General features: G+C 41.3%; 5 protein-coding genes and 1 long non-coding RNA gene across 19 annotated transcripts; 3 read left to right on the top strand and 3 right to left on the bottom strand.

The window, feature by feature from the left end:
* Nucleotides 1-590: 590 nt before the first annotated feature.
* Nucleotides 591-12,565, top strand: NDUFB6 (NADH:ubiquinone oxidoreductase subunit B6). 2 transcript variants are annotated; one of them, XM_036065045.2, is made up of 4 exons: nucleotides 597-910; nucleotides 2,974-3,066; nucleotides 8,695-8,739; nucleotides 12,388-12,565. In XM_036065045.2, the coding sequence occupies exons 1-4, from the start codon at nucleotides 731-733 to the stop codon at nucleotides 12,454-12,456; spliced, it is 387 nt and encodes a 128-aa protein (XP_035920938.1). In that variant the 5' UTR covers nucleotides 597-730; the 3' UTR covers nucleotides 12,457-12,565. The 2 variants fall into 2 exon arrangements, with proteins under 2 accessions (XP_035920939.1, XP_035920938.1); XM_036065046.2 differs by lacking the exon at nucleotides 2,974-3,066 and having other exon boundaries at nucleotides 591-910.
* A 454-nt stretch (nucleotides 12,566-13,019) lies between these two features.
* Nucleotides 13,020-13,768, bottom strand: TZMP1 (transition zone microprotein 1). 2 transcript variants are annotated; one of them, XR_013443722.1, is made up of 2 exons: nucleotides 13,328-13,437; nucleotides 13,020-13,234 (listed from the first exon to the last, which is right to left on the bottom strand). XR_013443722.1 is itself a non-coding variant. In XM_036065047.2 (2 exons), the coding sequence occupies exons 1-2, from the start codon at nucleotides 13,619-13,621 to the stop codon at nucleotides 13,112-13,114; spliced, it is 168 nt and encodes a 55-aa protein (XP_035920940.1). In that variant the 5' UTR covers nucleotides 13,622-13,768; the 3' UTR covers nucleotides 13,020-13,111. The 2 variants fall into 2 exon arrangements, 1 of the variants encoding a protein (XP_035920940.1); XM_036065047.2 differs by lacking the exon at nucleotides 13,328-13,437 and adding an exon at nucleotides 13,577-13,768.
* Nucleotides 13,483-24,223, top strand: TOPORS (TOP1 binding arginine/serine rich protein, E3 ubiquitin ligase). Of its 2 annotated transcripts, XM_036065035.2 has the most exons (4): nucleotides 13,487-13,622; nucleotides 13,895-13,960; nucleotides 15,135-15,329; nucleotides 20,656-24,223. In XM_036065035.2, the coding sequence occupies exons 1-4, from the start codon at nucleotides 13,620-13,622 to the stop codon at nucleotides 23,587-23,589; spliced, it is 3,198 nt and encodes a 1,065-aa protein (XP_035920928.2). In that variant the 5' UTR covers nucleotides 13,487-13,619; the 3' UTR covers nucleotides 23,590-24,223. The 2 variants fall into 2 exon arrangements, with proteins under 2 accessions (XP_077917487.1, XP_035920928.2); XM_078061361.1 differs by lacking the exon at nucleotides 13,895-13,960 and having other exon boundaries at nucleotides 13,483-13,622.
* A 3,417-nt stretch (nucleotides 24,224-27,640) lies between these two features.
* RIGI (RNA sensor RIG-I) lies at nucleotides 27,641-86,639 on the top strand. Of its 11 annotated transcripts, XR_013443719.1 has the most exons (24): nucleotides 33,137-34,048; nucleotides 38,876-39,010; nucleotides 43,584-43,765; nucleotides 44,745-44,892; nucleotides 45,928-46,050; nucleotides 47,517-47,615; nucleotides 48,016-48,169; nucleotides 48,713-48,971; nucleotides 50,686-50,848; nucleotides 52,339-52,458; nucleotides 55,497-55,654; nucleotides 56,662-56,797; nucleotides 58,028-58,176; nucleotides 60,358-60,448; nucleotides 62,734-62,904; nucleotides 64,131-64,282; nucleotides 67,300-67,443; nucleotides 69,102-69,526; nucleotides 70,712-70,837; nucleotides 71,437-71,793; nucleotides 76,241-76,429; nucleotides 78,234-78,712; nucleotides 85,084-85,177; nucleotides 86,408-86,639. XR_013443719.1 is itself a non-coding variant. In XM_078061362.1 (19 exons), the coding sequence occupies exons 1-19, from the start codon at nucleotides 27,772-27,774 to the stop codon at nucleotides 69,396-69,398; spliced, it is 2,946 nt and encodes a 981-aa protein (XP_077917488.1). In that variant the 5' UTR covers nucleotides 27,641-27,771; the 3' UTR covers nucleotides 69,399-69,672. The 11 variants fall into 11 exon arrangements, 3 of the variants coding, with proteins under 3 accessions (XP_077917488.1, XP_035920929.2, XP_077917489.1); XR_013443716.1 differs by having other exon boundaries at nucleotides 71,437-71,567; nucleotides 76,241-78,712; XR_013443721.1 differs by lacking the exon at nucleotides 78,234-78,712.
* On the bottom strand, nucleotides 37,624-47,964 carry LOC118518307 (uncharacterized). Its single transcript, XR_004908568.2, has 2 exons — nucleotides 47,639-47,964; nucleotides 37,624-39,067 (listed from the first exon to the last, which is right to left on the bottom strand). It is a non-coding gene; the product is annotated as an uncharacterized LOC118518307 (long non-coding RNA).
* ACO1 (aconitase 1) lies at nucleotides 73,912-105,593 on the bottom strand. Its single transcript, XM_036065038.2, has 20 exons — nucleotides 105,481-105,593; nucleotides 104,261-104,429; nucleotides 103,102-103,239; nucleotides 97,919-97,988; nucleotides 97,608-97,791; nucleotides 96,959-97,098; nucleotides 95,039-95,210; nucleotides 94,329-94,429; nucleotides 93,282-93,398; nucleotides 91,998-92,157; nucleotides 90,549-90,684; nucleotides 89,829-89,913; nucleotides 88,907-89,063; nucleotides 87,607-87,731; nucleotides 85,519-85,623; nucleotides 84,652-84,794; nucleotides 82,075-82,222; nucleotides 77,655-77,777; nucleotides 75,624-75,809; nucleotides 73,912-74,741 (listed from the first exon to the last, which is right to left on the bottom strand). Exons 1-20 carry the CDS (start codon nucleotides 105,575-105,577, stop codon nucleotides 74,628-74,630), a joined length of 2,670 nt encoding a protein of 889 aa, XP_035920931.1. The 5' UTR covers nucleotides 105,578-105,593; the 3' UTR covers nucleotides 73,912-74,627.
* Between the last annotated feature and the right edge of the window lie 8,141 nt (nucleotides 105,594-113,734).

Genomic DNA, 113,734 nt, shown 5'->3' with positions numbered 1-113,734 from the left:
TATAGAGCACTTCATTGCGTTATTGTACCATAATTTATTCAACCGGTCCACTATTGAGGAATTTGGGGCTAATTTCCAGTATTTTATTGTACAGCAGTGAATATTCATGCACATTCTTTTCATATTTTTAGCACTACATCTTTTGGATATAATCCTCGACGTGGGATTGCTGGGTCAAAGCATGAATGTGTCCAATTCTGTTAGCTATTAAGCTACTCTTTTAGCCTCCGCAGTACAGATGAAGGAACTGACTGAGACTGCCCAAGGTCACTTTATTAGTCACTGACACAGCCGGGATTTAAACTTAGAAGTAACGTTCTCCACGCTCCCTAGGTCATGGGAAGAGGAGTACCCAGGCGGGAGAGGGAGGTGAAGAATTTGCATTTGGACATCACATTCACTGGATCACATATTCTCATCCTTCCAGGTCCCAGCACACCACTCTAGCCCTCTGCCCTCTGCGGTTTTCTTCTTTCCGTCACTCTCCCCCCTTCTCCCCCAACTAAAACGCGCCCCCACCCACTCCCGGCTAAGCTGGGCGGATGAAGACTGCGCAAGCCCAGCCGCTACGCGGCGTTTGCAGCCGGTGCGGAGGCAGGACCTGAATGACGTCGTAACGGCGCGCCGCTCCCGGGCGTCCTCGCAAGGTCGCTTCGGAAGCGGGGCCGCGCGTAAGTGACAAGACCCTGATCGGGGACGCGCCGTGTCCGGCCTTGGTACCAGCGGCAACATGTCGGGGTACACGCCAGACGAGAAACTGCGGCTGCAGCAGCTCCAACAGCTGAGAAGGCGATGGCTAAAAGACCAGGAGCTGAGCTCCCGGGAGCCGGTGCTGCCCCCGCAGCGGGTGTGGCCTATGGAGAGATTCTGGAATAAGTTTTTGCAGGACCAGACCCCCTGGAAGAACGTGGTGAGTGACGGGCCTCCCTCGCCCTGATGCACGCACCCCGTCGCACCCCCGGCCTGGATGCTGGATGCCTGCTAATTGTAGTCACACCAAGGACTGACATCACTGGGCCCGCAAGTCCCGGTAGTTCCCTGAGGGAGAACCGGGTTCAGCCGAGACTTAGATTTAGAAGGGACGCTATCTTGTCCCAAGAGAGCTCTGGAGTTCAGGAACAAGTATGGCTTTGGGAGAGTCTACCCTTTTGCTGTCAAGTGTGATGAGAAGGAGGCGAATCTTTGCTTAGGTTTTACAGAATGATAGAAGGATTCATTTGAGTGAAAAATCTGTGATTTTAGTATTTAAGGACACCTGTCTGCTTTTTAAGGTTTAGGTTATAGAGAATAACACTACACCCAACTACCAGAAGACACGGGGAGTCTCTAATTGGTTGTACAGCCGCATGTGATCACCATGAAAAAGATAGGGTCTTACTGCTTTCCTTAATGAGTTATATTCAAGAGCCACCTTTCTGAACTACCACTATGTTCTTTTAACACAGTTTAGTTTAAAAGTGCATTTCTAGACTTTACACTACAGAAAATCACTCATTTATTGAATATTATTAAGATCACCCTTTATTTTCAGGGTCTCTGGACATTTTCTTGAGGTCATTAAATTACATCAATTTAAGTGATGAACACTATATCTCAGAATTGTTTTCAATAAGCTGTGACATTGGCTAATAATAATGGTAATACTATTAAGCAACACTTGAGTACTTATTTTCTGCCCGGCATTTTGCTGAGGGTTTGACGTGTGTTACTTTATTTAATTCTTTACTTCTGTAAGGTAGAAACTACTCCTAATCCTTATTTTAAATGTGTGGAAAATGAGACCTACAAAAATTGAGTGATTTATCCGTGGTCACAGAGCTAGGAATTGAAGGAGTTCACACTGAGATCCAAGTGTATCTCCTTTCTGACTGTGCTACCAAGTCGTGCAAATTTTTCTGGGAAGGTGGTATTAGATACTTATTTAGAGTGGTAAAATTAAACTCTAATTCAACCCTCGTCTTACCTTTTGTATCCCTGACATTACTTGTTGATTTTGGCAGCTTCTGGTTGAAAGTTGACATCCCACCCATCAGCCAATGATGTAAGGAAGTAAATAAGTATTTTAGTCTGTTTTTCGTTACTTTGCGTTAATTTTTCTTCCGTAATCATATATACTATAACACCTAGAATCTAGTTATCCTAGATAGATGTGTTTCAGTCAAATTGGCTGCTACGGAAAAGTTCCATTTTCAGTTCTATTTTGCCTTTCTCTTTTAAAATAGTGTGCTGAAAGCATCTCAAAGTAAGCTTGGAACACCCCTATCCCAGTATGTAAAACATTCTTTTTCGAGCTTTGGTGTGCTCAAGGTTGTCTGCCTTATACCTAGATGTTGATTGTGGGTATTGAAATTGATAAATTAGGGGGTTGACTGTTCCTGAAAAATTCTGTAGGTTTGATTACGCTAATTAAATTGATTAAAATTATTTTTTCATTATTTATGCCATGTTTATCTTTAGTAAACTTATAATAAGGATATTTTTAGAAGTCTTTAAAATATTTGTATATATCTATGAATACCTTACTGTAGCTTTGCAAAATGTTACTTGTCTTAAACCTTGTTTGCTCTGAACTCTGTAGGTATCCCCTAGCAGGTCCTATGTTTATTTTTTTTTAAGATTTTATTTATTTATTTGACAGAGAGAGACACAGCGAGAGAGGAAACACAAGCGGGGAGTAGAGAGGGAGAAGCAGGCCTCCCGCTGAGCAGGGAGCCCGATGCGGGGCTCGATCCCCCAGGACCCTGGGACCATGACCTGAGCCAAAGGGAGACGCTTAATGACTGAGCCACCCAGGCGCCACTGGTCCTATGTTTAATAAAAATATTTGAATGGGTGAGATTAGTTACAGACTGTAAGGAAGTATGTAGCAGGTAGACATTTTAAAATAATCACGACATTATTATATCATTGATGCTTTTTTTCTGCCACAAACATAAAAAAAGGTATATCTGTTTATGTTTCTTTTCCCCCCAGATTTATAAGGCATACCGACACAGTATCTTTGCTTTTACTCATGTACTTATACCTGCCTGGATTATTCATTATTATATCAAATATCACGTGAATGTAAGTATGTTTTAAGTATGTATTTTTCAGAATTTATTTTTAATGTCGTACAAAATTATTTCCTAATTTTGTGGGCATGCCTTACCCTGCTTTATTTGGTGGAAATAATCTGCCACTTATAACTGATTTTGAACTACTTTGAATAAAGTAGTTAAGTAAAAGGTTTAATGAAACTTAAGTAAAGTGTGGTTTTTCAAAAAAATTAATCTTTATATTAGTTGATTACAACTTGAAATACATTTTCTCCTAAAAACAATGTTTAAATGATCAGAATGAAGTTGACCTAATAATACTAGTGTAAACTTGGGGTTCTAAATAGGAAGGGAGCAAAGAATTTCTGCTCCTTTCTTTGAGCAGAGATACAAGATAAATTCAAATTAGACAAAGGTTGTCTTTATCATCATCCCATTTCCCTTTCCTTCATTCTGTCTGATTTTTCACCATTTTCTTTCTTTAGAATCCAGGATGTCCAAAAGCTTGAACTTTGTCATGGAAAGATCTTGCGTGTGGTGATTGAACTGAGGCAGTTGCCATATTTTAAAGCCAAGGGATAGTCTGGTGTTGGATCGAAGGCAATATGAGGAAGGAGTGCATTTGAGGGAATGGTATAGAAGGGAGAGCAGTAGTGGCTGCCCAGCATGGAGTGTCGTAACCCAAACAGATTGAAGAGGGCATTCTGGTACCCAGGGAGGATATTAGGTCTCAGGGAGAGGGGGAAGTTGGGGTGGAGGGGAGTTGGTGAGTATACCTGTTTGGAGAGCAGCAGTGGTAGTAACCTGGGGTAGAATATTGGAACCTGAGCAAGGGAAGGAGGACATCTGCAAGAAGGGTGGTTTGGGGCAATGATGGAGGTGGCAATCTATAGTAAGATATCGGGACCTGAATGAGGTGAAGTTATTTATACTGGCGTGTGATGGTAGTGACAGGAGATTGGTTACATATAGGAAGATTGATCAAGTAAGTACATGTATCGATGATAGCAGAACCCAGAATTCTCATTGTCAGAAAAGGGAGTTGCACACATGGAAAGAGAAAAACTTGTGGTACTGGAATGGAATTGGAATTATTGGTATGAACTCATGGTTTTTAATATGTATTGATACAGAATTCTATATAGCTGTAAATGTGGATAGTCTAGGTCTGTCCACCGACAGACCTGGGAGCAGTGCCACTGCATGGTAATTATCATATCTAGCAGCCTAGTCTTACCCAATTCTCCACTGAAAGGATCCAAAGCTCTCTGGAGAAATGGCCAATTCTAGGGCCGGAGCTGGGAAAGTACATGATGAGCTTATTGTGCCAGAAAGTAAAGAAGTGTTCAAAGAATGTTGTAGATCTACCAAAAGGACACAGTCAGCTTGAGAGGACTCCCCTTGGGACAATTTGAGCATCAAAATAACTAATGATAGTTATAGATTATAGCCAACTGAATAAAATGCAAATGCACAAGTCCATATGGATAGAAACAATTAATAAATGGTTAGAAGAGACAGCGCTTTTTTGTACAGTGGATTGCTAAATAATAAACAGACAAGGACTGATACAATTAGAAAAGCCACCACTTGAGAATCATCAGAGTAACATTTTTTTTAGTCAAGGAATATCAAAAGTTGCTAAAATTAATCTCAAAATACCGAACTTCAGCATACTTATTTGATACAAAGGGAAAAGCAGTAATTGTAGTGGAGAAACCTGGTAGACACCATCAAGAAATCTAAATTAACATAAAATACATACTTAATACATACTTAAATACTTAATACATACTTAAATACATACCAATAATGGGACAAACTGAAATTGTGTACTACTTGATAGGTGCAGTAAGAAAACAGCATCAATTTTGTGTTATTCCCTTCCAAAAACGCATAACCTGAATCTAATCATAAGGAAGCATAAGACAAACCAAACAAGGGACTTTTCTGCATAGTAAATGGCTTGTTACCTTCAAAAGTGTCAAGATCATGAAAGTTAAGGAATGACTGAAAATTTGTTCTAGATTGAAGAGAACTTAAAGAGGCATGTCAGCTAAATGCAATTCTTGATTAATGGTATTATCTGTTTAGTTAAAAGAACAAAGATGGCATTGGCATTCAGAATTTTAGAGCCTACACAATGAGGAACAAGTCATGTAAGAGGGGATTTTCTGAGAATTCCAGACAATTACTGAGACACTTGGTAACATTTAAATGGGTTCTTTAGACTAGCTAGAAGGTAGTAATGTATCAGTAATGAAACAGATCAATTTCCTGATCTTGATGGCTGTATTGTGATTATTTTAAGAATATTGTTCTTATTTGTAGGAAATACTAAAGTAATAAACCAGTCTGCAGTTTCCTAAAGTGATTCAGTAAAAAAATTATTTTTATAATTCTTGCAACTTTTTGTAGGTTTAAAATTATTTCAAGATAAAACAAAAGTTAGGGACTCCCTAAACAAATTGTAGATAATCCAATTGAGGTTTGCTTTCTGTTAGCTTGTTGAAAGGAGTGTGAAATAAATAATTGGTGTTTTCAGAAAATTCCCTTTAACATAACTTGTTCTCTCTTTATTGCATGGTCTTTTTAAAATTCTGGCTGCTGACACCATTTTTGTTCTTCACTAAGCAGATTATGTTTGTTCATCAATAAATTATGGAGTGCCTAGTATGTCATCTTCCTTTATTGCTCTGGAAAGAATACACAAGATAAAATTCCTGGAGTTTGTAGTAAAGTTGGAAGATGGGTATGATTTGGGTAAGAGTATGGAGGAGAAAAGTTATTCCAGCTAGGAGGAAAGGTAAGGAGTCAGTAATGTGCATATCATACCTACCCAAGACTGAGGAGGTGACTAGAATTGCAGGTCTTTTGGCCCAGTGGGCTGGGACCATTTAATGGAAGGTCTTGAAAACTAGGCAGAGGAGGTTGAACCTTATCTGGTAGGCAATGGAAAGCTTTCCATTTTTCAGCAGGTGAGTGAGTTGATAAAGTGCTGTATTTAGGAAAACATAAACATTCATATGATGGGGTAATTGGAGGGAGGAAAGTACTGACATCAGGTAGGTAGATCAGCTAGAGGCTGTTGCAGTTTAGTAGATGTTAGCTGATGAGAATCTGGTTAGGGTGAAGATAGCAGGAATGGAAAAGAAAAGTGAAGACAGAAGACATTATTTAAGGAAGACATAGCTCAAGTTGGGGATGAAACCAAAATTCAGAGGTATTTATGACTCTAAAATTTCTAGCCTTGGAAGTTGTAAGTAGGGTTTTGGAAAGGTCAATTTGTGTAGGAGCATGTGCTGTCAACATGTTTTGGGGATGTCCAAGTGGACATGGCTTGTCTTATGTGTTAGAAATATGAAATTAGTGGAGGCTAGTAGGAATTAGAATTGAAGTGTAGTGTTTTCACTTCATAAACAAAATCTTTCCGCAACCATTAAAAGGGGCTAACAATTTATATGTCTAAGGGTCAGAGTATAGTTTGTTTCTCTTGTTGATAGACTTTAAAACAAAATTTTATATTTATGTTCACCTGCAAGTCCACAGGCCATTTCATATCATCATATGTCTGTTATTTTTTTACTGTCTTAACATGCAAGACTCTAGAGGAGAAAAATATATTACTACTGTCAGTGCAAGTTTTTTTTAACATCCAAGAGTGGTTTTTACATGCAGAAAGAACTGTTCACAGTTACCTGGAATATAAATTTAAATTCATTTTGTTAGTTTCAATTTTAAAAACCTCCTTTTTTCCTAATTCTTTATATTCAGTTTTCAAAATTCTGTTAAACTACTTACACATCTAGTAAAATATAAACAGTCTCCTTTGTTCTTATTATCTTTGGATTAATTCAAGTTGAACTCTCCTAAAACAATTCCACTTACAAACAATCATATTCTCTCATGTTTTAAGCTGCATTTATACATTTTATATTTATATGTTTAATTTTATTTTTAAGTATTTATAGAGCAAATTAATGACCCTAAGAAGCAAAATCTTTTTAAATTTATAATCACAAGCCTAAATCAATTATGCATTGTAACTAGAATCCTAAAACTAATCTTTTAGAACCTCTAATAGCCAGATTGATTACCTTAAACATTACAAATGCTCTAAATAACAGAATATATGGATTATCCTAGTGTTTTAAGAACTTACTAAATTTGACATACATTTATTCTCTAGGTTTAATCTCTGTTATATCTGCATTTAACTAAATTTTTCTAGGATTGAAAAGACACTTACCTTCTAAGAGAAGCAGATTTAGTAAGGTGCAGTTACTGGTTTGACAATTCAAGACTTTAATATAGTTGTTTATCTGAGGAAGTCATACTTCCAGGTGATTTTTCCTAAGCCACAGATGGTTGTAATTAAAGGTTTGTGTCAATAGAGTTTCCAAAGCCTCTCCCTTACCTTATTTTTTCTCTGGTTTTGGGTAGGTCTGCATCCTCATTAATGTTGTAGCCAGTTTGCTTCAGCTAACACCTTTACTGACCAATTGAATTTTACAGTCTTTCTAAGGACATTTCAGTGTCTTCTTGCCGCTGGTCCCAGTACTGAGAGACATTTTAATGTATTTACATTGTATTCTGGCTTTATCTCCTGCTTTTGGCTCCAGTTCGAGTCTTACAGTATGCCAATCTCTTTTAATAAAATTTTGTTCATGTGGTATCTTGTGCAGATGTATATGCTTAATAAATACATTTATTTAACAAATATTTTTAGCACCTCTTGTGTGCAAGGCACTGTTCTAAACACAGGGATATAGCAGTAAGCAAAGCAGATTGAGTCTCTGCCCTCATGAAGTGTTTATTTTAGTCTTGGAGACTGGCAATAAATAAAGAAGCATATAATGTTACAGGAAGTGATAATCTATGGAAGGAAAACTAAACAGGGTAAAAGACTAGGTCTCTCTGGGGAAGTGCTGTTTGAAGAGAAACATAAATGAAATGATGATATGGATCAAGCAGATATCTAGAAGAGCATTTCAGGTAGAGGAATTATTACATATAAGGGCCCTGAGGCACAAGTTGGCCCAACTGAGTAGACTAATAGTAAAGGAAGCACTGTGGCTACAATAGAGAGAAAGAGAGAAGATCAGAGAGGTGGCCAAGGGCCAGATTGTGTAGGGTCTTAGAGATCATAGCAAGGACTTTGGCCTTTGCTCTAAGAGTTATGAAACTTTGAGCAGAGGAGTGGTCCATCTTAGAATCACTCACCTCTGCTGTGTAGAATAGACTAAGAAGGCATGTGTGGACGCCAGGACACTAACAGGTTAAAAAAAAAAAAAGAGGCTTGAACAAGGGTAGTAGTACTAGGTGGTGAGAAACGGTTGGATTCATGATATAATCTCAAGATAGAACCAACAGGATCTGCTGAGGAATCCAGGTTTTTGGCCTTTGTAACTAGGAGAATGAAAGTGCCATTTGCTACATACAGTAAGGAACCATTTGGGGCTGGGGGATGTTATAAGTTGGACCTGGTTAAATTTGAGATGACTAGTAGAGATAGCCAAGTGAAGATCTTGAGTTAAATATTTCAGTCTGGAATTTGGTGAAAGTTTGGGGCTTAGTTAAAAATTTGGGATATGATCTATTTTATTTTAGAAGAAACTCTAAAACCATAATTAACAGAGCATTACTTTTATTGCAGGCAAAACCATATGCCATTGTTGAAAGGAAGCCCAGAATATTCCCAGTAAGTCTTAATATATCTGATTTTTCTTTTATTAGTTTTCTCCCTCCTTTACCTCCCTAAGTGATCATTAAAGTGCTCCTTTCTCCTCACTGTCATTTTAAGTACCTGTTTTGTATATTCTTATAAAAAAAAATAGGAAATATTGTGAGGCAGCAGCTACAGTTGAAAATGGGAGGTGGGCATATTTCTTTTGAAGCTGGCTGTAAAACTTGTATAACCTTTGTAGTCCTGAAGTGAATTGAAGATACCAACAGTTTTTCACTGGTACCCTGTTTCATGTAGGGTTAAGGACTTAGGGCACTAGCCTGAGCAGACACTTGAGCATAGTAACAGCAGCTGAATTCCTCTGTTATTAATTCCAAACTGCCATTTCTTATGGCAGTTTGACCTTAACCTCTCCACCTGTGAATTTAAAATCCTGTTAATGTGTACTTTAAGTTTTGTGGTGTGACTATGTAAGCTATTATCCTAATTTAAAATTGAGTCTTTAAAGCATTAAAAGATTACTTAGTCATCAGTTGGTATTTTTACTGGTTTTGTAAGGTTCTTGTTTAAACCATAACAAAATGCAGATTATGTTCTTGTCCTATTTCTAGTCATAGATAATGAACTACCATCAATCTCTAAGTTCTGTAATTTTAAAAAACAGAACTCAGTGTTGGTTCTTGCTTCAATCAAATGACATAGTCACAATAATCCATAATCGTCTGCAACAGAAGGGAATTTAAGGGTGAACCACCAAAATTAACTAATCCTTCAGTTGAAACTCAGCTTTAGGAAATAGGAGATTTCTTCTATATTTTGTTGTGTATAACTAATGTGTGTCAGGGCCTACGTAGTCTCAGAATAGGAAACTATGTTACTGGTTTCACCAGTTGGGTAATTTATTTAATCTTCCATTGACATATTTATCACTTTATTTTGCTGTTGCTGTTCAAAGGAAAGGAAGGGTGAGGCTCTCTTTAGAAGACCACAGTGATTCCATAGCATTTCACCTAGTTCTGTATTTTATTTTACTTTTTTGCCACTGTGGTTCTGTTTCTGTGCCATTGACGCTTTAAGAAGCTTCCCCTGTGAGGACCTGAAGAATGCTCATTTGTACATATATTAGAATAGGATAGGCAGTAACAAACCCTCAGGCCACAGTGGCTTAACAAAACAAAGGTCTGTTTCTTATTGACATCATAGACTGATACGCATCAGGCGTTCTCCACAATCTTATAGTTACACCATCTAGAATATGAGGCTTCCAAAGATGATGTTAAGGGAAAGAGAGGGATGGACATCTCAGGAGGATTTTAAGGTCTGAGCTTGGAACTAGCTTACATCACTTCTCTTCAGATCCTGTTGGCCAGAACTCATTGTCGTTGTCCCACATGTCTATGTGCTTCTTTTATATTTCCCAGCCTACCATGCCTGGAGTCTGTGCCACAGTCCATCCTTCTAATTACCAAATAGCTCTTTGCTTCCTTCTCCCCACACATATAACACAGTTCCTTCCCTAGGGAGAAATCCCAGAGTCCCATCTTTCACTGCAACCAGCCCCAAATGTAGGACATCCAGATATTGTACAGTAGTGTGGCTGCTGTACAATGATGTGACTTCTCTTGGGATCTGAGGATCAGTGAATTAAGAAGGCCAGTGAACTTCATGCCTTGTCTCCCCCACACCACCCCCAAACACACCCATTGCTCAGTGGTGGAATTCAGTTATTAGTTCTTGGCAATTCTTAAATCCTAGTGGTCAGATACAAAGATTTCTAACCCCCGTGTGCAGTAAGTGACCTGCATGGGCACTGATTTTGTTTTCTGGAATACCTTTGTTCATTGTTCTTCCTGGCCCCTGGCTTTGTCCAGAGTTTTTGGGGTTTTTTTTGTTTTGTTTTCTTTTCCATTTTCAACCTAGACCACTTCTAAAATGGGTACGGGAAGCATGCCCTTCTTAGGGTTGTATAGCCTTTAAAATTTGCCTCCTTCTCATAGGTTGAGTGCCAGAGGTTGTTTTTTATTTTTTTAATTTTTATTTTTTTAAAAAGATTTTATTTATTTTTTGACAGAGAGAGACACAGCGAGAGAGGGAAAACAAGCAGGGGGAGTCAGAGAGGGAGAAGCAGGCTTCCCGCTGACTGGGGAGCCCAATGCGGGGCTCTATCCCAGGACCCTGGCATGACCTGAGCCGGAGGCAGACGCTTAACGACAGCCCCCCGGGCGCCCGAGTGCCAGAGGTTGTTTTAAGCTCAGACATTCACAGGCTTTTGTTGCGTATGTTTGGTTTCTTTGACCATCTAGTTTCCACAACAGTTGGTAGTTAGGAAAGAAAAATACTTGATGGGAGTCTGTTTGCTTCTAGTCAGTCCCATATGCATCTATGCTTTGTGTAGTTACCAAGTTCTCTCATTTCTTTGTACTCATGCAACTGCCTCTAACTCTGTCTCAGTTATGTGAAAGACATTAGAAAAACTGGTTCAAGATCAGTCTGATCTTTGCCATGGGACAGAGTCCCTCTGAGTTTTATTGGGCTTCTGTATCTCAGGATCTCTTTGTTGTTAACTCTTAGTATTTAAAGAACCAGAAGCAATGTGATTTGCCAATACTGCAAGGTCCTGCATTTTTTTCTTCTTTCCATTTTTATTTCTCCTCTTAAATCAGCCTCTTCCTACCTGAGCTTATGTTTCTTAAAAGTACATTCCCAAGGCAGCTAGTAGTAGTCAAACAGATACTACAATTTTTTTTTCAGCTACTTCTAGAACCTCACTGTTTCCAAGTTACTGCTGCCCCATCTTTTAGCCTCCAATGTCAGTTACCTTGTCTCCACTGTTAAGCCAGTGCCATTGGTTCGATTTTCATTACAGCAGCATTAGTACCACTTTATAGAGTATTAATTGCTATGTTAGGGTAATGCCAACTGAGTAACGATTTACCCCCCAAATGTATAATGGCTTAAACATAATAAAAGTTTATTTCTTCATCAGATAATAGTCCTGAACACTACCGGGGTCAGGGAATGGCAAGTGTGGGGATGGGGATAATTCTACTCTACCGTCATTCATGGACTGTTAGGCTCACAAAATCTGCTCTCTTAAACACAAAGATGAAACTAAAGCTAAGTAATTTGCCTAAAATAATACAGCTTCTTAGTGAAGGTTCTAGGATTCTCACCTCTTGGTTCTGGCTCCAAAGCCCATGCCCTTTCTACCACACATACTGTATCTAGGTTTGAAAAGATAACCTAAATCAGCCACCCAAAGTTTGCATTCTGTCTCTCACATCTGAGCCAAGTGGTAAACGTGATTGCCTAACACATTCAGTTGCTGGTTGGACTGAAGATGTTTCCCTGTAACTTCTTTTAGGGCTTTTCCTATTTCTTGGGGCCATGCAAAATAAACATTATCTTTTTATCACTTTATGAAAACCACTTTCATGCCCCTTCTGGACATTTTGTTTGAGTGAAACTTCCCCTTATACTTCCTTCACTTATACCTTTAGATTCTGAATATTGCTCATCTTTAGACAGCTTCTACTTTGTCTAAGTCCCTTTCAAAATGTGAATGCCAGAACTGAACTAGATTTTCCATGTGAGATCTGATCAAGTGGAACTATCATCATTGCAGACAAAGATTTTTCTACTAATGCATCTTTGTTTTTTTAGGGTGATACAATTCTGGAGACTGGAGAAGTAATTCCACCAATGAAAGAATTTCCTGATCAACATCATTGAAGATTACTTTAAAATTTCAAAGGCGTATGAGGCCAAGTTTGTTGCTGTATTACTGTATTTACTGAATATATTTTCTGGAAAAGTAACTTTAATAAAGTTTACTCTGAGATATGTGTTGTCTATTTCTTCACAAATATTGTACAATTTGCAACTCTGAATTATTTAATAAGTAAAAATTGGATAAGCTGAAGAAATATGAGTGATCACCTTTTTCTGGCCATTCTTAACTTGAAAAACAGGACAGAAAAGTAGTCACGTGGTAGTTTTTTTTCTTACACAGTACTTAATCTAATCTTATGTGAAGGTATGCAACAGAATGAAATGTTGCAATAAGCAAATATAAGAACAGCAATTCCACCCACTTTTAGAGAAGACTGTCTGAGGCATTTTAAGAGGTTATTTAGAAACTCTAGGTTGAAAAGCATGTCATTCCACCTATGATCCAGTACTCACATGTTGTCAGATCTAGGTTGATTTGTTTTATATAAGAATGTAGAAGACAAACCTCTGTGAAAATTAGCAGATTAGTGGTTATTACAAAGCACTGCAAAAATAACTTTGGAAACTTTGCATAATGGATTTTACTTTAAATCTAGACACGTGCCAGATAAGCATCAGGTAAAGGACTGTGTGCACAGAATTAAATCCAGAGGAATTACAAATTTTCATCCATCCCCGAGATTTTGTCTGGGTATTCCTTGCTTAGCTGTCGTCGTGCGGCCACTGTTGATGCATAGATGACATATCCCCAGGAGAGCAACACGATCGAGAGGAGCAACTAAAAAAAAGCAAGAGGGGAAATTAAAAAAAAAAAAAATTACTGTAAGTGATACTTCCCTCCCTCCCCTCGCCCCAAGAGGTTGCCGCGTACGTTGCTAAGGTGGGAATTTCAGTGAAAAACTCGAATAAATGGGGTGCCGGAGGCGAGTACACCCAGCCGCCCTTACGTAAGAAGCGGAAGAGCGTGTCTTCCAGGAAGAGGCGGAGTCGAGGTGAGAGAGTGATAAGCCTTAATACAGGAATGGATTTTGGAGTTTCTGGCCGCTGAAGAAATAGGGGGCCTTCCGCCTGCGGGCCTACGGAGTCGACACCGTGGAGCCTCGCCAGACCAGGGACCTACCACTGAATAAATCCAGTCCAGGGTGCGGCGACTCACTGGCTTCATGGTAAGTTGGCGGCGGCGGCCCGCGGTAACGGAGGGAAACTGCAGGCCCTAGAGTAACCCCCGGGGCGGCGGCTGCCGAGCGGCGGCGGCCATCTTTCAGCCGGGCACAAGCGCCCGCCCCTCGCCTCCGGGAGCGTTTCCCATCAGCCGGGCCGGCCTCTTCCGCCCGGAGCTGGGGGCGGGCTCACGTGATACGGCGGCCTAGCTCGCGGTGGAGGGAGGGGATGGGATAAAGGAGAAAACATGTTAAAAATGACCTTTTTTGCTACTTAGATGGGCGTGCCTTGCGAACCGGTCTTCTTTCAGTTGCAGTGCGGTATTCACGCAAGATGTACCGTCGTGAGCATTTAAAATTTTATTTGAAAAAATCATTTTAAATATTACACGGGCTTCTAACGCTGGAGGGATTAACGTTTCCTCCCCCATTTGTTTCCACATAATACAGAGAGACGTTTGTATAGTCATCATTGACTTAAACAAGAGTACCACCCACTTTTATATAACAGCGACGAATCGTTGTGGGAGTGCCTGTTAATTGAGCCCCCCAAGAAACAAGTCTGAGAACGCAATGGCTTGTGGATGTAAATGGTATTTCTAAGAAGAAATAACGTAGCACGAATTACTTGGCATAATGTACCTGCCAATCAACAAGTGTGTTTTGAGCGTTTATGTTGTGCTTAGAACGGTGGCACGTATCGGATAATAAGCCAAAGACGGCATTTTGTACGTGGGCGGTTTATACCTAGTTTAGCTCTAGAATGTTTGGGACGCTCACATCTGAGGCCTGTGGGTAGGGTGGGGCAGTGGGCCGCTTTAGGCTCAGACGTTGTCTCTATACATCTCAGATATCACCTAAAGAGGTTTTTAATCCAGATTCCGGGGAATGGGGAAGGGGAAAAGTATTCCTTTGAGAGAAAAATGTCGTCTGTCTTGGGAAGATTTTAAGGTCCTGTTCTCTTAGGTAATCCCTGTTTATCCCTAGACTGGAGTAGATTTCTTTATGAAGACTGGGTAGGACCCTGGTTGGGCTCTGGCTTTGGATTGCATTCGAATCCCCGTGTTATGACCTAGCTGTGCAACCGGAGGCGGTCACTTCAAGTAATTGAGTTCCTTTATACACTAAAGATAATTTTAGTAACTTCTCCCAGAGTTTGGTGAGATTTAAATGAGACCAAGCTAGTTATCGTGTTTTCCGGGTAATTTAGGAGGGAATATTAAGTATTACGCCTGTAACCCCCAGAAACTACTGGTAACAAGAATGATAGTGATGGCAGTGATTTGTGCCCGGGAGGGTCTCTCGTAGTTCTTATTCCAGGAATGGAGGGGCCGGTGGGGGAAGGGCGCGGGCTTGGCCGAGCACTTTAGGCCCCGCCCTCAGTGCCGGCGCCCTTCTACCGCGCATGCGTTACGCACGCGGCTGTTGTGTTTTGACGCGCGGGGGGCTGCGGAGTGGGTGTCGCTTTCTGCTGCCGTCCCCCAAGCTGCCATTGGTGATGAGCGCTTTACGTCACAGGGGTCGCAGCAGCCGCCGGGGTCTCCGCTGTCTCGCGAGGAGGGTGAAGCGCCCCCGCCTGCTCCCGCTCCTGAAGGCCGGCGAAGAAGTCGCCGGGTACGCCTTCGCGGATCCTGCCGTCATCGACCTAGCTTTCTGGGCCGCCGGGAGCTTGGCACGAGCGCCCCAGCAGGGACTGCGCCGGTATCTTCCGAGGTGAGTGAGATCCCGAACAATGGGGCGCCGGGGTCGGAAGGGCTGGGCGGGCTGGCGCTCCCGGCCTGGAATGAGGCCCAGGGACCTGGGAGCTGCGGTCTTGGCCTGAGGGGCCGTCCGGGCCTCGGCGCGGCGGGGCTCCCAGCGGGCGGGCCGGCGGCTCCGGTGGCGCACCTGTGGATTTGTGCGGGTGGGCGGGGGAGCGTTGCGTTTCCTAGAAGCTCTCCCGAGGGGCACGAGCGTAGCGGTGTACTGGAAAGAGCTTGGTCTCTGGGAGGAAAAAAAAACCCCATAAAACAAAACGTTCGTGTCTCATTCGTGGTATCGCCTCTCTCAGAGGTGTGCCAGAGTTAGGTTAGGTGCCCTAATCTCACTGTCTGCCTGTCCAATGGGAGTAACATTGTTTTAGTTGGTTGTGATTATGTAATGCACGTGGGGTTTATCTGCGATCTTGGCTGGTGGCCGTTCTTAACCCAAGGAAGCCACTATCACCGTGACTCTTAGAGTTGTCTATGCTGTGTTACTCATTGTGGGCTGGGCTCGCTTGCCTGTGGTTTCTCCATCCATCCAGTTCAGCTTTCCTCGTGGACTGCTGATTCCTAGACTGGAAGGGGGCAGTACTGAGATGGAGCAAACAGTGTTTTAAGGGCAAAAGTGAACAGAATTTTTGGTAGGTAATTTTCAAGAATATTTAAGTTAAATTAAGAGTTACCTGACATTTAAGTTAATGGTGAGGGTTGGGTTCTTTTTGTTTTGTTTTGTTTTTAGTCAATGAAATTCAAAGCTGTAGTCAGCCAAAAACAATCAAGGCTTAGCTGGAATGAGTGGGTTTAGCGGGGAATGGTTCCCAAGCAGTTCTTTTTATGATTGGAGTTGGAGTTAATATTTATAGGATCTGGTCAATGGATCCTGTAAGATCTGTATGATTTTTTGGAACTGGTGATTAAATTGCAGTAATATAATGTTCTCAAAGGTCATGAGAGATAGGACCCAGATTATTTTTAATACTTGGGGTTTATTCTAGTTCATCTACTTGTGAACCCTTTTTAGCCACTTTGCCTGGATATATTAAATACAGTAATAATGTTAAGAAAAAAATTGTTACAGGCTGTCATCTTTCTGGATCTTTATAATCAGTTATAGGTGATGGAAAGGACTAAAATTAACTTTATTTTCACATATCGTGGGGAAACAGTATTAAATTCTTACTGCATGCTAATTGCTGTGCTAAAAATTTACATAGAATATATGCCTTCACACAACCAGCTTTTCAGGTGGGAACTGGTACTTAACCCATTTTAGAATTGAGAAAATTTAAGGTTTTGAGAAATTAAATGATTTCCTTCAGATCACACCATTAATACGTGGTTTTTGATTTTCAACCCTGGCTCTGCATTAGAATTAATGTCACTTCCCTGTATGTAATCAGCACCATCTTTAAATGTCCAGTCTATAATTTAGAGTCCAGCCTTTTGATTCTTTACTCCCTCTCATCCTTTTCCCTAGGTAAGTATGGTTGTTAATTATCTGAAATCCCCCAAAATGTGACAGGAAGGATTCTTATCTCTGTTAAAGCCAGTAGATTTGAAAATTTTGGGAAGGTTTGGCTTGATCATTGTATCCTAAAGATGGTAAACTTTATTTATAATTTGGGAGGTGGTTAAGGAAATAGGATCAGAAGAATTGATTTCATCTTTATGCCTATGGGGAAATTAACTTAAAGTCCCAATTCTTAGAGTGTTAAGATAGAGAAACCTTTATTGCAGGCTTCTAGAACCTGAGCACTAAATCTACCATCAGGTCCACCTTTACTATCTAAACCCAGAATTTATAAACCTGCAAATCTTAATCTGCCTCCTAGCCATTCCTATTTTATGTCTTAATTTGTATTTTTAAAACAGCTTTGTTGAAATATAATTTATATTCTATCTGTAAAGTTGACCAGTTTAAAGTATATAATCCAATGGGTTTTAGTATATTTAAAGAGTTGTGCAACTATAATTGAACATTTTCATCATTCCAGAAATAAACTTTGTAATCCCTCTCCCTCCCCCAGCAACCACCAATCTGTTTCCAACCTTAGATTTGCCTATTCTGGATATTGTCATCATACAACATGTGGTCTTTTGTGACTTTTTTTTTCCATTTAGCCTAATGAAAAGTTTCATCCTTATTGTAGCATGTATCGGTGTTTCATCCTTTTTTATTGCCCAATAATATTCCATTGTATGGATATACCACATTTTATTTATCTTTTCATCACTTGATAGGATTGTTTACACGTTTGAGTTCTTACGACAAATGCCGCTATGAATATTCACACGCAAGTTTTTATGTGGGACAAATTTTCATTTCTTTTGGATAGGTGTTGAATTCTTGAGTCATATGGTAATCCTACTTCGTTTGTATCTCAGCAAATATTTGAGCAAATTTTTTTTTTTTTTTTAAAGATTTTATTTATTTATTTGAGAGAGAGAGAATGAGAGACAGAGAGCATGAGAGGGAGGAGGGTCAGAGGGAGAAGCAGACTCCCTGCTGAGCAGGGAGCCCGATGCGGGACTCGATCCCAGGACTCCAGGATCATGACCTGAGCTGAAGGCAGTCGCTTAACCAACTGAGCCACCCAGGCGCCCCCAAATTTTTTAAAAAAGTAATCTCTGTACCCAATGGGGGGCTTGAACTCATGACCCTGAGATCAAGAGTCAGTCACGAGCTCTACTGACTGAGCCAGCCTGATGCCTCATTAGCAAATGTTTTAATTTTAGCATTAGTGATGCTTTTGAAGGAGTAAATCTCTTATTTGATGATGTACATTCATTGCCATTGTTTGATGTTTCTGATGAATACCATTCTTTATATCTAAAGATATTACTGTGAGAAATACAACTCTATTCTTTTTATCTATTATGGATGATATTACTGATCATCCTTTAGCTTTATGCTATGCTGTCAAAGTGGTTAACGGGCTTATAAAAATAGGGAAGGGAAGACTAAGATTCCTTTTTTTTTTTTTTTTTAAGATTTTATTTATTTGGGAGAGAGAGCAAGAGTAGTGCATGAGCAGGGGCAGAGGGAGAGGGAGAAGCAGACTCCTCGCTGAGCAGGGAGCCTGATGCGAGGCTCGATGCGGGGCTTGATCCCAAGACCATGGGATTATGACCTGAGCTGAAGGCAGATGCTTAACTGATTGAGCCACTCAGGCGCCCATAAGAATCCATTTTTTAAAAAAAAATTCTACTTAGTTGAGATTTTGTTTTATTTGAACTTCAAGTTTACTACGTACTAATTTCCTTTAATAAAATGCATTCAGGCTTATAATTTTTATGTGAACCGTAAATGTTCAGTAAGCACTAAAATTCTATGTTTCCGAGACACAACTTAAGATACAATGTATTAACTTTAAATTCACCAGTCTTTTGAAAAAGTCTAGAAATTCCTTTATTATATAGAGGGGCAAACTGAAATCTAGATCTAATTGGATGTCTCCAGTTTATAGAGTTAGTTTTAGGGGAAACCTGTTCTTCAATCCAGGTTCTCCGATAACCTATCCAGTTTCCTCTCCACTCTTCCTTCCCCTAATGTACAGACTCTGTGATCCTAAAAATTTTCATTTTTAGGCTTTTTTTTTTCTTCCCTCGGAGAATAAAAGTGTTAGAAGTAAGGGGAGATGCTGAGAAATTTATGTAATATTAAGGTTTAAATATATTAACAATTAGTATTGTATATAGTTCAGTATCTTAACAAAAGCAGTTTATAATTATATGCTGTTTAAGAACAGTGGTGATTTCTTATTTCTAGTCTAGAAAATGGAAGACTAGAAATACTTGGATGCCTGAAGAAGCATTCGTTCAGCATTAATTGATTTCCAGTTAAGTTATGTCTCTGAGAAAGTTAAGATGCCCTAGATGAGCTCTTAAGTTTAATATGAAAACCATGATGAAATAGTTATATTTCACAGTCATGAATTTTTGTTACGGATTTTGTTTTTGTTAAGAGTTAGGTATGGCCACTGTTTAGAAAGTTATAATTCTGTTATTTGACTAACCTGATAGCAGTTGACCACTGATGGAACTTCCTGTGATAGAAGAGGTGGAGACAGATGAATAATAGGCCCAGGAAACATAAAGGAAGAAGCAAATACTTAATATATACTCAATGATTAGTATAGAATGCAGCTGAAGAGTGATTTTATAAGATAACAAGGCCAAAAATGTGATGCACGCCAAATTTCAGCTCTGGCAAATTATTTTGAAAGTTATGGGTCAACATAAACTGATAAAGTTAAAGAAAACAAAACTAATCGTTAACATTTTAGCAATCCTTGTGGGAAAAAATAAGGGAACGGCCCTGGAAGCATGATTTCAAGAAACTTTGTGGCTGACTTTGGATTTAAATAAAAAAGCTAAGCAAGGCTTTTTAGGGATGCTGTTAAGGAATCAGTGAGGAATTGAATATGGTAGTGTAACAATAGTATAGTAATAATAACAACAACTAACATGTATACAGTAGTTGCTAGGAGTCAGGAACTATCTTTGAATGCTTTTACAATTACTATTTAATTTAGTCTTCACTAAAAGATAATTTTTGTGTGTGTGAAAGAATCTTCCACTAAAAACTAACTAAACTAAAACAGAATTGGTTTAAATGGGTGAACTTTTTGGTATGCAAATTATCTCACTACAGTTATTTTTAAAGGTGCATATACAATGCTTTCCACAAATAAAATAAGTCAGTAGTCTATATTGTTCAGGGCATATGTATGAAAGATCTAAAACCATACATAGAAATAACACCTGCTGAGGACTATGGTGTTTTGGGTTTTTGTTTTCTAGAGAAGGATAGGAGGACATTTAAAAAAAATTGGAATAGCCCTGAGAAAATGTTAAGTTGTTAAATCTGAGTGTTGGATACATGGGTACTTGGTAGATTTTCTTTTCTCAGTTACTTTCAGTTAAATATTTCTCCATTAAATTCTCTTTTAAAAGAATAGAATGCTACAGAATATTTGAGAGCTTACTATGTACCAGGCACCTTTTCTAAGGGCTTTTTATATCTTCATAAACCCTGTGATGCAGGTTCTATTATTGCGGATGTGCATAGTCACACTGCTGGTATAGAACGAGGATTCAAACCCAGGAAATATCTAACTTTAGAGTTTGTGTTTTAAGTACTATATTGCTGTGCTACACTGCCCCTTCATATTATGAGGATAATGAGCTACTCAACTATTTGCACCAAAGTATGTTTCACAGTCATTATTTGCACTTTTTTTTCAGATTGATTATTTTTTTATCCAGTTACTGATGTATTTTTTTCCCTTTTACAGATAATGGCATCAGCTGCTAAGGAATTTAAAATGGACAACTTTTCACCTAAAGCTGGTACTAGCAAATTGCAACAGACCGTACCAGCTGATGCATCTCCTGATTCTAAGTGTCCTATATGCTTGGATAGATTTGATAATGTGTCTTACTTAGATCGCTGTTTACATAAGTTCTGTTTTCGCTGTGTACAGGAGTGGTCAAAAAACAAAGCTGAGTGTCCACTATGTAAACAGCCCTTTGATTCTATTTTCCATTCTGTGAGGGCAGAAGATGACTTCAAGGAGTATGTCCTAAGGCCTTCATATAATGGTTCTTTTGCAACCCCTGATGTTCCACGATTTCGCTATCGTACAACTATGACAAGGGATCGAAGTGCTTCTGTTTATTCACCTAATAATACCATGAATAGAAGAACAACAACTCCACCAGATAGTGGAGTACTATTTGAAGGGTTAGGCATTTCAACAAGACCTAGAAATGGTGAAATTCCTCAACTTATGAGACAGATTGCAATTAGGAGGCCAACTACTGCAGATGAAAGATCTTTGCGGAAAATTCAAGAACAGGACATTATTAATTTTAGACGAACTCTGTACCGTGCTGGTGCCCGTGTTAGAAATATTGAAGATGGTGGTCGCTGCAGGGATATTTCAGCTGAATTTTTCCGTAGAAATCCAGCTTGCCTTCACAGATTAGTCCCCTGGTTAAAACGTGAACTTACAGTTCTTTTTGGAGCTCATGGATCTTTAGTGAATATCGTCCAGCACATCATCATGAGTAATGTTACTCGCTATGACTTGGAGAGTCGGGAATTTGTGTCTGACTTAAGACCGTTTCTACTTAATCGGACTGAGCATTTTATACATGAATTTATCAGTTTTGCTCGATCTCCTTTTAACATGGCAGCTTTTGACCAGCATGCTAATTATGATTGCCCTGCTCCTTCATATGAAGAAGGTAGCCATTCTGATTCTTCAGTCATAACAATATCTCCTGATGAAGCTGAGACCCAAGAGTTGGATATCAATGTAACCACTGTTAGTCAGGCACCATGGGATGATGAAACTCCAGGGCCATCTTACTCAAGCTCAGAGCAGGTACACGCTGCCATGTCTTCCCTTTTAAATACTTCTGATAGTTCAGATGAAGAACTTGTAACAGGAAGAGCCACGTCTCAGATACAAGGAGTACAAACTAATGAAGACCTAAATAATGACAGTGATTCTTCTTCAGATAATTGTGTCATTGTTGGGTTTGTTAAACCACTAGCTGAGAGGACCCCAGAACTTGTTGAACTGTCCTCTGATTCTGAGGAGTTAGGCTCTTATGAGAAAATGGAGACTGTGAAGACACAAGAACAGTCTTACAGTTCTGGTGATAGTGATGTTAGTAGATGTTCATCTCCACGCTCTGTCCTTGGAAAGGATGAGCAAATGAATAAAGGTCACTGTGGTTCTGGTAAAAGAATCAAGTCAAAAAAGGAAGAGAAACACTCTACGTCCTTGTCGTCTCCCAGAGACCTGAGCTCATCTATCAGAGGAGACAGAGTATATTCCCCATATAACCGTAGACACAGGAGGAGGGGAAGATCAAGAAGTTCAGATTCATGTTCCCAGAGTAGAAGTGGGCATGATCAGAAGAATCGTAGAAAGCATCATGGGAAGAAAAGGATGAAAAGCAAAAGGTCCAGAAGCAGGGAGAGTAGCAGACCTAGAGGTAGAAGAGACAAAAAGAGATCAAGAACTAGAGATAGCAGTTGGTCAAGAAGAAGCCAAACTCTCTCTCTCAGTAGTGAAAGCACCAGCAGATCAAGATCTCGTAGCAGTGATCATGGTAAAAGAAGATCACGGAGCAGAAATAGAGATCGTTATTATTTAAGAAATAATTATGGAAGCAGATATAAGTGGGAGTATACTTACTATAGTAGAAACAAGGACAGGGATGGCTATGAATCATCTTATAGGAGGAGGACTCTGTCCAGAGCTCATTATTCCAGACAATCTTCAAGTCCAGAATTTAGAATTCAGTCCTTTTCTGAAAGAACAAATGCTAGGAAAAAAAATAATCACAGTGAAAGAAAGTATTACTACTATGAAAGGCACAGATCAAGGAGCCTATCCAGTAATAGATCAAAGACTGCATCTACAGGGCCTGACTGGGTAAGAAATGAAAAGCCCGGAGGGAAACGAAAATACAAGACACGGCATTTGGAGGGTACTAATGAAGTGGCTCAAGCTTCTCGTGAATTTGCTTCTAAAGTAAAGGAAAGTCATTACCAAAAATCCTCATCAAAATTGGATGGCAGCCACAAAAATGAGAGTGACAGCTTCTCAGACAGCCGATCATCAGACAGAGAGACAAAACACAAGAGGAAAAAAAGGAGGACCCGGAGCCTAAGTGTAGAGATAGTTTATGAAGGGAAAGCTACTGATACAACTAGACATCATAAAAAGAAAAAGAAGAAGCACAAGAAGAAACATAAGAAACATCATGGGGACAATCTTTCACGTTCGCCAGTTGTAATTACCATTGATAGTGATAGTGATAAGGATTCAGAAGTAAAGGAGGATACAGAATGTGACAATAGTGGTCCTCAGGACTCTCTACAAAATGAGTTTTTGCCTCCTCCCTTGGAACCATTTGAAGCTAAAGAGGTAGTTACAATAGAAGATGAGTTTGGCATCCTAGACAAGGAGTGTAGTATTACCACACTTAATAACAACTTGAATAATGCCAACAAAACTATGGATAATATTCCACCCCAGGCAGCTTCAGTTGAACAAACTCTTGATGTAAGAGAAGAGAGTACTTTTGCCTCTGATTCGGAGAATCAGCCCAGTAATGTCTCTTTTCAAACTGAGCCATCAAGGCAATTGCCATCTCCACGGACATCATTAATGTCAGTGTCTCTTGGTAGAGACCATGATATGTCTTAAAACTGCCAAAGCATCTCATTGAGAATTCTGATGGTATTAAAAAAAAAAAAAAAAAAAACAGTGTCATCTACTGCAGTCTATTTAAAGATGACTTTTGGTGAAAGCTCTTTTCCCTCTCAAAAATATTTTAAGTGATTTTTTTTGTGTGTGTTAAAAATTTGTAAAAATCATTATTTGTTCAAAAAGTATGTATGTCCTACCCTCAGAGATACGCACTTTTAAGTGAGGAAAATGATACTGCTAGCAGTTTATTTAAAACTTGGGATCCTTTTTAAATAAAAAATATATAAATTTTAGAAGTTATTTCATAAAGCCATATGGTATTGACATATTTTTAAAGTAGTCAATGAGTATTTTTGAATTTTTTTTTTTTTTTGAGAGTTATTCTGGAAATGTGTTATAAGCTAGGAGAATCCCTTTGGACAGTCTTTATTTTTCTTCTTAAAAATTTGTATGATTCAAAACCATTTCTTCAGGTTAAATTGAGGCATTTTAATCTGCACAGTTTATCTTGACATCTGCCAAAAGAAAAATTTAAATATTTCCTTTATATACTTGTTTATCTGGACTGCCAGTGAAACAAATGTGTATTCAACAAAATAAAAAATAAAATAGTAACACTTTAAAACAAGAATCCAGAAATTTTCCTATGCAGTATTGCCTTTAAAAAAAAAAAAAAAAACTATTTTAGAGGAGCTAAAATCTTGAAAATAGTTCAGGATATATAAATTTAAGGTGATCTGTGTTTAACTGCACAGCTTTAATTATTTTAGTTCTTTAATCTGATTATGAGGAATATATGTCTTCAACAGAATGCAGCTATGTAGCGTTTAGCTTACTAAAAACAAAAAACCCTTGCCAAACTTCTTTTACATTGGTAGTTCTTAGTAGTGGTTGTTTTTTACATTTGGTAGTTCTAAAACATAATGGTTATGTTTATGTTTTATCCTGTTTTAGAGATGACAAAGTGCTTTCCATCTAGCCTAAAGTAAGATTGCCAGGGGAGAACAGAACTTGGATTAAGTCTAATTCAGCCTTCAGTTTGCCTTGCTACCATATTCATTCGTTGTTCAACAGAAGTTGGAATGCCTGCAGTGTGACAGGTTCTATACTATGTTTTTAGGATTTCAGTGATAGAACAAAGCAGATCTTCTCCTTGCCTTCACGGGACAAAGTATAATTTCCTATAAGAACATACAGTGGGGGCCTAATCTCATGTGGAAGTGATGGCTGAATTGAAATTCAGAAAACAAGTAGATGTTAGCTAGGAGTAGAGGTGTTCTTAGCAAAGGAAAAGATGTCCAAAGATCCAAAAGCAGAAGAGTAGCCTAGCATATTCCAAGAACTAAAAGAAGGCAAAGTTAACCAAAGGGCAAGGAGTGTGGGACCAAGCTTCGTAGGTCATGTTTGTATTTGTCCTCATGACAGTAGGAAATTCTTTTAAAATGACAAATGACAATCTAAATTGATGTCAGCATTTTTAGTAAGCTCAGACACTGAGAAATTACGGGAAGGTTATGGTTAGTTGATCAAGGAATGTACTTTGAAATTATGACATGATTTTGTTTTTTCTTAAGTTTTAAAAAATGCACTTTGATTTTCTGATTTTACATGATATTTTTAGTTAAACATTTAGTGAAAACCTATCTTAATGTTTTCAGTTGAACCCATGAAACTCATCTTAATACAGGCACCATCACATCATCCTCTTAGGTGTTCAGGCCAAAAATTTCCCAGTCTTTGATTCTCCTCCTTCAGCCCTCTCATTCAATCCCCAGATCCTGGTCACTGAATATTTCTAACGTGTCTGTACCATCCAATCCAGGCAGCCATGAGCTCTCACCTGTGCTCTTATAATGGGTCTGCCTGCATCCACTGTTGCTCTACACCTACCCGTTTGCCTCCAACCATTCTTGATGTGGCATTCAAAAGATATTTTAAAAAATTGTTTCTGTTTTTTCATTCCCCTATTTAAAATCCTTCAGTAACTTTCTGTTATTCTTAGGATACTTAATAAAAGCAAACAGAAATCCAGCATAATATTGTTTACATACCTCTGCCTAATCAGGTTCTGGTTCATCTTCAGCTTTTCTCTCACCTCACTTGTGCTCTGGCCATCCTAACCTGCTTCAGGTCTGTGGAGGTGCTGCTCCTTGCTAATGCAGAGCCTTCATATGTGGATTTTTCTTCTGCTGGAAACTGAATTCCATCCTAGCTAAAGGAGGCTTCTGGTAAAGTGTGCCCCTCTTCCACTATTTCCCCTCAATTACTTGCTCCCTTATTAATCCTGGACTCTTTCTGTAGTAATTGATTACTAAATGTTCTCTCACCAGTCTGCAGTTCTTTGGCAACTGTATGTATGTGTACTGGTAAATCCCTTCTGTTTTCTTTCACATAACAAGTGCTTGAAGCACATATTGGATGGATGACCAGGTGGTAGGGATTTTAAAAATTGGCCAAGACCTGCTTTCTGCTTTCAGAGGGCTCCACTCTCTGTCAGCTTTTAGCCTGACACTGTTCTGTTCATCTGAATTCAGTGTCCACGAGACATTTTATCTTACCTCAGGTTTTCAGTGTTTTTGTGACTTTTGCAACTTTTTTGTTAAAGGAAATGCAGCCAAGCATTTGCACTTGCTCCTTCATGAATCCTCAGATTGACGACGGGAAAACTTTTTCTTACTTTCACTTCCCATTCTCAGGAAGCTCTGTGGGAGCCAATCCAAGGGCCTCCCCAACCCATTTAATGTGTAATAATGATGGGCTGTGTGTATAAAGGGGCAACAACTTATTCAAGGTAAGCTGATGGCCCATTCTTACTGGGAGTTCTTCCATCATGGGGAATAATTGCAATCCTCTGCCAGTGGGTATGGATGCAGTGAGCCAGTCAGCACATCCCTAGACTCAAAATTTTTCAGAAGGTTCTTTAGGATACCAGAAACCATGTGTAACCTGGTTTGGGTTGTCACCAGCCCTGGTGTTCCCACCAATGGGGGCAGGGGATGGGAAATAGAGGAGAAGCATTCCTCTTCACAAACCAGATTTCATCAGAATTCTGAGCATGGGTCCATTTCTAATATTAAGCTCATAAAGCTATGTGCAATTGAAATGTTAACATTAAATTACTATAATGTGCTATCACTGGGACCAGAACTTAGTACCCCCTTACTTGCAAGGGATAAGTTCCAAGATCCCCCCCCCCCCAGTGAATGCCTGCAACTAGATAGTACCCAACGCTGTCGTATTTTCTATACATACATAACTATGGTATAAAGTTTAATTTATAAATTAGGCACAATAAGAGATTAACAATAATAAGGATTGGACAGTTATAACAATATGCCGTAATAAAAGTTATGTGAATGTGGTCTCAAAATAACTTGTACTCTTCTTGTGATGTGAGATGGTAATATGCCTACATAATGAGGTGAATGACCTAGGCGTTGTGTTGTAGGATTTGGCTGCTATTGATTGACCTCAAGAGACTTCAAAAGGCTTCCGAATCATAGTTGACTGCAGATAACTGAAACATGAGAAGCAAAACTGCAGATGGGGGCAGGGGGCACTACTATATAGACCTGTCCAGGGATTGATGCCTTTAGAAAAACCTACATGGGAAGCTAAATCATGATCACTGTGTATGTTGCCTACTCTCAAATGGTTCAGAAAAAAATACTACATGCGTAGATGGAGACAGTGATAAAGTGAATTGTGGCAAAATGTTGAAAGTTGAGGGTAAAAATACAGGAAGTCTATTTTTGTAGTTTCTCTGTAAGTTTGAAATAATTTCAAAACAAGCTAATAAAATTGCCTCTATGGGCCTGCAGGTTACCTGTATGTGTCCATCAGAGTTTTCAGTCATGTTTACTCAGCAAAAGGAAAAGTCACAAAGGCAAACGTGCAGTAATTATTAAAGCCACTTTGTGAGAAGGAGCCAGAGTCACTAGAGAGGTGTTCTCATCCCATTTATAAGGCCTGGCCTGTTGAGATCTTAGTCCGAGATACACAGTTACAACTGCTCTTGGTTCCATGCTCAGAAGCAAGCTTGTGAGGGGTATAAAATCAAAGGAGAGTTTTTTTCTTAAATTTAGGATGGAGGGAAGACAAGCTCTCTGGGAAGGAGACCTTGGAACAGGAAAAGTTAAAGGCAAAGGAGAGTGGTAATGGATGCAGCAGAGTTCCTGAATGGCAAAGCACAGAACACAGGTAAGTGAAATGGTAATGGATAGAAGCAGAGGCAAATCTTACTCTAAAGTGGCAGAAGAAGGTAAATGCCCAAAGAAATGTGAGTAGATACATTTGAGATGAGGTGGTTCACACAGTAAAGCCTGTCTTTTCTCCATGAAGTAGGAAGCAGTGCCAACTTCTGAGAAAGGTGGCTCGTAAGTAAGATTGGGCTTGAGGAGAGGAATGAGAAAATGGCCGCTGAGGGGCATGGAGAGAGGGTTAGCTAAGAATTACTGATGAGTGCTGAGGCCTGAGGCCTCCCCTTAAGACATGGCATATTGTATGGGACACCAAGATTTGTGATTTTGTCCTGGTGGCATTCAGCACTGTGGGAGTAGAAGCAGAAACTAATGGTGGACATTTAGTATGTGTTCAGTATTTCTACAGTGAATGAATACACGGATGGCTTACGGTTGGAGTTCTGCTGAATGTGACTAATAAAACAACAGGGGCAAGGGAAATTGAGATACTGGTGAGTATGGTTGAATTGATGCATTTTGGTATCTGGGCTGTGTAGGGAAGGAAGTGAAGCTATGAGGTGACCATTATACTTCAAGAACAGGGAGATACCAAAGCATTCGTTTTCCAATGAGGTTCAAGTAGATATAGTGGAGGTAGGTGTAAGAAGACTGAAGAAATACTTGAAAGAGTGCCTAATTCTAGGCATGATTGGAAGTAAGTAGAATGGGTAGAGGTGAAGGTGATTGGAATTGTTAGTGATCAGTGAGGCTGGAAGTGTACAGGGAAGATGCTGTGGGTGATGGCAGCAGATAAAGGATGGAGAAGAAAAGGGGGCTTGTGTCATGGGTATGACAACTGTGCTTGTGTTCCACTAGAGCGGCTGGCACGTGTACAGAGGAGGTAATAAAAACTTGGTAAAGAATTGATTATTTTCTCATTCTGAGTTTTTAGTCAATGCCTGGATCCCTTAGGTATTAGAAAACCACACAATAGGACCATTTCAAAAAGTACAGAAAGATCGGTTGTTACAATGTCATGAAAATTAGGAAATTCTTACTTTACCTGCAAGGATATTGGGGGATGGTAAATCCACTGGATCTATGCCTGAGAAAAGCAAGAGGTAAGGGAAATGGAAGTCCAGTTAGGCCAAGGTCTGAGTCGATAAATTTATCCCCATAGAAGCTGCAGCTGTGATGTTTGCCACAACATTAGATGATGGACTTTTATATAGACACGAGGGGGCAGAATTAGGTATCTAGTATTTGCCTGGAGTAAGCTGCTTCTCTAAACATCTGCAGTTTAGATAGGTAAACAGTTCTCCCCTAGGGAAAAGGATATCTCTTTGCCTTTCTGTCTGTAAAATTCTTTTATTCATCAAACACCAAGTACATGTGGCCCAAGTCCGTGCTGAATGCTAGGGGTATAACAATGAATTGGGTAGGAACCAACAGGAATTTTAAAGAAGGTGGGAATGGAACGATTAGATTTGTTCTTAACCAGCAGTAATGTAGAAGAAAGTTTGGAGTGGGAAAGCCTCAGTGACACTGCTTAAGAAGCTCTGCAGTAGCTCAAGCCAGAAATCAGAAGGGCCTGTAGGGATCCAGTGAAGAGGCTGGATTTAGTAAATTTCTGTGGTAGAGTAGACACAATTTGGGTACCATGTAGATGAGGATGGGCTGTGAGGAAGAGGGAAAAGTCTGGTATGATGAGATTTTTCTTACCCCATGTGAGAATTAGATGCCTGGTGATAATATTCAAGGTAGGAAATAGAGGAATAGGGATAGTTTGGGGAGGACAGTGAGTTCAGTTTGAGAGAGAGCTGCCTACAGCTGCACTGTCCAGTACAGTAGCTACCAAGCACACGTGGATATTACTTGAAATGTGGCTAGTAAAACCGAGAAACTGAATTTTAAATTTTGTTTAAGGACGATTATGGCTGCCATATTGGCCAATACAGGTAGAGAGCATTTCTATCATCACAGAAAATTCTGTTGGACAGCATGGAGGACATCCAGGCAGATGAATTCCAGTGGGTAGCTGGAACTAGGAGTATGAATCTTGGAGGAGAGATTGGGACTAGGGAGGTGATCTAGAAGTCACTGGGAAACTAGGGAGTACTAGTGAGGTTGTAGAAGTGGATGAGCTCTCCCAGAGAGTAGAACAAGAAGAGGAGCAGGCGTAAGAGAAGATTGTAGAGAATACAAGATTAAGGGGGCTGGCAAAAGAAGGAAAGCTTTCGAAGGACACCAAGTGTTCCCTCTAGTCCCATATACTTTTTTGCCTCTTCGGTTTTATGTTCCCATCTACTAAATATCAAATGGGGTGTCCTGCATGCAGTAGGACATAAACAGAATTTCTAAGAGGTTAATCTTCATTTTAAATTCTTGGAGCATGTCACTGTTACCTTCATGTGGTCATTGAATCAGGTAATTCTGCTCTGGGTGGAGCAGATTAGGCCACCTACAAGAATATCTAATACCATTTTTAGAATACAGGATTAAGAAGTATAATCTTTTGACCCTACCCTATCAATTACCCTCTTCCTCTATACTTTCCTTCATACTCAGCTATATGATTTTGCAGATTATGTTTAAATCACTCCCTTGCAGTAACCCTACAACTCTCTTGCCCTTATGTCTCTCCTTGTTCACTTAGTTCAGGGGTCAGCAACCTTTTCCTGCAAAGGCCATATAGTAAATACTTTAGGCTTTATGGGTCATATGTAGTCTCTGTTGTATAGTCGTTTTTTTGTTTGGTTTTTTTTGCAACACTTTAAAAATGTTAAAACAATTTTTACCTTTGGCCTGTTTAAAAATAAGTCACATGCCAGATTCTGCAGCAATAGTTGGCCTAGCAAGACCTCAGTTTGGATCGACCCAACTCTTCAGTTGTGCCTACATGCATCCTGCTGAGTGTTTTTGAAGGAAATTAGTAACTGCAGATTGGTGTCACCATGGAAACACAATCCCCAGCCTCAACTTCATACAATATGTTAGTGGAGTATTTTCTTTAGTGTTCTTGCTCATTGGTATAATGGGTATATTTCATACCTTTTTCCTCCTCAAACCTCCCACTTGTCTCTACCACATGCTTTCCTTATTGGCGGGGCAGTTCTGGCCAGTGCCAGGTTTGGGCAAACATAAACCCTATTTACCAAAAAGTTACCTCTGTAGCAAAAGGTGTAAATATTGGGAAAAGTGAAGAATTGTAATTTTTGCATTCAACCTACCATAGCGTCCATCTTCACTCCATCAGTGGATGAAGCTCTCTTCCTCTAGGCCTTTAGTTCTCACACTTTTGCATGCATCAGTATCACTTGGAAGGCTTATTAAAACCGATTGCTGAGGCCTACACCCACAGTTTCTGATTCAGGACATCTACGATGCCAAGAATTTGCTTTTCTAACAAGTTTCCAGGTGGTTCTGATGCTACTGGCCTACAAACCAGAGTTTGAGAACCACTGTTCTAGGACATCCCTTCCACATGTGCTCAGGATTTCACTTACCCCCCACTTTAGTAGGAATGTTGATTTTTAAATTATCCTCCCTTTTCCTTTATCTCATGTTTTTTAGTTGCTTTGGTACTTAGAACGAGGTCTGTGGACCAGGAACATCAGTATCACCAATGTCAGCGTGTAAGAATTGCAGTCTCAGACCTACTAGGTCAGAATCTGTATTTTAATAAGACCTGTGTGGGCATTCATGTTTGGGAAGCACTGCCTGTGGGTCATTATCAGCAAGCAAGCAAGCATGTTCTTGATTTCCTCCTCCAAGCCTGCCCATCTTCCAGTGTCCCATGTTAGTGGATGGCACCACCATTCATGCAGCTGCTCAGGCTAAACAGGGATTCCCCTTGACTTCTTTCTCACATGTTCTACATCAATTCATCACCAAATTGTGTGTGATTTTAGGGTTATATATCCTGCAACTTTACCACTTCCACAGCTTTGATCTTGATCCAAGATGCCCTCATCTCTCACTTGGACTAGTGCTGCTACCAGCTTCTTACCTGGTTACTCGGCTTCTACCCTGTCCCCCAGCAGCTTGTTTTCTTCCAGTCAACCACAGTGATCCTTTAAAAACAGATCTTACATTCCCTTTCAAAATCCTGCCATGGTTCCCCATCATATTTAAAATCAAAACCAAAGCTGAAGTCCTTTTTGTGGTCGGTCAGGGTGTATGTGAACTGCCTTGGCCACCTCTCTCTCTCTTTCCCCCAGCCCATTTCACTCTAGCAAGACCGCTCACCTCCTTTTTCTTTTGCAGGCCTGGTTCACTCCTGGTTTTTTTTTTTTTGTGCTTTTTCTTTTTTTCTCTTTTGCATTTTGCTTGCTTGTTTAGTACAATGCTCTTCACCCAAATGACATTCTCTCTCACTTCCTTTAGGTCTTCCCTGATTTAGCTCATCTTATATAAGCAACCCTCATTACTTTTTATTCCCTTATCTTGCTTTATTTCTCCTTCCTGAACTTACTGTTATTTACTTTCTTGCCTGTCTTCCACACTAGGATATAATAAGCTGTAAACCTGTCTTCTGCATTTTAGTCATGGTGCTGCCGTTCTCCTCGTTGCTCAAACCAGATGCCTGCAATGTAGCCTTGATATTTTTTTTTTCTTTCTTCCTTTCCACTGCCATTCACTCAGTCCTCTATATCTGAAACATTTCATTTCTTATTCTCCACCGCCACTGTCTTATCTGTGCTCTCATCATCTCTTACTTGAGTCACCGCTCATCGATCTACTTGTTCTGCATAGGAGCCAGAGAGAAAGTCTTTAAATTAAAAAAAAAAAAAAAGTCATCAAATTATGTTACTCCTTGCTTAAAATCCTGCAATGTGTTTCTTTATTCCTTGCCTTACAAGGCCCTCTTTACCAATTCAGCAGGACTGTCTGCCATTTTTCCCTTGTTCAAGAAGGGATATCCCTTGTTCACTTTTTCTCTTTGACTCATTTGTGCTTTCTGTCCCCCTGCATGGAATCCCTCTCTTCTTACTTTTTTGGTTTTTGTTTTTTTAAAAGATTTTATTTATTTGACAGAGAGAGACACAGCGAGAGAGGGAACACAAGCAGGGGGAGTGGGAGAGGGAGAAGCAGGCTTCCCGCTGCGCAAGGAGCCTGATGCGGCTCGATCCCAGGACCCTGAGATCATAACGACTGAGCCACCCAGGCACCCCTCTTCTTTTTTGAATAGCTCATTCCTTCTCATTCCTAAGGACTCAGCTAAAATGTGACCGACCCAGAGAGAGATGCCCTTACCACCGTATTGAAATAGTTTTTTCCACCCTCCATTATTTTGTCGCATGACTCCATTTGCTTTCTTTGTGTCATTTCACGTTTGCTTGAAAGACACTTTTCAGAAAATGAAATGTAAGTCGGACTGGGAAGAGATATTTAGAATACATATATTTGACAGTGGGCTCATATCCAGAATAAATAACTTGTAAATCCATAATACAAAGAAAACTCAATCAGGCAAAAGATGGGAACAAATACCTCACTAAAGAAGATAGATGAATGAATGGCCAATAAATACATGCAAATGTGCTCACATCATTAACCGTTTGAGGAGTTAAAACCACAATGAAACACTGTTTCACACTGACCAAAATGGCAAATTGACCAATGTGTATCTACTGGAGCTCTTACTCTACCCCACTGGTACATCCAAAACAGTACATCTATTTTGGAAAACGGGGCAGGTTTCTGTGACGTTAAACATGCACTTACCATAGGACCTGCACGACCTGGAGGAAGCAGTTACACCCATACACATTTTTCAAAACTCATGGAATTATACACTTAAAATCTGTGCATTTTATTGAGTCCAAACTTTCCTGATATAAAAGCAAAATGAAAAAAACGGCCCCTCTGGGTGAGCGAGCGCCCACAGGTTGGCAAACCAGGCAGCCAGAGGACGCGAAAGCTCAGGGAAAAATGCGGTCGGGGAGGCGGGGACCTGCGGCAGTCCAGCTGCTGTGGCATGCCCCAGCAGGCTGCTAGTTGCAGTTTCGATTTCCTGTCTGCTCTTGAGGTTCCCGGGCGGCTCCACCCCTCAGCACTGGGTCTGGGTTCTCTTGTGAGAAGATCTGTGTCAGCCCGCCGCCACCAGGCTTTCAAGAGAGTGGGACGCGGGCGAAGCAGGGACCTCACCGGGAGCCAAGCTGCTAGCATGTCGGCCGAGGATCGGCGGAATCTGCACGCCTTCCGGGATTATGTCACGAAGACTCTGGACCCTACCTACATCCTGAGCTACATGGCCCCCTGGTTTAAGGACGGTGAGTGGTCCCCAGTGACGCCTGCCCCTTGGAGCAAGGAAACAACTCAGGACTTGCTTTTCCCTTCCTTTTAATCAGCGCCAAGTAGCCCGCTAGGAACGCGGGTGTTGAGGCAAGATCCCCACGGCATTTCAAGACTGGAGATTGCCAGGAGAATTTGAGGAGCCTTTGGAGGTCCAGATGGACAAATAGTCCCAGAGAAGTGAAATGACTTGTGTAGGATTGCACATCTATTTAAATTCAAAGCTGGGGAAACAAACCATTGTCCATTTCATTTATTTTCTCTAATGGTTATGTCTACGGTGTCCAGCTTTGTACTGACAGATTCAGGAGTAAGATATAGGCCCCCCCCCCCCCCGCCTTTTTTTTGGCTCTTTAAAAACACTTTGCAGCTAAGATTTTGGGGGCAGGATACTGGTGAGGACAGATGTACATAAATGATTACAAAATGCTGTCAGAGCTACAAGGTAATTGACAGTTAACTCTTGCCAGGTCTTATTTGCACTTAGGAATAACAAGCTTGAGAGGGCAAGACTCTCTGGACTGAATGGCTACAGGCTTCATTTCCGGTGTTTCTGTCTAGCTTGTGAGACACCTGATGATGGATGAATGCCACTTTGTAAATTTGAATCCAGGTGCACACTATGCTGGAGATGCACAGAGGCTTTGAGGAAAGAGGAAAAGGGAGGTGGTGCCTCGAAGGAGTTGAAATGAGAGAGGGCATCTGGCAACTCCTTTTCAGGCTCCAAGTGCCTAAATATCTTTCCTGATGTGAGGCAGTTTTGGGAAATTGTATGAAAGCAGACAGGTAATTTGAGTGCTCATTGCTCTGCAAAAACCACAGGTTGTGGAGTGAGGAGTGAAAATACCACCAACAAAAGTGGGCTTCTGCTTTCTATTTGTGCTCAGAGAGAGGTAACAAAGTAACATCCTAATGACCACAGAGTAGCTTGGGCCCCAGAAGAGTGTAAGCCCCTTCAGGACATCTCTTTTAGAAATCTTGTCATGAATGAAACACTAACAAACTGGTGTGAATCCCATTCTTTCTTGCACTCATGTGTCGATTCAAGCAACTCATATGTGTTAGGCATTGTGTTAGCATTGGACAGAATTGACACATATTATTACACATATTATCTAATAAGAAGTGTCCTACTAGGAACTGAGAAATTCATGGTGAGTGTGATAGAAATGGCCCATAATAGAGGTCAGAGTGCATATGTGAAGGCAGGTTACTAAATAAACCATAGATGACAAAACGGAAGTGCTCTGCCAGAAAACTATAGTGTGCTGTGGGAGCGCAAAGGCGGCATACTTTTTAATATATATATATTAAGTTTTAATTTGTAGTTATAATGCAATCACATTAAAAATACCAAAAGGTAAATAGAGACAGCAAGCTGAAGAACACTATATGTAATACTGTCTTATTTTTTAATGTTAAAGACACCATAGAGGTTTTATTTCCAGCTCCTTCTCAGAGGAAGCTGTTGTCATTTAGTTGGCTTACATCTTTCCTGTTCATTTCTTTATACTTTATCATGTGCACATGTATCTATAAACTTTTTCTTCCCATCTTTTTCTGTTTTCTGTTAGATTGATAAAGTTTCTCCATCGCCCATTTTTTTCTTGGATGCTTTGGAATCTCTGGATTCTATTAGTTAACCTTAATTGTGACAAGTATATTCTATCAGTCAGGATTCAGTCAGGGAGCTGAGACATGAGTGCTATGGCTGGATATAAACATTTTGACTCATTTTTTTGCCCTTATAAGTGGGAGCTTATCCACACTCTCCTTATGCCCATACATTCCCCCATGCACACACAAGTACACCAATATGTTTAAATTACACCAGCAATAACCAGTGTGTCTTTTACCATAATCCTGCTTTCCACATGTTGGATATTGTGCACTAGTTGAATCTTGGGAAAGGAGAATCGAAGCCATGTTTTTTCTGGAGACCTTGCATGGTGACTAGGGTACTGCAGGGCTTTGCTTATTCACATATTATCCAGGATGTTTGAAGGTAGACCAGGTTGTGGGCTACAAATTTTTGGTAGTATCCCTTTGGAGTCAAAAGCTAACTCTTATCCTGGAGGAGCCCTGGGTAGTATTCTGGGAGGGAGCAGAATTCTGAGTATTTATTCATTCTTTCAGTAACATGCTCTGGACACATGCATGAGCCAGGCACTTTGTTGATGATTAGAATGCAAAGATGAAGACAAAAATGAATACAACATGTCCATGATCACAGTCAATGGGAAAAGGTAGACTCTCAAACAGTTACTTTATACTGTGCAGTGTCAGTGGTCTAGTCAGAGGCATGTAAAGAGACCAAGAAAGCACAGAAAAGAGATCAAGAAATTCCACCTTGGGAAGCTGAGGATGGCATCACAGAGTGGCCAGCATGGCAAAGGTAATACTGACAGCCAAAGATAGAATTTTCTCTGCATTGGACTCCCAGTGCTTTTGAGGAAAGTAGCACTACTTAGAAGCAGTTATCGGGGCCAGGTAGCAGCAGGATGGGCCCGACCATGTGCAGAGTAAAGCTAAACTGCCCCTGATACAGCAAGATGGTTTAACTGGGAAGGGCTCAGCTGTGAGTGGGATATATCTGGGCCTTCGTGTGGAGTGTCAGTAATGGCTGGGAGCATGTCTGAGGAAAGAACAAACAGCAGGGAGGCCTGGGAGTAAGAACCCAGCTCTAAGGATGGGCTTTAGGAACAGGATTAACTCTCTTAAAGGAATAGAGTTAAATTGTGTGCCCAGAAAAGTTGGGATAGGTGATAAGATAGGTTGCTATTATGGGTTGAATTATGTCCTCCCCAAAAAATATGTTGAAGTCCTAAGCCCCAGGACCTCAGAATGTGACCTTATTTGGAAATAGGATCTTTATAGAGGTAATTAGTTAAGATGAGATCATACTGGAGTAGGGCGGGATCCTAATCAATGTGATTGGTGTCTTTATAAGAAGATAGCCATGGGAAGACACAGAGAGACAAAGGGAATGTCATGTGAAGACAGGCAGAGGTTGTAGTGATGCGGCCACAAGAAAGAGGCAAAGATTTGATGTGGCCACAAATCAAGGCCACCAGCCACTAGGAGCTATAAGGGTTGTATTGTCCCTTAGAGCCTTCAAAGGAAGTGTAGCCCTGCCAACATCTTGATTTCAGACTTCTGGTCTCTAGAACTGTGAGAGAATAAGTTTCTATTGTTTTAAGGCCAACCAGTTAGTGCTAATTTGTTACTGCAGCCACAGAAAACTAATATAGATAGCTAAAATAAAAGAAAAAAAAAGTGTTGGCAAGGATGTGTGGAAATTGAAATCCTCATTAATTGCTGGTGGGAATGTAAAATGGTGCAGCTCCTTTGGACAGCAGTTTGATAATTCCTTACAGTGTTAAATGGAGTTACCATATGACCCAGCAATCTCAGTTAGGCATAAATTCAAGATAAGTGAATACATACGTCCACATAAACACTTGTACATGATTGTTCATAGCATTACTATTCATAATAGCTCAAATGTGGAAACAACCTAAATGCTCATTAACTAATGACTAGGTAGACAATATGTAGTGTATCCATACAATGGAATATTACTCAGCAATAAAAAAGGAATGAATGATATAAGCTACAACATGGATGAACCTTGAAAACATTATGCTAAGTGAAAGAACCCAGTTACAAAGACCACATATTGTATGATTTCATTCAGATGAAACGTCCAAAGTGGGCAAATCTGTAGAGACCCAAGTGGATTAATGGTTGCCTGGGTTTAAGGGGAAGGGAGATGGGAGTGACTGCTAGGGGCTACAAGATTTCTTTTTACAGTAATGACAGTGTACTAAAATTAGATAGTGGTGATAGATCCACAATTCTAGAAACCACTGGGTTTTACACATTAAAATGGTTAATTTTATTGTTCCCAAGACAGAGACCTTGGCAGAGAAGGAAGCTATCCCTTCCTTTCTTCATTCATTCAGTATACCTTTGTGGAGTGTCTATATTGTGCTAGAACATCCTCTTCTAATCTCTGAGGATACAGCGGTTAACCAGACAACTGGCTTATTGCTTGGAATTTACATTCCACTGACAATAAGGGGGAAAAAAGGAACACTATCAAATGTCAGGTCATGTGTAGGCAACCATTTGATCATCACCGCCCCAGACATGGAGGTAGTGTACAAAGTCGTGTGACCACCAACAGTTTGGTGGATAGTATTCTGCACCCTGGCCTCATGTTCTGTTTAGCTCCTCTTGCTTTTTCTTTTCTCCCGTATTTCATACTGTCTAAGCAAAAACCTGGAAAGAGGACCACGAAAGCATCATTTTTATTTCTAACTCTGTTTTCTGAGTCTGGTGTAATTAAGGATGCCATGGAGTAGTCCTATTCTCACACTTTTGTAGTCCTGCAATTAATTCAGACTTTTGAACAAGGGAGTATCCAAATGTTGGAGAAGCCTCTGTTCCTCCACCTAATCCAGTGTTACAGTGGTTTCTCCTTTGTTATGGGGATACTTTTTCACACATCATTAAGAGACTCCCTTTTTAAAGGATTGCCGTGGAATATGTTCCCAGACTCCCACACCAAACTAGGAGAAGTTTCTAGAGAGGATGGGAGGTGGGAGGGAAGGTCAGTTGGTGAAGAATGGGCATCATCTGCCTGAACAGAGAATTTGCTGCCTTCTCGCAGTTCCTTCCATTGCTGGGATTTGTTACAATCGCCATCCCCATTTGAGAAAGTCTGACAACCCTTTTCAGGTTTTTCTTCCAGTGATTAGTGGTTGTGCAGTTTGATGAGCCACTCTTGCTTCTGTTTGTAGATGAGGTACAGCATATTCAGGCTGAGAAAAACAATAAGGGCACGATGGAGGCTGCCTCACTTTTTCTTAAGTTCCTATTGGAGCTCCAGGAAGAAGGCTGGTTCCGTGGCTTTTTGGATGCCCTTGTTCATGCAGGTTAGTTCATTCTTCTTACTCATGAATCAGAGGATATTATTTGACTGTTTCAGAATGCTGTAAAAGTGAAATGCTATTAATTTTGAGCTATCCTCATGTGTCTCATGTCTCTTAAAGATTATTTTCAGTCACATAATATAATTGCCTACCTGAAATAGCCAAAGGAATCTGCAGAGAGATTATTGGGAGAGTTTAACAAGTTCATTGGATATAAGATTAGTATACAAAAGTTAGTTGCATTTCTGCACCATACCCAAAAATAAACTCAGAATGGATTAAAAAACTTAAATATAAGACCAGAAGCCATAAAATTCCTAGAAGAAAACATAGGCAGTAATATCTTTGACATCAGTCATAGAAACATTTTTCTAGATTTATCTCCTTTGGCAAGGGAAATAAAAGCAAAATTAAACTATTGGAACTACACCAAATAAAAAGCTTTTGCCCAGCAAAGGAAACCATCAACAAAACAAAACAACCTGCTGAATGGGAGAAAATATTTGCAAATGACATCTCCAATAAGGGGTTAATATCCAAAATACATAAAGAACTTCTGCAATTCAACACCAAAAAATCAAGCGATCTGATTAAAAAATTGGCAGAAGACATGAACAGACATTTCTCCTAAGAAGACACACAGATGGCCAACAGACACATAGAAAGATACTCAACATCACTAATCATCAGGGAAATGCAAATCAGAACCACAGTGAGATACTGAGATATCACAATGATATATCACCTCACACCTGTCAGAATGGCCAACACAACTAATAAGTGTTGGTGAGGATGTGGAGAAAAAAGAACCCTCGTGCACTGTTGGTGGGAATGCAAACTGCTACAGCCACTGTGGAAAACAGTATGGAGGTTTCCCAAATATTAAAAGTAGAATTACCATATGATCCACTATTGGGTATTTACCCAAAGAGAACGAAAATACTAATTCAACGGGATGCAGGCGCCTCTATGTTTATTGCAATATTATTTACAAAAGCCAAGATATGGAAGCAACCAAAATGTCCATCCATAGATGAATGAATAAAGATGTGGTATATATACAATGGGATATTACTCAGCCATAAAAAAAAAGAACGAAATCTTGCCATTTGCAACAACATGGATGGATCTAGAGGGTATAGTGCTAAGTGAAATAAGTCAGTCAGAGAAAGATAAAGACCATATGATTTCACTTATATGGGGAATTTAAGAAACAAAGTGAACAAAATAAAAAAGAGACAAATTAAAAATAGACTCCTAGATATAGGGACAAATTGGTGGTTGCCAGAAGGGAAGTAGGTAGGGAGGTGGGTGAAACAGATAAAGGAGATAAAGAGTACATTTATCATATTAAGCACTGAGTAATGTATAGAATTGTTGAAGCATTATGTTGCACACCTGAAACTAATAAAACACTGTATATTAATTATACTGTAATAAAAATAAAGCACAAAAATTAGCTGCATTTCTAGCCACTGGAAGCAAATAGAAAATGTAGTCCAAAATGAATATCACTTAGAATAGTTACAAAAGTTGTGATATATTTAGGAAAAATGTAGCAAAAGATGTGTAAAGTCCAAATGGAGAAAATGATAAAATGTTATTGAAAGATATTAAAGAAGTCCTATCTAAGTGGAGATATATACCCATGCACATGGAGAGAAAGACTTGATACCATAAAAATATCTGCTCTTTCAACACTGATTTTTGTATTCAATACAATTTTAATAAAAATCCTACATGCTTTTTCATGTGCTTGACAAATTTCTAAATGATTTTAAAATGTAAATGGAAGAATTATGATCCAAGAATAGTCAGGACATTTCTGAAGAAGAAGACTTAAGTAGGCTGGGGTTTCCCCTTCTAAATAGCAAGATTTATGCTAGGCATTGAGACAGCGTAACGTTGGTCCTGGCATCGACCAACTGACCAATGAAATAGAATAGAGAGTCTTCAATTAAACTCATATATTTATGAAAACCTGATATATTTGAGATCACTGGGAAAGGAGGATCATTAGGAACAGAGGGGCTTTTAATAAGTTGCAGTGGGCCATTATAAACAGGATAATGTTAAAAACCAAACAAACCCTAAATTACATATCCATGTAAAATAAATTTGTATTCCTTAGCTCATTCCATTCACACATACACACAAAATGAATTCATAAGAATTAAAGACTTAATTCTAAAAGGCAAAATTTTAACAATTTTAGAAAAGAATATAGAATAATATTTTATGACCTTGGGGTATGGCAGGATTTATGAAACAAACATTAAAGCATTATCCATAAAAGACAAATTGATATATTTGATGACATTAAAATTAAAAACATCTGTTTATCAAACACAAAAGAAAGTGAAAAAACAGGCACAAACTGGGAGAGGATCTTTGCAAAATATATAATCACCAAAAAGATTAATATCTAGAATATATTAAAAAGGCTTTAAAATCATTTTGGAAAAGAAAACATCTACAGGGCAAAAGTGTGAACTGACATTATAAAGAATAGGGAGTAAGAAAGGTTGATAAACATATGAAAAGATTCTCAGCCCAAATAGCAATTAGGGAATTGTGAATTAGGAACTCAATGAGATAGCATTTTATTAACTACTAGATAGCAAAACTTAGGAAGTCCAACAATGCTAAGGCTTGAAGAGGATATTTAATCATGGGAAATCTTAAGTGTCACTATACAGAGTGTAAATTAATGCAATTATTTTGAAAAACAATTTGGCATCATCTAATATAGTTCAACTCTCTTGTATCCACCTGTCCAACAGTTTCACTCTTTTTTTATTATGTTATGTTAGTCACCATACATTACATCATTAGTTTTTGATGTAGTGTTCCATGATTCATTGTTTGCGTATACCACCCGGTGCTCCATGCAATATGTGCCCTCCTTAATACCCATCACCAGGCTAACCTCTCCCCCCACCCCCTCCCCTCTAGAACCCTCAGTTTGTTTCTCAGAGTCCATAGTCTCTCATGGTTCGTCTCCCCCTCCGATTTCCCCCCCTTCATTCTTCCCCTCCTGCTAGCTGCTGCTGCTTCTTTTTTTTTTTTTTTAACATATAATGTATTATTTGTTTCAGAGGTACAGGTCTGTGATTCAACAGTCTTGCACAATTCACAGAGCTCACCATAGCACATACCCTCCCCAATGTCTGTCACCCAGCCACCCCATCCCTCCCACCCCCCACCACTCCAGCAACCCTCAGTTTCCAAGTTTCACTCTTAAGTATGTACCCTAGAAAAACTCTTGCACATATATTGCAGCATACACATACAAGAGTGTTCATAGAATAATTGTAATAACAAAAGCAAGCAACCAACCAAACAAAACTGGAAGCAACCCAGTGTCCTTCAAAAAGAAAATGGATGATAAAATTCTACAATAGTCACATGATGGGTCCACTGTACTGCAGTGAAAATGTATGAACACGGCTACAGACAACACAGCTGAAGCTTTGAGATGTAATATTAAACTTTTTAAAAAGCAGAGAAAAGTACATTTAGTAGGATGTAATTATGAAGTTCCAAACAAGCCAAACTAAACATGTATTGTTTTTTTAAAGCCTTTATTTTTTTAAAAAAATTTTTAGATGCTTTGTTTATTTGAAAGAGAGAGAGTGCACATACACACATGAGCAGGGGGAAGGGGCAGAGGCAGAGGGAGAAGCAGACTCCCTGCTGAGCAGGGAGCCCCATGTGGGCCTCAATCCCAGGACCCTGGGATCATGACCTGAGCAGAAAGCAGATGCTTAACTGACTGAGTCATCCACGCACCCCTAAGCATACATTGTTGAAGGAATCAAGCGTATGCCATGCAACTATTCAAAAAAATGAAGGGAGTGATACATCAAATACAGGATGGTAGTCTCTTTGCAGGGAGGTGAAAAGGTGGGGAAAAAGAAGGTACACTCCCACAAAAGTACTGGGAAATTCTAGTTAAGTTGGGTAGTGGGTTCCCATGTGTTCATTTTGTTGTTAGGCTCTTTATAGCCAAATGAAAAGAATGTGGGCTGTATAGTCAGACAAATCTGGTGATTTTATTTGAGAAACTTAGATTGAAGCATTCTTGAATTATTACAGTTGGAAATATTTTTTTTTCTCCTCATATTTCCCATTATACTTAATATTCTTTTCTGGGAGTAATGTAGAAGGTTAAGTTCCTAAGGGGCAGGAATTAAGACTTATATTTCCTTTTGCCCACTTTGCTACTTTGCACTGGGAAGATAATAATTTCATGATGATTTGACTCACTGGAAGACAAGTCAGAGGTTGTAGGTGAGGTCCATGGGGCACTTGGAACTAAGACCAAATGTAAGACTTCACATTATCCTAAGCACTTTTTCCTAAGAGATGAAAAACTTTGTTAGAGGACCTAAAATGTTGGGTGCCTATAATAAATATTGAGTTTTCTTTTTGAAAGATCATTAATTATTGAGGTGATTTACAGATATCTTTTGAGTTCTCTTACTATACATTCAAACATGATTCCTATGATAACAATCTTAAAATATCTTTTAGTTGGTTTCATAAAAGCCCCCATTTTCTTCTTTCTTTCCAGGTTATTCTGGACTTCATGAAGCCATTGAAACTTGGGATTTCCAAAAAATTGAAAGTCTAGAGGAGTATAGAATACTTTTAAAGCGTTTACAACCAGAATTTAAAACCACAGTTAATCCAAAAGAAATCCTTCCTAAAATATCTGAATGTTTAATTAGTCAGGAATGTGAAGAAATTATACAGGTAATTTAATTAATTTATTTAGCAAAATTAATTATAATTAATTTAATATAAAATACTAAATTGGGGGGAGGTAATTTGAACATGGGAAATGTCTTCTGTTTTCTTCACTGATTTAGACCTGAGAAAGATCATTGAAATCCACAAAAGTCCTCAAATCTAAGGCATAATTACCTAGAATAGTATTTTTAGTTGTGAATTGAATAATTTTTAGTGTCACGAGTTTTTTTCAGGTTTGCCCTATTTTCAGTTAAAATTATTATTACTTTTGTGAATAATGTTTTATGCAAATTTTAAGTTGAACACTTTAGCAAATAAAAAGAACAAAAGCTATAGACTCTCATGGTTGAGCATTCAGGCTCTGCACACAAATCTTGTTAGAATCCTAGTTCAGCCATTTACTAGTAGTATGATCTTAGGCAAGTTAGTTTCTCTAAACCTATTTCTTCACGTAAAATGGAAATAATAATAGTACCTTATTAACATGATATTTTTAGAGGGATTAAATGAGATAATATATGTAAAGTGCTTACATATGCCTGGCACATAATAATAAGTGCTCAATAAATTTTAGTTATGATGAATAATAAAAATCACATAGGTCCCATTATCCTGAAAAAATATTTGTTAATATTTTGTTATATTCTTCCAAATATCTCTCCATGCCAATATACCCATATTTTGAATGGTTGTCAAATGGATTGTTTCCTAATATTGCTGAGGATGATACATATAAGGTCTCAGAGGATGTGAAAACACCTGGCTTGACATAGCAATGCCATGTGTAAAGACAAAGACAAAGGAAAGGGTGTCTTAAAAGACACTGTGTTGGTTGGGGCAAAAATGGCCATGAATAAGACCTATTGAACCATAGTATACAATTATTTTAAGTCAGGTAGTGCTTGAATTGATATTTCTTCAATAAAAACTCATAAAAGGAAAACTTTTAAAATGATTGATCAACTGCAGTTGTCTTGCTTAGGTTTGTTCCAACAAGGGGCTGATGGCAGGTGCGGAGAAAATGGTTGAATGCCTTCTCAGATCAGACAAGGAAAACTGGCCCAAAACTTTGGAACTTGCTTTGGAGATAGACGAGAACAAGTTCAGTCAACTGTGGATTGTGGACAAAGGTAGGATATTCCAGGGAAGAGCTCTGAAAGGTTGGGAGGGTCTGAAAACATGTTCTACCTTTCTCATAGTTCTACTTAGGGCCCCTTTCATTCCTACCTGTCTTTCACTCACTGTCAGAGGCATTTTGCCCTTCAGAGACCCATGGCTACATCTCTAGTGAGAGAGCAGCATGAAATTGAGTTCTGGGAAGCAAGTGGCTACTTGCCTACAGAAGTAATTCGGTTGTGTGTAACCCCTAAAATGGACCAGGGCAAACTGCTCTCATCCAGAATTAACCCATCTGGTCCAAAGGATTTGGGGAAGGCAGAATCTGAGCTCACTCTCTGGGTTTAGATTATCAGAGAAATAGCTTTAAAATTCTAGAGTGAAAGGTTCAAACTCCAGGACTTGCCCCCTTTTCAGAGTAGAATCATAATAGACATAGCCTACTTCTCTTGCCTGAGCCATCAGGAACTAAGCCAGAACAGGATTGAAAAAGGAGTATCTGTGCCATCATGTGATTTCCTGAAGCTAACCTCTGCTCAGAGCATTGTTTTAAAGTCTGAGTTTGGTAAATCAACTGCCTGGTCTTCGCTTGTCCTAGGCTTCTTTAAATCACAAGTTGTTCTAGAAAATGTCTATATAAATACCCATCTGATTTCTTGGGTTAAGTCAGGAATGGAAGCCATAAATGTCTGGTAAGTGGTGCTTCTCTTCTTTACTGTCTGTGAGAATCACCTGGGGATTTTGTTAAAAATGCAGATTCTGACTTAGTAGGGACACAGCCTGCATTTCTAACAAGCTCTGGAAGTTGCTGGCCCATGTTCCACACTTTGAATAATAAAGTCCTAAATGACATTGAAGTTCAGACTCCAAATTGAGACATCACACTCAAAAAGATTCTTTTCATTGTTTTAGAAGGTGAAAGGGAGTGGTTGTGAGAAATTTTAATGGAGCTGAAAATTTTAGGATTATGACCTCTTTGTAGGACTTGTGCTATCAAGACAATCATCAGATTAAATCAAGATTCTAAGATGCTTTTTGGTCTCATACAGATGCAAAAAATGCTGAATCGAAAGTTCTTGAGGATGATGAAATAGAAACTTCTGACATACAGATTTTCTACAAGGAAGAACCAGAATGCCAGAATCTTAGTCAGAACTTATCTCCACCTTCAGGTACCCAGCATTGTTCTTTTCCATAATGGTATTCTTTGGGTATTTTGTGTGGGGACATGGCCTGCAGTGCCCAAAGCCATAGTGTTATGAAAGGGTTTTAAAGGAAAAGTAAGAAAAGATCATTTATCTTTTTTAAAGAAAAGATAATTTATATTAAAATAGATACTTTTTCTATAATGAAAACATATTATTCTCTCTCTTCCAAAGCTATTGTCAGCCTCTTTTATTTTCTTTTGTCACTAAGAACATATGTGCATGTCTACATTGAAAATGCACATAGGGTCCTCCCAGAAACTTAGTGTCTATGAAATCTAAAATCAGCTCTGCTCTCTAAAGAAACACTAATATTTATGAGTCACTTGCTCACTTTCCTTTTACTATCCCAGGGCTGCAGTGTAAGTTGATGAAGTTTGTGCACTGCACAAATGTACCCAGCTGAGCTTGAGTGAGGACTGAGATCCTGCCTGTGCTATTTGCCAAACAGTGCACAGAGGGGCTGTATCCTTCCAGAGGGTCTCCTTTTTCTAATTTCACACAAAGGCACTGTATAACTTAGTTATAAGGCCCACCTTGTCTTTCTAGAAGCATGTTTTCATGAGGGGACCAGAAAGTTGCATAATGAGCCACAGTAAAAAGTTTTTTACAAAAGAACATCAGGGAAGACATTCTGATTAATACTGGGTAGTGTGAGAAGAAAGGTGTGATTTGGGGATAACACCACAAGAAGATTTACAGATTACTTCTGCAACCAAATGATACAAATTTTCTTGTCATTTCAGAGTAAAATCACTGAATGTAAATTGCTTTAAATTTTTCTGACATGTAAGGGACTTTAGTGAACTCACTTAACCTTTTAAGTTCCTTTTCTTTAAAATAGGTTGGAGTCAATAGATGACTTCTAAGGTCTTTTCTAGCAGTAACATTCTATATGCTTATCTGTTGTGGAAAAAAAGCCTCTGGTTATTTTTTGAAACTTCTGGTCCTATTGAGAGAAGATACCATGGGAGAGCCTGCAGAATTATAAAGCATGGTTGCTCTTCAATAAGAGATTGCTCTGGGAATTCGTTGTTTATAGTTTGTTGCTTTTCAGAGATCTAGGAGGGATTTGTTGTTTTGTTCCATATAGCATTTCCTTTTAACCAGTGGCCATCTGTCTTGCCCTGAATTAGGCCATTCTTGCTTTAGTTTCTCCTTACTAGACTTCCAAGGTTATTTAAGAAAGAAATCTTTGTGGCTTTTTCAAAGGATTCTTGCCATTGGGACTTTGTCACTGAGGGAGAATTTTGTACTTCACATCAGCGCTGAGGCTGGAATGGTTAACAAGAGTCAAGGATTCTAAATTTTCTTAAATGAGGCCCTTTTTTGCTAAAGTCAGAATTCCTGTCTATTTGATGACAGATAGCTCTTTCCTTGATTCCTCAGAACTGTAACTACTTGGTAATTTTGTTCCTTTTGTATTACATAAGCCCCTCCTACTTGCACCCCACTGAAGCCAAGAAATTACCAACTAGAGCTCGCTTTGCCTGCTAAGGAAGGAAAAAACACAATAATATGTGCTCCTACTGGTAAGTTGATTGCCACTACTTACATGGTTTGTTTCTGTGTTTGCTTCCTTTTTTTTCTTGTATTGAATACTGGGACAAAATGGACAAGTTTCCATTTTTTCCTTGTTCCATATATCTTTTGAGAAAACTTTCCCATTAATATAGTCTCCAGGTATTTTAAGGAACCTGAGGAAGGAAAGAAAAATGCCCTGTTTTAGCTTGCTTTATGCCTTGACTATTTTATTTGCATGTTACCTAGGAAGTAACTTGATATTTTTCTGTCCTGGTATAAATTCTGTCGACATTCCTAGTTTATTAGTTGGTGCAGTGGTTTTAGGGGAGCCAAAAATAATTACCTTTCTATAGAAATATTTTAGTATAATATCAATTACATGTTTTCTTTTTCTTTGTATGTTAAAAGGTTGTGGAAAAACCTTTATTTCCCTTCTTATATGTGAACATCATCTTAAAAAATTTCCACAAGGACAAAAGGGGAAGGTTGTCTTTTTTGCTATTCAACTCCCAGTGTATGAACAGCAGAAATCCGTGTTCTCCAAATATTTTGAAAAACTTGGGTAGGTATAACAGTTGGTCCCATTTCTTTTTCTCTAGCTTCATGTAACTGGTGTGTGTTCAGCTTAGTTTAATTTTGGAAAGCTAGGATTCAAAAATTTATAATAGATTTAGCTTTTATATAATCTAGATGTAATTAATTTTTCATGGATGCAAGTCTGTTTTGTTAGGTATGCTTGAAATCCTAAACTCCTTTGGTTAGCTCTTGCAGAGTAAGTAAATGACTTGAGATCAGTTTTACATTTAAATGACACATTTAACTTTTTAATGATTTTATAACTTCTTTAATATTACTCTTCCCTTTAAGTACTATTTTCTTTCTTAAGACTTGAAGGAATTAACATACTCTACTAGCAGTTACAGCTGGCTTGCAGCTATTGACCATTTACTATGTGTATGGCTCTGTGCTAAGCACTTGTCTCCCATATATTCCTTTTGGAGTTAGGGAGAACTTAATCAGTTAATGCTCTGACCTAGTGTTTCATGTCTTTATGGTTCCTCATTCACATCATGGTTGGTAATAGGGAATTTCTGTCATTTCCCAGGTACAAAGTTGCAGGTGTTTCTGGAGCAACATCTGAGAATATCTTAGTGGAACAGATTGTTGAGAACAATGACATCATCATTATAACTCCACAGATTCTTGTGAATAACCTTAGAAATGGGACTATTCCATCACTCTCTGTCTTTACTTTGATGATATTTGATGAATGTCACAACACTGGTAAACACCATCCTTACAATATGATCATGTTTAATTATCTAGATCAGAAACTTGGAGATTCTTCAGACCCACTGCCTCAGGTATTTCCAGAGTTGGGTGGATTCCTCAGAAGAGCTATAACCTTCTTAAATCCTATTTACTTACTCTACTGACCACATTGAGGATGGTCTTCTCAGGTCCTAAGTCCATATTGTATAGTTCATTGATTAATTTTTATTTGTTCATTCACTTATTCACTTAACAAATATGCATTAGGTGCCCCCCTGTGTTATCCACTGTGCTAGGCACTGGGGATACAAATATAAAAAGACATAAATCTCAAACAGTTGAAGTTTCATGGGGAGCCAGACATGTAAGAATTGTGTCATAATATATGGTGATGGCACACTATGGAAATGGGTACGGTGTAGTCAGAACAGAAGTGAAAACTCGGAAGTGTGCTGTGAAAGTAAGACAAAACCCAACAGAAGTTAAGTAAAAACTAACAAGAATGTACAAGGTAGATAACTGGATGGTTTTCAGGAAGCGCTACTGTGTGTCCAGAGGCACAGAGGTATGAGAGAGCGTGGTGTGCCCAAGAGTCCTGAAGGTCTTCCATATCATTTGAGTGTAAAATGTGAAGTGGTAAATAGCAATAGGTGAGGCAGAGTGGGATAGAGGGAATGATCGATAGAACAAGATGCTAGGAGAGACCAGAGGGTATGGGATAAGTAGGCAGGAATGTGCGTTAGTAGAGGAGAGCAGATGGGACACCATTTTTGGTGTCATCAGAGGTGAGGGTGTGAGAAGAGTCGAGAGAGAGAGTAGTTCTTAGATGGGGACAGGAAAGGTAGGGAATCCCTGGCATTTAATCTCTCTTTTCTCTTATGTGTAGGAGAGGTAGACAGATTATTTGCTGAGAATAATCAAGATAGGAATGGGGACAGAGCTCAAGATACATGGAGAGAATTTGAAATGAGAGAGAGTACTAAGAGGAATATATAGAAGAATTTCTTGGTTACATTAAGGATCCAGATGAGGTTGGAAACCCTGAATTTATAGTATACCAATATCACAGTACCTAAAGTTCTCTAGCCCTAATAACTACCTGTTTAGGAAGCATAGGTTAGAAGAAATTCAGTATGGTACCCATAGACAAAATTCAGTAGCAATCACATTTCTTACAGCTTTTTCTTCTAGAAAAAAAATTGGTGGTTGATTAGATTCCTTGCTAATGAGTCAATTATTCAGTATTTACTGAGTGGCTATTCAAGGAAGACATAAATTATTAGGTGACCATTAAGCTATTTTTTTTTTTTTTTTTTTGCAAATGTTATCTTACTGAATTCACACACCTATCATTTTAAATAGCTATTGTTTCCCAACTTTAAAGAGGGCTGAAGATACTTGTCCAAGAATCCACAGCCAGTGTGACATGGTTGCGTTTAGAATGGAGTTGTGTCTGATTTGGTCCCTTTCCTTTTAGTATGTTGTTCTGCATATCATGTAGGACACAAGGGTAGAGAAGAAAGAAGTCCTGCCTTGAAATGGTTTTTGCTCTTGGTTTCTTTGCTAATTCGTGTTCATTTGATAAGTTGTGACTCCTGCATCTATTCAGTGTTTTGCCTAATGGGGACCTTTCCATTTGCAGTGTCATAGAGAATATCAGGGAAAAAATTAGTTTTCTTACTCTTTAATTAGTAAAACAAACAAACAAACAAACACCCCTACTTTAGCAGGAAAGGGTTGCATGGGGGAGTGTGGAAATGGCATGCTGTTTTCCAGATATCTGACAATTTGGAATGATCCTCACAGGTCATTGGGCTGACTGCCTCGGTTGGCATTGGGGATGCCAAAAACACAATGGAAGCCATGGAATATATCTGCAAACTGTGTGCTTCTCTTGACACATCAGTGATAGCAACAGTCAAAGACAACTTGGAGGAATTGGAAGAAATTGTCTATAAGCCCCAGAAGTGTAAGTGGAATCCAGTAACAAGCCCTTTAGAACTTCGTTACCCTCTGCTTTTCCTAGTTCAGAGACATTTGGATGAATACTGAATTTTTACCTTTTCTGTTTAGTAGAAAATATTTAACCCCAAACTTGGGAAATAATTACATTTCATGCCTCTTTCCTCAATCAAACTCTGTCCTCAAGCAATGGATGAACCTCAAGAGTGTGGACTGTTGAAAGCAAACATTCTTACTCTTCAGTTTGATAAAGTTCTTTTTTTGTTTTTGTTTTGTTTTTGATAAAGTTCTTATAAGGATACTAACAATGAGAGAGACAAGATGAGAAAATCAAAGCATGTAAATGGCCAAGAGCTGGGCTCAGTCCTTCCCTGAGTTGCATGCCTGAGGAAGATACTGTGTGATCATTCATTATTTGAATAATGTATCTGATGATATGGGTTGAAATGAAATTAATCTGAGTTCATCATATTTTTCCTCAGCAGATCAATATGATTTTTTAAAAAGATTGACCAGCAAATGTTTACTAAATTCCAATGCTATACTAACCCAGCAAGAGACAGCAGAAGAGGAGACATATTGCCTTCATCCTTGCTCTGGGGATAGTGTATGACTGAATAAGGCATCGCAAACACACATTAAATAGCCAGGGAGGGGCAGTTCAGTTCCTTCCTGGGAGTTGCCTGTAAGGAGTTTAGGGAAGGTACCCAATCTAAACTTTTTAGTATCAAGTACAAACTTCTTTGGAATCCAGTCCCCTCTGCCCTCTGTACTTCATTGCCCCCTCCTATAAGTTTAACCATGCTGCATTCCTCTGGGCTCCTCAAATGCATCTTCTGCTTCCTTCATTCCTCTTCCCCTAGTTACCCCCAGCATTTCCTCCTTTGGAAGAATTAGAGATTTTCTTCCTTGTGCCCCTTGACACCTGGCACATACTTACATTATGGCACTTTACTGTGGTTATTTGGCTAATGTACCTTTCTCTCCCCTGAGAACACAGACCTCTCTGGAGCACAGACTGTGTTCTTTTCAACTGTTTATCACCAGAACGTGCCACGTGGTAGGCAGTTATTAAGTTTCTGCGGAAACAATGCAATAATGAATTTTAGGAACAGTGTGAGCGCTTCTGGGGGTTGGGTGGGAAAGGAGAAAATCAAAGAAGAGAGGGTTAAAAAGTGTTGTACTTGCAGAGATAAGATGGATACCAGCCTTGTCAGAGTAGAGGCTCCATGTTGAGTAAGGAGGAAAACCAGAATGAGAAGTTGGATTAGACCCAGACCATGAAAGACAGAGATGTTAGAATCTGTGCATGAAGCACTCGGGAGCTCTTGCAAGGTTTTTGAGCATTTGATACATCATTTAGACTACCACCCTGTGAGCTTGGGGCCTCAGGTCTTGCAGAAGAAGTAACAGAGGCAGAGAAAGGTGTGCAGATGCCTGCTTCGAACTATGATGTGTTCTTCCTGAAAAATACTCACTTTGTTTTGATGGCTTTAGTTTTCAGGAAAGTGGAATCACGGACTACTGACAGATTTAAATGCATCATATCACAGCTGATGAGGGAGACAGAGAGTCTGGCAAAGAATATCTTTGACGAGCTCGGTACTGTAACTCTCGGTGAGATAAATCTCATTTTGTATTCTCTCCATTTAGGAATAACCATATATTGTTCACTACTGTCTTTTTGCATTCTCTTCAGTTCAGACAGGGTCAAGACCGTAATCAAGAGGTCAACCTTCCTGATTATAGGTTATTCAGGAAACCTGTAAGTCCTCCTTTAGTCTCTCTTCCTTTTTTTTTTCTTTTTAAATTCAAAGTAAATCTCTGGACATACATACCTGAACAATACCATATTTAAATCAGTTCATGGCTTTCAAATTAGCTAATTTGAAAAGTTCTAAGTTCTGACTTCCCCATTTATATGAATGAAACCACCATTTCCCTGATGTTTCAAATTGAAACAGGCAGTGATCTTCGATTCTTCCTCTTTTGAGACTCTCTCATGAAGTTACCAAGTTCTCTTCTCTCTTTTGTTCTTTCATTCATTCACCAGATACTCATTGTGCCAGGTAATGGAAAGGACAAGGTTAAAGACATAGTCCCAACCTCAGGGAACTCACAGTCAATAATGAGAATCAGATGTGAGTAGCTCCCACACAGCAGGGCAGAGGTACAACCTCGGTGCCTTGAGAGCACGTAGGAACTTTGGCCTGGAATGAGCTGCAGGGAAGCTTCCTGGAGTGGGGTGGTGCCTGAGGCAGTCTTGAAGTCAGCCAAGCTAAGAAGGAGAGACAACCACGTGAGGTTGAAAAGGCATTGACGGAAGAAAAAGTTTTAGGAACGGCAAGCATTTCATGGTATTCCCAATGCATGAGTAGTAGAAAGGAGTTGACGCTAGAGAGGCAGGGGCCAGACCAGGAAAGGCTTTGTCCTAAAAGCAGGGGGAAGCATCTGAAGATTTTAAACTGATTCGCGATGTGATAAGAATACCAGTGAACAAAGAGGGCCAGAGGTAGTCAAGACAGGCTGGTGGAAGGAGGAGGTTCGCACTGAGCACTGCAAACAGGAAGTGTTCCGATTTCATGGCCAGCCGGTTTTGGGTGGGAGTGGGAGTGATTTGCACCAGGCTTCTGGCTTGCACACTTGTTGATATACCAGTAGGGAGTGCTGGTTCCAGAACTAGGAGCAGCTTTGGAGATGTTGAATTTGTGAATTCACCTTTCTTCACACTTATTTTGCTTTTTCTCTTCTCCTCTTCTTTCACAGCTTGATTTAGGACTTAGGCTGACTGCTGTCTGGCTGGTTTGCCCACCCACACTCACTTTTCCATTCAGCCCCCTGTTACCAGGTTGGACTTTCTGAAATACCAGTTTTATCATGTTAGTATCCTGCTTGAATCTGCCTTACAAGCAAAGCTCTCTAAGCCTCTAACCTGCCAGTCTGGGCCCTACCTGCACAATCTGGTTCTACTTTTCTTTCCAGTTTTACCTTCCACTCCTTCCCTACTCGGATCCTTTGATTTAGCGGTTCCTTGAACATGTTCATTCACTTGTCATCCACTTGGTGCTCGGCAGTGTGCTAGCTGATGGGGCGATAGCATGGACCCTGAGATACAGCTCCTGCCCTTGTGGCATTTCCAGAACAATGGTAAAGCCAAAGTTAGATAAGGAATAATAAAACAACGGGATAGGGTAGGTGGATGGTGGTGATCAGGTGTGTTTCAGGCAGAGGGAACAGCATGTGCAAAGGCCAGGAAAGCAGAAATGGTAAGAGGACTTCCATTAGTCCTGTCAAATGCAGGAAGCAGAGCAGCTGGAGATGAGAATCAGTAGCTAGATCACAGAGGATCCTGAGAACTGGGTAGGATTTTGGCTAGAGGAATCCACTACAGGCGTTTAAGTGGTGGGGTAGCAAAATGTTTCATCTGCAATTTTGGAAACTCTCTCTTTAGCTGCTGAGTGGGCAGTGGATTGGAGGGACCAAGGCAAGAAGTTAGGAGGCCGTCATATTTTCCAGGGACATTATGATGTAGTCTGAACTAGGGAGGTAGCAGAAGGGTGGAGAGACATGAATTTCTATCTTCTTATTCCCCCCACTTCTAATTCCCTACCTCCACCTTTTCCCCAGTCTACATCCTGTCAGCTGTTCATTTCCAGATTGCTTAGCTCATTTTCACACCTACTCACATTCAAGAAATACTTGTTAATTCATCTGGTTTACTGCTGACCATCTTGTTTGCAGTTGGAGCTGGGAAAGAAGCATGTCAATGCTACTTGTCTGAATAGCCTCCTTTGTTCCTCCTGCTAAATATGAATGGGTGACAGGAGCAGTTTAACCCAGAATTATAGCTCTTGCCTGTGAGTTTTACTAAACTGTGCTCTTCCCAGGGAGCCCTGGAGATCTGAGCTGCTTGAGAATAGGCTTCTTCTGTTTTCTGCATCCTTTTACCACCAGCACCCTGCACACAGCCTGGACCACAGCTGATGCTCAATTTCTGGACCGAGCAACTGAGGCATAGCTTAGGAGATGCACACATACAGAAGCATCTACGATGAGCATCTTTTGAGTGCCTGTTTTTTGCTCGGCCCTGCGAATGGTGCTGTGGAGATCAGACAGCTTAAGTTCATAGCAAGGTAGAAGAGAGTGTGTTGAGTTCTCTCTCACTTGCTTTTAAATATCTTCCTGATGAAGCTCATGAGACCTATTATTTTTATTCACTGCTTTATTGTTAGAGGCAAAGTTAGATATTTTCCTGTCCATCGTTTTACCTCTGGGCTGCTTTGGTCATCAGCTCATAGAGCTTGTAAGCCTTCAGTATCAGACACACCTGGATCTGCATTCCTGCACTCACCCCACATGCTAGCTCTGTCACTTTGGGTAAATTACTTTGCTTTTCTGAGCTTTGGTTTCCTCACCTGTAAAATATAACATCCACCTCAGAGGTTTGTGAAAATGAAATGAATTTGAGTGTAAGATACTTTGATTCAGTAAGAAATCACGTGCCAACACAGATTCACTACTGCTGCAAACCGACTGTTTCAGGAGGAATACTCTGCTTACAGAGAGCAAGAAAGAAAATTTGAGGGTGAGGCATGCTTAGAACTTTAAATGACTGACCATATGGCACAATGAAAAACTTTTTTTTTTTTCCCCAGAAAGTGTATCTCAAATTCAAAATAGGAATTTTGGAACACAGAAATATGAACAATGGATCGTTTCTGTTCAGAAGGCATGCATGGTGTTTCAGTTGCCCGACAAAGATGAAGAGAGCAGGATTTGTAAAGCCCTGTATTTGTACACTTCCCACTTGCGGGTATGTGGCTTCTTTGCAGCAACATATTTTAGTTGTAGTACCTCCTGGGAGCTTTGCTCTGGGAGCCAAGAGAACATCAACTTTTCACCCTTTTCCAAGAGCTCACTTAGGAACTTTCCGAGGGGTTCCTATGAAGCAAACTTTAAAGTTATCCCATTCAGCATCTTCTCTGTCAGCTTACTGAAATGTAATACAAGCAGCCACAGGATAGAAACAAATGCTGGCGTTCTATACCATGTGCCTCTAGTATTCCCATGATTGACACGATTGGAAAAATTTGGGGGATGATGAACATGATTGTAGATATGTGATTGGTGACAGCCATCTTGAAAATTCAGTAAGTGACTTCTGTTGCCTTATCTTGAAGCATGTGTTTTCTTAACTTTGGCAAAGCCACACGCTCAGAAACCCAGGGTCTTTGGTTGTTTTCTGGTTAACCAAGAAGTTAAGAAACAACAACCATCACCTCTGCTTATCATGCTGTTGAAAGTATTTAAAAATGCACTCAGTCAGCATGCATTTATAGAATTTTAATGAACTTAAAATTCTACCTACATATTTGGGGTAGGTGGTCAGTGCCATCATTCTGAACAGGTGCTGTTGCAATTCCCTGATGGCTCTGGATGTATGAGGAGATTAAGTCGAATGTCTGAATCACGAGGCAAGTTGATGCGGAAGTTGATTTGCTTTTGTTTTTTGCTTTTTAATCTTTGACATGCATTTTTCTTGTAATTTTCTCTTTCTCTTCCAAGGTGTAATTCTAGACTCCAAAATGATCCTAATTAATTAATGATTCTAGCTGATTAAGATTTTTTAAATAGTATTTGGTTCAAAGGTTTTATTGCAGTACCATTAGAAACCACTCATCTTAAAAAACTAAGTTGGGATAGATTTAAGAAGAGCTTATTTTAAAAATTAGTTCCATGCTAAGTACAGCTAATTGAATTTCAGTACAGCAAATGCATTAGACCTTGGAAACACTGAAACTCAGTTTTCATTTTAAACAGAAATATAATGATGCCCTCATTATCAATGAGCATGCACGGATGAAAGATGCTCTGGATTACTTGAAAGACTTCTTCACTGATGTCCGAGCTGCAGGATTTGATGAGATTGAGCAGCATCTCACTCAGAGATTCGAAGGTGGGTGGTGTTTCTAGAGGAAGAAGCCACTGGAGCCTGGTGACTCCAGTGGCAGGATACTTGTATTATATTTAGTGTACGGTGATGCTCAGGAGTTGTCCTGGGCTTAAGAAGATAATTATAGACAGCAGGACTATTAAGCTTCAGTGAAATCTGGTACTTATGGAAAAAATATGTTGCTTACACTATTTCTTATTTTGAAAAAGGAAAAATAGGATTTGCAAAGGATACATCCCATAAAAATTATAATAGGTAGTGGCTTTTTTTTTTTTTAATCTATAACAGACTTTTTTAAGTTCAGTTAGCCAACATATAGTACATCATTAGTTTTTGAGGTAGTGTTCAATGATTCATTAGTTGCATATAACACCCAGTGCTCATCAGATCATGCACCCTCCTTAATGCTCATCACTCAGTTACCCCGCCCCCCCTCCTCGCCCCCCTGTCCCTTCTGCAACCCTCAGTTTGTTTCCCGGAGTCCAAAGTCTCTCATGGTTGAGAGGTACTGGTATTTTTTTGTTCAACTTTTAGTAATTTTACTATGCTTTAAAAATATAAAAAAAGTGTTTGAGGCGCCTGGTGGCTCAGTCATTAGGCGTCTGCCTTCGGCTCAGGTCATGGTCCCAGGGTCCTGGGATCGAGCCCCGCATCAGGCTCTCTGCTCAGCGGGAAGCCTGCTTCTCCCTCTCCCACTCCCCCTGCTTGTGTTGCGTCTCTCGCTGTGTCTCTCTCGGTCAAATAAATAAAATCTTTAAAAATAAATAAATAAAAATATAAAAAAAGTGTTTTAATGATTTAGAGAGATTATAATTTGTATGTGCTATATATAAATTTATATATAGAAGAAAACCAAGATGGCCCATAATCCTACTGCTCATGTTTCAAGAAGTTTATAGGAAGATTTGAAATAAAAAGTAAGGCCTTCTCCCTCTCTCAAAATTCTTTTCCCAAAGGTAATTACTGCTAATAAATTAGTTTGGCCTATATCAAAGTATTTAGTATACATAAATGTAGCCCAGTGGTGTGCTGCTATGCATTGAGCACCCAGCTGTCTGGGGAAAAATAAGTATGCATTTATTGCTGCATTTAATGTATGCATTAAAGCAGTGGTTATTACTCTTGGAATTCTGGTCAAAGATTGAGAGATCAACTGAACTATAGCTAAAGGTCACAGTGTGTTCTAAATTTGTAGAATTTATAAGCCATTTATAGAATGTTCCCCTTTTGCAGAAAACCTGAAGGAACTGGAAAGTGTTTCCATGGATCCCAGCAATGAGAACCCTAAACTCCAAGATCTCTCCTTCATCTTGCAAGAGGAGTATCACTTAAACCCAGAGAGTAGAACCATCCTCTTTGTGAAAACCAGAGCACTTGTGGACGTAAGCTTCTTTCTTCTTGTGGATACCAAATCGACCCAGTACCATTTTATTGAAAAGAGTGTCCTTTCCTCACTGCTCTGCAGTCAGGCACCCACCCAAATATGTGTGGGTCTGTTTCTAGGCTGTCTATTCTGTTCTGATTATCTCTTTGTTTATCTTTATACAAACACTTCACTATCTTCATCACTCTGGTTTATAGTAAGTCTTTGTACCTGTAGAACAAGGACTTCATACTTTTAAAATTTTTTGTCAATTGAAAAAAATTTTAGCCATTCTCTGAGCATGTAATGGTATCTCCCTAGGGTTTGAAAATTCATTTTACTATATTTGCATTTCAGCTAATGCAGTTGAGCATTTTTCATAAACTTAGTAGCCATCCATATACCTTCTTTGGTGAAGTGTCTGTTTACATCTTTTGCCCATTTTAAAATAGGATTTGATTGAGTTGTATACCATGTTATTGTTGAGTGTTTAAAATATAGTCTGACAAAAGTCCTCTGTCCGAAATGTGATTTGTAAATATTTTCTTCTGGTTTTTTAATTCTCTGAATAGTATCTTTTACTGATTGAAAATTTTAACTTTTCATAAAGTCTATTTTAACAATTTTTTCTTTTGGGGGATTGTGCTTTTGGTATTGTATATAAGAACCCTTTGCTTATCCAAGATCACAAAGATTTTCTTTGTTATCTTGTCGAAGTTTTATATTTCTACAATTTATAATTAGGTCTACAATCCCTTTTGAGTTACGGATTAAGATGCTTTTTTTCTTTTTGTATGTGGATATCCAATTGCTGCAGGACTGTATGTTGAAAAGAATGTCCTTTCTCCATTGAATTGCGTTTGTTACTTTTTGAAAAATCAGTTGGCTCTATTTATGTAGGTCTATTTCTGGATTCTCTCTTCTGTTCCATTCATCTATATCCATCTATCTTTTCACCCTTCCCATACTGTCTTGATTAGCTTTATGGTGTGAGTCCTCTAACTTTTTTCCTTTTTTCAAAATTGTTTTAGCTATCCTCCTTTGCCTTTCCATTTATATTTTAGAATCAGCTCACTCACATATATGAAAAAGTCTGCTGGGATTTTGTTTGGGATTGCATTGAATCAGTAGATAAAACTGGGGGAAAGTGACATCTTAACAATATGGAGTCTTCCAATCCATGACCATAGTATATCTCTCTCTTTTCATTTATATAGTTTCTGTATAAGTTACCTATTGCTGATAACAAATTACCTCAAAACTTAGTGGCTGGAAACAACAAACTCTTCTCTTAAAATATCTATGGATCAGGAATCTGGAAACAACTTAACTGGATGTTTCTGACTCAGGATCTCTCCCCAGGCTGTAGTCATCTCAAGACTCTACTTGAAAGGCTTAACTTCCAACCATACCTCCCTGGCTATTGGCGGGCCTCAGAAGATGTGCTTCTGAGCTCACTCATGTGGGCCTCTCCATAGGGCTGCCTCAGAGCATGGCAGCCGGCCTCCTCTAGAGCGAGTGATCCAAGAGGGATTGAGAGAGTATGCCTAATATAGAGGTCATAGTCATTTTGTAACTTCGACTTGGAAGTGAGCATGTCTTCCATTTTTTATTCATTAGAAGCAGGTCACACTTGAAGGGAGGGGATTACAAGGATCTGAAGACCAGCAGGTGGAGATCACTGGTAGCCAACCGAGAGGCCATCTACCACATCTTTGGTTTCTTTTATCACTGTTTTGTCGTTTTTGGCATACAGATTCTGCACATATTTTATTACGCTTATACCTAAGTGTCAATTTTTTAATGCTATTATAAATTGTACCTGTAGTTGCTTGTTTGCTGGTGAATAGAAATACAACTGATTTCTGTATATTGATCTTATGTCCTGAGATCTTGCTAAAACTCACTTATTAGTTTTACACACTCACTATTCCAAACATTGCTTTTTTCATTTAAATAAGGGATGTCTTAGAGATTAAATTGTTTCAGATCACAAAGATCTTAACCATTATAGTTAATTATTGCATAGAATTCAATTCCAAAAAGCTTTTATTCTCAGGTTTGTCAGTCAGACAACTGACTGAACTGTTTACTAACTTAAAGTTTTTTTTTCTTCTTGCAGGATATCAGCATTGAATTAATAGTTACACAAATGTGTTCTACAGATAGTGTCCAACTGATAATTGCTTTTGACTTTCAGGCTTTGAAGAAATGGATTGAAGAAAATTCTGAACTCAGCTTTCTAAAACCTGGCATATTGACTGGACGTGGCAAAACAAATCACAACACAGGTACTATATATATGAATTAGAGTTAGGATACTGTATCTATAAGAATATTTATAATATATTCAAATTCTTTTTTAATGCTTGTATCAGTCAGGGTTCAACTAGAGAAGCAAAACCAGTAAGAGATTATGCACACATACATATATACCTATATGTTGTTTATGTGTGTGTGTACACAAACACACACAAACTCATAGGGATTTGGGAATTAGCATGCACAACTGGACTGGCAAAGTGAATCTGAAATCCATAGGGCAGGTGGTCAAGAGCAGGCCTGAACCTCACAGGCATGAGCTGTTTGGAGTCTCTGAGCTCGGGGACTAATGCCTAAGCCTTCTTTTAAAGGGTCGATTGATTATGTCAGGTCAACTGAGGATGAAATCCCTTTTGTAACTTAAATGTTAAGTGATTAGGAACTTCAATTACATCTGCGAATTCCCTTCACAGAAGCACCTAGATCAATAACTGGGTACTGTAGTTCAGCCTAGCCACATTGACACATCAGAAAGCCATCACAGTGTTCGAATACAAAAACTTGTAGACATCTCCTCTTCCCATAGGTCCTGCAGACAAAACCAAAGTTATTTTTAAAAATATTGTTTGAGCACGTCACTCTTTTTCTCCAATTCTCAATCAGTAGATTAAGATTAGCTGGAAATAAAAATGTTCTGTTTCCGTTCTATTGTTTTTTAAGCTATAGATGCTTTTATGTGTAATATATATATTTTTAATTAAAAAAAAAAGTTCAAGCACACAATCCTGAAATCCAGCTACGGTGGCTAAAGGATGAAGGGCTGCCTCTGTAATCCTCCAGCAGGATCCCTGGGTGGCCAGCCCTCAGCTGACATTCTCATAGCTGTGCTCCCCACCCCTCAGTGACCAGCTGGGACAGATCCTCACTCTGTTCCTCCTGTTTAGTTTTGTGTATAATAAGCAGTCCCCATCCTGTCAGTCCTCAGTCATTACTCTTGCACTTTCCCCTTATGCAAATTTTAAACTTCATGAATCTAAAAAGTATATTCAGATTTTGAAAATTTAACTTACCAAATGAAGTCCAACACCACATTATTGCAGTTGGAATTCAAAGTTCTCTGCAGTCTGACTCTAACATGAGTTGATTTTCAAACTTTGTTATTTCTTTACAAATAAGCACTCAAGACATTTTCTTGTTTGTTCATTTATCCATCCATCCATCCATCCATCCATCACCTATCTGTCCATCATCCATCCATCCATCCACATTTATTTAGAAACTTACCAGTTATTGAGCTTCTGCAAAAGAGTCTTCCCCAACCTCCCAAGACTGGTAGAGGTGTCTCTCCTCCCTGTTCCATAGATGCAATTCTGCCTCCATCCCATTGCTCATCACCTTGAATTATAGCTTCCTATTGATATCCTTCTTCCATGAGATCCTTGTAGATAAAAATGGACCTTTTAACCATGTATTTTTATCTGACAAACTATAATTGCTGAATAAATGTTTGATGAACAAGTGGATGAGTAAGTTTAGAAATTCATGAAGTATGGTGTCTGTCTTGGGCATGCTCATCGTTCAGTAGAGGAGGATGGTAAAAAGAAATTGTTTTGGCCTTAAAATACATCTGAAGATTTTGGCTGCCAGTGTACTGGAAAAAATTAGAACTTATATAAATTCTATTAACTTGGAGGTGGAGACCACTGAAATTCTTTTTTCTTCTCAGTATATCACTGGCTGAGAACTGCACACTGTTAGGGTCTCAGACTTAGGTTCTGCCACTAACTAGCCTGTCAGTTTATCATACTTCCAAAACCTCAAAGTCTTCATCTGTAAAGGAGAACTATAACACTTGCCACATCAGCCTAAAAGGGCTTTGTGAAGTTGCAGTAAGTAGTTGTGAAACTGTTTTGCCAGCTATAAAGTCCTATACATATGCAAAGTCATTATGATGAATAGTTTTGCAAAAAAACTATTAATTGTTGATAGTTGTTGATAGTTTTTTTAAAAAAAATCAGTATTTGTTTTGAGATACCATGACTGAAGTCACACAGCTGGTTAGTGCCACAGCTGGGATTTGAACTCAGGTAGTCTTGGGGCAGAGTCCAAATTGTTAAACACTATCATAATGTCCTCTCTAAAACAAGGCTAGGAATAGGCCCTACTGCCTAGGGTTGTTTTGACATCATGAATATAAAGCACTTATCACAGTATTTGGCACGTAATAAGCATTCCATAATTAATGGCTATTTTTCGAGGGTAAAGTTCCCTCTTTGGTGAGTTGTATAATGAATGCCCTCTGACTCTGACACAGGAATGACGCTCCCGGCACAGAAGTGTGCATTGGATGCATTCAGAACCGATGGAGATAAAAAGATTCTGATTGCCACCTCAGTTGCTGATGAAGGCATCGACATTGCTCAGTGTAATTTGGTCATCCTGTATGAGTATGTGGGCAACGTCATCAGAATGATCCAAACCAGAGGTGAGAAAAGCTTTGATGCCATGACTAAATGGCTGCCAATTTGTCTGATTTGTGAGCGTGTCTGTCATTTAGAAACGTACTCTGTCCCAGTCATTGTGCTTCTGGCCTTTTCTCCTTTACCGAGCCATAGTGGCTGTATCACCATTGGCACAGTGGACTCTGGCGTCTTTGGCCCTGACGGTGGCTTACTTGATCAGGATTGTGTGGGTACAGTTTTGCCCACTAATATATACCCTATTTTGATTCTTGTTTATGATGAATACTGTTTACTTGACCAACATTGACGGACATATTTATGGTAAGATAATTCCCACTTGGATTGAGACTCTGGCAGCCAAAGTGTGGAACTTTCATGGTTGTGCTTGTGGTAATGATGGGCCCCCTGTATTCTAGAAGAGATACTCCATAGAATTCTCCTGTCTCACTTGAACTAGGTGATCTCCTAACTAGCCTCTCTTACTTTTTCCAATTTCCCTAACGACAGCCGCCATTTTACTTCCTGAAAAACAGCTCTGGGCATGTCACTTCCCTATATAGAGTCTCTAGTCATTCCCAATTTATGTGATGTTAAAAAGCTCAAAATCCAGCACCAGCTTATCTTTCCAATCTATTCTCATTCTTCCCCTTTATTCATTATCCACTTCTGCCACCCTGACTTCATCATTTTCTCCTTGTTGAAGAAAGCGCTCATGTCCTGCTACTGATAATCTTTGTTTTACTTCCTCCCTCTTGTCCCCACCTGTCCCTGATTCCCTCAGCTGGCAAAAAATTTTCGAATGCCCATAGTCCTTTACATTTATCTTCCTTATCACACTTATTATTTCCACCTATATTCTGGTGGCTGTGAACATATCTATTTCCCCACCTCTTTGAAGGCTCTTGAGGGAAGATCTGTTCATTATTCATCTTACAGTGCTCACAGTGTCCTCCTGAGTATTCATGTTGGATTGTCTTTAAGGCAGTGTCTCTGATAATGTAGCTGTTCAATTATACCGTCTGGAGAGCGACCCCCCAAGGAAGCCAGTCTAAGGTGGGCTCCTAGTTTAACATGTAGTTTAATATGGAGGTGCACACCTGCATTGGAGTCCATGCTCTAACAGCTCAGCCTACCTATGAAAGCTTTCCTATGAAAGTTGAATTTTAGGAGTACCCCTTTGTTTACTTCTTCTCAGATTTATCAGAGTTTTAAGTCAAAGACACCAAATAAGGTATTTATTTTCTGATAGGCAGAGGAAGAGCAAGAGGCAGCAAGTGCTTCCTTCTGACCAGCAATGCTGATGTAATTGAAAAAGAAAAAATAAATATATACAAAGAAAACATGATGAATGACTCCATTTTAAGGCTTCAGACGTGGGATGAAGCAGTATTTAAAGAAAAGGTAAGTCTTTTAATCTGTGTCACTCTTGCAGAATCTGACCATGAGTAACAAACAGAATATGAGGACAGTTGGTGCCTTTTATCATATTGCTCTGAGTGTTGCATGAGAACAATAAGTTTATGCTTAAAATTTTGTCCTGCAGTGAACATCAGATTCATTCTGCTTTAGGTCTCAATGAGATTAAAATATATGTTATTAGCGCTAATACTTGAAGTGAGGTTTTTAATTATAAAAGGGCAAACTGAGTTAGATGACCCTCAAGTCGGCAGCTCATCTTGAGGACTGCACCCTAACATGGCAAAACACAGCCCTTCTCGGTCTTTCCCTCCAATCTGTCTCTCTCTAACACGCAGAGTCCTCAGAGAAAAGCTCCCCGTGCACAGCGCATGTGTTAGAATGCCTGCTTGTAGATATTGGTATGAATGCACGCCGTGGAGTGGCCTATCTGTTCAGTTCAGCCTCTTGGTAGTGACTTTCGTTTTACTGTAATTTCCTTTATAACACAGAAGCATGGAACCAGATTGGGGAAAGTCAAGAAACACAAACACCACATACACGCGCACACAGGCACACATGCACCGCGTACTTTCTCCAGACCCTCTGCAGAGACTTTCATCTTGGGATCTCTGCCACCTGGAAGATGTGTGACCTCGGGTACTTACTCTGTCTCTTAAATCATCTGTCTCCTCATTCGTAAAGTTGGGAAAGTAATGGTATTTAATTCACAGGGCAGTTTGGAAGATAAAATGGGGTATATGCATTGCCCAGCACAGTGCCTGGAATAAAGTAAGTGCTCAAAAAATGAGTATTGTGATGGACAGAGGCATGAGGCAGACTTTAACTTCACAAAGATGAACCTTACAATTCAGTAGACCAACTCCATAGTGTCCATAATTTTAAAAAGTCATAATCTCTTTGCTCAAAAAAGTTTTGAGCAGTGGTCTAAAGCAAATTAACACGTATTTTAGGACATAAAATGACAACTTTATGTCAGTATTTACTCGTTTTTAGAAACATTTCTTCCTAAAGTTTAGAGACTAAAATATTTAAAAATACTTCTTCCACATTTTCATTGAGAAGAACTGCAGGGAAATTTTTTAGTTCCTCTTAATTTTCCTCCTGAATTTTACTAAAAATAGAGGTTTTTCACAGAGTCATCTTCCCGTTTTGTAGCATATGTTGATGTTGGCAGTAAAGTCTTTAAAACCATGATAGCTTTAATATCCATGCCATAATTTTTGTCTTTTCCACTGGGTGACCAACTACGTAGACTCGTGTGGCAGGATAAAAAGAGTAAAAGCCTTTTGAGGGAGATGGAGGCTCGGCCAGACACAGACTCTTTTGTAGCCAGCTCACCAGGACGAGGAGTGGGATAGGAAAACACAGGTTACACATATGTTGAATAGCATCTGGGATTGCCCTAACAGCCATAGACAATGGGCAGAGGTGGTAAAGGATGAGAGGGAGCCCAGAACCAGTGTAGCCGGGACCTATTGGCTGGTCATTCCGTGGGTGGGGGTGGGCATTCTGGTTCCCTGCAGGGTCTCCACTGACATCACAGGCAAGGGCTGCTACCGTGTGGCAGGGCTGAGAGCATGGCTCCCTGCTTGGCCTTCTCTGACACCATTAGGTGGGAGTGTCGAGATGCTTCGTTAAGGTGGAAATCTAGGTACCCCTTCAGTCTTTCCTGGCATGGGCTGCGGTTAGGCCACAGTTGTTTGTTTTATTCTGTGGTGTTTGGCAGGAATAGAACAGCTATTGTCTAAAAGTTTCTTGTCTCGCTAGGCTGCCCCTTTCCTGGTCCTTTAGCTAGAGAGAGTAGTAGGCTTCTGTTGAGACACTTATTTTATCTGTGTCCGTAGACACTTCTGGTTGCCAATTCCTTCAGCCCTAAGTCTGGGATATATGAGGTGAAAAGAAAACCCAGGTTGCTCACCACCATTTTGTTCTTAGGGGTTTTGTGTTTTCTAGCTGTCTGCCTTCCCTTCTGAATCTTCTTAGGTTTATTTTATTTATAATGTCCAGGTTCTTTTTTTTTTTTTAATATTTTATTTATTTGAAAGAAAGACTGAGCGAGAGAGAGAGCACAAGTGGGGTGAGGGGCAGAGGGAGAGGGAGAAGCAGACTCCCCATTGAGCAGGGAGCCCAATGCGGGGCTTGATCCCAGGACCCTGGGAGCATGACCTGAGCCGAGGGCAGACGCTTAACCGACTCAGCCACCCAGGCGCCCCTATAATGGCCAGTTTCTTAGTTGTACTTAGGCATGCCCTAAGTTTTGAAATAGAATGCAGTCATACTATACATGCATTTAACTTTCCTGTAACTCAACAATACTCCCTGTGGTTGGAAGGGGAGAGAGAAAAAAGATTTACGTGCTGGGGACTCTTCTGCCTGTGGTTCCATTTAAGAGGTCTCTGCCCTAGAAGTGGGTGTAGTTATGCCTGAAACAGTCAATACATGTTTATTTATGAAGGATTTAAAAATTTTGCCAACTACTAAAGTAGAAAGCAGGGGTCACACGACTGTTTTATGAACATCTTTAGTACTTTATGACCATTTTTTTTTTCTAAAGATTTATTTATTGTGAAAAGCAAGACAGTGAGAGAGTGGAAGGACAGTTGAAGAGGGAGAGGGAGAGAATCCTTAAGCAGACTCCCTGATGCGGGACTCAATCCCAGGACCCTGAGATCATGACCTGAGCTGAAACCAAGAGCCAGCTGCTTAACCGACTGAGTCACCCAGGCACTCCCTTTATGGGCATCTTTGATTCAAAAATTAAAAAGGCTCATTGGAGGTCACAGTTAAACACTAACAAAGAATTAGAAGAACCCAATAAAATTACCTATGGGATTTTTATAAACAAAGCCAGGTACTGTATGCTCATGGAAGCTGTACATGAATGAATGATAATAAACATGTATGTGCAGGTGTATGTGCGTGTGCGTAAATACCTCCTAGTTACACCGTTATACTGACTAAGTGGATTTTGTTTTTGGTTTTTGGGTTTTTGCATGTAGGTTCTCCAGATACAGATTAAAGAAAAATTAATCAGGGATAGTCAAGGAAAAGTAGAACCTGTACCTGATAAGGATAATAAAAAGCTGCTCTGCCGGAAGTGCAAGGGCTTTGCATGTTACACAGCTGACATCAGAGTGGTGGAGGTAAGCAGCCTATGAGCAAAGAGCACTGGGTCATTTTTTAGCACTAATCACAGCTTACTCTCTATTGGTGAGATATTTATAGTAAGAATATTATTATTTGTGTTGTTATCATGGCCATGATATTTTAAAAAGCCAAAAGAGTTTTGAAACCCTTAACAATGAAGAAGAAGAAGCTACTTAATTAAATATTATGTAGCCACTAAAAATAATGGTCATGCTAAATGAATGGGGTATCCTGGGTTAGATCCTAGAACAGATAAAGAATATTAATTAGAAAAAGTGGTAAAAATCTGTAGATAACAGTAAGGTTCCAATCCTAATTTCTTAGTTTTGACAAATACACTGTGGTATGTTAGATGTTAGCATTCAGGGAAGCTGGGTGAAGGGGATACAGGAAATGTCTGGACAATTTTGCACTTTTTCTATAAATCTAAAGTAATTCCAAAGTAAAGTTTATTAAACGAAATGATCACGAAGCTTATGTATAATGAAAAACTTCTTACAAACAATGGTGAAGTAGAAAAAATAACAAGGGTACAAGGTTGTAAATATGCTGGGACTGTGAAATAATATGGACTGTGAAATATGCTGGGAGTGTGAAATAATAGCGACAAAACCACCATCACCATCAACAACAAAAACATCAAAAAATTATCTTTGTCCAGAAAAAAAGACTATAGAGGAAATATATTAAAATGTATTACTATTTTGTAGTGAGACTCCATGATTTTTTCTCTCTACTATTTTATGTTTTCTAAACTTTCCTTTTGGGATATGGATCACTTTTATAATGAAAACAAAATATCTTATTTTAAAAACATCTGCCGGTTAGTTTTCTCTATTTTTTTTTTCTTAAAAATTTTGGATAGAAAAATCTCCAAAGACAAAAATGGGCTGTAACTCCATTGCTGCTGATAGAGGGGAAACTGGTTCAGATGATGAGATATTAGGATTGTCCTTGGTCTTTGGAAAGCTGAAGTCTCTAATCAGTCCATCTGTTTGAGCGAGAAGCGGAATATTAAGGGTGGTACTAGCAAATTCCCATGCCTTTATGAATCTGCTTCTTTAGCTAGAAGAGGTCCTTTCAGCTCCAATTTGAGTGATTTTTCTATTGAAATGGCCCTCTGTGACTGTTTTCCCGAGGGGCTGGTATGTTGGGTCTGCATTTGTTCTGTACAGAGTGGCCTTTCTCGGGACTCTCAAGTTGGCTGTAGGTGGAGCTTCTGGACACATTAGTCTGTGACCCTCTGCAGATCCACATTGACCCTTCGTTGTTCTCTGTATCCTTTGGATTGTGTCTGTCAGGTGAACTCAGGCTTTGGAGATCTTCAACAAATACCCCCTTTTGTTTCTGAATTAATAAAGAATATCTATTTTCGGAAGCTCAGTTGCCTGGAAACTTCTTAGTCCTCCTCTTCATGAGACGGCCCCTGTCACCTCACTTGCATCCCTACCCCCACCCTTGTAACGGGGAGTCCAGTTGTATGGATTCTAGTCTGGCCTTCAGGTGAATGCATATTTCCTTCCTACCCCATCTGTAAAATAAGTGGGATCCTACCTGCTCTGTATCTCAGATTGTGGTGGAGTTTTTTAAAATCACAGTTCTGTCCTAGTTCTAATGTTGTGTTTTGTGTGTTATTCAATCCCTTCATCTGTAGGACTGCCATTACACTGTGGTTGGAGATGCTTTCAGGAAGTGCTATGTGAGTAAATTACACCCCAAACCAAAGAGCTTTGGGCATTTTGAGAAGAGAGCAAAGATCTTCTGTGCCAGACAGAACTGCAGCCTTGACTGGGGAATCCATGTGAAGTATAAGACATTTGAGATTCCAGTTATAAAAATAGAAAGCTTTGTGGTGGAGGATATTACAACTGGAGCTCAGAAACTATATGCCAAGTGGAAGGATTTTCCTTTTGAGAAGAGATCCTTTGATGCTACAGAAATGTCCGAATGACCTCAGGACCTCAGTCTTTAGCTACAGGGAATGGATGACCTTGACTGAAGAAATTAGCCCCAGTGGGTACAGTCATGGATTGTGTGTACCACCGGGAAGATACTTTACCCAAGCTTGTATCAAACTGAGTATGTCACTTAACTTCACCCTGTTTATTGTTTTCAGCAGTTTGAACTGTATCACATATGTAAAGCACAAGTGAATCACAGCACTAATACTCTGTAGGCCAGTGGAGCTCTAAGTACCTGGGAAAAATTAAAAAGCCTTAACTTCTTTTCCTATCCTTCCTTTCACAACTGACTGCCAGGGTACACCCAGTAGCCACTCAGTACACACTGGAATGAATGAATGAATGAACGAACGAAACGTTGAAAGTGTTTCCACCATAAACTGACTTTTTTTTTTAAGATTTTATTTATTCATTTGACAGAGACACAGCGAGAGGGAACACAAGCAGGGGGAGTGGGAGAGGGAGAAGCAGACTCCCCACGGAGCAGGGAGCCCGATGCGGGGCTGGATCCCAGGACCCCGGGATCATGACCTGAGCTGAAGGCAGACGCTTAACGACTGAGCCTCCCAGGCGCCCCCATAAACTGACTTTTGCCCTTAATATACTGAAATTGTTCTTAAGTCCTGTAAGACTGCCCCACCCCATCCCACTTCAGGCATCAGTTGCAAATCCAGGTAATCACCTGTGCCTCTCACTGACAGGCTATAGATCAGAGGTTCCCATGACCTCCTCCTTGAATTTGATTAACCTGCTAGAGTAGCTCACAGAACTCAGAGAAACATTGTATTTTCTTAATCACCGGTTTATTAGAAAAGGGTATAACTAAGGAACAGCCAGATGGAAGACATGCATAGGGCAAGGTGTGGGAAAGGACAAGGAGTTCCCACGTCCTCTCCAAATCTCCACCTGTTCACCAGGTAGAAGCTCTCCAAACCCTGTCCTTTGGGTTTTTATGGCGGCTTCATTATATAAGCATGACTGATCAAATCATTGGCCATTGGTGATAGATTCAACCTCCAGCTCCACTCCCCAGTTGTCAGGGGGTGGGACTGAGAATGCCAGCCCTAGAATCAGAGTTGGTTGTTCTGGCAGCCAGCCCCATCCTTAGGTGTAGTCCAAGTCATGTCGTTAGCATAACAAGAGACACCTTTGTCCCTTGTGTCACTTAGGAAATTCCAAGGGTTGTAGGAGCTCAGTGCCAGAAATGGGGACGAAAGTCAAATATGTATTTATTATATAAATCACAATCTCACAAGTGTCTCTTTTTATCTATGATTGCCTTTTTTGGATGCTGTTGTTTAAGGACTCTAATAGGACGTTTAAAACACCTACTGGAGATTTGAGAAAAGTTCTTTCAAGTATCTAAATGGTGTCCAATTTGGATGAAGGTGAATAGTCCTCTCTTCAGCCAACAGAAGGCAGACTGAAGGTGAAACAAAAATATCTTAGAATTTCCTTATTGGATTTTTTGCCCCAAGTCAAGCCACGGCCAGGCATAGAGGCTGGAACAGAGTTAGGCACTCGGTTACTATTGACTGAGTGAAAAAACCTGGTAGGTAGCGTTTTAAGAATGGCAAACTCTTGACTGACGCCTAAATGCTGGTCATTGGATTTCTCGGCCAAAAGCTGTATGTCAGAACCAAGTGGGGAGTCTTTCTCATGGGCACGTGCCCCACCCCCATCAGGACATCCTGGCAGGGTGTCCAGCCACGGGTGCTTTGTGAGGTTTCTCAGGTGGTTTAGACACAACCAATCACACACCCGCAGGACCTTGTGTCTCTATGGTTCCTGCCAGTGCTGACACGGTGATGGGTTTTTGACCGGAAATGAGAAGCTGCCTTCGGTCAAATGCCTGATTGTGTAATAAGGGCTGTAAACTCTGATTCCTGTCCTTACAACTGATATTACTACTTGAATTTCTTTAAAAAAATTAAAAAAAAAATTTTTTTTTTAATTTAAATTCAATTTGGTTAACCTGTAGTGTATTATTAGTTTCAGAGGGTAAAACTGATATTATTACTTTAAAAGACAAACCATCAGGTCAGCATTTTCTCAAGCAAGTCCTGTGGAACACACACGCTGTGAGATGCTCTGACGAAAACATTCTGTGGTCAAGACAGGCTCCTGAACCAAATGCTGCCAGCCCGCCCCTCAAATGAGTGAGTGATTCACACCTTAACTGTCATTGTGTGGCACTGTGTCAGTTCTGTGCTAACAAGACCCCTTGAACTCAGTGGTTCCCAAACATGCTGACCCTGGAACCCTGTTATTCATGGGACACCGCTCCCATCCTGTGGAAGCACCACAGCAGGTATGCAGCCCTGACGTGGACAGACAGACAGCCAGAGCCAAACCGGAATGATGTTAACTTCAGGACCATACCAGGTACTCTTGTATCATACCACGTAATAGAAGTACGCATTTCACGTAGCAAATCTGCACTTAATATGCAGGCCTCCGTTCTTGGGGTGCAAATTATTAAAACTATTAAAACTCTCAGCTATAATTATATAATCTTTGTGATAATTAGGCTGTCTGGGTGAACAAAAACTACTTGGGTGTTAAATTCTGTTTGTGGTCATGACATTTGACAGCTTCCTCAGAAAGCAGCCAGGGAACCTTACTGTTTTTCCGGAAGTAAGTCTACATTGCTTCTACATAACCCTGCCGGGTGCTCCGCTGTCCTCACATAGCCTTGAAAGGGAAACTGGGCCCAAAATATGGTTCTTCATTTTGGTGATTGGAAACTCCCAACTTTAGCTTAGAGAATACTGGGAGATAAATCTCTTAAGATCACAACTACTAACTTACCCCAGAGCTGCTGGTGGCCATATCCCCAGGCACATGGAGCAGCCCTAAAGAATGAGGTAAGACGAGAGGAGAAATGATAGGGAGGGAACCTGAGTTTGAGCCACTAGATCCAGTCAAGCCTACGGCTGTGGCCACCTCTGTTCTTCAAGTTCTATGAGCCAGTTATTATTAACATTTTTGCTTAACCAGTTTGAGTTGTGCTTCTAATAACACTATGAATCATGACTGCTACACCCTTCCCCGAGCCCACTCTCACCTACTAATGGCTGTCCCAGAGCCGAAGACACATGTGCTAAAATAAGTCTGGGTTAACACAGTGTGCACACCAAAGAATGCTTGGTTTCTTAGGAGGCGTAATGGATTTAGAAAACTGTTAACAAAGGAGATGAGACTCCCACGGAGAGGAAGAGGACTGGCAGGCACCTTGAGCAAGAAGCAAACATTTCATTTGGAGTGAGAGGACTAGTGCCTTCTTGAGAAACTAGGCCTAAGGAGTTTATTTATTCAGTCTTGTTATGGGCCAGGGTGTGACACTGGGCAAGACATTTTATTAATGAACAGGATGGAGGGTGCATTTGGAGGTAGAGGAGTCCGGAAGCGTACTAGAAGTTATGGCCACAAGAATCTCTGTCTCCACATAACCACTGACTGCGAGGAGCTAGACAGCCCCCCAGAAGTGTAGTAATGAAGAGCTAAGGTGGTAGAGGTCTGTTTTCTCAGCCCTTCTTTGTGTTTCTGTGTTAGGACTGATCCTTATTTGAAGGTCATAGGCTTTTTTATACAACAAGGTTCTGTTTGTAATCTTTTTTTATGAACACAAGCTGGGTCCCAGGAACCTCAAGGGCAGGGATGCTCACTAACCTGTCTTGTCCCTCATCTTGGAAGAGGTAGAAACAGGACTCAGTCCTGGGTGTTCTGATGTCCAGGCCATACTCCCTGAGTGCTAAATTTGAGATTTTTAAAATTCATTTCAACCTGTGAGCTCTAAGGTACCCTGTTAGGAACTGCATGTTTTTTGCGTTCCCCCAAAATTCGTGTTGAAGCCCTAACCCCCAGTGCGTCTCTTTGGAGATAGGGCTTCTAAGGAAGTGTTTCAGGTTAAATAAGGTCGTAAGAGTGGGGCCCTGATCTGATAAAATCAGTGTCCTTACATGGCTCCAGAGAGCCAGCGCCTCATCTCCTCACACACGCATTAAGGAAAGACAGGTAAGGGCACAGCAAGGGGGTGGCTGGCTGCAAGCCAGGAAGAAAGTTCTCACCAGAAAAGGAATTGCCTAGACACTGGATCTTGGACTTCTAGCCTCCAGAACTAGGAGAAAATGTATTTTTGATGTTCGAGCTACCCAGTCTATGGTATTTTGTTACGGTAGCCGGAGCAGACTAAGACATGCGCCCCCAAAATGATGTCAGTGATGAACATAAGCAGATTAACTACAGGACACAAAAATAAAAAAATGATGACCTGCTCACCATACTTACTTATTGCTACCGCTACCTTCCTGTCTGCTCCCAACCGGGGCAGAGGAATCCTGTTCCTCAGCTCTTCCCCGTCCCCCCGTATGGTACAGCTGTGCTTGTAAAAGCAGAACTTGAAGGTCACCCGATGCTGCAGTCTGAGACTCGCTCTGCTCGAAATATCCCCAGACTAGAGCCTCACACACATTACACAATTCAATTCCAAAGTCAACAAGCTTGCCTTGAAAATAGATTTAATCTTCCTCAAATTACAAATGTTCTAAGTCTCTCTCCAAAACCACCTCCAAAGTTCTCCTCTTGACAAATGAATTTTCTGGGGAAAAGTTTTGAGGAGAGTAAGAGAAAACATCACATTTTTTTTTAGTGTTGATCCATCTAAAGGTACATCATCAGTGTCTGACCTGTCCACAAGGTGTCTGGATCGTTCCTTCCAAAGGAAAAAGGCAGAGGGGAGAATCACAGTCGCCGCTGTGGTTTGAGAACATTTTTATCTACCATGTCAGTTAAGACGGGTATAATATGCAAAGACCAGTGGCCCTCAAGGAGCAGAGGATAACGGAGAGGAACAGAAACGAGGACAGGGGATGCCTTCTGAGAAGACTTATTTGTGTCCAGCTGAACATTAACAGGCCAAGAGTGAAAAATCGACATTCTGTGATCAGTGACTTTATAGACAACCTCAAGTTCTCTCTTTCTGGCACTACTGACATTCCCACCATTCTAGCTTCCAAATTCTAGAAAAAGAGAAAAAGATCCACAAAAATAGAGGATGTCGGAACTGCGCATTCTGTGCCCAGAGGAATGGCACCAGTTACGTCAATGCAGGGAGGCCGGCACGCGCAGGGGATGCTCTGCACCAAGGGCCCTGCGGGCTAGTGGCGCTTCGCTTCCCCCGGCGCAGCTCCAAGCACAGGGCTCCGAGCACAGCTGACCTACTTGGCCATCTTGCGGATCATGTAGTTGAGGATGCCCCCGTTGTGGAAATAAGTGAGCTCCACGTCCGTGTCGAACCTCATGATGGCCTGGAAGGTCTTCCCGGTATCCAGCTGTGATGACAAAGAAGCAGAGGAGAACCAGTGGGGGAGGAGGCCAGGCAGCTGTGTGAGGAGGGATGCCCCCCCCCGCCCTCAGGGCTGCCCCTCAAAGCGTGGTCCGCACACCAGCAGAGCCAGCAGCACTGGGGGGGCGTGCCGTCCCTCGCTCCAGCCCAGCCCAGTGAATCCGGGGCTGCATTTGGACAAGATCCCCAGCCGACTCCTCTGCACAGTAAAGCACCATGGGGTACAAATGATGGAGGTGACGGACACCTGAGGACCAGGTCTCTTGGGGCAGCAGCTACTAGTGAGGCTAGGGATGGTATTTTCTAGACCCTCTCTGGGAGCTGCGGGTTGGCAGAAGTCTCATTAAGGTTGTCCCCTAGGCAGCTGGTCCAGCTGCTGACCTGGGGCCTCGGCACTGGGTACCTGCCTTGCCACACCTCACCTCGGGAGCTGTCACTTTTACCTTTTGGCTAATCAAAACCTGGAGCCTGGGGTGAGGCTCAGGAATGGGGTGTGTCTGTTCACATTTTGATAATAAAAAAGGTGTTTTTTTTAGATCATGTGAAAATGTCCTGTCTCCGAGCTTCTAACACTCTTTTCTGGGCTAAAGAGAGATTGGGAGTCAGAGGAGACAGTGGGGCTGGTTGGGGAGTAAGAAAGGAACTGATGGTAACTCCATGAGTAAACAGAAATAAGTAATCCATCAACAGGTGCCCCCCCTCACTGTGTTGTGAAGGCAGAGCAGGTGCCAGCAGAACTCGCAGGTCTAACGCACTCCTACTGACTGCCTGTTTTCCTTCCCAAGTCCACTCATTTCCTTCTCGCGGGTTTGATGATGAACACACGGTCCCGTTTACTTGGGCCTGGCATGGGGAGGCTCCGGCTTACCTTGACCTGCACTTTCATTCGTGGTGTGAGGTTTTCTGGAATGATGATGGAGTATCGTTCCCGCCCTGTGAGTCCCAGGGTGTCTGCGGTCTCCCCAGGGAGATATTCGAGGGGAATCACCCCCATTCCCACCAAGTTACTACGGTGAATGCGCTCGTAACTTTCAGCCAGGACAGCTTTGATTCCCTGAGGAGCCAAGACAGTACTTTGGACACAGTTCCAATTTTCTTTAGATACACAGAAACTTTACAAAAGGCTTCTTCAGTCAAAACTCCTCTCACACCTAAATTCTTTGTAAGTACCAATGAGTTGTTTACATAAACAGTTACTCTAGTTATAAATAACACAGCAGCTGGTCTGAACTGACTGCCTACAATGTACAGGCAGCGTAATAAAGTGGCTTCTCTCATCCCACCCTCCACCAGCCCTCGGAGGGAGATGCTACCATTGTGCCCTCTTCACCCACACGGTCAGTGGTGGTATCTGGTAAGTGAACCCATGCAGTTTGACCACACACTTAGCTGCTTTGTGATACAACATCTCTTAGCGCACTTCCATTATATCTGGAAGCCACACCGCAAAACAACATAAATTTTTCTTTTATTTCCCTTGAATAGGTGCAGACACAAAAGACAACCGAAAAAGCAACTTTCAGAACACACTACAGAGAAAGGAAATGATGTGCTGCTTTTGCAATTCCTGTTTCAAGAGCAGGAGATATTCTGTATGGATCCGTGTGCACATGTGTTCACTCTGAGGGGGAGTGGCAGCTCTGTAAACACGTCCGATGCACGTCCCTACACTGGGTAAGGGCCGTGCGGGGCTGAGAACCAGTCGTCCAGCCCCCTCTGCTGTGAGGAGAGCCCAGCGCTGCTGAGCGGCCCAGCCCGGGGCAGCCGGAACTCGGGGCCATTCTGTACGGAAGCCTAGGGCCTAGGGGGCCCCTCGCGTGCCAGTTCTCTTGGCGTCCTTCAGCTCTTGCGGTCCCCACTGGCTGCATTTCTACTGCCGGCTCCCAGCCCCATCCCTAAAACCCTCTCCTCCTCTGTAATTTCTCTGGTTCTTTTCCGCAGCTTCTAGAAAAGGCAGACTTTTGATATATTACCAAGTAATCAAAGAACATCTTTTGTTCCCCCCACAAAGCAATATGCTTGATAAAAAACAAAACAAAGCAATAGGTGTGATGTTCAAAGAGATTTACAGCTGCCTGCCAGACCCCGCCTTCTTTACTGGACGTGTGGTAATCACCGTATGTGGTGTTTCCCAAGGTTTAATTTGCTCGCACCATAAATCCCTGAGATTGGCACCAGCTGAGTCATCTTTCCCTACCCTGAGAATGCAGGCTGAGCAGCAGGACTCTTCCCTGCTTTTGGGGCCAGGAGATGCTCCAGAGGTAAGAACCGTCTGCTCCCTGCACGGCCCCTCCATGGGGACGCCTCCATGGGGACGCCTCCATGGGGACGCCTCCATGGGGACGCCTCAAGCGGCTCAGGCCCTGAAATGGCCGCAGGTTCTCAAGAGCTGTCTGTCTACATCCAGAGAGAGCGTCCTTTACTCTTGAGAGTCTATAAGCCGACTCAGAGGCAGTGAAAGGCCACTTGAAGTGCACTCCCCAAGTCTGTCCAAAGCACCAGCTCCTTACTTTTACCCTTCCCTGAACCTCCTGAGGGACAACACGGGAGCAGCGTCCGGACTTATGGCTCGCCTGGGACAACGGCCTGAAATACATGTCCCATCCTCAACCTGAATATTAGGAAAACCATGCCATTTTTCCCCACAAAAAGAAGACATACATACACACATTTGAAAATAATTTCAGAGACTTCACAGACCCTCCTCCCAACTGCTCCACAGACACGCCCAAAGATCCATGGTTCCCAGAATAGGAGTATCTGATCTAAGGAACCGGTTCAACTCTGGATTACCCTTCACTGAGTGGGGTAAAGGCAGATCCGCCAAGAAGCAGGAGCTGAACAAACATCACATGCTTTGCTGAGCTTGCCTGCTGGGGTCCCTCCCCGTCACACTCACCAGGAGGAACGGGCCCTTGGCCGCCCAGTCTCGGGAGCTGCCTGAGCCATACTCTTTCCCGGCCAGAACGATCAGGGGAAGGCCCGCCTGCTGGTACTGCTCAGAGGCGTCGAACACGTCAAGCTGAGGAAGAGAAAAGCAAGGTTTACGGAGGCAGCAGAGTGTGGACACAGGCCGGGGGCCTGGTGAGAAGCACAGGGTCTTCAGGGGCCCAAGTCAACACCGAGCCAACAGAAAACTCAGCCAATCAGTGGCCTGTGTGACAAATCTCCAATTCACCCCTACCAATGAACTTTATGTTCTTTTAACTAAAATGCCTAGTTTTTGTCCTGGTTTTAGAAAAACATTCAAATCCTAAGGCATCAAGGGAAAAAAAAGAAAGTCGATCAGATTTTTCCCCCTCTTCCATTGATTAAACTATTTTAAAGCTTAGGAAACAGAGAATCCCACCTAAACCTGGGTTTTGACTCAGTCTAGAGACTCAGTGATGGTCACTTGTGAAGGGTAGCAACCACAAAGGTGACACGTTCTGAAATTATATAAAATGCAAACATACATACACTTATTTGTTTATTTTAGATAGCGAGAGGCAGAGGGAGAGAGAGAAGCCTCAAGCAGACTCCCCGCTGAGTGCAGAGCCTGGTGGAGGCCTCGATTCCAGGACCCTGAGATCATGACCTGAGCCAAAATTAAGAGTCAGCTGCTTAACACTCTGGGTCACCCAGGCGCCCCAAAATGCAAACTTGTATCAGTCACCCTTCTACAAGGAAGTCAAGGCAGAGACAGTAGAAACACGGGTGGAAGCACAGATCAATACTGGACAGGAGAGGATTAACTAGTATTTTGGTATATATGAGAAACATCTTCCACAAACAGCTTCATTTGTTTCTCACAAGAATTCTGAATATTCTCTGTGCCAAGACTTCACAAAGACATTTGATATCATTGCTGGTGATATGAAACAATTGTTCTTCCTGGCTACTTAAGTTAAAAAAAAAGAAAGAAAGAAAGAAAAAATCCCTCAAGAAAGGGTTTCCTTCAAAAGAAGCTCTAAAAAGGTGGGTAATCAACCTCTCAAGTAAGCTTTCCCACATTACTATTTCGGTGGGCTGATGGAGCCTGTGGTTAGCTCCACATGGCGTTACCCAAATCTGGGGAGCTTATAAAGCAACGGCTCCCTACACATTCCCTCTCTTCTAAAGATGAGGACAGGGCACCTGGGTGGCTCAGTTGGTTAAGCGACTGCCTTCAGCTCAGGTCATGATCCCAGGGTCTTGGGATTGAGTCCTGCATCGGGCTCCTTGCTCACCAGGGAGCCCGCTTCTCCCTTTCCCTCTGCCTCTCTCCCCTGCTTGTGCTCTCCTGCTCTTTCTCTGTCAAATAAATAAATAAAATCTTAAAAAAAAAAAAAAAAGAGGACATAAAATTTGGTTGTTTCTTCCGTTATTGTTCCTCTGTATCTCCAGTATTATATTTAAACTACCAGTTCTCTATTTCTCCATTTTTGTTATCTATCAATTTCCTGCTTTAGTGGGGATTTAGTTCTCCCTCTCTTTTTAAAAAGATTTTATTTATTTAATTGAGAGAGAGAGAGTGCATACATGAGTGGAAGGAGGGACAGAAGGAGAGGGAGAGAATCCTGAAGCAGATTCCCCACTGAGCGCAAAGCCCAATGCAGGGCTCGATCCCAGGACCCCAAGATCATGATCTGAGCTGAAATCAAGAGTCAGATGCTTAACTGACTGGGCCACCCAGGCGCCCCAGGGATTTAGTTCTCTCCCCAGCCTCCCAATATAATTATGTCATACGTTTTGGGTAAGTCAATATTTGGTGTTTGCACTACATTGACTATGTGAATGTTATTTATAGCTGAGTCAGGTAATGTACTCTGAATTCCTTTTCTTGGTAATCAAAAAAATTTCCACTGAAATTAATTATTTTCTTTTTGTGTGTGTACTCACCTGTTTCTATGTCACTACCCATCAATTAATCCCCAAACACTCTGCCTAAAGTACACATCTTCTCTAAACACATTCAAATGTATCAGGCAGTCTGTCATTTAAAAATCTTTTCCATAGAGATCTCTCTCCAGGAGCTTCAGTCCTTTTCTAATTTGGACTGATTCTTCTCTAGAGATGGTGCATTCCTGTAATGGAAGAATCTTCCTTCACCAACATCCTGGGAATTCCCTGCATTTCTTTTTCCTGGATCCTACAACTTCCCCTTTTTTAGCTTATTCCCTCATTTTGGTAAAATGCATTCACCAAGTAGCTTCCTGAGACAGGGACCGAGGAGTATTTTTAAAGTTTTTGAATCTGAATGTGTTATTACTTTAACATGGGACATGGTATTTGGGGGTGCAAGCCAGTCTAAGTTTCCAGTGTTGGTTTGAGCACTTCTGATCTCCAGCACATTGCACAGAAGCTGTTTTTCCCCCTTTGGAAGTTTCTAGATCTTCTCCTTATCTCTGCTGTTCCTAACTTCATACCAATGCAATTTGGAGCTGGTCTTCCATAATCATGTGGGTATTCAGTGGATGTCATGTGGAGTCGGATCTTGAAGTCGGGGAATTTTCCTTGTGTTACTTCCCGGATAATTTCCTTTCTTCTCTTCTTAGCATCTCTGTTTAGTCAGATGCTGAGCCTCCTCATTTCAGTCTTTAATTTTCTTATATTTTCTCTCTAATTTTTCCTTTGTCTTTCTGGTCTATATTCTGAGAGATTTTCTCAACTAATCAACTTTTTCTGTGAAAATTTTTTAGGGGCTTTTTTTTTTTTTGTTAACAGCCTTTTCTTTTTTAATTACTATTTTTTATCAAGAGCCCTTTCTCGTCCTTTGATTATTTTATGCCAACAGAAAATCATTTCACCACTCTGAGAAGATAATCTTTTCTTCGTTTTCTTCTACTCTTTGCATTATCTCTGTTTTCTTTCCCTTCCCCACCATTCTTTGTCTAGGTCTATCTTTCAAGTTCAAGGCTTGGCTCAAATGTCTGTGCATCTCTGATTCTGTCTCCTATTTAAGATGAGGCTCTGACCATCTGACCAGAAGTTCTATGTCATGGCAGGGCTTGTAAATTCGTGAGGTTCACTGTGACAGTCAGTACACTGGAGGCCCCCCAGTGTCTATCCTGCACATCTTTCCCCTTGTCTCTTGGGCATTCTACCAGCTAACTATCTTTAATAGTTTATCATCCCCGCTCTTCACTGAACACCTACCTACTGGGTGCTGACTTTGTGTTGGGTCCTGGTGATCAGTGATTACCTATAAAGAGTTTGCTTTACCAAAATATAATCTGTTACAAGTGAGGTGGTATGGGTGGTGATAAACCGCACTGACGTTGGAGCCAGACTCCCTGGGTTTTGTTTTGAAGATTGATTGATTGATTTTGGGGTGGGGGAGAGGCAGAGGAAGAGAAAGAAACTTATGCAGACTCCGGGCCTAGCGCAGAGACTGTTGGCGGGGCTCGATCTCACGACTCCAAGATCTCGACCTAAGCTGAAACCAAGAGTCGGATGCTCCACCGACTGAGCCACCCAGGTGTCCCCAGACTCCCTGGGTTTTAATCTCCATTTTTATTATCTTAAAAGATGGACAATTATGGTACCTCCCTCAAAGGGTTGTTATGAGGATTAAATAAGTCAATATAGGCAAAGAGCTTAGAAGAGTACATGGGATGTAATAAATTCCATATAAATACTAGCTGTTATTATTTTTAAGTAAGTCAGGAGGGTGATTTCTCAAGTAACAAACAGTTCTCAAGCAGTTTTGCAGCGTCTGCTGGGAAAGGAAGCAACACCGAGGACCCATGACATGCGCCAGATACTCTGCTCTGTGTTGTATACATGTCTTTCCATTTAAGCTTAAGCCTCAGAACCTTACAGGGTGGATATCCTATTTCGCAGGTCAGAAAAATCAGGCTCAGAGAGGGCAATAACTTGCTGAAGGCTCCACAGCCAGTATGTCGGACTCAAAGCACAGGCCCTCCCTCCAAGGCATCTGGGAATGAACAGTTCGCTGTAACAGGCCAACTGCAAAGAGCTCCTGTCAGGACCCAGGCAGGCCTCCGCGGGCCTCTATGTTCCTCCTTCTCGTGGAATGGGGACTTAAATGTTCATAAAGTCATACAATAGCACCTGTTGATAAATATCCTCTATCTTAACCTGGAAGTTCCCCCTTAAATACTCTGAACTGACCACATTTCACTCAGAGCCTTCGTAAATTCAACTCCCAGGAAACCACGAAGCAGAATCTCTAAGCAGGAAGAGAAAGTTGTAAAACTTAAAAGGGCATCTCTATCCGTGATGAACTCTCTCGAAACAAGAGGTAGCATGGGGCTATGAAGAAAAAATGAGACCCAAAGGAAGGTGACTGTGTAAATATCCAACCACCCAGAGCCTGACAAAGACACAGTACTCACAATTTCTCCAGAAGGCAGATGGATAGTCTGTGGTGCCTGCTTGTTCAAAAATTTGTTTAATAAGCGAATGTTGGCAAACGTCCCCCGTGCCATGATGGCATCATTACCTCGGCGGGAGCCATAGGAGTTGAATTCTCGTGGAGTCAAGCTAATAATGCAAGCAGGAGAGGAGCTAGGTTAGTGAATGGAGAAAAGATTAAACTTAGCTTCCATTAAGAAAAGAGAAAACCATAGACCTAGATATCCCTCTAAGTCTACTAAGCATCGCTCTCCAAGGCAGAAAAGCTGTTTCTGTATCTTCTGCTGAGGGTAGAGTTCAGAGGTCAGAGGTGGGGCAGTGAAAGGGGGAAATCAGCATTCTCCCAGGATCAACTTCTAGTCTTATAAATCTGGGTAGAAAAACCAGGAGGAACTCTAATGAGTATTTATTTTACTGATTCAGTAGGGTAGCCTAGAAAACTTCACAAAAGATAAAATATTCAAAATGGGTAAGAAAAAGGAAACCAAAAGAGTAATCAGTGTGGGCCAGTCAGGTGGAGCCAAGAATGAGGGAAACACAAAATACATTCTGTAAACCACCTGGAAGGAGGTATAAATTTGTCCCCAAGTCATCAAGAACTCAATGTATTGGGCAGACATATGACTGGCAACATGATTTACATTTTTCATAAGATAAAAATCAGAGTAGTGCCGAAGAAACAGAACAGCTCTTCCTGGTCCTGAAATCAAGGAAAAATCTTGTCTGTGGGCTCCAGTTAAAGGACACTTTGTGATAGCAGGAACATCTTACAATTAACACAGCTGTCAGCTCACTGAGCTGTTTCTTAAAATGCTAGGAGGTGTGTGTGAGTGGTAATCTGATCTCACGGTAAGATGTGATCTGAAGACTGAGAGAGTTTAGGCTTTAGGAGCAGGTGAGCGTGTCTACAAACTCCTGAAATTATATCCAGAATGTTGGGGATACGTGCACTTTTCTGGGAAGGTATGATATTTCTTTTCATTCCATTCCCTATATAGTCCATGTCTCAAAAGTGTCAACAATCAGCAATCAAAAAAATCACTGCTTGTTTTCTTAGTTTCTTTCTCCAGCCTCAACCGCTTTGTTTTGCTGTTTGTTGGTGAATCCTTTTCTCCCATTCATTCATTCATTCATTCAACAACTCTTTATTGAGCCCCAGCTATGTGCCAAGAACTGTTCTCAGGGCTTGAGGTAGATCAAGGAACAACACAGATGGAGATCCCTGCCTTTGCAGGGCTTACATTCTAAAAGGTGGAGACAAAGAAATAATCATAATAAGAAAATGAGTATCTTACACAAGTGTTACTAGATTGTGGTTAATAACTGAGGGGAAAAAGAGGTAGATCAAGGCGAGGAGAACAGGAGTCCAGTGGGGGTGACCTCATGGAGGAAGACTTGAACCGGCAAGAGAGTTAGCCAGACAGCTATTTTGGGGAAGAGCATCCACGAGGAAAAAACAGCCAGCTCAACCAAAGGCTCTCAGGCAGAAGGGTATTTGCCCTTGCCTGGAACATTCAACAAGCCAGGCAGCCACCGATGTAGCCAGAGCGGCTTGGGGGAGGGGGAAGAGCAGGGATTCGCCGACCCCTCTCAAATATCACCTGCCCTTCTCCGCTCGATGACTCCCACTCGAAGTACAATCATATCCCTTTAGAATCTTGCCATATGTGTCTGTGTGTAAGAAGTCCCTGTACATTTAATACAGCAGTTGCCCCGTGTTAAAAAAATCTTGAGATAGACTCCTGTGCATCCCCTGCTCCAGAGGTGGGCTAGCTTCTGAAACTTACAGCACTCCTATCTCTGGGGAACGTGGCATACTTTTGCTCTGAACATGACTGTCCCATAGGATGCACCAGGAGGAGGCAGAGACTGAGTGGGGCTCAGTAGGACGGGGAGGCGTGAAGAAAACACCTTAGCCACCAGGAAAGCGAGATGGGGCCAAGGCCATTTTCCTCTCCCACTGACAAAAAAAAAGGAAAGAAGGCAAGAAAGAACGAAAAAGGTGTTGGATTTTGTTCTTAGATTAGCTCTGGGCCCATCACTGAAGACGCTGATTCGGGAGGTGCGGACGGGAGACAGGAATGTTTATCTCCTCAGATGATTCTCATGGAAAGTCAGATCTGAGACGGACTCCGATCACTCTCGGCGTATTAGAGGACAGTAGATAATACTGGTATAGTACCCATTAAAGTCAGTCTGTGACTGAAGGACTGGTCGATGGATGCCTCAGCGGCAAATCCGTAGTCACTACGTGTCTCAGGCAGGACGCGGCATCGCAGGGCAAGGGACACCCCTGCCAAGTGCGCCGCAGGCTGAGAGCAGAGCCTGGACTCTACTGGGGACACGCGCAGAAGGAAGATCCCCTCTGCTGGGGTTTCCTTGCTGACAGAATCTCCCAAGGAAGCTGGAAAGCAGCAAACAGATAGGGTGACTGGTTTTCAAGCCTCAGGGTTCACTGAAAAATCAGTCTGATTGAAAAGACAACATGTGAAAAGAAATACTAGCCTCATTCACTCCATTTTTGCCTTTTAGTCTTTCTTCCCCTCACTCAAACTTACCCTCTGTTAGTTAAGTAGCGAGCAGCAGGGCTGTTTCTTGCAATATTTCCAGCCGGAGAGATGTGGTCTGTTGTTACGGAATCCCCCAAATTTAACAGCACGTAGGCATCCACTATAGATTTAGGGGGCTGGATATCCAAAGTCTAGCAGAGAATACAGCAAGTTAGTGACGACTCAGGTTTTCTCCAGCAAGTCACCAGGGAGTCTGAACAGTTTCCACAGTGCACTGTGGACCCAAACCAGATGACAGCTGTACATCGCTGCACAGAAAATTCTAGGTTTTTTGGTTTTATCAGGGGTGCTTAGAAAAGTAAGGTGAATTTACTCAAAACATTCACATCCCACCCCTGCAGGGAGGCAAAGTATTGGGACTATTCCCTCAAAAGCAATAGCGATACAGCTGCAAATGACCTTCTCTGTCCCCACATCCAGGGAACTCAGATGCTGAGGACAGCTAGAATCCTAACTTCCACTCCCCTCCTCTTCCCACCCAGGAGAGCATGGACTCCTTGATCGTCAGTTATAGGTAAGATTTCCCTTGTTTTTTTGAGTATAAGGTTTAAATATAGCAGGCCCGGGGATGTTTTGTTTGGACAGTCGATCCCTCAGACTTTTCTATGTCCAGGTGGTACGGGATGGCCAGGGCGTCTCTGCACAGCCACACAGAACCCCTGGACAGACACACTGTAGGCCCACGAGAACCAAATACCCCAGCTTCTTAGAAGTCTCCCCAGTATTGTCTGCTTGGGTTTGTAAAGGTTTCAGTGGAATGCGTAGTCAAAGCAAGGGTAAAGGGTAATCAAGTAGATTCTATAAGGAAAGAAACATTTTGAAAAACTTATTTTGTTAAAAATAAAAAAGTCATACCAGGTTTTCAAAGAATGGTGGTGACTTAATGTATGTAGATTTGGGATTCCAGCAATACAGCTTGTCCGATGGGGCTGCTAAGGCATTCCACCTTTCATTCACGGTCTTACAAACAAAAAGATAAAAGAAAGAAAAGCAAATCTAATCACATTCCACTCTAAGGGAAGTTTGACATGCAAGCAGAAACTATATATTCTAAGAGTACAATAAAAACCATTCTTAACATAATACCCTCCAGGTACGCCAAGTGAAATAGTCAGACAAAGACAGATACCATGACTTCCTTGATATGTGGAATCTCAAAAACAAAATGAACAAACAAAGCAGGAACAGATCCATAATCACAGAGAACTAACTGATGGTTGCCAGAGGGGAGGGGAGGTGCGAGGATGGGCAAAAAGGGGTACAGGGGAGGGGGAGGTACAGACTTCCAGTTACGGAATGAGTAAGTCACGGGGATGAAAGGTACAGCGTAGGGAATTCAGTCAATGCTATCGTAATAGTGTTGAATGGTGACAGATGGTAGCTACACCTGGCTGATGCACAGAGTTGTCCGATCACTATGCTGTACACCTGATACGAATGTAATGTTGGGTGTCAACTATACTTCAATAAAACCAAAACCAAAACAGTTCTTATTCTAGTCACACACAAGAGCTCCTTTACACTAAGACAATGTCATGCCCAATGACTTAAAAATACATATACACTGTGATAAGCAGCCTCAAAGATGGCCCCAGGGACCTGCCCCCCACCTCCCTGGCATGCACACCCTTAAGCAGTCGTCTTCTGCTGAGTGTGGGCTGAACCTAGTGACTCATTTCTAAGATCAGGTTATAAAGAGACTGCCTCTGTCTCTCTCACCCTTTCCTGCTTGCTCTGATGGAAGGCAGGACCATGCTGTGAGCTGTGAAGAGATCCCCAAGCAAGGCAATGAGGGAGGCCTCTGGCGAACTGTCAGCAGGGAACTGAGGCCCTCGGTCCGACAGCCTGTGAGGCGTATTATCCTGCCAACAACCATGCAAATGGCCTTGGAAGTGGATCCTCCCCCAGCTGAGCCTTCAGATGAGCTGCAGCACCAAAGGACACCTTGGTTGGAGCCTGAAGGCAGAGGCACCCAGGTAAGCCATACATGGATTTCTGAACCACAGGAATCATGAGATAATAAATGGTGTTTCTAAGTTTTGGGATAATTTGTTGTACAGCAATAGATAAGTAATCCATATACATAATATAACTTAGGAAACAGTAATTCAGATTGTACCAAAGGGGAAATCATTTACTCTCTGAAGATTGGTGGAAGTAGACGTCCAGGTCATGTGGACACTGGATAGCAAATGACCACTGCTATGCATTAAAGTCAGCTTGGACCGTCTCCACGGGGCCGTGACCTCAGCCTTTGGAGAAATGCATTTAACCCAATGCCCAACAAGCTTGCTCATAGCACTTCCTGATGAGCAACTTGTGGGAGGGCACGGTGCATGAATACGATCCCCATTTGACCCTCTTCCCCAGAGTCTGCTCTCTTATTTCAAACCCAAGCCCCAGTCAGCATTCCTTGGGTCAGCCTAACACAGAGGGCAGAGAAAGGAATAACATCTAAGGGTCTCAGAAAACGATACTGAGCCCCCACACATTTTCTCCCTATTTGTCAAATGCACAGAAAGGTTTATTTATTTTAATAGTTTGGTGCTTTTTCCTCAGTGGCTTTTTAAATTTTTTTTAAGCATCCAAATAGTTCTGAGAGGTGTATCCAACCAATGAACTCCACCTCAGTGACACTCGGGGTGGGGGGGGCTGGTGGTTATGGCGAGCTGGCTAGGAATCACACACAACCCAAGGCCTCTCTTTTTGAGGCTGCTGCCAAATCTGGGACCTTGTCCAGATCTGGGAACATCTGGGGAGTGTAGAGTGTGTAAAAATGTAAGTCACAGGAGAAAATGACTGAGAACCACTTCCTTGGTTATCTGAAGAAAGAAATGTGACTTTCTCTAGTTTCCACCGCCATCAGCCTCGGGGTCTGCAGAGATGCCACAAAGGAATGGCTGTCCCCTGGACGCATGAGGGCAGAGCGGGTGGGGACCTCACCTCTATCTTCTGGTAGACCTCCTTAAACATGCCAGGGATCACGTATTGACGCTCCACCGCCTGGATCTCGTCTCTGGTTGGCCAGATGTCTTTCAGAAATACCTGTTGTCCCTTTGCATTGACCCCTGGGGAAAACAAGTTTATTAAGGAGAAAAACTGCATTTAATCCCCCATTTTCATGATCCCATCCAGTCAAATCCCATTCTCCGTAGAAATGTTCTGTGAGGTCCATGCAAACGCTGTGTAGTGAAGCGTGAATCGCTGGTGCTGAGGGATGTGGGTTAGGCTCCTGACAGCCTCTAGTCACAACGTTTTCGGCACCCAGTCAATACGTAATCTTGCTTCACGTGTGCTTCAGCTTAAAGACACCTTCCCTAGTACATCCTGCTGATGCGTTAATGCCAAAGTCCCAGCCAACAGCACTACGACTCATGCCTGAACGAAGTCTGCCTCCCACAGGGCACCCCACAGCCTTCTTGGGCGTCCGTGCGCTAGGCAGCACTTGGGCACTACGCTTAGGGGCTATTTTAAAAAGTGAAATCACCAAAACCACAAAAATGTGGAAAGACATGGCACTACACAGAGCACGAACAGGATACGTATTTACAGTATGAGAGCTGAGGGGAGAAGCAGAGCCCTGCCTCGTGCGGCTGCAGCTGAGAACGCGCACGTTGAGTGACACGAAGCCTGCATCCCTCTGTGTGTGTCTGCAAATGACCATGGAGGCAAGACGAGTCTTGATTTGGGGGTTAAACTACATTTTAGTGAAGAGGCAAATCTGCCAATATCGAATCCACACATGAGGATCAACTATAGCTCTAGTGGGGCTTTCCTAAAAGTGAATTGAAGGGGTGCTGTTGTATAGTATTGAATCTACTGAGAACGACTGAGGATGACACAGCAAGACCTCCAGAGGGAAGGACACAAAGCATCATTTCTCCAGATTTGGGGAAGTTGAACTATCTGGGATATGTTCCTACAGAGGATACGTTAAAACAGTGCGTCACATTAGATAAAAGCAGGAGCTAGAAAGAGAAGAACTGGGGAAGAAGCCAGAATAGCACGCTCTCTCTGACTTTGCAGATTAATTTCCTTTTGTCGTCCCTTGTCCTTAGTTGATTCTCGTCTGTTCCAGTTCTGTCTTCGCCGTGTATGGGGGAGAAAAGAAAAGACTCTCCTCATCTTTGTTAGCTCTACGTATCATTATTTATTAACAAAAATGGTTACTTTTCCTCCAGTAATATTTTCAAATTCACTGGAAAACAAACAAACAAGGGCAGCCACACAAACGACATCTTACCCAGTGGCTCTTTCTCAAAGTTGATCCTGATGGTCCCAGCAATCGCATAGGCTATCACCAAGGGCGGAGAGGCTAAATAGTTGGCCCGGGTATTGGGGTGGACTCGACCTTCAAAATTCCTGTTCCCAGAGAGTACTCCGACAGCGACCAGGTCTCCCTGAGTCCGGCAAGAGAAAGATCAGGTCACACGGAGAAGGGGCACAGGCTTTTTGTCTTAGACCACCTGCTGAACTCTCCCATCACGGGGGCAGTTCTTTAACCTCCCTTTCACCTGGTCCTCTGCCTGCAGGGAGAAAAGCACACATGGGTGTCCCTGGGGAGACACTCTGGGTCAGAGGACACCGAGAGACATGGTTTCTGCTCCCGAGGAAATCCCAGGTGTGTCAGAAGGCAGCATCCTGGTGACTTCGCCGCCTGGGGCCTGAGAACAATCCAACAGTTGAAAGCTAAAGGAAGCCACACTGACCTCCATCGGTTCTGTAATTCAGGCAAACCAAATCGTGCTTCTCAACGCTACAGAATTTATGGGCCAAAAATCAAGCCCATGCAAGGTAGTTTCGATTGCACTGTTTGCGTGGAGACGTGTCTGACTTGGAGCCAGGTTTCAGGTGACCAGGCACACAGAGTCCTGGAGCCGTCTGTAGTGCAAGAGCCCGTGTGTGCCAGGCACTGCTCCAAGGCCTTCACGTCCATCTCCGTGCTCACAACTCTGTGAAACAGGTCCTATCATCATCCCCAATTTACAGCTGGGAAAACTGAGGCACAAGGTAGACTGCTAGTCAGGTTAGCTTGACTCCAAAGACTGTATGTCTAAACACATTGCCTGCTGCCCTGGGCCTTCCTGAGACGACCAGCATTCCAGGCACACATCATATGAAAAGAGCCAACTGCTCCGAAGCCCCACAGGCTCCTCGGCCATTACCTGCGTGATGGCTTCGACCACAGGTTCAGGTAAGGGCCCGCTGTTGCCGATGCAGGTCATGCAACCGTAGCCCACCACGTCAAACCTAGGCGCAGGAAGAGAAGCGAGGCGGAGAGTGAGTCTCAGTGAGCCGCTCTGCCAAGGACAGTTCTAGAGACCGCTAACTTAAAGAGACCGGCAGCACGTGGAATAAGTGTAGTACTGTTCCTATGAAGCTTTCATTCTCAGGAGCGTTGTAAAAAAAAAAAAATCCTCCTCATCCAAATTAGGAATAGTGGGGAAACTGGAGAAATTGTATTTGGTAGCAAATGACTCATTTATGCCAAGGAATTTAAACATTTTTAGCCACGGTAAGTGATTATTTTCATACCAAAGAGCAGCCTCTCAGTTGCTGAGCCAACGCTAGCCCATTGCGTAACCTCTGTCGATTGAGAAAAGGCACCCCGTCCTCCAGAAGGGTGCAGCGCAACACCATAGCACAGGCTTGATTTCAGCCCTGCTTTGCCCTTCAAGGGCGCCCTTGTCTGATGAACAACCAGCACAACTGTCCACAGGAGGGCCCGACTCCGTGGGAACGGAAGGGCTGAAGTCTCCTCACTGGCTGACAAGACTCATTAGATAGCATCAGATGAGCTGATGTGTGTTACACGGTGACGCGGCGAGACACATGTGGAATAAAATACAACCTGAGCGATGGTGTAAAAGAAAATTCCTCCTCACCCAAGCTGGGACAGATACGGCATGACCCCGCTCTCTCGCAGGTAGTAGGTGACCACACCGCTTCCAGGAGACAGGCTGGTTTTGATGTAAGGCTTCACGTTCAGGCCAGCATTCACAGCTTTCTTGGCTAAGAGGCCTGTGAAATGGTCAACACCGACACAGCGTGGGGTGGCTGCCCACTCTAGGTGCCCGGGCGGGTTCAGGAAAGAGACCGACCCCTCGGTCTGCGTCGCCTGCCACCGCCTGACAAAGCCCCGTTTGTGGTGCTTTCTGCTCTTTCTGCTGCCGAGCACAAGTCAACAGCTCACTGGCCCACAGTCATTTACATGGACGCAGTAAACTCAAAATTAGTCAAGGAAACGAAGAGAGATAGGCTTCTTTTTTTTTTTTCAAAAGATAAACTTAAAAACATTTAGGAATATACTATAGAATAAATTTTAACTTTGGGAGGGAAAGCAGTCTTTCTAATTACGTTTTATTTGGATGAAAATTATAATTGGTAGGGCCCTTTCTTAAAGGATATGAACTGTGTACTGGTTGGTGAGGAGTGCAGTCAGTCTAGAGTAAAATTCTAGTCCCCAGGTATTCTTTTAAAGTAGAAAATCAAGAGCTCTAGGCCACTGGAATTTTGGCAGATACAGAGACTATTAGAGAAACACTGGGTGCTCTCTTAACAACGTATCATAGAATTTGGAAAGAAATGAGGAGTGGGGGTAAAAAGGCACAAAAAGCTAGAGACAAGCTGGTGACTTGGCTTGAGGAAACCTGTTTGCTCCAGACAAGAAAAGCTTAGGGATCAACAGATGAATTCTTGGACAAAGAAGGTTTTCCTTATGTACTTGTGCACTTTATAAAGAAAGAACTCTTCGATGGTATCTGGTCTGTGGACACAACAGGAACTCTTGGCAATGATAAAAAAAAATCTGGACACTAAAGAGACTTCTATTAATAAAACTTGGTATGTAAATATTAACTACTTGACCTGAATTGCGTAACAGCCAAGTAAGTTTTATGAGCCAGTGCCCTGTGCCCTAATTCAGATGCACTTACAATACTTCTAAGAGACTGAAGTCCAGTGTACAAAAAGGCCTATCAGGGGTTTTAAAGGGACTAATCTGTGATATGAAAACAGTTTTTTTTTTTCTTCTATAGTCTGACACAAGATTCTAAGCTTTACCAGAAATTCATTTTTTTTTTTTTTTTTTGCTTTCTTCTACTTATTTTCCACGTTAATTCTAAAGACTAGTATGTATTACATATTCTACTTTACATACTTTGCTTTGAACACTCATTACTGTGTAAACACTTCTGGACCAACAAATCTCTGCATCTGGAAAAGACAAGGTTCAGGGAACTACATGTAGATTCAGGTAAGCCCCAGGGTCGTGTCTTGAAAGATTTCCACCCACATGTCCACATGACCAGGGGGAGGAATTCAAATGCACTCACCTGCTCCTAACATCACAGATGGATTACTGGTGTTTGTGCAGCTGGTAATGGCAGCGATGACCACCGAACCATGAGTGAGGGTGAATTCGCTATTATTATAGATAAACGTCTTATGGTCATTATGATGGTCCAGAGCAACCTGGAATCCTTTAAACCCTTGCTATGGGAAGAAAAAAAAAAAAAATGGAAGAAAAAAAACACAGTGAAATGGTCTCACTTTAGAAGGAAAAGAAATACCTTGGTAACTATAATTTTAAAAGCCAATTTTTAGCAAAATATAAACATCTCATCTGAAATGCTACAGAAAACTGAAAGTCCTCTTTATTGTTTTTAAACCTTTATAAAAGGCAGTCATAATTTCTGACTCTCCCTCTGCTTTGAAGTCCTATTAATGGTAACTTGCTTCTCATCTCAAAAATGGAAATGCTATAACTACAAATTTAGTTCCAAGTTAGTCTAATTAAACTCGATGACAGTATTGTAGAGTTTCACGGATATGAACCAAGACCACTGATTCTAACATGATGGAAATTTAGAAAAAGGTGTCCTTTTGGCCAGATTCAACTAATCATGGTCAATAAGGCAAATCAAGTACAGCTGAACATTTGGTGTCATGCTGGTGGCCCCAGGATAAAACTTATCAAATATCTTAATCATCATTTGGGGACATGTTCATCGAAAATCTGCATACAAGATGCTAGGTACTTTGTGGAGTATAAAGGTGATTCTGACACACATCCTCTACTCAAACATACAGTCCAATAAGGGAAATCAGACCTGCAAATAATATAAAGGACCAGCAATGTAAGTTCAAGAACGTGGATGCCATCCAAGGGTTTCAGACCAAGTGTCATGAAGGTTCAAACGAGGGACGGATGACTTTCTGCTATGAGATGTGAGGCCATGCTGTGGAGGCTGAGAGACACCAACATGCAGGGAGGGGGAGGAGCCATCCAGGTGGGGGGAGGCGGGGCATGAACGAAAGTACAATGGCCAGAAAGGCTGGGGCAAGTCGAGTGCATAGTGTGATGAGAGTTACAGGAAAAGCAGATGTGTGGCTGAGTTGTGTTCACAGATGGTAAAGGGCTCTAAGGAAGCTGTGTGGCCCTTGGCTAATGGGAGAGGCACCGAGGACTTCCGGATGGAGAAGAAACGCCCTCAGCGTCAGGCTTCGGGAAGCTTCATCATGGGGGGTGGTGGTGGAAAGCAGCGTGGGCTCTAAGACACGGGGCACAGGGCTGGGTTGGGAGGGGGGACTTCCACCTGCCTCTCCCCGGGGCCTACCTTGGCTCCGAGGCAGTTCTCAAAGTCCTTTTTCATGTCGGTCACGGCGACTTTGTCCTGAGGCCTTTTTGGTCCACTGCAGCAAGGCACGACCGTTCTCAAATTTAATTCCACAACCTGTCCACCCAAAAGAGAAGGAACTCAAGAAGTGACATCGTACCTTCGGAGAAAAAAAACGCAAGCTGGGCCACAGAACTGAAAACACCACAACCACAAAAACAAACTAAACCATCACATTCATAAACAAGGACTCTATGTTCTTTTTAATGCTTAAGGAATGAATTTCCAAAGATCAGGATGGGCACGTAAGTGGTGTGGGACAGGCAGGAAGCCTTGTCACCTCCCAGAAAGACCAGGGTGTGCACCCAGCTGCTGGCCAGCGTCTTCTATGCATCCGTCTTTGCAAAGCAGCTGATGCATCCTTTTTAATGGTGAGCTTAGTTTGAGATGGGCTTTCTACTAAAATGATACATAAACCATTGTACTTTTTTCTAAAATGATTTGGTAGGATGCCGCCATTCAGGCATCAATGCCAGGCAATGGGCCTGGGTCTGACTGCATATTTCCGTCCCTCAAGTATACTGTGAAATGAAACCAGGGTCCCACATCTAGGTGACCCTCTAGGCTTGCCTGTCCAGAAAAATGTGGAATCAGTTTGCCCCCTAGAAAATGAATAAAGGTAAATCACTAGATAAACCAGAACTAACTGCTGTGCTCTACCCCCATTTCTTTTTCATCTGCAGTGATGAGATGAGCCTTTAAACAGCCCTACTCCCTCTGGCGAAGCCATCTTCAAAGGTCTTCCACATTAGGGGAGTCAGTCAGTAGGTCAGAAATGGGGCGCCCACTCAACTTATTGGCCAGGAGAAAAGGAAGAAGTTATTTTATGTTTACAATTCCTTATCCTCTTAATTGTTTCAGTCTTAAAACCTTGTTCTTCTGTGATGACTTGGCAGTGACTAATTTCCTACAAGTACGCCCCCTCAGAGTAAAACATACACAACTAAAATCACAGCCTCGAGGAAAAGGAAACACACTCTCTCATACCTGGGCAAAGTCTGGGTCTTGAGAGGGGTCACTGAAATCCCGAAACATTCCTACAGCTTGAAGATACTTTTTCATCTGCTTTACTTTTTCTTCATCACGACCTAAATGGGTGTTTTAAGAAATAACAAGTAACAGAGGTTAAGATGTCCTGGTGAGACGAATACCTCCACCAGCAGTCACATAAGGAAGGCGCATTTCGCTTACACACACACACCTAAAGTTCGGCTGCTATTTCACCTTTCTGTGGAATATTCTGACTCTCTGGCTGATACTGCTATTTACTGGGGGTCATTCACTGATCTGGACTATTTTCTGAAGCAGGTTCTGGTCCTACCTGTAAAAACTCCCCCTCTCTTTGGTCCTTGTCCTCCATTCAGAGGACCTCAGGCTTAGTACATCGTCAGAGCACACCTTCATTGCTAAGATCACTTGCTTCCCGTTAAATAACCAGTAGTAGAAAACCAGTACAAACATGCAGGTTTCCAGAACACCTGAGCTCTTTCTACTGCCTGCACTGTGTCTATGTCATATTTCTGAAATCCCGACAACCATTTTGATTCCGCAGAGAAAAGGAAAAAAAAAAAGAACAAAAAACCCAATAAATGTGACCGTGTGCACTCCAAGGGGCAGAGGCAGAAGGCAGCGCTCTGATCCTCAGAGTCCCAGGAAGCCTGACCCAGGGCCTTCCGCTCTCACGGGTCTACACTTACCCGTCTGCACCAGGTACTTGATGCTAACGTCATCAACCGGGAAGAAGGCAGCAGTCGCTCCATACTCTGGACACATGTTCGCAATTGTAGCTCGGTCAGCAATGGACAACTGGGGTACTCCTGGCCCGAAGAACTCCACAAATTTGCCCACTACCCCCACCTGGCGCAGATGCTGAGCAGCAGAACAAGAGAAAAGCTTGACTCGACAGCCCATCTTTAAAATGCAGAGCTAGCACTTTGTAATTCTTATAAACTAGCCTGGTGAGTAAACATAAAAAATAAACTGGCCCAACATATTTTTGATTACTTTAAAAAATAAAATTTAAAAAGTAATGTTAACTAAATATGGGGAATCTTGGATTGGATCCTGGAACAGAAAACAGTCATTACTGAAAAAACTGGAGAAGTTTCTAGTAGTTAATAGTGTTGTACCAATGTTCTTCATTTTGATTAATATACCATGGTTATGTGGGATGTAAACGTTTGGGGAAGTTGGGAGAAAGGTAACAGGAACTCTCTGTTTTTACCTGTATTTACATCAACTCTCCTGTAAATCTAAAATTATGTCAAAACAATTATTACAAAAAAAAAAAAGGAAAGAAAAAGTAATGCCCAAAACACAGATAACATTAATAGAAGTTTTCCAAAGTGAGAAGGACTTTTTCTCTCTAATGAGATCACTGGAAGCGCCTAGAAGTGCTAAAAATTCAATAAATTCTTTCACCCTAAACAGTCTTGCACTAGTAGAATTAATAAGGAAGAGGATTATTTTCAAGGGTATAATGAACAAATTTCCTGAACACAAGTACAAGTTCATTGTAACAGAAAGATCTAGCCAGTCTGACTCCCATCTCTTTTCCAGACATGCCATCAGCCAGGGCTGGGGCCTCCGTGGCTCACTTGGCCCTGCCTGAAGCCAGTCTCACCAGCAGTGTGGACAGCTACACCGACAGGCTCTTCAGGTTACGTGGGCTTCTGCTAAATTCTGTGGGCAAGTCCTACATTATTCTACATTGGAAGAACAATGCACAGACCTCTATGATAAGCTATAGTATTCAAATAAATACCATTCCAAATTCCATAGGGATTAAATCAAAGAGAAACATTTTTTGGACTTTAACAGAATAGTAGCTATCCCTAACACTCCAAGCCTCCTAACTATACAACCAGAAAAAACTATGGTTGTGATAATAAAAAAATACACTTTTCTAATAATCTTGCAAAATGAAACTGCTCTCCTTTTGCAAAGCAAGCAAATCACACACACACAAAGAAAAGATTATTTCTTGCAAAAGCTAAAGAAAAAGGAAAAAAAAAAGTACTATTTCCAGCTTGGAGAAACATCTGTTACAATAATGTAACTTCGAATACAGAGAAGGGAATTTAAGAAGTCAGACATTAAATTCATAGAAACAGTTTGTTATTTACATAAAGAAGAACCATGTGGAAAAATGTAGTCAAAGTATAAACACGCTTGGGAATGAGTCTTACAACCTTGGGATAGCGGTTATTTCTAGGACTGTGGAGGATGGCTTTAGCCATAAATATTTCATTTTATTTCTTAAAAACTATACCCACAGGGAGAGCTCTGAAGCAAATGTGGCAAAATGTTACCATCTGTTAAGTCTAGGTGGTGGCGCATATGAATGCCATTTTAACTTCTGTGTATTTGAACTCTTTCACACTTTCAAAATATTTTTTTGAAGAAAAGGAGCCATGCAGCCGAAGAAGAGTAAAATGAACATTAACTGTCCAAAACTTAACCACAGAACTCTCCCCTTATCTCATCTCTTTTTAAAAATCATCAACATCCTGTTTCCTAGAGCACATGGAAACCAAGAGGGACTCCATCGTGCATTTGCTCCCTGTCCTCTGTCCCCGAGACCGTCCAAGACCACGGAAGAGGCAGCATATCGTTACCTTGGTAATGGTGAGCACGATGTCAGTGGATGTCACCAGAGGGTGGGGACTTCCCACCAGCTTGTAGCCAATCACCTGCGGAAGCACCATGCTGATGGGCTGGCCCAGCATGACCGCTTCTGCTTCGATTCCGCCCACTCCTGCGAGGAAGGCATGATGGAAGAACGCTTTCGGCGTGCCTCACTATGTCCCTCAAGCATAATCCAACCCGCTACAGTGCTGTGCTAGTGTAGCGAAGTGCTTTACTAGTGTAGATCTGGGGTCTATAAAGAACAGCTATCTTTTCTGGATTTCCCTCTACAGAATTTTTCACAAGTATTTCTCAGAATGTGGTCCTCAGAACACCTGTATCAAAATCCCCTTGATTCTACACCAAGTGGAGAATGGGGTTCGGGAGTCTCCATTTTTTAACAAACAGCTCAGGTGATTTGCATTTATTCTAAATGTCCCTAACCTTTATTCCGGTTCATTCTTCCAAACATTATTATTGAGTGCCTACTAGGGATCAGGTACTTTTCTAGGCACTGGAAATCCAGCAGTAAACAAAGTCATGCAAAGTCAAGCTCCCGGGATGTCATGGGATCAGTGGAAATCAAGCTACACACTATAGAACAGCATATATGGAATAGGAACCTGGAACGATACTCACCCCAGCCGAGGACACCCAAGCCGTCAATCATGGTAGTGTGTGAGTCCGTGCCCACGAGGCTGTCTGGGTAATAACAGCCATCGTGCTCGAATACCACTCTTGCCAAATACTCCAGATTTACCTGGTGGATGATTCCGGAGCCGGGGGGGATAATCCGCATGTTGCGAAAAGCCTGAGAACCCCACTAGAATCGAGAACGGAAAGCACACCATGAATACCCGCTGCGTTTCTCTGCAGCCCATCTCCTTGGCACCTCTCCTTGTACCCACGTATATAAAGAAACAACCAATGGAACCAAACTCCGCCCGTACCTTTAAAAATTCAAATCGTTCTCTATTTCTTTCAAATTCCAGGTCTTGATTCTTCTGTAAACTGTCTGTCCTGTTCAGAGAGAAAAGCTAAATGTATAAATTTTAAGGCTTAAAATGTTACCAGTCGAACTTATAGGTGATAAACACACTGGCAATTTCGTCCACAGGCTTGCTGGGCGGTACTGATGCATTCATTCACACGGGACATGAGAGGGAATCGGCAAAAGTAAAAAGAATAATCATTATTTGCTTCAAGTGATCCCTACCACACCTTTAAACATGGTGAGTAGCAAACATTAAGTGAATTTAAGTTGAAACTAATCTAATCACAAAGCCTGACTTTTAGGAACAGATTCTAGACATTTGACATGTGGAGTCGGCCAGATAAAGACAGGTAGGTGCTCCTTGGGCAAAAAAGGACTGGAAGCACTTAGCATTTACTCGACAAAGACCACATTCAGTTACCACACTGATTGTTTTCTCTAGGTGTGAACAGCCTCCGAGGTAAGTGTCAGTTGCTTTAATGGAATCAATTCCTGAGGGTGCCTTAGAGCAGGTGGCCACAGATTCTACGTCCGCAGGCCAATCCAGCCCAGTATCTATGCATGTTTGGCCCTGAAGCAAGCCAATAGTTTCACATTTTTAAAGGTTGTAAAAAAAAAAAAAAAAAAAGGATACGTGGGCAGAGACAGTATGTAGGCAGCAAAACCTAAAATATTTACTATTGGTCCTTAAAAAAATGTGCTGATCCCTGATGTAGAGTATGGATGTCTGTGAGTGTGTGTATGTGTTAGAGAAAAGCAAAAGGTAGAGAGAAAGGAGAGATGCCAACATAGGGGAACAAGGTAGGATAAGAATGCTGCCCCCAGAACAGCAGAGCCTCTGGACCCTCTGGACCAGGTGTGGCTACTCCTCAAGGTAGTCATCTCCTTCTCACTAGTACACTGAGGGCTCCATCCACATCCCCATTTCCAATGTCTTTGGGGCACCTGTGTCGGGAATACCTCGGACACCACACAGTCAACTGGTCAAACCCTAATGCATGAGCTTCCTTCCCGAATCTCATCCCCATCCCCATCTGTGCATATCATCTAATGACCTCCCCTCCCACCACTTAGTTTTTTACAACTATCAAAGCATTTATTCCAGAAATAGCCTAACTGGCTCCTGTCAGTCTATTCAACCTACCTTTGTACCATCACCAGAATCCATTCTCTAAAACACAGATCATGACCCATCGGGAACCTGCCAATGGCTTCCCATTTTCTATATGAAGTATGAATCCCTTGCTTTAAAAAACAAAGTCCTTCCATGTGACCTCAAGCTTCCTTTATAAGTCCTCTGCTATCTCCTGGTCCAAACTTTCTTTAGTTTCAGCCACACCGAAGCCCTCAAACTCTCCCAAATCTCACTTCCCTCACACTCCATTCTCTCCATGTAGAGTGCCTTTTCCAGCGCTTCCCTCTTTGTAAATCCCCTTCACGACCTGGAGCAAGTGATGCTCTTCGCAGAACCCTCTGGACTCCCCAGGTCAGGATGATTTGCTCCCTTCTCCGTGGTTACTACATTTACCAACCACACTGAAGTCTTGTGTTCTTTAATTTCTCTCTTTTAAACTAACCTGCTTCTTCAACAAATACTCGCACACAGTAGGTCTGTTACATGGATTTAATTTTTAAAAAGGAAGGAAGGCATCTTGGGACACTGCTCTTAATCATATGGGGCCTCCCCTAGCTCTTCTACTTGGAACACTTGTGGATGACCAGTCAGGGTCCCTTTCCCTCTTGCCTCCAGCACTAGAAGGACATCAGAGCTTCTCCCAGCAGAAAAGCAGGGTTGGAAGGGCGACATTCACCCCGGAGAATGCTGGCAAAGTCAGTCTGACGTAAACAACGTATCCACAGGACAAGCAGAAGCCAGAAATGCTTAGGCTGTTTTAAGACAGGTTAATTCTGAGTAAAAACCCATTTACTCATTAAAACAAAACATCTTTTTTGGCTCAAATTAACAGTTCTAGTTCCTGGAATGAATAAATGGACCTAGAATTTGGATTTTTCTACCACTCAGAACTTCCCTAAATTCACCAATCGACGGAGCTTTTAATAAGTTCTCTGAATATGAATGGCCTCACGGACTAAAGAGGAAATTTCTCCTTAGTTACATAATTTGAATTCAGATTTGGACGTATGCCAAAGTTTCTGAGTATTACATTTAATGGTACTCCAGAAATTCACAAACAGTATTTACAGAGGAGACAGTTTCCATACCCATGAACTCTAGTCAGAAATTGTTATGATATTCTTGTTGGGATTTTTTTTTAAAGATTTTATTTATTTAAATAAAATAAAGAGAGAGACAGCGAGAGAGGGAACACAAGCAGGGGGAGTGGGAGAGAGAGAAGCAGGCTTCCCGCTGAGCGGGGAGCCCAACACGGGGCTCGATCCCAGGACCCTGGGATCATGACCCGAGCCGAAGGCAGACGCTTAACTGACTGAGCCACCCAGGCGCCCCTTGTTGGGATTAATTTTAAAAAAAGGTTATTTTTAAGAAAACTTTGAAAAACTTTAATGAGTTAGGTAGACCTTCCATTCCTCAAAATGGTGAAGCCAATTATTATTATTCAAATCAGGCAAAGAGCTCAGAAATACTTAAATGAGAATATTTATCATCCAAGCACCCCTTCACAGTTTTTCTAGTTCATTTCTGGAAATAGCTGGAAATCAGCCCAAAGCACACAGTTCCACAAAAGTTGAGACATATCACATTTAATTCCTTACAAAAACGAAGAAAGAGACTGGGAGGTCAAATTGCAAAACCAAACTCGAGCAATAAAAACAAAACACCACTAGTGAAAACACTTCTAACAGAAATGTTGTCTTTAATTAAAAAAAAAAAAAGTGTTTGCTAGATTTAGATATCAGTTTGGATCAAAGTCCTCCTCCCCTCCCCCCACCCCCAGACTTTGCTGTTTTCATAATAATGTTTTCAGTACTGCAGTATAAATGAAAAGGGTCCATAAAAAATTGAAACTGGAGTTGATGGATTTCAAGGTTTAAAGAGGAAAAACAAATTACAGTGAACTTTGTGATGACCCAGATTCCTACTGCTTAATAAACAGTCAGGAGCTCTTTGAATTTTGAGTCAAAAGACTTCAGACTTTAAAACAATTCAATTCTGTCCCCACCAGTCCTTTCACCTTCCAGGCAGTGAAATAAAGGTAAATCATCAACACCAGTGAGAATCTCCAAAAAACATAAAGTTGCCCCTGATTTTGTGAGGCTACTTTTATAACTTCTGAAGTGGGGTGTTAGGAAATATCCTTATTCTCAAATAGAATAACATTTTGTGTATGAATTTTTAATTCTTCCCTTTTGACACCAAACCATTAAATTGAGCTCATGTGATTTAAGGGAAAAAAAAAAAAAGACAAGTTGCCTAAGGATGAGGTTAGAGTCCAAAGGAAAGGGAACAGCTGCTGAGGATCTGTTTGTTCCAAGAACCATCAATTCCGGGGACAAAGCAGATTTCTCTTTATCCTGAGTTTATCTGGTTTGGATATTGGCAACATTCATCTGAGAACAGCCAGTTACCACTGTTCTCTTGAGGCTGTATGGAGCCCACTTAAATCCACAAGGAAAGCAAGTATTTTTTTTTCTTTGAATGGTTTGTTTCATACTCTTAAATGACTATTTATTATAAAAAACATAGCTTCTTATCGTCAAAATAAAGAACAGTTACAATCCCACAGATAAATTGTTTAGCAGTTTGTCACCTCTTTTCCAATCTTTTAATCTCTGTATAACTTTTCATCTAGCTGAGATCATGCTATACACACAATTTATATCTGGCTCATTGAGCTATGACACGAGCATGCTCCAAGTGTTATTAAACACTTTATAATTATAACGGTAAACCTAATAATTCACTTTAAGGACAGACCATAATTTAATAAATCATTCTCCTTTGCTGGACATTAAGAATGCTTCTAGGTTTCCATTATTATAAATAATACTTTAATGAATTCTATTTAGTCATTAAGCTACTCTTGAATTTCCAGATTATCTATGAAGGGGTAATGCTCAGAAGTGGAAATTCTAGGACAAAGGATATGACAATTCCTAATAATCTTCACACATACTGCTTTCATCATTCCTAATTTATAATATTATTAGCAGTGTATAAAAGTGTCTCCCTCATGACACCTTTATAATTAATAATGTTTATTTTCTAATCTTAACTATATTGATAAGAGAAAGTGGTATCTCAAGAATTTAATCTACTTTTTTATTACTTCTGAAGTTGTAAAGAATTTATATAGTGTTTACTGTTGCTTTTCTTTTTATTGTGAAATCTCCACTTTCCTCTGCCCATTTATCTGCTGGGTTTTACCAATTTTTAATGGATTATACACACTTTATATATTAAGGATATTAACCCTTTGTCATATTTGTGGCACATTTTTTTAAAGATATTTACTGTTAACTTTGAAGTCATTAAAACTATAGTTCTTTGTTCTTTTTTTGCTTCATCATTGCTTTTAAATTTAGAAAGGTCTTTCTCCTCAAGACATTTGATACATACATACTTAAATTCTAAATTTTTTGATGACTTAATTTAAAAAATAGTACTGCTTTAATTCTCTAGCAAATAATTAATTGCCCCAGCACTGAATGTGGTATAGTTCTTTCTTTCCCCACTCATAGTTGATAATAACTATTTAGTTATTCTTCTAGCAGTACCTGGTTGCCCTCCCTGTGTAATCCTACAGTTGCTTCTGCAACAGATGGAGTGTATTCCCCACCCCTAACTTGGGGCTGGACTGTGAGACTTGCTTTGATTAATGTCACTATGAGGAGAAGTGATTCTATGCCTGCCCTGATCTAAGCCTCATGAGATATTGTGGGTTCCCACTGTGATCACCAGATAGCTGCTTTCTCCTTCAACCTGGGCCCCAGAAGAAGTAAAAAGAAAAAACCCCATACATTTAAAAAAACAAACAAACAAACAACCTACCCCTCCCCCCCGCCAAATCTTCACTGGAAAATATAGTAAGTTTGAGTTTTTCTGAATACATCTTTTAAAGATTTTCTTCTTTTGTTTACCTACATACACACACAAAGAAGACTTGAACTGCAAGATTTTGCACAAAACAGAAAACCCAAGTATTCACCCTAATCTCTCACCTTCTGTTGAAATCCACCTGGATGGAATGATCAATTACAAGATCGGCAGGACAGATGGGGTTTATTTTCTCTGGATCTCCTCCTAACTTCTTCACAGCATCGCGCATGGCCGCAAAATCAACCACGGCTGGCACGCCCCTAAGAAAAGAAAGCATTAAGCAGAAGACAAAATCGTTGAACGAGCATCCTTGGATTTGTCAGCTTTGGCCTCCACCAACAACACTGGCCATGAGACAGTTTCATCAGTGGGGTGAACAATGGATGACTCAGAATAGTGGAAGCTTCTAAACACCTATCCTTGAGCAGACATTGGTTGTAAGTGCCAAGACTGAGTGGTACCTCTACATGCAGTTTTGTCATTGCATTAAAGTTAACAACAAATAGGGTCTAAATAGAGACCATGGCAAAGCAGGCACTTAAAAACTCGGGGACTGTAGTACTGCCATGGCTGATTCCCGTTCACGTGGTGGGGTGACAAAGGCCTAGAGAAGATGCATGGATCAGACCTCCATCTTCAGACCAAATTTAAAGAAATGGATGTAATTCAGAGAAGTATGCTATGAATCAAATTTAGACTAGGTGAATCTTTCCTTTCTTTTATTTTTGAGTATAAAATTTGTCCTCTAGAAAAATGAAATTTGGTCTCTAGAAGGAATAAAATAACATCATTTAAAAATGGAAAGGTAGTGTCTAAAAAAACCAGACCATGATGGGGAGTAAAGACTCCTGAGAATAGCAGCATGTGAACTGGGGCTTGTGACCTACAAGTCTCCCCTAAGGGGACAGCACATCACTGTTCTAAGGACAGTTGTCTTGAAACTGGCTATGTGATAGGATGAGAGGGACAGAAGATTCCAAGATCGCTCTACTCCATGCTATTTCTTCCGCCTTCTGCTAGAATACTCAACACTGGGATCTCCAAGACCAAAGATGATGACCTTTGCCATTGGAAAAGGCGGAGTGACTACACATCCCAATGTGTCCAAGACAATGTCTTGCTGTCCAGGATAACAGACCCCTTACGTTTTCAAAAGTGTCTGGATATTGGGTGATAAATTATACAGGCACTGTGTGTGCGCACGTGTGTGTGTGTGAGAAGCTTTCTCTAAAGGTGACAAAGGAGGCAGTGAAGAGCAGAGTGAAGTGACATCAGGCTCACGTGAAGTCCTGCAGGATGACGCGGGCAGGCTTAAATGGCACTTCTATGTTCTTATGCTGCATGACATTCCAATTTAGGATATTTTCAATGTCATTTTTCTTCACCAAAAATTGATCACAGTTCCGAATGGCTGCCTCCAGGAGAACTCTGATAGAAAATGGTAAGCGTTCTAGGGAAAAAAGGAGAAAACATAACAAAACCAACAAAAGCCATGAGATACCTTCTCATAAGAGCTATTTAAAGCCAATCTCTATATAAACTTGATACAAGGCCTCAGACTACTCTTCCAATAGGGAAAGAGGGGAAGTTTAAACTGATTTCCACAGCTTAAAATGTAAGCAGATCGAATGGGTTTAAGAGACATTTGGTACTAGAAAATATCCACAGACTAGGCAAAAATAAATATTACAGTTAATTCTTTCATAATAAATTGTTGCCTTACCTTGGATTCCAAAAACAGAGTTTCCCTTAAGTTATCATCAAAGAAGTCAATCTAGATATTTACTGTATTATGTGTTGGCAAGTAACACAAAGTAATATTTCTTACGAAAACTAGTGTTTAAGAAATGAGAAAGTAACTCCTTTACAACTATTGTAATTAAGACCAAAGACAGCCCCATGCACCTTTCAAAGGAAACACAAGCCTAAACACCATGTAGGATGGCCCCTGGTGATGGGTCTGAGGATAAGACAATGATAATTCATAAGAAAAACTATTTTGTTTATTTATAAAAGAAATGTTTTATCCTGATCTATGAAAATTATTCACCAATATTATTTGGAAAAGATCAGAGTGCCAAGGTAGAAAAGCAGAGGGTTTGGAATAAAAAAGACCTGTTTTTGTCCAATTCTACTACCCACAAAGTTGTTTTTTGATCATGTCACTGACCCTCTCTGGGCCTCAGCTTCCTCAGGACTTCTTACATTTTATAAACATGACCTTATAGGTCATGTTATACAGATTAAATAATATAATATATATGTACAAACACTCTATACTATAAATGTTACATAAATGTCACATGTGTATAATCATTATTACTTAAAAATGGGCAATGTAAGAAAGATGTGTGTGTGTGTGATTTTGTGTGCTTAACTCAAGACCATTTGGCCATTTCTGCTACTCCCTCTCTCAACTCTCCTAAAGGCTAATTAATTACATAGCAAAGAAGATTCTTAACTGCTGTGAGAACATTTACATCAGAGAGCCATGTACCTACCATATCTTGAATCCTTCAATTTAATCAAATTGAAGAATTTCTTTCCTGGTTGTGCAGGATCCAAAGGCTCAACAAGGTGTGCAAATGGGTTGCTCATGATTCTTGATGGCCACGTGTCCCTGAAAAAAAAAAAAAAAAGAGAGAACGTTTAATGTCTACTCTCAAAGCTGGATTTCACTTATTCTGAGGCGTGTTTGCCTTCTTTAACAATTATGGGACATGTTCACTTTAAGACATCACTTATCTTTTCAAAGTAGAAGGGCAGGACATACATGACGACAAGGAATGATATCTCAGCAAATAAAATGGGCTTCTGTGAAGCTATTGCGAAAGCTAGCATTTGCCTCTCAAGAGAGCATAAAATCCCGAACGTCTTTTGTCTTATGCCTACAACTTTCCAACCTTATCCACTGATAAGATATGCTGTGTCTCACGATAAATCCTGAATACATGAGCAGACTTCTGAGCTGGACTCCTGTCTTTCTTGACAGGAGGTAAAAGGTCCATAGCAGACGACATGCAATTGTTTAAAACTTGAACTTTGGAAGTGGGGGCTTGGAAGCAGCTATCTTCTGTTGTAACAGTCTCTGCAGCATTTGAAATAAATGTGTTAATACAAAGTCTTCCTGGTTCACTTTTGCACATGGTGGCAACAGAGTGTTGACATCAGGGAATCTGTTACTGCAGTGGGCATAAAGGCCCAAACTTCCCAGATATGTTTGGAGGAGACCCTCTACCCCAGCTTCAGGCAGGACTTAGGTATCTTTGTATAAGTTATAAGCAGCAAACAAGGGAGGACACTGTTCCTGGCCTCCACCACAGATAAACAGCAATTTCAAATAACTGTACAACTCAGAGCAAAACACACTGGAGTAGGAGGTGGAAGACTTGCTTTCCAGTCCTACCCGTTGGGCAAAAATCCTCCAACCAATCCATTCCCCAACAGTCTTAATTTTGAGTTAAGAATAGTAATGTTTCTGGGGTGCCTGGCTGGCTCGGTCGGTGGAGTGTGCAGCTCTTGATCTCGGAGTTGTGGGTTCAAGCCCCACACTGGATGTAGAGATTACTTAAAAAGAAAATCTTAAAAAAAAAAATAGTAACATTTCCCCAATTAACCCAGGGGTTTTATGAATACTTAATATTCGACATATTTTGGGGATGACTGATATGGAATGATCAACATATTACCGTAAAATGAAAAAACACACGCGGGCATTAAGTCGAGTGATATCACGGGTTCTGTTCTGGACCACCACAATACAGCAAATACTGCAATAAAGTGAGTCCACTGAAATTTTTGGCTTCCCAGTGCATATAAAAGTTTATACTGTATTCTATCAAGTGTTCAACAGTATTATGTCTAAAAAATAATGTATGGACTTTAAAAAAAACCTTTATTGCTAAAAAACGCTAACCATCATCTGAGCTTTCAGCGAGTCATCATCTCTGACCATAGATCAGCATACCCAATGCAATAATGAATAAGTTGGACGTATTATGAACATTATCACAATGTGATACAGAGACACGACGTGAACAAATGCTGTTGGGAAAATGGTGCCAAGAGACTTGCTCAATGCAGAGTTGCCGCAAACTCTCAATCTGTCAAAACCGCAGTGTTTGCAAAGCACAGTGAGATGAGGTCTGCCCGTACAGGAAGTGACTGTTTGGGGGGGACGAAAAGTGACAAGTGGTTCTTGTCTCCACAGACAGGCCCCTTTCTTCATTACAACACAGAAGGGACTGGCTGCTGGGACAGGGGCCGGGAAGTCAAGACTGGGAGTATGACTCAGTTTCCACTGTACATCCTTTCATATTGTGTGCCTTTTTACCCATGTGCACATATCACTTTCTGAAAACTAGTTACAGGTTTTAGAGAAATAGCTATTTATGCACGTACTAAGTCCAGTGCTAGGTGATTCTGGGGAGAGGCGCTGATCGAGAAGCAGCCCCTGCCTGCCTGGAGCCCGTGGTGCTGGAGGCCAGAGGACAAGCCAGACGTCTGTCATGGGCACCAGAGAACTCAGGGGGGAGTGTCTTTCTGCAAGTGTCTGTGCTAGGAATTACTTCTTGCTCCTAGTTCCATGTGGCTTTTGCCATTTTGTCAAGGAGAGGGAAGCTACATGCCTTAATCTGGGGCAGTCGATTTCCTTCTCTAGGAATTCCTTCTCTAGGAACTGAAACTATAGAAAGGCCAGCAAGGGAAACTGGATATGCCCGAGGCCATCTGAGTTAGAATTACCCACGGAGAGCTCTTGTTAAAAATATGGAGATTCCTGAACCTCACCCCTACAGCTACTGAATCCGAACTGATGGGGGGTGGAGCGTGGGAAAGCAGGAGTCACAGTGTTTAATCTCCAGGTGTTGGTGACACATGTTCAATTTGAAAATCATGGCTGGAGCCTGGAAGGCCAGGGAATGAACCGCCACTTAATGCAGGAGGCAGTGAAGTACCACGGAAGGTGTATGTTTGCCAGGGGAAGGGGATCACAGCCAAAATGCCTCCACGGAGAGGGAGGGGACCGTACAGCAGCGAAGCTGCCCGGGGACCAGGAGGCCTGGGGGCGGCGGCGCTCGGTTCCAGCCCCGAGCGCATGCAGGAATGCCTAGACCCGTGTGGACAGATCATCCAATCTTTCAAGCAAGTCTGGCAGTCTGGATTTCTACATGAACTCTCTTGATTTAGAAATGCTGGTAATTTCTAGGGGCGCCTGGGTGGCTCAGTTGTTAAGCGTCTGCCTTCGGCTCAGGTCATGGTCCCAGGGTCCTGGGATCGAGCCCTGCATCGGGCTCCCTGCTCGGCGGGAGGCCTGCTTCTCCCTCTCCCACTCCCCCTGCTTGTGTTCCCGCTCTTGCTGTGTCTCTCTCTGTCAAATAAATGAATAAAATCTTTAAAAAAAAAAAAAAAGAAATGCTGGTAATTTCTAAACGACTGCGTGGGCTTGCCGCGCGACGGCCAAACCGAACATGCCTGTGGGCGCTGCGTGACCCGTGGACCGACCTCGGCGGGCAGAGGTTTTGGACTGGAGGACAGCAGGGTCACCAGAGACAGAAAACTCGGGTAGAGAACTATGGGAAGGGAGGAGGCGAGAGGTAACCTGCGTGGGCCACCGGGAGGTGGCTGCTGAGTCACCGAATTGCCCCCTTTGAGGGGAGAGCGCACTCAATGCCGCATAGATTCGGGAGGTTTCTTACTCGTAGCCACTAAATGAGGAGCCAGTCAGGAGGAAGAAAACCTGCAAATACGCAGTTTAGTAAGAAATGCGTTGGCCTGTCTGTAGAAGTTTACGAATCTGTGGGCTCAGAAAACAAGACTAAGAATTCCACTGCCTGGAATTTTGAAGGTGTAAACTGAAAAAGGCAATCATCTTATTCTCCCTTTGATTTCTTCCGATGCCACTGCCCCCAGACTTAACTTTTCCACCCCAAACAGTAGCAACTGCCGGAGTAAAACTGCTCTTTTGCCCGCCCAGGAAATGGATCAAGAGAAGAGTGTCTCCACTGAGGCTGGGGGCCAGGTGAGAATCTCCACAGCCACAGGAAGTGGCGGGAGACCCTCGCAGACCCGGGCAGGGTGGGTCACTCACATCTTTCAAAAGCCTCGAGGCTCTGAATCATCCCTCTCTCTCTGTCAAACCCTAAAGGGGGCAGGCGCCTGCAATTTGCCAAAATTCTATGGTGAAACCAATTGCTAAGTTGTACCCATATCGACCTGGAAGCAGTGAGGCTGAAATGTGTCCATTTACTTCCCCAGAGCTTACAAATGCCCTGGGCGGAACTTCGGAAGCCTCACTCCATTGCCGCTCCTCCCACCACCCTGCAGAGCCTGCCAGTATTTCAGGACATAGTGACTGATGCGGCTTCCATGGAAAATGGCTTGTGTAAAGTGCTCTGCCGTCTGCTTCCCTTTTTCCTTAGAAACTAGATAACTGTCTAATTTCACTATGTTAATGAACCAAATTCTCCTTGCAGGAGCTAAAAGAGAAAGGAATCAGTCCCTGGTTACTCAGTAGCAGCCCATTAAGTACCTGGGTACCGGTGCATAAATACCCAGGGCGTTACACCATCTTCTTTAATTTTGGCGCCATCTCTGTAAGTGAAAGCGTATCATTATTTCCATTGTACAGCTGAGGAAACTGCAGCTCAGAGAGATGGAAGAACTTGCCTAAGGACATACATCTCACAAGGAGCTCACCAACCAGCCCCACAGCTAAAAAAAAAAAAAAAAAGCCAGAAGAGCCTCATGGGCCTGGGAAATCCTCCTTCTGGAACTCAGAACTCAGTTTGGAATCCTGGAGTTGCCTTTCCTTCTTCCCAGGGTCACCCAGCACGTCGGTCTGAGCTCGGCATCATCACATGTCCCTTGCACGCTTTACTGAGGAACAGGTCAGTGGAAAGCAATAGCAGCTGTGTTGTGGCAACCAAAAACTGGTTTTGCTTCCAAGTTGGGAAACAGTCCTTTCACACCACCTGGAGGGCTCTGGAAATCCCTCCCAGTTTCACTCACGCTATCACTCCTGTCTTAAATTGCTTTATAGGAGCTCCCCATGCTTCAGCGATCCCAAGAGAAAGCCAAAAACAACCATGTTCCAAGGAGGGTGGGAGGGAGAGATCTTTGGCTTGGGAACAGTCCAGACCCAAAGCAGAATCTAGGCATCATAAACGCTTCCTAGGTCTGCCTTCCCCTGGCCATCCTCCAACCTCAAGCAGTACTGCAAAGCCTGCAGACTCCAAAACCACCCTTGGTCTGGGTTTCATCTGGAAACCCCGCCAAGTGGCCAAGGAGCCCTTCCTACTTCCCACATCCGCATAAAGGGCGCACACCATTGTTTCAACTCCTTTCTTTTCTTATCCTCCATCCTGCCTTCCCTCTGCTTTGTTCCTGCCTTTTTTCTGTTTTACCTAATCCCCATTCAATACTCCTAAAAGGGAGGCCTGAACAAACAGAGACAGTCATTGTGGATTTTTTGGGAGAGGGTGGAGTGTTATCCTAGTTTTTTTTTTTTTTTGGGGGGGGGGAAGGGTTAGTGTGCATGGAAATCTGCTCGGGTGCTACCTGTTCTGTTCCACAGAATAAGATAGGATTGGGGCGCCTGGGTGGCTCAGTCATTAAGCGTCTGCCTTCGGCTCAGGTCATGGTCCCAGGGTCCTGGGATCGAGCCCCGCATCGGGCTCCCTGCTCAGCGGGAAGCCTGCTTCTCCCTCTCCCACTCCCCCTACTTGTGTTCCCTCTCTTGCTGTGTCTCTCTCTCTCTGTCAATTAAATAAATAAATAAAATCTTTAAAAAAAAAAAAGAATAAGATAGGATTGCATGGAGGCAAAGGGAAAAAAAGAGGAAAAGACAAAAGAAATTAAAAAAAAAAGTTAAGAAGGGGAAATGCTATCTTTTAAGCAGTGATGTTGGAGAACATTTGGAGCTTGTGCCTCACGAACACTTGTGTTCAGAACCGTCGGACGGCTGAGCATTATTCGCCCTGGCCTGTGAATCAAGTAGGACACGCGATCAGTGCTTATATAAAAGGAATTTAAAAAGAGACACTGCACTGTATTTGAAACCCTTCACTACACCTAGCTCACACTCTTTAAAATCAGGAGAATTATTTGGTTGAGAAACAGTGTCTTTTGAAGCTAACCCATCCTGAAATACCAGCTGGGTGACTTGTCCAGGGTCATGATGCCCTCCGGTACATCTTGTGCACGGATGCAAGGAAGAGTGAGCGTGGGGAGAGAGTACTGAACGCCAGAGTTTTAAAGTAAATTACTAAAAATACTAAACATTAGGCACAGGCGGACAGATCTGAGACATTTAACAAATGAACCATGCTGTCGGTAAAAAAGGTACAGGGAGTTCAGAGCCATGGTTCCTCCCCAACCACAGTCTTGCTGCCAACCAGCCTTTGGTCTCAATTCTGGACACCTGCAAGTGACTCGGAGAGGCATCATCATTTGTGTTATGTCGCATGGCATTAACACCCCCCCCAGTGCCCTCGGGACACCTTGTCCTAGGTGCTATGGAGGTGATGAGACAGAATCAGGGAATGTTGAGCCTTCTGGAAAGAACCTTAGAGATGCCATAGCATTTTCCTGACCAGGAAACAGAGGCCCCCAGAAAGAAAGGGGTCACTGGATTTATGAGTGGTAGACCTTAGGAAGAAAATATGGCTGATTTTTCTCTCCAGTGAAATGCAAATTTCTGGCAGGGGGGAAAAAAGAATGCTTAAAATCCTTCAAAAGTAAAGTTGAAAAAAGTACCACTTAGGGACTTTCACATATCACAATCTTCTGGCGCTTCTGTGAGCTAGTTCTCTAAGCACTGACTGAGCCTTCCATGTGGTTCAAAATTCCAGAGAACTGACTGACAGCTACACTTTGGGAAAGCAACTTAGGGCTAAGTTTTTAACAATCTGCCCTGGGTGACTGAGTTTATTCTGAGAGGCAGAAGAGTAAGGGCAAATAAATTTTACTGATCTAAATATCAAACATACAATTCCTTACTCAGATTCAATGTAAGAAATGTGAGCAAAGACTCACATTAATATAAGTGGAATAGAAAAAGTTGCAGAATAACATATATTACTAGAATCTACTTTAAGTTAAAAACTTCAAGACTATTAGTATATATTCATTCATGTACACACATACCATCATACATGTAAATGAATACAGAAAGAAAGATCTAAAATAAAGTTAACGTTGATTATCCCTAGATAGAAGAAAGAATACATTGTGTAAAGGGCGGAGTGGGGTGGGGTGGGGAGGACTTTTAACCTCTGAATAGAATCCAAGTTTTGTTTTCCATAAGCATGCTTTCGTTTGTCACTTACTTTAAAAAAGCTGGAGCAGTCATTTTCAATTTTCACATAAATATCTATAGAGGATATTTCATACAGGAAGAAACAGTGTCTCTATAAAATGAAAACTTGACATCCTGGGCAGTATCTTTCTGAAAGGAAGATAGAACAGTTCCTAAAGTTCCTGGAACCACAGTACACCACAGTTCTTTCTTTAATAATGTCTGATGAGGATTTATTTAAAAGTAGATATGTGACTACTACTCTTTAGAGAAACCTGTTCTGTTCCCCAAACTATGTCCTTCATCACCACTGACGCAGTGCAATGGTTCTGAGAGAATCCAGGAGTGGTTCATATTTAACTTTAGATGGCCCAGTTGCATACTACATACAGGTCAGACGTGATCAATCCAAGTGGGACCCCTTCCTATTCGCCACCCTCTCCAGCCCCCTCTCTGCTTCTCCCCTCCCCCAACAATCCCAGCAGGAGACCGAACCTGCTGCAGTTATCAAAAATATTACACTAAGAAATAGATGATCATTGCAGAAACATTAGAAAGTGCAGATAAACAAAAAGAAGAAAATAAAAGCCACCATTGGAGTTTGGAGTTTGACTTAACATGACTTTTAAAACGATTTGGATTTCTTTAAAAAATGGACTAGCCGTCACACTGTTTTGTGATGTTTTGCTTTTTTTTTTTCACTCAGAATACATCTTTATCAGGCCATCATGTGATATTTTATATCACTTTTAACTGCACTATAAAAATCTTTCAGATATACAACAATTTACTTAAATCTCTTACTATTAAAATACTTAGTTTGTTTCCAAGTATTAACATTCAAACAATGCTGCAACCTTTGGACACTCTTCTTTCAGTAAGTCCTCAATCCATTTCCTCAATATAAATTCCTAGCTTTTGGTTCCTGGAAGTAGGACAGCTGGGAGAAAGGATTTGCATGTCTCCATTCTGTTAAACATCACCACGTGGCCAGGGAAAGGCTGTGCCTATTCAGGACCCTTCTCTGAGGGCAGCGAATGCAAGTGCCTCAACCAGGCAACGTAATTCTGTTACTTTTTGCCAAATTGAGAGATTAAAAAGCTAATCTTGGGCATTTCTTTAATTGCTAGTGAGGGGGGATGCTTTTTTTTTAAGATTTTATTTATTTGACAGAGAGAGAGATAGCGAGAGCAGGAACACAGCAGGGGGAGTGGGAGAGGGAGAAGCAGGCTTCCCGCAGAGCAGGGAGCCTGATGCGGGGCTCCATCCCAGGACCCTGGGATCATGACCTGAGCCGAAGGCAGACGCTTAACGACTGAGCCACCCAGGCGCCCCGATACTTTTTCATCTGTCTCTTCGCCATGTGAATTTCTTCTTTTGTGAACTGTCTGCCCAAGTTGGCCTCCGGTGACCAAATGTTCTTATCTCTGAGGAGGACTTGACTGAGCTATTAATGTGGC

This window comes from Halichoerus grypus, chromosome 14 (assembly GCF_964656455.1).
Source record: "Halichoerus grypus chromosome 14, mHalGry1.hap1.1, whole genome shotgun sequence".
In the NCBI taxonomy this organism is placed as follows: domain Eukaryota; kingdom Metazoa; phylum Chordata; class Mammalia; order Carnivora; family Phocidae; genus Halichoerus; species Halichoerus grypus.
The sequence above is the reverse complement of the archived record's forward strand: the minus strand, read 5'-3'. Positions and strand labels throughout refer to the sequence as shown.

Bases quoted from the DNA above. Each gene is read 5' to 3' on its own strand.
- NDUFB6 (XM_036065045.2), top strand. From the start codon at position 731: ATGTCGGGGTACACGCCAGACGAGAAACTGCGGCTGCAGCAGCTCCAA. The intron at 911-2,973 runs GTGAGTGACGGG...TTTTCCCCCCAG, and splicing joins AGACCCCCTGGAAGAACGTG to ATTTATAAGGCATACCGACA. The intron at 3,067-8,694 runs GTAAGTATGTTT...CTTTTATTGCAG, and splicing joins ATATCAAATATCACGTGAAT to GCAAAACCATATGCCATTGT.
- TOPORS (XM_036065035.2), top strand. The intron at 13,961-15,134 runs GTGAGCATTTAA...TTTACGTCACAG, and splicing joins TTCACGCAAGATGTACCGTC to GGGTCGCAGCAGCCGCCGGG. The intron at 15,330-20,655 runs GTGAGTGAGATC...TCCCTTTTACAG, and splicing joins CTGCGCCGGTATCTTCCGAG to ATAATGGCATCAGCTGCTAA.
- TZMP1 (XM_036065047.2), bottom strand. From the start codon at position 13,621: ATGAAGCCAGTGAGTCGCCGCACCCTGGACTGGATTTATTCAGTG. The intron at 13,235-13,576 runs GTAGGTCCCTGG...GCTTTTTTTTAG, and splicing joins TGGACTGGATTTATTCAGTG to TTGCTCCTCTCGATCGTGTT.
- RIGI (XM_036065036.2), top strand. From the start codon at position 33,754: ATGCCCCAGCAGGCTGCTAGTTGCAGTTTCGATTTCCTGTCTGCTCTT. The intron at 52,459-55,496 runs GTGAGATAAATC...TTTTTTCCCCAG, and splicing joins GCTCGGTACTGTAACTCTCG to AAAGTGTATCTCAAATTCAA. The intron at 60,449-62,733 runs GTACTATATATA...ACTCTGACACAG, and splicing joins CAAAACAAATCACAACACAG to GAATGACGCTCCCGGCACAG.
- ACO1 (XM_036065038.2), bottom strand. From the start codon at position 105,577: ATGAGCAACCCATTTGCACACCTTGTTGAGCCTTTGGATCCTGCACAA. The intron at 97,099-97,607 runs GTGAGTATCGTT...CCTTCCTCGCAG, and splicing joins CTTGGGTGTCCTCGGCTGGG to GAGTGGGCGGAATCGAAGCA. The intron at 89,914-90,548 runs GTGAGGAGGAAT...TCCTGCGCCTAG, and splicing joins CCGTATCTGTCCCAGCTTGG to GTTTGACGTGGTGGGCTACG.